The 115,544-nt window shown below is 43.7% G+C and overlaps 5 protein-coding genes and 1 long non-coding RNA gene across 15 annotated transcripts; 3 read left to right on the top strand and 3 right to left on the bottom strand.

Annotated features, from left to right (window-relative positions):
* Positions 1 to 1,448: 1,448 nt before the first annotated feature.
* On the bottom strand, positions 1,449 to 2,718 carry LOC135515384 (uncharacterized). The gene is made up of 2 exons (XR_010451805.1): positions 1,995 to 2,718; positions 1,449 to 1,874 (listed from the first exon to the last, which is right to left on the bottom strand). It is a non-coding gene; the product is annotated as an uncharacterized LOC135515384 (long non-coding RNA).
* A 2,972-nt stretch (positions 2,719 to 5,690) lies between these two features.
* si:dkey-28a3.2 (uncharacterized) lies at positions 5,691 to 16,122 on the bottom strand. Of its 3 annotated transcripts, none has more exons than XM_064940706.1 (8): positions 15,960 to 16,122; positions 11,386 to 15,106; positions 9,155 to 10,081; positions 8,888 to 8,937; positions 8,736 to 8,797; positions 8,182 to 8,499; positions 7,969 to 8,074; positions 5,691 to 7,860 (listed from the first exon to the last, which is right to left on the bottom strand). In XM_064940706.1, exons 2-7 carry the CDS (start codon positions 14,875 to 14,877, stop codon positions 7,977 to 7,979), a joined length of 4,947 nt encoding a protein of 1,648 aa, XP_064796778.1. In that variant the 5' UTR covers positions 14,878 to 15,106; positions 15,960 to 16,122; the 3' UTR covers positions 5,691 to 7,860; positions 7,969 to 7,976. The 3 variants fall into 3 exon arrangements, with proteins under 3 accessions (XP_064796778.1, XP_064796776.1, XP_064796779.1); XM_064940704.1 differs by having other exon boundaries at positions 5,691 to 7,710; positions 15,960 to 16,121; XM_064940707.1 differs by having other exon boundaries at positions 5,691 to 7,663; positions 15,960 to 16,121.
* A 752-nt stretch (positions 16,123 to 16,874) lies between these two features.
* Positions 16,875 to 23,248, top strand: LOC135516412 (zinc finger translocation-associated protein-like). Of its 2 annotated transcripts, none has more exons than XM_064940703.1 (5): positions 16,875 to 17,345; positions 17,853 to 18,377; positions 18,737 to 19,075; positions 20,275 to 20,760; positions 20,895 to 23,248. In XM_064940703.1, the coding sequence occupies exons 1-5, from the start codon at positions 17,210 to 17,212 to the stop codon at positions 21,362 to 21,364; spliced, it is 1,956 nt and encodes a 651-aa protein (XP_064796775.1). In that variant the 5' UTR covers positions 16,875 to 17,209; the 3' UTR covers positions 21,365 to 23,248. The 2 variants fall into 2 exon arrangements, with proteins under 2 accessions (XP_064796775.1, XP_064796774.1); XM_064940702.1 differs by having other exon boundaries at positions 20,892 to 23,248.
* A 377-nt stretch (positions 23,249 to 23,625) lies between these two features.
* rtn3 (reticulon 3) lies at positions 23,626 to 60,637 on the bottom strand. Of its 3 annotated transcripts, XM_064940699.1 has the most exons (8): positions 60,363 to 60,637; positions 52,755 to 52,802; positions 39,512 to 39,719; positions 38,544 to 38,682; positions 37,250 to 37,319; positions 30,950 to 30,996; positions 26,398 to 26,456; positions 23,626 to 26,248 (listed from the first exon to the last, which is right to left on the bottom strand). In XM_064940699.1, the coding sequence occupies exons 1-8, from the start codon at positions 60,457 to 60,459 to the stop codon at positions 26,200 to 26,202; spliced, it is 717 nt and encodes a 238-aa protein (XP_064796771.1). In that variant the 5' UTR covers positions 60,460 to 60,637; the 3' UTR covers positions 23,626 to 26,199. The 3 variants fall into 3 exon arrangements, with proteins under 3 accessions (XP_064796771.1, XP_064796773.1, XP_064796770.1); XM_064940701.1 differs by lacking the exon at positions 52,755 to 52,802 and having other exon boundaries at positions 60,363 to 60,635; XM_064940698.1 differs by lacking the exons at positions 52,755 to 52,802; positions 60,363 to 60,637 and adding an exon at positions 43,911 to 46,756.
* Positions 60,638 to 62,864: 2,227 nt separating this feature from the next.
* On the top strand, positions 62,865 to 71,787 carry LOC135516410 (menin-like). Of its 2 annotated transcripts, none has more exons than XM_064940697.1 (10): positions 62,865 to 63,064; positions 63,654 to 64,176; positions 66,551 to 66,759; positions 66,952 to 67,080; positions 67,266 to 67,306; positions 67,478 to 67,565; positions 67,719 to 67,855; positions 69,609 to 69,735; positions 70,022 to 70,195; positions 70,338 to 71,787. In XM_064940697.1, the coding sequence occupies exons 2-10, from the start codon at positions 63,741 to 63,743 to the stop codon at positions 70,848 to 70,850; spliced, it is 1,854 nt and encodes a 617-aa protein (XP_064796769.1). In that variant the 5' UTR covers positions 62,865 to 63,064; positions 63,654 to 63,740; the 3' UTR covers positions 70,851 to 71,787. The 2 variants fall into 2 exon arrangements, with proteins under 2 accessions (XP_064796769.1, XP_064796768.1); XM_064940696.1 differs by having other exon boundaries at positions 66,551 to 66,768.
* A 63-nt stretch (positions 71,788 to 71,850) lies between these two features.
* On the top strand, positions 71,851 to 104,589 carry LOC135516409 (mitogen-activated protein kinase kinase kinase kinase 2-like). 4 transcript variants are annotated; one of them, XM_064940693.1, is made up of 32 exons: positions 71,894 to 72,368; positions 80,072 to 80,129; positions 82,655 to 82,742; positions 83,282 to 83,346; positions 83,425 to 83,480; positions 84,378 to 84,425; positions 84,617 to 84,659; positions 84,957 to 85,029; positions 85,448 to 85,579; positions 87,628 to 87,690; positions 87,875 to 87,956; positions 92,267 to 92,377; positions 92,945 to 93,014; positions 94,832 to 94,890; positions 95,043 to 95,095; positions 95,378 to 95,416; positions 96,287 to 96,320; positions 96,468 to 96,630; positions 99,678 to 99,853; positions 100,470 to 100,511; positions 100,777 to 100,861; positions 100,941 to 101,020; positions 101,266 to 101,326; positions 101,570 to 101,702; positions 101,961 to 102,019; positions 102,105 to 102,208; positions 102,605 to 102,788; positions 102,937 to 103,029; positions 103,130 to 103,216; positions 103,369 to 103,439; positions 103,552 to 103,607; positions 103,722 to 104,589. In XM_064940693.1, the coding sequence occupies exons 1-32, from the start codon at positions 72,225 to 72,227 to the stop codon at positions 103,807 to 103,809; spliced, it is 2,700 nt and encodes an 899-aa protein (XP_064796765.1). In that variant the 5' UTR covers positions 71,894 to 72,224; the 3' UTR covers positions 103,810 to 104,589. The 4 variants fall into 4 exon arrangements, with proteins under 4 accessions (XP_064796766.1, XP_064796765.1, XP_064796764.1 ...); XM_064940692.1 differs by having other exon boundaries at positions 101,958 to 102,019; XM_064940695.1 differs by lacking the exon at positions 71,894 to 72,368 and adding an exon at positions 73,591 to 73,673 and having other exon boundaries at positions 101,958 to 102,019.
* The last annotated feature ends 10,955 nt before the right edge of the window (positions 104,590 to 115,544 follow it).

Here is a 115,544-nt window from a genome sequence, read left to right as displayed (position 1 = left end):
GCAGTGGTGTGTTTGTGTTGTGCATTTACTGTTTCCCCCACGATTTGTTTCAGCAGCGGTGGCAAAGTTGACGTAGGGGCGTGGCCAATTGCGTGGTCTCCAACCAGATATTTTAATGACCCTCCTCTTGGCCACAGGCACAGTTTTGCTATTTTAAAGCTAATTTCCTGCAATACTACACATTTTGCCATGGCTTACGCTATCTGAATGACACAAATGTAACAAAATCAATGGGGGCCCCATGCCATGACACTTTTGGAATTTTAGATTCTCTCTGACTCTAGTTTTTAGTGGTGCTTGTTAGTTGTCAAAGATTATCTTATTTAAAAAATATATAGGTCCGTTATCTTTTCTACATACTTTACATCCGGTTCTGTCATTTATATTTATACTGACAACATTTTACCAAACCCCACATTTGTATTGTTTGTTTTTTGAAATTATATTTTGTGGCGGAAATAATTCAGCAGCGGTTGCCCGCCCCTGCTAAATGAATATAGGGGTAACACTGGTGTGTGTGTGTGTGTGTGTGTGTGAGAGAGAGAGAGAGCGATTTGGCCCACTGTTTTCAGAACAGTGGCTCTCAAACCATTAAAATATGAAGCGAGATATTTCATTGTCAGACCCTTGTTTTGTCATTCATTCGTGTTCTGTATAATCAGGTATCATGTTCTGTATAGTCAGGTATCATGTTCTGTATAATCAGGTATTATGTTCTGTATAGTCAGGTATCATGTTCTGTATAATCAGGTATCATGTTCTGTATAATCAGGTATCATGTTCTGTATAGTCAGGTATCATGTTCTGTATAATCAGGTATCATGTTCTGTATAATCATGTTCTGTATAATCAGGTATCATGTTCTGTATAGTCAGGTATCATGTTCTGTATAATCAGGTATGTTCTGTATAATCAGGTATCATGTTCTGTATAATCAGGTATCATGTTCTGTATAATCAGGTATCATGTTCTGTATAGTCAGGTATCATGTTCTGTATAATCAGGTATCATGTTCTGTATAATCAGGTATCATGTTCTGTATAGTCAGGTATCATGTTCTGTATAATCAGGTATCATGTTCTGTATAATCAGGTATCATGTTCTGTATAGTCAGGTATCATGTTCTGTATAATCAGGTATCATGTTCTGTATAATCAGGTATCATGCCAAATGTCCAGACTTAAGGTCCAGATCTTCAGGGACAAGATTCACCCTATGAGGAAGTACCATCTTCTGATGGTTCCCCAAGTTCAAGCACGCCAACCCCTTCCCCGTTCCCCTGCAGCTCCCTGGGGACCTTGTTGACTTGGCCAGCCTCAGTCTCAACCGCATCGCTAACAACCTGTATTTCATTTATCAGTTATAATTTGCTAGGTGCAACTCCAGATGATGCACTGCAAACATACGGTTCTCAATGTTGTTACCAGTCAAAAGCTTGGACACACCTACTCATTCCAGGGTTTTCTTTATTTTTCATATTTTCTACATTTTAGAATAATAGTGAAGACATCAACACTATAAAATAACACATGGAATCATGTAGTAACAAAAAAAGTGTTAAACAAATCAAAATATATTTTATATTTGAGGTTCTTCAAAGTAGCCACCCTTGATGATAGCTTTGCACACTCTTGGCATTCTCTCAACCAGCTTCACCTGGAATGCTTTTCCAACAGTCTTGAAGGAGTTCCCATAGATGCTGAGCACTTGTTGGCTGCTTTTCCTTCACTCTGCGATCCAACTCATCCAAAACCATCTCAATTGGGTTGAGGGTAGGTGATTGTGGAGGCCAGGTAATCTGATGCAGCACTCCATCACTCTCCTTCTTAGTCAAATACTCCTTCCACAGCCTGGAGGTGTGTTGTTTCATTGTCCTATTGAAAAACAAATTATAGTTCCACTAAACTCAAACCAGATTGGATGGTGTATTGTTGCAGAATGCTGTGGTAGCCATGCTAGTTAAGTGTGCCATGAATTCTAAATAAATCACTGACCGTGTCACCAGCAAAGCACAACCATACCATCACATCTCTATGCTTCAAGGTGGGAACCACACATGCAGAGATCATCTGTTCACCAACTCTGCGTCTCACAAAGACATGGCGGTTGGAACCAAAAATCAAAAATTCATGAGACTCATTAGCCCAAAGGACAGACTTCCACCAGTCTAATGTCCATTGCTCGTGTTTCTTGGCCCAAGCAAGTCTCTTATTTTCATTGGTGTCCTTTAGTAGTGGTTTCTTTGCAGCAATTCAACCATGAAGGCCTCACGCAGTCTCCTCTGAACAGTTGATGTTGAGATGTCTGTTAATTGAACTCTGTGAAGCATTTATTTGGGCTGCAGTTAACTCTAATGAACTTATCCTCTGCAGCAGAGGTAACTCTGGGTCTTCCTTTCCTGTGGCGGTCCTCATGAGTGACAGTTTCATCATAGCGGCTGATGGTTTTTGCAACTGCAGGGGAAGAAACTTTAAAAGTTCTTAACATTTTCCGGATTGACTGACCTTCATGTCTTCAAGTAATGATAGACTGTCATTTCACTTATTTGAGCTGTTCTTGACATAATATGGACTTGGTCTTCTACCCAAAAAGGCTATCTTCTGTATACCATCTCTACCTTGTCAAAACACAACTGATTGGCTCAAAAAAGAAGGAAAATACATTTCAAAAATTAACTTTTAACAAGGCACAACTATTAATTGAAATGTATTCCAGGTGCCAAAATGGCTGAAGTGCCTCTAGACTCTTTTCCAGAGGCCTTCTTCCATGAGAAACAAGATTCTCTGGTCTTGATGAAACCAAGATTGAACTCCACTTTGACCTCGAGGGAATGCCAAGTGTCACGTCTGGAGGCCACTTCACAAAACTGCAGGTCTGGGAGGCACCATCCCCAAGGTGAAGCATGGTGGAGGCAGCGTCATGCTGTGGGGATGTCTCTCTTTACCCAAACACCCCTTTTTTTGGCAGCATGGGGAGACTCCAACCACAGTCATTGTTGTGGAGGAGGAACATGCGCTTGTGCTGTGCTCTCATTTGAGAGTCCAGGAATGTTGTCAGCCAATTAACAGCTATTGATGGGAAGGGTGTTTCCAAAATATATCACTAGCCACTTTAAACAATGCTACCTAAGTATAAGTCCAGATATTCAGATTCCAAGAACACAGGATGAGATGTTACTATCCTACATTATTAAACATCGTGGTGAAATTTCATATGTATAACGCCTTTATATACCCTCCCCAAAGGCGGCCAGCGACAGGGTACTCTATCATTCTAGTCATAGGATCCTTATAGCCAACATCCCATGTATCATCCCATGTATCACTAGCTACTTTAACTATGCCACCTTGTTTACATACTCATCTCATATGTATATACTGTACTCGATACCATCTACTGTATCTTGCCTATGCTGCTCTGCACCATCACTCATTCATATATTTATGTACATATACTTTATCCCTTGACACTGTGTATAATAAATTAGTTTTGGAATTGTTAGTTAGATTACTTGTTGGTTATTACTGCATTGTCGGAACTGGAAGCACAAGCATTTCGCTACACTCGCATTAACATCTGCAAACCATGTGTATGTGACAAATAAAATTTGATTTGATTTGGACTGTGACAGCCCATTTCTCTACCAGAGAGAGTGTTCCAAGAAACCAAGCTTAGGTACTTTTTAACCCGACGCCCTATAAACTAATTTAATGTCATAAATGTCTTTGACAAGGCTCTTGAGCTTACTTTTAATTAGCACTGTGTCAAGATTCAAGAAAGCCTCAAATCTGGAAAAATATAAAAAATACAAAATCTCATGCGTACCCTACTGTTTTCATTATATTTGGAACTTTGTACCTGATTGAAAGGTGACAACCTAAATCACAGTGTTGAAACTAGTGTGCATTGACATTAACTCAGTCAGTTGCCTTAATGGTAAATATACAGTGGGGCAAAAAAGTATTTAGTCAGGCACCAATTGTGCAAGTTCTCCCACTTAAAAAGATGAGGCCTGTAATTTTCTTCATAGGTACACTTCAACTATGACAGACAAAATGAGAGAAGAAAATAATTTTGTAGGATTTTTTATGAATTTATTTGCAAATTATGGTGGAAAATAAGTATTTGGTCAACTACAAACAAGCAAGATTTCTGGCTCTCACAGACCTGTAACAACTTCTTTAAGAGGCTCCTCTGTCCTCCTCTTGTTACCTGTATTAATGGAACCTGTGTGAACATGTTATCAGTACAAAATACACCTGTCCACAACCTCAAACAGTCACACTCCAAACTCCACTATGGCCAAGACCAAAGAGCTGTCAAAGGACACCAGAAACAAAATTGTAGACCTGCACCAGGCTGGGAAGACTGAATCTGCAATAGGTAAGCAGCTTGATTTGAAGAAATCAACTGTGGGAGCAATTATTAGGAAATGGTAGACATACAAGACCACTGATAATCTCCTCGATATGGCGCTCCACGCAAGATCTCACCCCGTGGGGTCAAAATGATCACAAGAACAGTGAGAAAAAATATCCCAGAACCAGACGGGGGGGGGGGGGACCTAGTGAATGACCTGCAGAGAGCTGGGACCAAAGTAACAAATCCTACCATCAGTAACACACAATGCCGCCAGGGACTCAAATCCTGCAGTGCCAGACGTGTCCCCCTGCTTAAGCCAGTACATGTCCAGGCCCGTCTGAAGTTTGCTAGAGAGCATTTGGATGATCCAGAAGAAGATTGGGAGAATGTCATATGGTCAGATGAAACCAAAATATAACTTTTTTGTAATAACTCAACTCGTTGTGTTTGGAGGACAAAGAATGCTGAGTTGCATCCAAAGAACACCATACCTACTGTGAAGCATGGAGGTGGAAACATCATGCTTTGGGTCTGTTTTTCTGCAAAGGGACCAGGACGACTGATCCGTGTAAAGAAAAGAATGAATGGGGCCATGTATTGTGATATTTTGAGTGAAAACCTCCTTCCATCAGCAAGGGCATTGAAGATGAAATGTGGCTGGGTCTTTCAGCATGACAATGATCCCAAACACACTGCCCGGGCAATGAAGGAGTGGCTTCGTAAGAAGCATTTCAAGGTCCTGGAGTGGCCTAGCCAGTCTCCAGATCTCAACCCCATAGAAAATCTTTGGAGGGAGTTGAAAGTCCGTGTTGCCCAGCAACAGCCCCAAAACATCACTGCTCTAGAGATCTGCATGGAGGAATGGGCCAAAATACCAGCAACAGTGTGTGAAAACCTTGTGAAGACTTACAGAAAACATTTGACCTCTGTCATTGCCAACAAAGGGTATATAAAAGTATTGAGATAATTAAGTATTTGGTCAATAACAAAAGTTTTCCAACATAATTTGCAAATAAATTCAGTAAAAATCTTACAATGTGATTTTCTGGATTTTTTTTCTAATTTTGTCTGTCATAGTTGGTTACCTTTGATGAAAATTACAGGCCGCTCATCTTTTTAAGTGGGAGAACTTGCACAATTGGTGGCTGACTAAATACTTTTTTGTTCCATTGTATATCACCTTTTCAAAACATTTGGACAGTTGAAGTGAATTGGTGATGCACATTGACTTATCTTTAAGTATTGTTGACAATGAGGATACAGTTACGGCCTCATACACCCTCCTTGATAGTGCCAGCTAGCAATAAATCAGAACCACTTTTAAAAGATAGAAAAAAAAAGGGTTTATTAGTACCGAAAAGGCATTTGAACATTCCCTTTTAAAACAGACAAGGTAGGAACCAATTCAAAGAGGTACATTCTCATCAGGTGTCATCATACAGCGTGGTCAGTGTCCCCTGTACATTTACAGTCTGTTTACAGCTGTACAAGAAGAAGTTAATCACAGTACAATCTGTTTTCAATGCATTTTCAGTCTGTTAAGACCACAGAAGACTGACTTCCAAAGCTTCGTGCTCTATAGGACGTTAATTGTCAGTATATCGGTGAACCAAAACCACCACAAATGGAAGTCCATTCCACACATTTTCTGTTACATATAGGAAGTATAGAAACATCCAAGCAGCAGGCCAATGGATCTTACATATTTTTTTTGTATGTTTAAAAAGTGATAAAAAATACATATGCTGATAATTGATTGTTAAATCAGGGATACAATTAAATAAAAAAATGTAATAATCTATATCTGTGCCACTGACTGATTGTTCAGACTAAATAAAAGGCATTAAAAATAATGTATACAGTATAAATAGACAAGGAAATATGAATCAGATTAGAAACAAAATGTGATCGGCAATCAAATACATTAAAAGGGTTTTGACATTTCACCACCCCTTTAAACATAACGATTGTGTGTTGTATTTACAGTGCAGAAATACATTTGTCAAATCAGCATTACAGAAACAATGTTTACATTTATTAAAAGGAAGAACATTATTATATATTCCAGAACAACGATTTATGAAAACAATGTTTTGTGTGTCAAATAATTATTTCAAAGAGTCAGTCTTGTAGATACAGTATGCTGCAAGAAACATAATTATACCAGTACTTTTTAGGACATATTTAGAAAACCCTCATGCAAGGATGTCCCTTGTGAAATGTAATGTAATGTAAAAGGGAAGAAATAAAACTGATGGTCTTGGACCTGAATAACAAATTGTTAATACAGTACAAAACTTTATACAAAACTGATAGTATTTGTGAGAAATATTAAATAAACATATCATTAAGTAAAATTATAAAATGTACTGTATGTACAGACGAATATCAATCATTGAACAATTGATCACCTGTAGACCATTTCAATAGACGCATGGTCTCCTAAGTCAAATTCACAGGTCTGCTATTTACCCTTAAAAACCTGGATCATATAGATCCTGGTACATTGAGGAGTAAGGACACATTCATTCAGATTGAAGAACATCACTGACCTGTTTGTAATGGATACATAATAGGGAGGTTAAGTTAACACTGTGCTGTGTATTGAGGGAGAGCCCTGACTGTGCTTTAGTATGTTATACAGCACAGCGACATTATAGAGCCCAGTGACATCCCTCATTGATATATTATTTTGGTTTAGGGCACAGGAGACATGGTGTTGTAGTAGTAGTAGTGAATGATTATCGCTACAAAATTGCGCTATCAAAAACATCAAGGCGGCCTCCCGAGTGGCGCAGTGGTCTAGAGATTCTGGGTTCGAGTCCAGGCTCTGTCATGGCTGGCCGCAACCGGGAGACCCATGGGGCAGCGCACAATTGGCCGTGTCTTCCAGGTTCGGGGAGAGTTTGGCCGGCAGGGATGTCCTTGTCCCATCGCGCACTAGCGACTCCTGTGGGGTGCGGGCACAGTGCATGCTGACACAGTCGTCAGGTGTTTCCTCCGACACATTGGTGCAACTGGCTTCCGGGTTAAGCGGGCATTGTGTCAAAGAAGCAGTGTGGCTTGGTTGGGTTGTGTTTCAGGGGACGCACGGCTGTCGACCTTCACCTCTCCCGAGTCCGAAAAGGAGTTGCAGCGATGGCACAAGATCGTAACTACCAATTGGATACGACGAAATTGGGGGGGGGGGGGAAAGGGGGGAAAAAACCCAGCAAGAAGATACATTCGTGGGTGTGTGTAGATGTGTGGGTCTATCCCAAAGTTCATGAGGTAAAGCTCGCCTCTTGTCGTTCCATGTCCCCTATACAGATATACAGTTCCAAGTTTAGTTCATCCTTTGTAGGGGAACTGCTCCGGAAAAGATAATACACAAAAGAAAACAGCAGAAATGTTTTCACTTCCTCTATTGTTTTATGCTGTCTGGAATTGAGCTATTTGTGCTTCTGCAAATTAGGACAAGTAGGTAGGACGTAAACAATGTGTCGCGAAAACGTGTTCCTACAGACAGACAAGAAAACACCCCTTGGTATACAGAGAGCTACGGTCAACATTATGATATACAGACATGGATGGTGTCTGTACAGTTATGAAGGCTCAAATGCTCACCTTTGCCCTCAGAGTCTTTTAATCGCTCTGGAGCTTTTGCTGTTCGTCGGGTATGACGAGTCCTCTGTATCAACCATTACTTCTGCTGGGAGGTTGGCACTGTCCCCTGAAACAAAATGTGCTTGGATATAACAGAAATACTCAATACCAAATTTCCCCATCGCCAGGAACAGGAAGAACTCTGAGCCCTCTAATATAATACAGCCTAATTACCTCCCATCGTCCCACTGTGCTGCTGCAGCTGGCTGGTAAAGAAGCGTTCTCTCCTGGACACCTGCTCGTCCCAGGCCTCTAGGATGCGAAGGTGCTCCGGGGACTCCAGGCTCAGGGTATCTGGGTGGGCCTCGTCGATGTGGGCCCTCACCCCCTCCAGGCTGTGGGAGTACTGGAGCTCCCCGCACACCATGCACACCAGCAGCTGGTTCAGCGGGTCGTAGTCCATGAGGTAGCGATTCCTCCATACAACATCCGAGATGGCGCCGTCATAGTTGTCGCCAAGATCGTCGTTTAGGAAAAGGAGCTCTGATTCGTCTATAGGAAAGATAGTGATATTGTGAGACATGGAACTTTAAGATTTTGGGAACTTGTCAGTCAGGCCAGTAGACTGCAAGTTCTACTAGTCCATGATGACTTTCTACTAGCCAGGGGTCCAACATATTTGTATAAATATTTGGGCTTGTTTGCCACATTTTCTACTAAGGCAATAAGGTTACTCTAAGAAAGGCCCATAGCTAGATTAAAAGACCTAGAAGTATCAAATGTATTACCTTCTAAAGGTTCAGTTTGGCCAAAGTCAGGAAAGTAGCCCATGTCTGTCTCTGTGGAAGTACTATGGAAAAAAGGACATCAGTTATGATTACTACCAACACACACATTGAGGTAACAGAAACAGAGAGAAGTCTGAAAACGTGTCTCTCACCTCAGACGTAGTTCAGAGTCCTCGGAGGTGTTGAACCACCGGTCAGGATCCTGTTCCATTGGTTGAGGAAAACAGAGTTACAGTCAGCCCTAAAAACATTACCTGACCAAGAGGAATGAATGTTGCCCAAGGCTGAATCCTCATCCCTTGGTATCAATGCATCATTTAAGCAAAGTTACGGTTCAGTCAATGGTTAAACATACAATTCTGACTTATTACAATTTCATATGGCCTTTTCTTTGAAATGTTGACCATTGAAAATGTTACCTGTGTCTCCATCTCCTCAAGCAGCTGTTGAGGATGATGAGTGTTAGGGATGATGGGCTGCCAGTTGACCGAGGGCCTCTTCTCTGTCATCTCCCCATCTCTCATTGCTTTCCTGGCTCTCTGCTCCTTCTTCCTCACCCTCCAGTACTCCCTCTTCTTCCTCAGAGTCTCCTCTTCCGACTCCCCCGGCACTGGCTTGGGCGGACCCATTGGGCTTATGTAGATAGGGCTTTTGGTGAGCCCCTGCAATGTCGGCAATCGTACATTTTGTACATTCCCACTTTGAGAAATCTGAGCACCTTGATATTTGAAAGGAGTCTGTGTTGGGGTGAAAGAGGATGTTTGACTGGGAGACTGAATGGGTAAGAGTTTTATGCTAGTCAACGGGTTGGGAGGAGGTGTGAGAGTAGCGATGGGTGAGGTATCGGTGTCTGAGGTTTCCTGCACTCGCAGTCTCCATTTTAGAACGCGGGGCGAGTCAGCGCTCGATCCTGGGGCCGCTTCCTGTTGGTTCTCCACCAATAGCAGCCCGTCTTTTTTCCCCTCACTCAATGGGGGGACAGTGACACCACCTCCAAAAGGGAGGGACACGGTACTGAAGCTATGAGATGTCTGTGGGGACCCTGTGTCACCAATGGGTGAATTGGAGATACTGGTACAGTTGACAGGAGGGTTGAGCTGTGTTGTATCATATGTCTGTCCCATGTTGGAGGTGGTGGGGTCTCCAACCAGAAGTGTAGGGATGTTGGTGTCCATGCTGAGGCTAGCCTTGGGTCCAGAAGCAGGGGGAGATATAGGCTGGGGAGAAATAGGCTGGAGAAGTGGGGAGGACTGCAGTTTGAGCAATGGTGCTGTATGTAGACCGAAGCTTCCGCTTCTCTGCACTGGTCTCTGTGTGTGTGTCTTCACAATGAGGAGATTCGAAACCTGAAACACAAATCAATGAATACGTTTACATTAGTTTTATGACACAATATACAGAATCATTTATAACCAAGGTTATTTGATCTATTTGTTGATCTTTACAAAAATGTACTTGTTTAGGTTTGTCCAGTTCTCAGAATATATATCCCATATATATCCCCCTCTTCCTCAATTAGACTGAACAAAAATATAAAACGCAGCATGCAAAAGTGTTGGTCCCATGTTTCATGAGCTGAAATAAAAAATCCCAGAAATGTTTCGTACACACAAAAAGCTTTTCTCAAATTTTGTGCACAAAATTGTTTACAACCCTGTTAGTTAACATGTATCCTTCGCCAAGATAATCCATCCACCTGACAGGTGTGGCATATTAAGAAGCTGATTAAACACCATGACACAGGTGCACCTTGTACTGGGGGCAGTAAAAGGCCAATCTAAACTGAATGACGTCGTGTGGATGAGCGGTGTGCTGATGTCAACGTTGTGAACAGAGTGGCGTGATGTTTTGGTATGGGCAGGCATAAGCTACAAACAACGAAAACAATTACATTTTCTTGTTGGCAGAGATACCGTGACAAGATCTTGGAGGCCCATTGTTGTGCCATTCATCCTGCCATCACCTCGTGTTTCAGCATGATAATGCACGGCACCATGTCGCAAGGATCTATACAAAATTCCTGGAAGCTAAAAATGTCCCGGTTCTTCCATGGCATGCACACTCACCAGACATGTCACCCATTGAGCATGTGTGGGATGCTCTGGATCGATGTGTATAACAGCGTTTTCCAGTTCCCGCCAATATCCAGCAACTTTGCACAGCCATTGATGAGTGGTACAACATTCAGCAGCCTGATCAATTCTATGCAAAGGCAATGTTGCGCTGCTTGAGGCGAATGGTGGTCACACCAGATACTGACTGGATTTCCGATCCACACCCCTACTTTTTATTTAAAGGTTGTCTGTGACCAACAGATGCGTATCTGTATACCCAGTGATGTGAAACCCATAGATTAGGGCCTAAAGAATTTTACTCAGTAAAATCTATAAAATTGTTGCATTTATATTTTTGTTCAGTATAGGTTCATGGTATTTCAGTTGGACTTGACAGTGGGCCTGACCAGAAGACATGCTGTAAGCACCGACAATGCTTTGCAAACTACATCAGTTCCACACTCCAATTGACATAACCCTAAAACATACTTCTGCCTCAAATTTAATTGAAATGATAGGTATAGGGCTACCATTGTGAATGACAAAATCTGCAGTGATGAAATGTAATATCAAGATTACAAATGACATCCACACACCTGTGCTGCTTTGAGGGCCAGTCGTCTGCCGTAGTCCCCCCGTCTCAGCCCCCCTCCTCCCTGCCTGACCGTCCTAGCTCTCTGTTGCCTCTTCATCATCCTCCAGTACTCCCTCTTCTTCTCCAGAGTCACATTCTGGCCTGTCACCGCTGGGGCGTGCTGATGTTGCTCAAGTTGTAGTTGATTTTGAGGTTGTTGATAAGGTGGTTGTTGTTGATTTTCATGTTGTTGATGAGGTGGTTGTTGTTGTTGTTGAGGCTGATGGTGTAGCTTCGGGGGTTCTGGGGAGCAGCAGTGGTGGTGTCCTGCTTTTTTGGCACGCAGCCTCTGGGCTCTGCGAGGGAGGGGCGGTTCATTGGAAGTTGCCGTGTGGGACCAAGAGTGTGAGGGTGTGTGAGAGGGGGGTTCAGAGGGAGGGGGAGCTGGGAAAGACAGACTTTCAGTGCAAGGACTTGACAAGGGAGAGTCCTTAGGATGAGGACTCAATGGACAAATGGTTACCTGGCAGGATGGCAGGGCGTCAGCGTCCACCTGCCATCCTTTGACCTCCAACGATAGGTCACCAGACAGGGAGACCTTCTCCTCATCTTCCAGGGTGAGCAGAGGTAGATTTGGCTTGACCTCCATCTGGACAGAAGCATCCTTGTAGGAACATGTCTGAGGATTACTTTTACAAGGCAGCTGTTCTGTAATACAGTCTGGCTGTTCTGTTTTCCAGTCAGCCACAGTGCTGAGCGATTCCTCCAGCAGCTTCTTCATAGAAGCCACCACCAAGAGAGTGGTGGCCTGGCTGTCAGCACTCAAGGCTGGGTCTGGTGGCTCGGTCTGTGGTGGCGGTGAACACCGGGACGGTTTGATATCAACACAGAGGGGTTGTTCCAGTGGAGGACATGGAGCGTCTGTTGAGGTTGATTCTCTCTCTTGTTTGATTTGGTCTCCCTGTGGAGACGTGGACACACTTGTGTTTGAGAGAGGCTTGATAGTCAGTGTGTTGTTGACAGCTAATCGTGCTAACCTTTGGTTACGCCTCTTGTGTGAGGCAGTCTTTCCCCTAGCTTGAACTCCTTGCCTTATGCGGGTGGCTCGGGCCGCCCTCTGCTCTCGTTTCTTTACCCTCCAGTACTCTCTCTTCTTAGCCATCTTTTCCTCCTCTGTTAGCTTTGGGTCCAAGTTGAGCGCTGATGATGCTGTAGAAGCTTTGACAGCCATCTGCATGACCCAGCTAGCCGGCTTCGGTATCGCTGTAGGCAAACCAGGAAAGGTGTTTTGAATGTTTTGAGGGTGTGTGAGGGTGATACGACTCTGGGGCTGGACGACTGTGTGTGGATTAGGGAGGTTTTTCGGGGGGCTGCCTGAAACTAACTTGGGAGGCTTTCTGATTGACAGGCTGATGGGAGGACAGGAGACATTAACTTGAGCAGGACGGATTAGAGGTGGTGGGTTGACCCGTATTTGATGTACCACATTACTAGATGTATCACCAGTGGTTTGGGGAAGCAGTTGGTGTTGGCGGTGTATGTTAGGGCTGGTAAATGAATTATTAACAGGCATTCCACCGATGACACCAATTTCATCCCCTGTCTCTTTTGCTTCTGTAATGAGATACATTTGGGGAATGGTATTGGTCAATGTACCGTCCTCCTTGATGAACCCTCCAATGGTCTCTGAGGCGCTGGTGTGGGTAGGCCCATTTCCTGTTGGTTGTGGCAGTGTGTTGCAGCCCGCCGCTCTCGCCTTCCTCATATCCTCCAATATGCTCTGGTACCGGTTGACTCTTCGCATCAGAGCATCCTTCTCCTTCATCTTAGCTCGGACTTCCACTGACAGCTTAGCTCGCTGTTCCCGCTTCTTGACACGCCAGTATTCCCGCTTCCGGGCCACCCTCTGCTCGGGTGTCTCCGTTGGGTCCTCTCGGAGTGCGTTGCAGGTTTTGAAGGCTGTCGCATGACAGGGGGACTTTCTCATGTTTCTCTGACCCAGGAAATTCCTTTGGGCGTCAATGAACCTCTGTCTCGGAGTCCTACAACGGACCATACCTTGGCTAGTGTTGATAAACTGCCCTGGACCAAGGAGCCTTCTGCTTGGTTCCCCTTCTAGTTTAAAACCAATGACATTCGATGCCATGCCAGTCTGCATTGTTGGTTCAGCGTCCTGCGGATTCTCTACTTTTACCTGAACAGTCTGTTGATTAGCGTTGACTGCAGTTAGCTTAGCCAGGACTGAATCCTCAGACTCCCTTTTGACTACAACGCTAGCCACTGCTCTGGCGTTTTTCAGCAGGCGTCCGGCTGAGATGAACGGGACCCTGACTCTATTAACACACTGCCTATGGCCCTGTCCACTCAAAGCAGACGGAGGACGTTCAATGACCACGTTGGGTAACATTCCAGCTTTTTGCAACGTTATCTCCATGTTCGTGATTCTCTCTCTAGTCTTCGTTAACCTAACCGCCTGCTTCGCTCTCTGTTCTCGCTTCTTGATGCGCCAATTCTCTCTGCGCTTGGTGGCTTTGTCCTCCTCAATCTCCAGTGTAGCTGATGTGTTGTTGATACAACTAACTTCTTGGGCTGTGACCGGGGCACGCTTTGTCCCACCTAGTTGTGTTACTTTCATCCCTATAGGCCTTCCCTCTGGTTTGGGAATGAGGGCAGGGGTAGGCTGATTGGTCACGATGGGCAACGCTGAGGTAAAGTTAGCAGTTAGCGGTCCAGGCTGAACACGCACTGTAACTTGCGTCTCAGTTAGCGCATCAGGCCTTGATACACTCTGGGTGGCCAGTTGCTTCTGTGTTGACACTACAGGAGAGCTGCCATTCAGAACAGTCAATCCGCCCTGTGGTTGGCGAGTTGCAGAACCTGAGGGTCTCACAGCCACTCTTCCCAGAGGCAAGGAGGAGCCACTGTTGAGCAGCACTCCGTTGGGTTTGGCTGAGGTAACCGTTCCGATCACAGTGCCCCCTGTTGGGGAACTTTTCACCGCCATCTTGCAGACCATCGCACCTTCTCCTGGACCTGCACTGGACGTTGGGGACGGAGGCAAGACTTTGTCAAGTTTTATCCTCTGGAACCATTTCTCCTTTTGGTTTGCTGAGGAAGAGTATTGGTCCTCTTCTTCAGCACTATGGTTCAGATGATAGGAGACAGCAGAACCCTTTCCCTTTAATAAAACTACAGGTGCACCACTGACATTGGTTTGGTAGGAGCCATCGCTATTCAACAAAGTGGGGGCAGACCCTGCCATTGAACAAGAGGCACTGGGATTCAACACCATAGAGGTTAGGGTCTTATGGACTGCATTTCTGCCCAAGGAGTTACACACTCTGTTTGTATCTTTTGCCCTCTTGACCTCTGACAGCTTGGCCCTCTGCTCTCGTTTCTTGGTCTTCCAGTACTCTCTCTTTTGGGCGAGTGTGGCATCGTCGAACTCTGAGGCTGGACGGTAGCGCTGACCCCGTGGGCTGCCAGCCCCTCCAGTTCCCTTGGTGGTTGGCATGCTAGTTGCTGATTGGTCACCTCTTGTGCTCTTCACTAAACTGTGCTGGCTGCAGAATCTTCACTCATCCCACTCTCCTTCGTCCAATGTTCACCTGATATGGATGCCGTCAGCCTTTAGCCTACATTGTCGTATGCTATTGAGTAACATCCTATAGGTCTTGTTATGTCCGTCTCCCATCTCTGGTGGTCACCAGCCACATCTTGACATTAACAGACAACGGATGGTCCTGAAAATTAGAACAAACAACACGCTTAGCGAGACAAATATACGAATCTAATAGATCTTGGGAAATTTGATTGTTTGCTGACATATATCACATCTTGAAGTTGTTTTTAACTGCTGCCAGTTTAGAACCAAATTAATAAACATACTTCTTCAAACCACATGGTTGCACCCCATTTGTCCATCCCAAAATTAAAGCTAAATATTCAATAGAGTAAATTATATATTTATATCATTGTCAAGTATTGGCATTTATTAACACAATTTCTGGCTGGCTTAGATGCGTCCTTTATTTGATTAAAGTCAACAAGAAATAACTTGTGCACACCCTATTTAACTGATTTATATAGGCCTAATTAATAAAATAATTTGTGGTTCCTAATTTAGGCTGTACAAATGTAATATTTTTTTGGCATATGAATCCTGCAACGCATCCAAATGCAGGCTGTGTTCGCTCTCTGACAGCCAGCATCAAAGAGCATGCACAACAACCAGGAAGAGAACAAATGGCACTGTCTCTTTAAACCAAGTCCTCCGTCTATCACAAATTATGTCTGTCGTGTGCCATTTTTCATTCTTTATTTATTCTCATACGAATACCAAATGCAGTGTGCGGACGAGTGCTAAAGCAGAGCCACAAATTCAAACGAAAACCCACCGGAAAATGTGACACATTTGGTGATATTTATGTCTCTACCAGCGTACAATGGACAATTTCTTCCTCCTCCCCTGTCCTCACGGACTGGCGTCTGTCTGTGTGTGTTCCTTGTCTAAATGAATAGAAAAGCGTAAATCTAAGCTAGCGGTGAAAGAGTAGGATGGTTGAAAAGGTGTGAAAAAACATGCATTTGCATTACCTGGTAGTTAGACCTAACTTTCCGGGATAGTTTGTGCACGTTTGGACAGATATATTGTCAGGACACAGCAGCTACTTCCCTCGAGCCAGCCTTTCTCTCTATCGATGCCTTCCTTGACAACGTTGAAAAGTACCAGGATGTGGGACCTTGCTGCTTGTGTGTAAACTGCGTCGCGTGGACAGACACAAGCCTCTTAAAGCCGTACTACCACAACAGGGGACAAAATTTGGTTTATAGATCGTCAAAGAAATTGAGCAATTTCTAACCATATACTGTGTCTCCAAGATGCCACACCACGCTATAATAAAGTTGTATTCTAGACTATTGGTAATATAATCGTACCATGTTGGAAAACTGCACCAATCAATAAATTAGAATCCAATCAATTAAAGAATTTGTCATTTAATATCTGTTCTAGAACATTTGACAGATGCAACATTTCCAAATATTTAAATTATAGACAATGTTGCTACCAGTGTTATATTTATCCATGGTTGCGAATTTGAGCATTTTGGCAAATATTTGCACAAGGGAAATATATAAGTATTTCTCTCAATACCTCAATAGTTCACTATAATGAACACGAAGTAATGACAGCGCAAGATACATTGTAATGATGTTCACTGAGATTATGCAGAAATCAGTGTACAGAAGGAATTATTCATAAATAGTGGAAAAGTAGGCTGACTATGGACACCCATTGGGGGGACATTTCAACAGCCCCCCCCCCCCCCCCATACTTATTTAATTAACCGTTGTCTTTTAAGTAAGAAAACAAAACCATGGTAAAGTGTTACATGTTTGTCCAATTAATTTTGCAGTAAAACCTAACCTACACACATCTGGCCCCTGGGTGTGCGTGTCGCTGCGTGAATGCCGCTACTGTCTCTTTAAATTTACCCAGGAGCCCCTTAAGGAGCCCCAGGGGCCCCAAGCTCGGCTCCCCACCCTGAAGACAAGCAGAGCCTTAAAATACAAACAAGAGGCCGCTATAGCTCATCATGGACAGGATAGGCTCACACCCGAAGAAGGATATAAAACCGACCAAATATCGTGGCGATATATGAAAAGTTAACTTTGCTCCAGGTTGAGTGCGTGGGGGGACGAGGGGCACCCAAAAAGCGATGTGTCCGTTCGTGGTCTAGATAGCTTGCAAAACGCGTGCTGAACGATTCTCTAAAAATACAGTTCCTACCTGGCCTATCAGAGCGAATTGAAAACATTAGTAAATAGTGTAACGTTGCAGAGTAATGGAAGAGAAAGAGACCGGGGAGAGCGAGCCTGTGGTCCTTCCGTGTGCTGAGCAGGCAGATTCTCTCTCATTAATAATAAGCGGAGAGGAGGAAGCGACGCAAGAGCCAAGTGACTTGGGACACTGTTCAGGAGGTAAAGATTGTAATGTTTTTGTTTCGAGAGTACGGAGACTCGACCCTTAGTCTGCTCTCCACCCTTTGTCACAGTTAATCTGTGTGACGGACAATGCCATCAAGCAGCATGGCCCTCTTGTCTCAGTGGCTCCACTATAAACAAAGGCAAAATACCATGCTGGTTGCTTGCTGTGATGCACAGTCGCCACCCAGCGGAAACTAGCGGCGGCTAACTCGTCTAAATGGAGTCGCTGCCCGGTTTCTGATGGCGGGGGTTCCGTGCGAAAATAGAATATTTTCCACAGATTAACGATTTTATTATGAACCCCAATTATTGTGTCTGGTTATTTCTAACGGAATACATAAATCTGGTAATGTCGGGGTATGTGATAGAGCCATCTGAGAAATAAAAATATAATTATACGTTATAGAGCTTTGAAATGTACTGCTTCATTACCTGGAATAACCTATACCTATTGCATGTGAATCTCTTAACTCGTTCTCTCACACACTCTCTCTTTCCTAGAGAAGGATGGTCTGACCAATGGCCAGGTGGGCGATGATGACGAGGAAGAGATGGTGACCCCCCTTTGGTCCCCGGGCACCAGCTACTGGAGTGTCACCGAGGGTCCGGACTCCCCCTTCCTCCTTTCTCCCATCCCGGGCCCTTCTGGACGCAAAGAGAAGGTCCAATGCGCCTCCCGACCCGGCCTCAGCCGCATCCCGGGCAGGGATCATCGGCGCTATTACCACGAGTACTGGCGCAGCGAGTTCCTGATGGACTTTGACCCCCGTCGCCACGGCATGATCTGCATGGTGTGTGGGAGCTCGCTGGCCACGCTCAAACTCAGTACCATCAAGAGGCATATTAGACAGAAGCACCCGGACTCTCTACTGTGGAGCGCGGCCGACAAGGAGGTGATCCGCTCGGGCTGGGAAAGCCACCTGAGTCTGGAGGGGGGCCAGAGGCTGTACTGTCCGGCCGGAGGGGTGGCCGCCATCTCCCAGGGACAGGAGGAGGAGCTGCTGGACTGTGCTCACCACTCCATCGGTGGGTGGGGGTTTCTGGAGACTGGGATGGAATGAAATGTCATGGCCGAGTTTGATGATAAAGAGTTTCAGGATCTTGCAGTTGGTGGCAGTATGAGCATGTCTGTTAAGTGTTTATGTTGTACAGTCATGCTCATACGGCCAAGATCCACTTTTACAGTCGTGTAAGAGGGTGATGTCATTGTGCAGTGGCTTTATGGAGTCGTAAGAAAAAAGGCTGCTCTTGTACCAATGATCTAAACCTGAATTGTCTTTTTACAGATGGTTACGTATTACATTTTTATGTGATTGTCAAACTATATTTTTTGATTTACTTTAACATTTAAACTGCATATCCCCTCTCCACTTTACCTCTCATAGGAAAACCTGGTGGTATGGTGTCCCCCAAACTCCAGCCCCGGTCTCCGACCCCATCACCCCCTCCCTCAGTCCCCCTCCAGCAGGAAGAGCTCCCCGGGCCCTCTGCCAAGACCCTGGAGCGCTACCTGAACGACTCGCTCCACGCCTGGTTCCGACAGGAGTTCCTCATGGAGTACCAGGCGGAGGAGGGCAGGCTGGTGTGCATGGTGTGCGGCCGCCCGCTGCCTTCGCTCCACCTGGACCACATCAAGAGCCACGTGCTTGACATCCACCCCCAGTCGCTGGTCTACAGCTCGGAGGAGAAGCACTGCATCCTGCAGACTTGGGCCCAGACACATGGTGAGACTGAGGGAGGTAGGACGTGGGGGTGGTAAAAGGACCGGGAAGGGAGTTATTCTGCAACTGTGGCTTCCTCTTTGTCATTGTTATGATTAAGGGCATTGATGAGGGCCGAAACGTCAAGCTTTTAATAGTTGCTTGAATAAAATGTGTTTTTAATGGTGAGCTAGCATTGCAGCCTTTTCATTTCAGTCACTGTGGCTTTAGGACGTTTTATCAGCTTCTGTATGTGTGTGGTTTGAAGTGAGTAGGACTGATTTTATTTTTGTTACATTTGTTTGTCTCGGTGTACAAAGGTAAACCAGTTACATAGATTTGTTCTGCAGCACTGATCTAAAAGGGCTTTTGTTCTGATAACAATTGAAACGCTGATTAATAGCCATTTATATCCTTGAATATACACTGAGCATACCAAACATTAGGAGCATCTTCCTCATACGGAGCGGCAGGTAGCCTAGTGGTTAAAGAGTTGGACTTGTAACCGAAAAGTTGCAAGATCGAATCCCAGAGCTGACAAGGTAAAAATCTGTCATCCTGCCCATGAAAGGGCAGTTAACCTGCTGTTCCTAGGTCGTCATTAATAATAAGAATTTGTTATCAACTGACTTGCCTAGTTTAAATAAAGGTAAAATAAATATTGAGTTGCCCCTCCACACCTTTTGCCCTCAGAACAGCCTCAATTCATCAGGGCAGGGACTCTACAAGGTGTTGAAAGTGTTCCAAAGGGATGCTGGCCCATGTTGACTCCAATACTTCCCACAGTTGTGTCAAATTGGCTGGATGTCCTTTGGGCGGTGGAGCATTATTGATACACAGGAAACTGTTGAGCATGAAAAACCCAGCAGCGTTGCAGTTCTGGACACAAACCGGTGCACCTGGCACCTACTACCATACCTTGTTCAAAACCACCTAAATATTTTGTCTTGCCCATTCACCCTCTGAATGGCATACATACACAATCCATGTCTCAACTGTCTCACGGCTTAAACATCCTTCTTTAACCCGTCTCCTCCCTTTATCTACACTGATTGAAGTGGATTTAACAAGTGACATCAGTAGAGGATCATAGCTTTAATCTGGATTCACCTGGTCTGTCAATGTTATGGAAAGAGCAGGCGTTCTTAATGTTTTGTATTCTCAGTGTTTATATCCCTTACTAAACTCTCATTCCTCAACCCCGCCCCATCCCTCCATATCAGAATCCGACCCTCTAAACGACTTCATCAAATCTGAACCCAACACCAAAGACGAGAGAGATGCTGGGGTGGATTTCTCTGATGACCTGGAGACCATCCAGATCGGCTCAGACACGTATGCAGAGGACAACGATGAGGCGTTATCCGAGATACAGGACGTGGTTGATAGCGTTGGTGGAGCTCCAGAGATGACCTCTCCCATACCCCCTCTCCCTCTCCACCAACCCAGGAAGAGGCGTCTCCGTGGGGGCTTCCCCTGGCGGCTGCGCCTGGACTACATGGTGGCCTACGGACCCCAGGGTCGTGGCACCTTCTGCATGGTGTGCTCCCAAGCCCTGCCCATGGCCAAGGTGAGCAGCTTCCGCCGCCACATCCAGGAATGCCACCCTGAGAGCACCAGCCTGGCCCGGGAGGAGAGGGATGCCATGGCCGAGGCCTGGACCAAAGAGGCTCCCATGGAAGACAACCCTGCCGTGCAGATGAAAGAAGGTAAATATTCTAAGTTCCAACCAATGTAAAAGACAGACTGTAGCTACTTTCAGAGAAAGAGGAAATACTAAGTGATTCACCAAATGGTTTCTGCCCTCTTACTGACTGACCCCCCCCCCTCTCTCTGACAGAAGTGGACCCCAGTAACATTGTCATTCTCCCTGTGGCGAGAGAGATGGCCGACAACAACAACAACCGGACCACCAAGATGGCCACCACCAAGGCCGTAAAGAAGGAGGAGGGGGTCACCACCATGCCTGCCACTCCGGGGCGCCACGGCCACTACCCGGGCAAGGACCAGCGGCGGAACTACCAGGTGCGCTGGAGGATGGAGTTTCTGATGGACTATGACTGCCGGAGACACGGGTTGATCTGTATGGTGTGCGGGGCAACGTTAGCCACTCTCAAAGTCAGCACCATCAAGAGACACATTCAACAGGTTCACCCTCATTCTCTGGTGTATGGCCCCGACGAGAGACAGCAGGCCCTGCTCAGCTACAACCAGACTGCCCTGCACTTCGTCCACTCGGATGACTGTTTCTCCTCACAAGACCACGGACACACGGCACTGGGACAGACAACTGCCGGCCTCTTTGTCCGCTAGGACGAGGTGCGCCAGGCGTGGTTCTTCTCTATCCACCCCACTTTCCTTCCTTTCCAAGTCTCTCTTTCTCAGGAAGTTAGAAACAAGGCTTGGTAGAGCTCTGTCATGAGTTGTGCAGCGACTGGCACAGTTGGTGATTGTTTCAGCGAGCATACAATATAGCACTTCCTGTCCCAAAAATGTACTAAACCTAGATTTGGGTGTGCAGGTGATTGAATGAGAGGGTGTTTGAGGTGAATTGCTAAAGACAATGAACAACACTTAAAGATGTGATCATCTTTAGTGACTCAATTACATCCCGTTATTTAAAAAGGAAATTCCTTGTTTACAATGAGGTAAATAGGCGTCCTCCAGAGATTTGTTTCATTCTTGAATTAGAAGATCTCATCTTCCATGTCTTCTCCAGTGTCACAGCACTATTGTTACAATGGCCCACAGCTATTTCTGATGATCTTATTAGCAAAACAAAGCTGCACACACAAAAATCTATGTAAATAGTGTTGAATATTTGAATTATTATGATTTACTTTTACAAGCACTTTTACACGTGGTTTTTACAAAAAATGTTTGTAATTACGGCCATTTTTTCTACTTCACTGATAAAATGAAACGATGCCACGTGAATGTCATTTTGCATGGGAATTCTGAAGTCATGCATGATTGTGGAGGGATTGCCTTCTACAGCTGAAGCACTTAGTTTATGAGAGCATTCTAGCTTTATTTATAGAAGATTTCACATGCAAGGCTTCCATTTCAGTAACTCACATATTACAAGGTTTATGCAACAATTAACAACAATTAACTACATAAAAAAAATGGCAACAGCATCAGGAAATAAATCACCAAATTAACCACCTCTGAAATGACCCCCTCACTCGCCCTTAATTCAGTGACCTCTGAAATATCACCACCAGGAAAAAGAACAACTCAGGGATTGTCTGTTTTTCCATCTGTGCTTGTTTGTTAGCTTGTCAAAAGTAGCACATTGGTTGTCATTAATTTTAATTGTTTAACTGTCAACTGTAGTTGTTAAGGGTCCTATCGGATTCCAACAACAGTGAAAGTAAAGTTGTCCAGTGCACAGCTGGAACAAACGACAGGCAACAAAAGAGTGTGAACGACAAACTACACTTACCATGACAACCGTTTACAACCCATGGACTTAACTGTCTCATTCAAAGAACCAAATGGCAGCATTTGTCCAGTTGTTATGTGGAGAGGAAGGGACATCAGTGTTGAATATCACTTCCTCTAACCTAAGCTGCCTGTGTTGCTGACTTCGGCTGTGTGAAAACGTTACTGACTTTCAAATCCTTGCTTTCTCTGTCCTTGTTTCCTCAATTCCTCTCAAAGCGCATTGCAGGTCCAGGGGGGCCTTCGATCTTCTCTAATGCGCTTTGAGAGTTGAGGAAACAAGGACGGAGGAAGCAAGGATTTGACAGATGTTTTCAGACACAGCCCTAGTTGACGCAGTGGGCTTGTTGGCATACAGGGGATGGGCAAGGAGAGGTGAAATAATTCCATCTGAGCTTGGAGCGGCCACGGAATCAGGTTGTAAGAAGCTTTGTGACTCGGCACTTAAATGTACAAAAATAGGACTTAAATATGGCAAAGTGATTGAATAAGAATACACCTTGTCTATTGCAATGATTTACATGTATGTTTGTGTCAGTGTGTGTATAGGGGACACGTTAAAAATACCCTTTGGTGGTACTTTGTTAGCTTGGGTGAGGACAAGCAATTCTTTTTTTTAAAGGGACTGATTTCATTGTCTTCCCTCTTTCTTGTTTCTCGAGTATCTGCCCTGTATTCAACCTGTACATGGCAAAAGGTTGATATGCATTCTGTCCTCAATGAGCCTTGTAATAAAAAGAAGGATCTGAATAATTGTCTGACTGGTTATCTGGGGAATGTATTAAACATTTTGGTAAAACTGACTAATCAACGGTCATTTTTAGACACATCCGGTGATAACCATAAATGAATGCATGCATTAATACCTGATTGGGTTTACCATGGCTATTAAAGAAGGACCTACTTTAGGTTTCTCAACATGCAGGGCTAAAATAAATAGCTGCAGTATAATCTTCTGATCAAAACCAGTCATATTACCTTCCATCTGTGAAAACTGGACCCAATCTTATTTTTATTTTTTTAATTGTTTTAAATCTTGACTCAATTTAATCCCAACGGTTCAGACATGCTGAAATATTTACTCTTCAAAGTTGTAGAGCAGACCACAGATTGACAAACACATCACCCCAAATCTTGTCCTTGACATTTTTTATTATTTTCACTTTGACATCAGTACAGGGATCACAATGTTTTCAAGCTCCAGAATGTGAACTTGTCATTGACAGCTATCAGATCTGAGATGTCGGTTACCAATACAGTCAAAAGCAAAACTAAGACTACCAAAGAGAAGGAAGTCCTTCAAAATCGCCCCTGAAAAAACCCACTCCTGCAAGAATTAGATTTTTTTATAAGATAGAAAGGCAATGTGTCAAGGAAACTTTTTCAAATGTTCATGTAGATTTATCATATTTTGCACTAAATCAATCAAGACTAAAAGGAGGTCTGCATTATAATCTATTGAAAACATAGGGAGCATTGCCTTCCTTCCATGACAAAGCGCCCCATGAAAATCCTGACTGTCTGGAACACCTATTCATCGTGAGGTCCTCATCAGGGCTACTGAAGGTTCCTTTCGTCCAGCATCACAAGGACAGTGGTTTACAGACATTGGATACGTTCAACTGTGGGTGAATGTGTGAGTGAAAAAAAAAACCCCATCTAGAACAAAAGTCCAATAGTGTGAGGTAATGAGTGGAGGGTTGAGTAAGACTTTACTCTATTGAAGAAAGTAGTGTGTCCAGTGACTTGGGATTAACTGTCACGGAGTTGGATATACACACATGCACAAGGAAACCAAGAAGCTTTGCTGCTCCAACTATGTGAGGCAGTGTGACTACTGACAACATTGGGGCCCAATATGAAACACTGGTTTGCATGCATGAAGAGATGTGTTCCATCAATGTTGCAGGGTAACGTTCGGCAGTTAAGACATTTGAGTAGTGATGAGAGGCAATGTGAGAACGCTCATTGTAGAGAGAATGCTCAAGTTGTTACAACAGTAGTCGTTTAGCTTTAGTGCGAAATGTAGAGGGATTGCTCTGAAAATGACACGCAAACTTAGTTTGGGCACAATGTCTATGATTATTAACAATCACAGTAGGAGCTAGAACCGGCCATTATATTTTTCCCCATCTACAAATTGCTTTTAAAATTCCCTTCGAAGACACTTTGCCATCACAGAAACGTAGCAGTAGCCTTAAAATAGTAGACCACAGTTTTTATTGAAATCAAAACTATTTAAGCAATCACAAATAATTATCTGAACAAAACAAATTATATGATACAGCCTATATATGAAGTGTGAAAATGTGTTTCCAGCTTATGCAATGACATTCACATCATGGCATTCAAATAAAAAACAAATACATTGCATTTGAGGCTGCTGAGAGGAAAATGGCACGGCACAAATGGAATGGCCTCAAACACCTGAAAACCATGTGCTTGATGTATTTGAATCCATTCCACTGACTCCGCTCCAGTCATTACCACAAGCCCGTCCTCCCAATTAAGATGTCACCAACCTCCTGTGACTACAACACCCACCAGACCTCTTCCTGAACCCATCGTTTCAGTTATACTGCTAACTACCTTCCAAAAAGCTAAGTCTTTGAACCCATATCCAACCGTTTTCCCAAGAGGTCTCACTGGAGAAGTCAAGCTGTTATGAAGCTCCATGAAGATACTATGGAGCATTTTACAGAGCTAGAAAAGAGAGTCTACAGCAGCAATCCTAAGTAATAATCATATCACTAACAATTATAATAAAACCGGTGAACGTGAGACTTTGACATTGATGACTTGAACAGTAGCTTTAAAAAAAAAACGAGTTATGACTACTGTAAGAGGGAGTTCCCCTTTTCTAAAAAGCAGCGGCAAACTGTTTCACACAGCAGAGAAAGACAGAGCCTGTTGAATGCATTTGGTAAAATGTGACTACAAATCAAAATGGCGCGAACTACACCAAAAGTATCACAGCTGGTTCAGTGTTCCAATCCTTTTATTTCAACCTGCTCATGGGATCTGAAGTTCAGTGCATTGCAGAAACGTTATATATACAAGCCTTTAAGGTGAAGAAAACAACTCCATAACAGGCCAATCAGTAACAGTGAAATCCCAGTACCAGGTTCAAAACAACTTTTTTTTTTTTTGTTTATCCATACAAACTGCCACACAGAGAGAAGGAAAAAGACTAGCCACAAATTACACCCAAAAGTTTATTTATCAGTTAGCTCTTTTTAAAACTTTATTTAATTTTTTTAACTTATGTTCAGTGAAAGGCAGTTAAAAAGTACAGACATCTGCTTTTTTGCAAAACAAACACTGGTCCTAACTTGTCAATGACACTCCCTACACCCTCCCAACTTTACACTACAATACCAGCTCATTGATTCAGTCTAGTTCACTTGACCCCTGCATCAAAGACAGGTGTTATGCCGAAGCGTTACATCACTTCCTCCCGTTAGAGACGCGTTTCCTGCCGGCGCAGTAGGCACCATTCTTTTTCTAAATTCTTGTAGTTAAGCTGAGCGGTTTACATTGAATATTGAGTAGCATTTTAGATGTTTTTTCTACCTAGCTGGTTCAGTGCAGATGGTAGGTGGGAGGGAGACAGTAGGGAAAGAGAAGGGTGAGGGGGAGGGAAAGGGGTTTAAGATGGGATAAATGTGATGAGGATGGTGATTAAGATGTATGAGGGTCAATTATTCAGCTTTCGTACGCTTGATGGCTCCAGGGAGTTTCTCTTGCAGCCTGGAAGAGAAAAGATAAACAAAATAAAAACCATCAGAATATACCAATGATCACATGACAGCACTGACACTAAGTTTAGGTAGATTGAACTCCGACATCCTGTTGACAGAGAAGAGTACATTGAAACAGTCTTGGTGGGGACCACTTACTTGGCCATTGTGGTGTTGACTTGAGTACGTGCGATTTCCATGTAGTGATCAATCTGGGTCTGGGGAAGAACGAGAGGAAGGCAACTGAGTTTTAGTCATTTACAGTCAGACTCAAAACAGACCTGATCTATAAAACAATTTTTTTGTTGTGCAAACAAAATTATAAACTGGTTCGAGCCCAAAATACTAATAGGCTGACAGCCGTGGTATATCAAACCGTATACCATTACATTGGTAACCAGTTTATAATCGCATTAAGACACCTCGGAGGTATGTGGTATATGGCCAATACACCACGGATCAGGGCTGTAAGCAGAAACTCCACGTTGCGTCATGCATAACAGCCCTTAGCCGTGGTATATTGGCCATATACCACACCTCATGACGTTGCCCTCTTTGGGTACAGCAAGCCCCATCCCTCTGTCTTCTACACCCAAGCTGCTGTGGTCAGAGAGAGGCCGTAAATTCCTGGAGGAGATTGTGTCTGTCTCTATACTGTGGCCATGAGGAGATCAAGGAATTTCTTCCACCTCACAGAACTTAAGGTCCGAAAAACATTTATGTTCTGGAGAAGGTATACAAGATCGTTGAAGAATCCAGCTACGAACTGGTCCGTTTGGTACAATTTTGTGAAACAATAAGGCCACATTATCACAACGCTGTTTATATAATAGCCTCAGATATGAGGCTTACATCTAATTGTTGAAAAGATGAATGAGTCAGGATGATGCTGTATGTGAAATTGTGTAATGTGATTTTGTACTGTTTAAATTAAAGAAACTCCCATTCCCTTGAGTTTAACTAAATCATAGGACCGCCCATGAGCACAGTTATGGTCGGGCATCCTGGGACAGGCCCTTTTCTCCTCTCCCGAAATAAAACCCCCACTGAGAATTTCTCAACAGACCACGTTGCTCTCAATTACGAGAGGACAAAGGTTGCAGACCAGAATGCTGAATCTTTTAACCATCCCACGTGTTTAAACTCAAGACAATCGATACCGACAGAATAAGAACAAGTCTGATATGAATTACTCGTCTGCAGCTAGGAATTCGTTATCATTGAACGCCAAGACAGCCAACCGCCGAAACAACTATTCAATAACGACATGAATGAATGTCACTCTGAACTACCCATTATGAGAACGAGAGAGGATGGACAGACTAACAGAAACAAACTTTTCAGAGGCCCGACGACAATGAGCGTAAATATATATATATCTCGATTGCAATTGTTCCCGAATGAGTGAGCGTTCATGTGCAAAGGATTAGCATTTCAATTGTTAGAATGATCAACTCTGTCGTGACTTCTCATCTGACCCCCACTCCCCATGTCTAACAAGCTGCCATGCCGGTTTAGCCTACTAGGGCACATTCCCCTATCATTTCTTGTAACCATATTTACTTTGTTTGTGTGTGCACTTCTGTGATTGTTAAGTTGGTTAATAAATAAAATGAAGACAATTGATGTATGGATGACTCATAGTGAAGACTGGGTTGGTGCAGATAACCAACAATTCACGGCGTTTGGAATGAGACTAACGTGAGGTAAAGAAGAATTCATTAAATCAGAAGACTATTGATCAGATATGAAAATATCTGAATAATTATATTAGGAAAATTATAACTTTGTAATCTGAATATTTTCTTTGGTTCCGAATTCCTAGTTAATTGATTAATCAGTTTAATCGCATAATAATTACAGAGTCATTTGATAAAGATTAATCTTCAGTTTAATGATGCCAAAGACACGACACCTTGTGTTTTATTGCGTAATTAGAAGTCAAGAGCTAAAAACACGTCAAGTCAGATACAGTATTACGGTTGTTATGGTTACTTTGCACACTGTGTTTAGAAGAGTAAAATGCTTTCCTTAAATGTTATTTGTCACATGCGCTGAATAAAACAGGTATTAACCAACAATGCTGTTAAGAAAATCCCCATGCTTGGACCATGTTAGTTTATTGGTGATGTGGGCGTCAAGGAACTTGAAGCGCTCAACCTGCTCCACCTCAGCCCCGGTGAAAATAGGGGCATGATCGGTCCTCCTTTTCCTGTAGTCCACAATCTCATTGGTCTTGATCACGTTGAGTCAGAGGTTGTTGTCCTGACATCACACTGCCAAGTCTCTGACCTCCTCCCTATAGGCTGTCCGTCGTTGTCGGATATGAGGCCTACCACTGTTGTGTCGTCAGCAAACTTAATGACTGTTGGATCGTGCCTGGCCGTGCAGTCATGAGTAAGAAGGGAGTATAGGAGGGGACTGATCATGCACCCGAGGGGCCCAAGTGTTGAGGATCAGCATGGCAGATGTGCCGTTACCGACCCTCACTACCAGAGGGCGGCTCGTCAGGAAGTCCAGGATCCAGTTGCAGAGGGAGGTGTTTAATCCCAGGGTCCTTAGTTAAGTGATTAGCTTTGAGGGCACTATGGTGCTGAACGCTGAGCTGTAGTCAATTAATTGCATTCTCACATAGGTGTTCCCTTTGTCCAGGTGGGAAAGGGCAGCGTGGAGTGTAATAGACATTGCATCATTTGAAGAGCTGTTGGGGTGGTAAGCAAATTGGAATGAGTCTAGGGTTTCTGGGATAATGGTGTGGATGTGAGCCATGACCAGCCTTTCAAAGCATTTTATGGATACAGACGTGAGTGCTACGGGTCGGTAGTCATTTAGGCAGGTTACCTTAACTGTTCTTGGGCACAGGGACTATGGTGATCTACTTAAAATATGTAGGCATTACAGATTCGGACCAGGAGAGGTTGAAAATGTCAGTGAAGACACTTGCAATTTGGTCAGCGCATGCTCGGAGTACAAATCCTGGTAATCCGTCTGGCCCAGTGGCCTTGTGAATATTGCCCTGTTTGAAGACCTTACTCACATCGGATGCAGAGAGCGTGATAACTGGAGCAGCAGCACAGCCAGGTTTCAACTGTTCTGTCTGTAATAATAATAATAATAATAATAATAATAATAATAATAATAATAATAATAATAATAATAAGACCATGCTGGTCATTTATGAACATTTGAACATCTTGGCCATGTTCTGTTATAATCTCCACCCGGCACAGCCAGAAGAGGACTGGCCACCCCACATAGCCTGGTTCCTCTAGGTTTCCTCCTAGGTTTTGGCCTTTCTAGGGAGTTCTTCGTAGCCACCGTGCTTCTACACCTGCATTGTTTGCTGTTTGGCGTTTTAAGCTGGGTTTCTTTACAGCACTTTGAGATAACAGCTGATGTACGAAGAGCTATATAAATAAATTAGATTTGATCACAGTCGTCCAGAACAGCTGATGCTCTCGTGCATGTTTCAGTGTTATTTGCCTTGAAGCGAGCATAGAAGTTATTTAGCTCGTGTCACTGGGCAGCTCTCGGCTGTGCTTCTCTTTGTAGTCTGTAATTAGTTTGCAATCCCTTCCAAATCTGACGAGCGTCGGAGCCGGTGTAGTACGATTCGATCTTAGTCCTGTATTGACGCTTTGCCTGTTTGATGGTTCGTCGGAGAGCATAGCGAGATTTCTTATCAGCTTGCGGGTTAGAGTCCCGCTCCTTGAAAGCGGTAGCTCTAGCCTTTAGCTCAGTGCAAATGTTGCCTGTAATCCATGACTGCTGGTTAAGTTATGTACACACTGTCAATGTTGGGACAACGTCCTCGATGCACTTATTGATAAAGCCAGTGACTGATGTGGTGTACTCCTCAATGCCATCGGAAGAATCCCGGAACATATTCCAGTCTGCTAGCAAAACAGTCCTGAAATTTAGCATCTGCTTCATCTGATCACTTTTTAAAAATGATATAGACCAAGTCTCCGGTGTTTCCTGCTTTAATTTTTGCTTGTAAGCTGCTATCAGGAGGATAGTTATGGTCAGATTTGTCAAACGGAGGGTGAGGGAGAGCTTTGTACGCATCTCTGTGTGGAGGAAAGGCGGTCTAGAATTTTTTGCCCCCCTGGTTGCACATTTAACATGATGATAGAAATTAGGTAAAACTGATTAAAGTTTCCCTGCATTTAAGTCCCCAGGCACTAGGAGTGCAGTCTCTGGATGAGCGTTTTCCTGTTTGAGTATGGTGGAATACAACTCATTGAGTGCAGTTTTAGTGCCAACCTCGGTCTGTGGTGGTATGTAGACAACTACGAAAAATATAGGCCTCATTTATGTAAATACAGGATCATTATGTAAATGGAATACCATTATTTAACCGGACACTGAAAGCCATCTTGTCACTGACAGTAAAACAGACTTTGCATGTCGAATCAGCCTTGTGCTATAACGCTGATAAGGACACAAACAGCCCCCAACGACTCATAAAGAGGCTAGTCATTCGGTGAGGTCACACCCAGTGGAACTAGTTGTTGCCTGCCAAAGGATGACGCCGTCATAATTGTCATCAATGCTCATGGGACAATCCAGAACCATATATAGGTCTAACTCAAGGTACATTGTTTCACCAGCATGACTCCAGTCTACCTAGCTCTAAGGAATGGAATAATTTAAAAAAGTTCTACTTCTATGATGTCACAAGACAAAAAAGGTCATGGGTCAGACTCACCTTGTTCTTCTCATAGAAGGGGGGTACAGCAAAGAGGAGGATGTCAGCTGGAGGAGAGCAACAAAAAAAAAGAATTGAAATGACAGTGGAATAACACAGGAAACAACCAGCAGCTGACCTCTAAAGGCACACAGGCCTTTATAAAAAAGTTAGTCTATCACAATAATAATAATGTTGCTTTCAGGGATGTGGACAGTGGAAACCATTTTACCTGTAAGACATCCCCTGACAAAAACAACCAATTAGGCTTTTACCACCCAGGAAACTGGGATGGTGTCAGATGCCATTAAACGAGTTCGGTGTCGTTTGAAAAAGCAGCAGGCCATTGGGTAGTGCTGATCAAATGAGCCAAATTGTATGAAGCCACAGTCTTTGCCGCCAGTGACCTCAGACCGTATCATCTATTTTGTCTAGGAAAAGGTCCCGGTGTCGCTGGACTTAATGAGCGTGACATGCTTACAAGACTCTAGCAAGACCCACAGGGAGTTCTTGTCTCACTGCAATTGTCTAGTGCTTCTATTCTAAGCAATGCTGTTCAGTGTACCACAATGCTAAGCATTTTAGTGAAGGAATTGCACAGTCAAAAATTGTGGACTTGGTCTTAATTGGTCCATTGAGATCGAACTAACCTTTCAAAAAACAAAACATTTATAACCTTTTGTTAAAATGGAAAATTTGATTCATTTTCTAGCACATTCTATGACCTTTGACCCCATTTACAGCGTGTCCAGTTGGTTTAAACATGCATGAAACATAGGATACTAAACAACCTTAGTACTAAATGACTTAAATGTAATGTAAATGTACTACACCTAGCGACCTCACCAAGAGCTTTTAGCCTTTTGGTATTGTAGCCAACGGTGGAGGCAGGGAATAGAGCCCGGGTCGCTGGCGTGAAAAGAAAAACACCCTATGCACCGTGCCACTTGCTGGGAATTCTAACGTGGCCCCGATTTTTATTTTATTATTTTAGGATCCCCAATAGCAGACACCAATGGCAACAGCTAGTCATACTGCGGTCCAACAACGAAAAAAAAAAAAAAACTTTTTTTACAAGTTACATACATTAACATGCAGTGTTTGTGCATTTAGCAGTAACACAGATCGTGCATGTGGAAAGTATTCAGAACCCTTAATAGAACCCTTCTCCACTTTGTTACGTTAGCCTTATTCTAAAATGGATTAAAGATCACACTTACAGTTGAAGTCGGAAGTTTACATACACCTTAGCCAAATACACTTCAACACAATTTTCACAATTCCTGACATTTAAGCCTAGTAAACATTCCCTGTCTTTGGTCAGTTAGGATCACCACTTTATTTTAAGAATGTGAAATGTCAGAATAGTAGAGAGAATTATTTATTTCAGCTTTTATTTATTTAAACACATTCCCAGTGGGTCAGAATATCACACACTCAATTAGTATTTGGTAGCATTGCCTTTAAATTGTTTAACTTGGGTCAAATGTTTTGGGTAGCCTTCCACAATACGTTGGGTGAATTTTGGCCCATTCCTCTTGACAGAGCTGGTGTAACAGAGTCAGGTTTGTAGGCCTCCTTGCTCGCACACGCTTTTTTCAGTTCTTCCCACACATTTTCTATCGGATTGAGGTCAGGGCTTTGTGATGGCCACTCCAAAACCTTGGCTTTGTTGTACTTAAGCCATTTTTCCACAACTTTGGAAGTTTGCTTGGGGTCATTGTCCATTTGGAAGACCCATTTGCGACCAAGCTTTAACTTCCTGACTGATGTCTTGAGATGTTGCTTCAATATTTCCACATACCTTCCCTCCTTCATGATGCCATCTATTTTGTGAAGTGCACCAGTCCCTCCTGCAACAAAGAACCCCCACTACATGATGCTGCCACCCCCGTGCTTCAGTTGGGATGGCGGTTTTGGAGCAGTGAGCGGCCTTTCAGGTTATGTCGATATAGAACTCGTTTTACTGTGGATATAGATACTTTTGTACCTGTTTCCTCCAGCATCTTCACAGGGTCCTTTGCTGTTGTTCTGGGATTGATTTGCACTTTTTGCACCAACATACGTTTGTCTCTAGGAGACAGAATGCATCTCCTTCCTGAGCAGTATGACGGCTGCGTGGTCCCATGGTGTTTATACTTGCATAGTATTGTTTGTACAGATGAACTTTGTACCTTCAGGCTTTTGGAAATTGCTCCCAAGGATGAAAGACTTGGAGGTCCACAAAAAAAAAAGAGGTCATGGCTGATTTCTTTTGATTTTCCTATGATATCAAGCAAAGAGGCACCGGGTTTGAAGGTCGGCTTTGAAATACCTCCACACCTCCAATTCACTAAAAGTATGTCAATTAGCCCATGAGAAGCTTCTAAAGCCATGACATCATTTTCTGGAATTTTCCAAGCTGTTTAAAAGGCACAACATAGTGTATGTATGTAAACTTCTGACCCACTGGAATTGTGATACAGTGAATTATAAGTGAAATAATCTGTCTGTAAACAATTTTTGGAAAAATTACTGGTGTCATTCAGAAAGTAGATGTCCTAACCGACTTAAACTATAGTTTAACAAGAAATTTGTGGAGTGGTTGAAAAACTAGTTATATTGACTCCAACCTAAGTGTATGTAAACTTCCGACTTCAACTATACAAAAGTATTTCAGACCCTTTACTCAGTACTTGGTTGAAGCATATTTGGTAGCAATTATAACATTGAGTCTTCTTGGGTAGGACGCTACAAGCGTGGCACACCTGTATTTGGAGAGTTTCTCCCATTCTTCTCTGCAGATCCTCTCAAGCTCTGTCAGGTTGTATGGGAGCGTCGCAGCACAGCTATTTTACATTTACATTTACATTTAAGTCATTTAGCAGACGCTCTTATCCAGAGCGACTTACAAATTGGTGAATTCACCTTCTGACATCCAGTGGAACAGCCACTTTACAATAGTGCATCTAAATCATTAAGGGGGGGGGGTGAGAAGGATTACTTATCCTATCCTAGGTATTCCTTGAAGAGGTGGGGTTTCAGGTGTCTCCGGAAGGTGGTGATTGACTCCGCTGTCCTGGCGTCGTGAGGGAGTTTGTTCCACCATTGGGGGGCCAGAGCAGCGAACAGTTTTGACTGGGCTGAGCGGGAACTGTACTTCCTCAATGGTAGGGAGGCGAGCAGGCCAGAGGTGGATGAACGCAGTGCCCTTGCTTGGGTGTAGGGCCTGATCAGAGCCTGGAGGTACTGCGGTGCCGTTCCCCTCACAGCTCCGTAGGCAAGCACCATGGTCTTGTAGCGGATGCGAGCTTCAACTGGAAGCCAGGTCTCTTCTGAAACGTTCAAGCAGGTTCAAGTCCGGGCCACTCAAGGACATTCAGAGACTTGTCCCGATGCGCCTCCTGTGTTGTCTTGGCTGTGTTTTAAGGGCCGTTGCCTGTTGGAAGGTGAACCGTCACACCTGTCTGAGGTTCCGAGTGGTCTGGAGTAAGTTTTCATCAAGGATCTCTGTACTTTGCTCTGTTTATCTTTGCCTCGATCCTGACTAGTCTCTCAGTCCCTGCCGCTGAAAAACATCCCCACAGCATGATGCAGCCACCACCATGCTTCACTGTAGGGATGGTGCTAGGTTTCCTCCAGACATGACACTTGACATTCAGGCCAATTATTTCAATATTGGTTTCATCAGAACAGAGAATCTTGTTTCATGGTCCGAGAGTCCTTTGGGCAAACTCCAAGCGGGCTGTCATGTGCCTTTTACCGAGTAGTGGCTTGCGTCTGGCCACTCTACCATAAAGGCCTGATTGGTGGGAGTACTGCAGAGATGGGAGAACCTTCCAGAAGGATGACCATCTCCACAAGGGAACTCTTGTCAGAGTGACCATTATATAAAATGTCCAACAATTTTGAAAAACCTGTTTTCACTTTTTCATTATGGGGTATTGTGTGTAGATTGATTTCCTCATCAATGTAATCCATTTTAGAATAAGGCTGTAATGTAACAAAATGTGAAAAAAACATAAGTGGTCTGAGAACTTTCCAAATGACCTCTATAGGTCATTACATACACACAACAAGTAGCTCAGGATGGCAACAGTATAATCATTTGTGTCAGGTTACGGCTAAATCCAATACATTGGAGTTAAGCATTTTTCAGAGGCATAGATCTACCCTTTTTCATAATTGATGTGCTAAAATATATAGCAGTCAACTAAAGTAAATCAGACCTACATTAACTTAAGTCTACATCTCCCACTACCACACATATTTTTAGACAGCTGAAGTAGAAACATTTTCTTCATGAAAATGTACCCATTCTATTTTAGCCGTATTTATTAGGGCCCAAATTCTGTTTTATTTTTCAAGGCTTTGTATTTTTTCACTGAAATTCACACTATTTTTACACACACAATATTTAGAAACAATATTAAGGCGGGCCTCCCGGGTGGTGCAGTGGTTAAGGGCGCTGTACTGCAGCGCCAGCTGTGACAGAGACTCTGGGTTCGCGCCCAGACTGTAGTAACTGGCCGCGACTGGGAGGTCCGTGGGGCGTCGTCCGGGTTAGGGAGGGCTTGGTCGGTAGGGATGTCCTTGTCCCATTGCGCACCAGCGACTCCTGTGGCGGGACGGGCGCAGTGTGCGCTAACCAAGGTTGCCAGGTACACCGTGTTTCATCCGGCACATTGGTGCGGCTGGCTTCCGGGTTGGATGTGCGCTGTGTTAAGAAGCAGTGCGGCTAGTTGGGTTGTGTATCGGAGGACGCATGACTTTCAACCTTCGTCTCTCCCGAGCCGTATGGGAGTTGTAGCAATGAGACAAGATAGTAGCTACTACAACAATTGGATACCACGAAATTGGGGAGAAAAGGGGGTAAAAAAATAAAAAAATTTTTTTTATTAAAACGCAACAGGAAATAAAATAACCCAGACATTTTCCATATGCACAGAAAAAAAAACAAGGTAGTTCCTCACAAAATTACATCCGTTAGTGCTAATTTCTCCTCTGCCATGATAATCCATCCACCTGACAGGTGGGGCATATCAAGAAGACGATGCAACAGCATAATCATTACACAGGTGCACCTTGTGCTGGGGACAATAAAAGGCCACTAAAACGTGCAGTTTTGTCACAAGACAATGCCAGAGTTTTGAGCGAGCGTGCAATTGGCATGCTGACTGCAGGAATATCCACCAGAGCTGTTACCCAAGATTAGAATGTTATTTTCTCAACCATAAGCCACCTCCAACGTCATTTTAGAGAATTTGGCAGTACATCCAACCAGCCTCACAACCGCAGACCACGTGTATGGCATTGTGTGGTAGAGTTGATTGCTGATGTCAAAGTTGTGAACAGAGTGCCCCATGGTGGTGGTGGGGTTATGGTATTGGCTGGCACAAGCTACAGACAACGAACACAATTGTATTTTATTGCTGGCAATTTGAATGCACAGAGATCCTTGAGGTCCATTGTTGTGTCTTTCATCGGCCGCCATCACCTCATGTTTCAGCATGATAATGCACGGCCCAATAATGCATACTCGGACATGTCACCCATTGAGCATGTTTGGGATGCTCTTGAGCGACAGCGTGTTCCAGTTCCTGCCAATATCCAACAACTTTGAACAGTCATTGAAGAGGAGTGGGACAACATTCCACAATCAACAGCCTGATCATCTCTAAGTGAAAGTCATGTGTCGCACTACAGGAGGCAGATAGTGGTCACACCAGATACTGGTTTCCTGATCCACGCTCTACATCCATAGATTAGTCCTGAAAGAATTTATTTCAATTGACTAATTTCCTTATATGAACTGTAACTCAGTAAAATCTTAGAAATGGTTGCGTTTATATTTCTGTTCAGTATAGAACTAAATTGGATGTCAAGTCCACAACAATCCTTTAAACACATCAGAAGACAAATAATTTCTCTTTTTTTTATCTGTAAAAAAAGTAGTCAATTAGCCTTACAATGTCTTTCACAGGTTGGCAAAGCCCCGAACAGGTGTGACATGCAAACTGCCAATTCTACAAAACATCAAAGGAATGTTTTAACTCCCGCTATGCATTTCTCCAGCATCAACGAGAACAATCTGTGTGCCCCACATCCATAAACATTTCCAGATTATTAAATGTGTGTTGGCCGTAGACCAGGTCAGATGGAAATATAAATCACTAAGTAAAATAGACAGCCCCCTTTCATTCTCATAGGTATCATGCATGTTCAAACCAGCCGACATGAAAAAGTTCTCAAAACGCCAAAGATATATTATATTTCAAAGTGTTTAACGCTGCACACCACACATACACACGACCACCATGCAGTGCTGCAATAGCCTCTTACCCAGGATGAGGATGGTGATGCCGTTGAAAACGGCTCCTACGTAGGTCAGCAGCCACATCACAACAGCCAGCTGGGAGGAAAACAAGCCGGGTTACAGCCAATGAGGTCATTTAATCATTGGTTAGAACACTGGTTGCCTGTGGCCTGTTCAAGAGGGGTTAAGTAGTTCAAACCTTGCAGACAAATGTAGAACAGGCATGGTTATGTCATGTAGAATAGCATGACATTTCTATGTGACCCTTCTCTAAAGTCCCACCCCCTACGGAATACATCCACGGTTCATCACCATGACATGCAATATGTATGAATGACTAGGGAGAATTTGCCCCAAACAAACTGTTGTTGGGTCAAATATCTTTCTAATCCCCATGTTGGCTAAGGTTAGGTTATGCAGGTATGGTAATCTGATCCTATATCTAAGGTTAGGTTATGCAGGTATGGTAATCTGATCTTATATCTAAGGTTAGGTTATGCAGGTATGGTAATCTGATCCTATATCTAAGGTTAGGTTATGCAGGTATGGTAATCTGATCCTATATCTAAGGTGAAGAACAGCTTCTACCTCCAGATAGGGAGAGGGTTTGAAGGTTGATTTAATAAACTGGGAGGAGCGTCATCTCTGCCATAGTGGCGGTGGAATGGACCAGCGACGGTAGTCTTGGTCTGATAGGTTGGTATGTTGGGTCTCTAATGAGCTGGCACCCTGGAAGCTGCCCCTCCCCCTCCATAGCTAACCATGAGCTGAGTTCTAGGTCCACTAGCTTGCTGCCATCTGATGGCTGGGGTACTAACCCAGGCCTTATTTAGAACCTACCCTGTGTGATTGATGCACACAGCCATAACATGGAGCTCTCCTTCCCTCTCCCATAGTCACATGAACAACTCACACTAACACTGCAGGATACAATAGGATTGAGTTGCTAGAGAGGTTTATTAAAAGACACATACAGCAGGAAGTGTTCAGAGTGTGCGAGTTATAAAAAGATTGTGCGCCAGTAGAAGAGAGTTAAAGGGGGACGAGACCTAGAAATATGAGAAGGCGTCAGTCAGTTTAGGACTGTCAAGCTTGATACCATGTTTAGGGACCCGTACATATTTACACACACAAGGGTGTGTAAACACAAGACCCTAAACGAGGTAAGATGCAAGACCATGCACACAAGCACACAAGGGCTACTATGGAAGGAGTCACTGCTCTAACACTATCAATCATGAACCGAGGGTCAGATACCCGAAGAGGGGGGGGGGGGATGACAACTGACAGGCAGGCAGAAGGACAGACCCCTAAACTCACCTTCAGGGAGTCGATGAGGTCCTCGACTAGGAAGAGTTTGCGCAGCTGTTTTAAGAGTCGGTTGATGTGGGTCAGACTGGCGTCCACGTGCTTCCGGAAGGTCTCAGGGGGAACGCTGACATCCTTCTCCATCAGAGCTCTGAGGAGAACCAACCACAGCATGGTAGATGAAGCTGTGAACTCAGACTAAGCTGCTAAATGCAAATCTAACAATTATCTTTCATTGGACCATTTCAGGCTAATTTCATGGTTTCATTTGGTAATTTCAGGCTAACGTGCTAAGCACTAATTAGATCGCTAAACCAACCAAGCCGCTTTAAATTTCACACGATTGCTAGTTTGTCTTTTTTTCCTATTACAACAATTGTTTTCAGGCATAATAAAGAGTATTAGGCCCCGTTCACGTTATCAGAACTCTGCAAATGCCGAGGTAGTGTTCAACGTTGAAGGAACCCCGTCCAAATTACTTCATCTGATACGAGTGCTATGTAGGCAGCCTGGAACGCAGCCATTGTATTAGTCATCAGACTGTACGGCTGGGCTCTGATGCTCAACTGAAATAAGCCCTCCTCTCCAGTATAAAATGATCAACTCAGGCAAAGGTTATGACAACAAGCACAAATATGCTGCTGGAGCTTTGCATCTATATTTTTTTTCCCCATTTGGAGGGTTTTCAGCAGATAGTAATATCCCATTGGCGACCAAAAATAATACGATGACGATGTATATTACTCATACTAAAAACGGCAATAACTTATAAAATGGGGCATAGCATTTCTCCTGGTCATGTGGCGAGTTCAATTCCTGGCCCTTCTTAGGCTAGTCTGGTAGACATTTTGCGAACCACAGCTGTGTGTGTCCTATCAAGCAACCTACTACCACTGTCTTTGTCATGTTCTAACAACCAAACCAATACAAGAGTTGGTAGTTAAGCATCACAAGTTTCCCTATGAAGTACGCTGCTTTACTTGAAGGGGTGTCCGTCGTCGGACTTCTGCACGGCCTGGACGACAGCCTTGTAGATGCGGAAGGAGATGGTGACACAGAGCAGGGCGAGGAGCAGGTAGGAGACAACGCTGATGACGCTGAACGCCGCCAGGGACAGGAGCGTCAGCAGGGACAGGCCGAACACCACGCCAGACTTCTTGGGGTCTCGCCAGTGCACCAAGTCCTTGACTAGAGTGGGTGAGAGATAAAGGTGTGCAGGGGGAAAAGGGGTGTGTGGTGTATTTATTGTTTATGAGCATATGTGGAGTAGAGAGAGGGAGAAGAGAAGAAATCATTAAGGTTACTCATTGCACAGCGCGTACGGACCACACAACTAACAAATTGTGATCTCCAACATCACACACACACACATTCAAAAAAAAAGTGGTGTGTGTGAGACAGTCATGCATGCAGAATTTATATTCTCTATACAGAGCTGTTGTTACGCAACCCTGTTATGGCCTCCCTTCATCTGCATGAAAAGGAGGCATTTAAAGAAACCTTGGGTAAATGGCTGACTCCCCACGTGCCTCTGGGGGCTCCAGGCTTGGGCTGCTGTGCGTTTCAGCTGATTAAGGGGGAGAGCAGCGCAGACACACACACACACACAACCCCTCCCACTCTCCTCTAGAGGATCCATAATGCAACCACAGAGGAAATTCTGTTGGCTTTTTGGTTTCACTCATCCACTACACCCCCCCGGCCCTACATACCGACACTCAAATCTAGCATGTCTCGTCTACAGGCTACCGTGGGAAATGCATGTCAAAATAGGGCATCTAAGATGAATATCGTCATATGTTAACAGCCAGTAAGCAGCTGCGTCGTGGGGCAGTGTTACAGATGGGTAATAGGAATTTATCCAGGGCTGCACATAGTAAAGGCACAAATTTACACAAGATTGAGTGGAGAAGAAAAACGAATCACTTATCTATATCCTGTTTCAGTGACAGGATATGTGCTGTGAAATTAGGCTACACAGCAGATAGTTTTACATCAATAAAATACCCACTCATATTGGCTGCGGTGTGTCATTGTTATTAACTGGCAATTCTAGACAACTGTGTGGGTGTTTATTGAACGAGGGAGGTTTGAGGGAATAAATGAAGATACTTGGTTCTCAGTGCTCTTTTACCCTTCCTCTAATTTAGTAATGTTTTCTTACAACTAATGTAATAAAACACTGCTCCTCAGCAGGCGTGTTTATCAAAAATCTAAATCTCCATTATCAAATAACATTGTTCCAAATATACTACAATATGAAGAGTTGTCTATCAGTTCAAACGTGAAGCACGGCTGCTTGACAGTGAAAAATGAAATCTTGTTTACAGACTGGCAGAGCAGCAGCGCCCCTGTTGTCGGAGGACAGACAGCACTAATGTTCCTGATGCCGCCTGACTGTCTGCTGAGCAGCGCCGAGTGAACAAGTGGGGTTTCCTCACCCAGCACTGCAGGGGTCCGAGTCCCTCCCAGCCTGCTTGCCGGTACCCACAGGGAGGCAGCCAGGGCTGACGGCCCTCGTTCATTATCGTGCCCCCCCCCCTCCTCCGTGTTACAGGCTCAAGCAGCATTTCCAGTGTCAACAGAGCTGCAGTGGGCTGCTTTCCACCTCACTGGACAGCAACCAGCTCTTAGAGGTACAGGCATCACACCACCTCCTGCTTGGCAGTATGTGTGTGTGTGTTTGACCTAATACAACAGCCGGGACACAGACTGGAATCCTTTACTCCTTTGAAGCGAAACCAGCTGATAAAGCTTCATTATGCAATTGAAAGACCATAGGAGATTACACACATTGGCATGGGTGGGGAAGTTGGATTCAAGTCTTCACATGATTCACTTCCTTCCGACTGGCCCGATCCCTCACAGTCCACATAAAAACAAATCGGACTGCCTGATTTGAACTCATCTTTAAATGATCTTACTAACCCAAGCTACCACAGTCCAAAAGTGTACCCGAGTTGGGAAGATGACTGATTCATATCAGCAGGAGTAAATCCATTTCTTTGAGGCCCATTGATGGAAAACTGGTATACCCACGCTGAATATATCAACAATGGATTCAATCCAACTAAAACAGGTAGTTAAAAACGCACTAAAATAAACTCACCAAGCCAGCCTGCGGAGTTGAGGCAGCAACACTGTGGAAGCTGAGGGACAGGACAAGGTTCAAAAGGGAAAAATGGGCACTTAAAAAGAGAAATCCTATACATGTAGCAGATTGAGAGAAAAATGGACCCAAATACTTAAGCTATGCTTTTTGAATTTTGGTCTTTAAGTATACAGTAACCACTAGTCAACATTATGAACACCTGCTCCTTCCATTAAACAGCTTTCACCTGGTCAATCTATCATCCCTTATGGATGTCACCTGTTCAATCCACTTCAATCAGCGTAGATGAAGGGGAGGAGACGGGTTAAAGGAGGATTTATAAGCCTTGAGACATGGATTGTGTGCGTGTGCCATTCAGAGGGTGAATGGGCAGGAATAAAGATTTAAGTGCCTTTGAACGGGGTATGGTACTAGATGCCAGGAGCACTGGTTTGTGTCAAGAACTGAAACACTGCTGGGTTTCACGCTCAACAGTTTCCCGTGTATCAAGAATGGTCCACCACCCAAAGGACATCCAACCAACTTGACAACTGTGGGAAGCATTGGAGTCAACATGGGCCAGCATCCCTGTGGAACGCTTTTGACCCCTTGTAGAGTCCATGCCCTTACGAATTGAGGCTGTTCTGAGGGCAAAAGAGGTTGGGGACTCAATATGAGGAAGGCTTTGCCAATGTTGGGTAAACTCTGTATATATAGTGCATTATTGATCAATATGTTACAGTAAAAATGCAACTTTTAGCCTTTACTATATACACACTGTGCTAAAGCATCTTTCAAACAGTACTTAACTGTAATAGTTCATCATTCCCTTCGCGACTGCATGGCATATACCTTCCGAGTTAATGGTTGCCTCAGTGATGACCTAACGTTCCATAGCATGCCCGTGGTGTAGGCTAAGCTCACAGCGACTGTACGGGTTTGAGTGCATCCTGCATTCACTCGTCTGCATACCAGTCAATGTGTGCCAGGTATGGATTTCATTTTTGCACTGAGCATGAAGAGAATAGGAAGAGGTCCCCTATTTGCTTTAACACTACACTGTGAAGAGGGCTATCCTGCCACTGGGTAAATCAAAAGCACACCCATTACACTAAATGTATATAAATAGAATAGGACTTTACAGCTTGTTAGACGGTATCTAACAATGACAGCAGTGATAATGTATGCAATATTGGATGATCATATGGTCAAAATATATATATATTTTTTTACTTCAGTTTATTTTTGTAAATACTTTCTGAAACTGCATTGTTGGTTAAGGGCTCGTAAGTAAGCATTTCACTGTAAGGTCTACACCGGTTGTAATCGGTGCATGTGACAAATATTTGATTTGCCGATTTGAGATAGATATTGAGCAGAAGTTCATTTACTGCATTCTTTGTACCATTAAAACCGAATTGGTCACACACGGCATATAATTTTCCAGATAAGGGAAGGGGGGGGGGGGGTGCTGTACCATGATTCAAGAGGAGAGGACAAGATTAATTAGAGCGATTGGTACCCTGCATCTCAGCCTACTGTGACAATTTTCACACAAAATACAAAGAGGGCCAATGCCCCCGAGCCTGGTCCCATCTGTATGGCCTTTTGCCAACTCACACTTAGGCACATACAGATCTGAGAGCAGCCTGCAATGACTCATGAATATCGGAGTATTTTTCACATAACTCTACGGAGTCTGGACATGCTTTGTAACATCCAATCCAGCAGGATCATAACCTTTTTTATGATGACATCATTCATTATTGAGTAAAGTCCGCTCCGTGAAAATGACCATCAGTCTCTGGAATGATCGTCTCATGTCCTGTTCAAGTGCACTGTAGCGTGGAACGTCGCCCAAAGCAGAAACCCAACACTGGTGGATCGACTATTCCGCCTGCTTCCAGGGACATTGCAAGCAGACACCATGAAGCCACGTTTGAACTGCCCACCACCCACTGTCCGACCATGATTACTGCCAAGCTTAAGGACATGGGGGATCATTTGGAAAATACACACACAGCACAATATATAGTTTGAACCTTTTGACTTTTGTAATATCTGCACTCTAAAATAAATATTTCGGTAATACAGCCATGGCGCCAGATTTTTTTTTAAATCAACATGGTGATTATATACCATATGTTATATAGTTAGTGTGCTCCTATTTTGAATAGGAGGACCAAGATGGGAGAAAGGTGCAAGTGAGAGAGAGAGGAGAAGAGTGATCATTGTGCTTTGCTTGTGTGAGGTTAGCAGGCACAGATCCCAGAGGGAAGACATGTTACCTGACAAGTGCGTTAGTATTGCTGCCAAGACATGCTCTGCAAGGTGGTAGGCCTCAGCCACCCACACGTCGACCTCTCCCTCTTTGGAATAAACACCGTCGGAAGCAGGTTTGTTTTGGGGAGAAGGAGGGTCGGAGGTTGTTGATATAAAGGAAGACTGGGATTTCTCAGAAGCCTTGATACTAGACTGGAGGTCAGCCTCCTCCTCTTGGCTGCTGCCCAACTCTTTGAGGGCATTGATAGTGAGGCGTTCCTGCTCCAGATCCATGACCATGGTTGGTGTGGGCTGGGAGGGAGGGGCGCCTGTTTTAGGACACTCATCCTTGGCTGTGAGATCTTGACAGAGGTCTTCTGGATCTTCGTCCTGTCGTGACTTCAGGCACTCCCTCATGAACTCGACGAAGCTGTCCGTAGCACCAGAGACTGAGCAGTCCGGCTCAATGCTTTCTGGGTCACTGGTATTGTCTGGTGACTGGTGTCCTGCTTCAGCTTCCTGAGGCGGAAGTGTCTTGCTGTTGACAACACTATCTGTAATGAGGATTTCATCATTCAATTTCTTCTCAGTCTTGAGCTCCAGGGTGCTGCCAGGCAGTTCGCGCTGGAAAGAGGCGAATGGATCTTTGGGAAACTCCCTGGGAGATGGCTGGCCTCCAACTGGCTTGGGGAAGGAATCCACGTCAGCCATCGAGGGGATATCCTGCTCCACAGTGGTTGCATTGTTTTGACGGAGTAGTGTTCCAATATGGATCTGTGAGGTTGGATTGGAAGGAGAAGGCTCAGGTACAGTGTTAAAGTTCAGCTCTTGATCATCAATGGTGTCCTTCATGGATGGAAGTGAGTCTTCATCTTCAAAAGACTGTCTGTCGTATTTACGGATTGCGTCATCCTCCATGCAGTTGGATTTTGAAAGCTCAACTGTCTGCATATAATCCTCTTTAATATCAGACTCTGGCTTCTCTTCAAACTTGGATGAGGGGCGAAGTGGAAGATCCTGAGCTGCAACATTAGCAGAGCTCAATTTAATTAAGATATCTTGCGCGCCAGTTGACCAGTCATCATCATCATCGTCATATTCTGGAAAGTCTGAAAGGTTGTCTGCGGTTTTCCCAGGAGGTTTGGCAGTAGAAGGGGAAGACTTTCCATTAGACTCATTGGGGGTCTGTGAGTGGTCAGACTCCACTTTCTGTGCTTGTGAAACCTCAGCACTTGAGCCCGTTGACTCATCATTAGGTACTGTGGTCTTCATATATTCTGTATCCAAATCAGATTTCAGGATTTTGTGTTTAGGTGAGTATTCATCAGAGTCGACAGGAGAGGAGGGAGGAGAATAACCCTCGTATTCTAAGGGAGGAATTTGGGAAAATTCCTTTTTAGACACATCTGGTTGTGGCTCAGGTATTTTTGGTGCCTCTTTCACAGGGTCTTCTACAACTTCATAATTTTCGTCCTCCATTTCAATCTCCATCTCCTCATCGCTGTAATTCGGCTCGTCCGTCTCAATAACATTGATGGTAGGGACCCGCATTGGCTGCTTTGCTGGCGGGGTTTCCTGTTCTTCAGTAGGGAGAGATGGAACAGAGGGGTTATGGGCAGGTGTACCATCACTTGACAAAGAGAGGCCAGGAATGGAGGCGGTGTCCTCGATGACGGTGTCCTCAGAGTCTCCTGAGCTGTCGACTACCCCTTGGAGCGCCAGGTCACCACCCCATGGGGCCTGCTTGGTCTTCAAATCCTTCTCTTTCGAGTCAGAGGAGGGAGTGTCAAAACCAGCAGGAGGGGCAGGCGAAGCAGTGAGCTCGGATTGAAGGTCAGGAGGGCCTTGTTTGTCTGTTATGTAAGCTTTAGGTAGGAAGCTCAGATCAAATTCGTCCTCGACGCCAGGCTGCTGCGCTGGGGCTTTGAAGACATTTTTCAGCTCAGGCCTTTCAATGGGAGAGTCCATGAAAGCGTCAGGGACACAGGCTAACGCCTCTGGGTCATGAGGCACCACTTTATCTGCCACTTTTATCTCTTGGGATTTGCCATCCTCCTCTGATACAAGAGCATCTTCAAAGTCGGGCACAGGGGGTAAGTGAGCTCTCATCCAGTCTGCAGTATCTTCAAACTCACTCCCTTGTCGTGCTTCTCCCATGACCTCAAAGGGGGATTCTGGCGATTCCTGATCAATGGAGGCTCCTTTTTTCTGGAAGGGTGAGGTGCTCTCTGTTGGCACCTCAGTAGGAGACGTCTCATAGTGACGCTCTTTGAAGTGAGGGAAGCCGCCGTCGTTCTTGGGCTCCTTCTTTGCTGCCAGGGCCTCCAGTGCCTTAATCCTCTCAGACACGGGGGACGTCACAGTCGGTGAATCATCTTGCTTTCCGTCAGGTGGGTCGCTCCCGTAGTTTGCGGAAGAAGATGAACCGGGTTGAGAAAGCCTGGTGAAGCGAAGGGAGGTGGCCACCCCTTCTGAGGAGGGTGTGTCAGAGCCCAGCACCACCCCTTTGTCTGTGTCGGCCATGCACGGAGGCAGGGAAGGGAAGAAGGAGGGCATAAAAATCACACACACTCAAACTCCCATGCACGTCCAGTTATAGTCGGTGGAAGCCATTTTGTTGCAGCCCAAGCAGTCATGCATAGCATGGGACGGTTAAGTCAGTAATGGATGAGGGCGTCAGTCAGCATGCATTGCCGACTTAACCTCTCAAGTTGTTGCCATTGAAGAGCATTTTCAATCAGACAACATTGGAAATGACTTGTATGGTCGAAATGAAGCAGCTCCAAACGAAATAAGAAAATTGTATCTATAAACTAAACTGTTATACTATGTGACCTGTGGCAGCATATGCATTGTCGTCTACATCACAATCACATCTTTTGCTATGAATATATTTTTTAATTACAGCTGCATAGACTATGGCCTGGAGTTTTGTTAAATCGGGTACTCCGTGTCTGGTATGTCTTACAAAATACTTGTGATGGAGAAATAGGGTTGGTACACAATCTCTTTCCTCTAGGACCTTACTGAGAACCACTGAGCAGTCACTTCCCATCTCCCGAAGACCAACATAAATGACTACAGGGTATCATAGAATGTGACAACGGGGACGAGAAGCAATGGTCACATAGGAGAAATGCTCCACGTTTTAACTTGCAATGCCTTTTAAAATGGGCCAGAGACTAAAGGTCAAGCGACTGCAGCCTAGTATAAACAGGAGTTCAATTAAAAAGGTGTTGTATCTATAATGACCTAATTAAACATAGGAACTCATTTGGTAATCAAATGATTTATCTGAAAACAACCTATAGGCCTACATACAAAGGGGAACACTGAAGGGGAACACTGCTTCGTGTCTTCAATACTGCAGATGTCTGTAAGTAACGCAATGTCAACATCATTATAATGTGAAGATTTTTAAGCGTCATACCGAAATCTTGTAAATTAGGTACGATATTAATCAAACAGAAGAACGACAATCCAATATCTTTAATATACTGAAATGACTCATCCCAGGAATGAACACAGTGCACTACCTGACTCAAAAATATAACCGGAGTGAAATTAAAACATAATTGATTTACAGGACTAGTCTCATCCCCAGATGACCTACGGACCAATTTGCAAGCATGACTAGGTCGCACTATTCCGGCCTTGTCCCACCCGACTATCGATATAATCAATAAGAAAATCCAGCACACATAACAAGCTGGACAATAGTCCCGGTGTGGAGGCTTCCTAAATCATGTCCCCCCCTGTGCTGCAGTCAGTCAATATGCCACTAAGCACGCTAACCTGCTGCTATTGCCACACGCCACAGCTGAAGTGACAGAGTCAGACTGGGACAAGGATCCCCTGAAATGGCACAGTGCCACGGGTACATACATAATCCACAAGATATTCCAAGCTGCTCCAATAATCACATGATCCCTTTTCAGCCTAATGGTTCCCCCCCCGTCATTTTCCAACACCCAGAGACAAGCAATCATAGTGGGGAATTGGCAGCTATATTGGGAGGAACACATCAGCTGTCTGCTTGCCTCTGCAATCCCCAGGCAAACAGAGACCAAGGTTTGACCCCTGCTTTGAGGAAATATCTCCAGCAGGAACAGGTCAAACATGCAGTTGGTACTTTTTCCAAATGCAACAAGGTCCACTTTTCCTTCTATATGCTTATTTACTATAAAATGGAGTCAAGAGATCCAAATCGAAGAGGAACAAATGAATGGTGCCGTTTCTTTTCAAATCCAATGTTATAGTACATTTCATAAAACGACACAACAGCTTCCGTCAACGAGTTCCTCGTATAGTTCTTTTAGCTTGGTGCTCTGGATAGACATCATGGCCTGTCAGCATGACCCTGTAGCTAACCTAAACCCAGAGCACCGTGGCCTGTCAGCATGACCCTGTAGCTAACCAAAACCCACAGCACCGTGGCCTGTCAGTATGACCCTGTAGCTAACCTAAACCCACAGCACCGTGGCCTGTCAGCACCAGCACCATGGCCTGTCAGTAAACCCAGAGCATCATGGCCTGTCAGCATGACCCTGTAGCTAACCTAAACCCACAGCACCGTGGCCTGTCAGTATGACCCTGTAGCTAACCTAAACCCAGAGCACCGTGGTCTGTCAGCATGACCCTGTAGCTAACCTAAACCCAGAGCATCATGGCCTGTCAGCATGACCCTGTAGCTAACCTAAACCCACAGCACCGTGGCCTGTCAGTATGACCCTGTAGCTAACCTAAACCCAGAGCACCGTGGTCTGTCAGCATGACCCTGTAGCTAACCTAAACCTACAGCATCGTGGCCTGTCAGCATGACCCTGTAGCTAACCTAGACCCACAGCACCGTGGCCTGTCAGCATGACCCTGTAGCTAACCTAGACCCACAGCACCGTGGCCTGTCAGCATGACCCTGTAGCTAACCTAAACCCACAGCATCGTGGCCTGTCAGCATCGTGGCCTGTCAGCATGACCCTGTAGCTAACCTAGACCCACAGCACTGTGGCCTGTCAGCATGACCCTGTAGCTAACCTAGACCCACAGCACCGTGGCCTGTCAGCATGACCCTGTAGCTAACCTAAACCCACAGCATCGTGGCCTGTCAGCATCGTGGCCTGTCAGCATGACCCTGTAGCTAACCTAGACCCAGAGCATCGTGACCTGTCAGCATGACCCTGTAGCTAACCTCAACCCACAGCACCGTGGCCTGTCAGCATGACCCTGTAGCGAACCTACACCCACAGCATCGTGGCCTGTCAGTATGACCCTGTAGCTAACCTAGACCCAGAGCACCGTGGTCTGTCAGTATGACCCTGTAGCTAACCTCAACCCACAGCACCGTGGCCTGTCAGCATGACCCTGTAGCGAACCTACACCCACAGCACCGTGGCCTGTCAGTATGACCCTGTAGCTAACCTAAACCCACAGCACCGTGGCCTGTCAGCATGACCCTGTAGCTAACCTCAACCCAGAGCACCGTGGCCTGTCAGTATGACCCTGTAGCTAACCTAAACCCACAGCACCGTGGCCTGTCAGCATGACCCTGTAGCTAACCTAAACCCACAGCACCGTGGCCTGTCAGCATGACCCTGTAGCTAACCTAAACCCACAGCACCGTGGCCTGTCAGTATGACCCTGTAGCTAACCTCAACCCAGAGCACCATGGCCTGTCAGTATGACCCTGTAGCTAACCTAAACCCACAGCACCGTGGCCTGTCAGCATGACCCTGTAGCTAACCTAAACCCAGAGCACCATGGCCTGTCAGTATGACCCTGTAGCTAACCTAAACCCACAGCACCGTGGCCTGTCAGCATGACCCTGTAGCTAACCTCAACCCAGAGCACCGTGGTCTGTCAGCATGACCCTGTAGCTAACCTAAACCCACAGCACCGTGGCCTGTCAGCATGACCCTGTAGCGAACCTACACCCACAGCATCGTGGCCTGTCAGCATGACCCTGTAGCTAACCTAAACCCAGAGCACCATGGTCTGTCAGTATGACCCTGTAGCTAACCTAAACCCAGAGCATCATGGCCTGTCAGCATGACCCTGTAGCTAACCTAAACCCAGAGCACCATGGCCTGTCAGCATGACCCTGTAGCTAACCTAAACCCAGAGCATCATGGCCTGTCAGCATGACCCTGTAGCTAACCTAAACCCAGAGCATCATGGCCTGTCAGCATGACCCTGTAGCTAACCTAAACCCAGAGCACCATGGCCTGTCAGCATGACCCTGTAGCTAACCTAAACCCACAGCACCGTGGACATGTTGTTTATCGGTACACAACTCAAGGGTGGGTTGTCTTGGTCTGGACCTTCCCTTCCCATTGAGGTCCATTATGCATTGTTCAAACTAGGCCACATACACGAATGGACTTTCCATGTAGCCGAAAACAATGTAGCATTTTGGCTCGACGCAAGTAAACAAAATGACAAAACAGCTACCGCACCGTGAACAGGAATCAGAGCCACTGGCAACAGGCAGCCGACACTCCCTGATTGGAATCACAAATAACACGACCCAAAAACATAACTGTCAAACAGTTTTGTAGTACTCATTCAACCTCTGATGAGAACATCACTTCCCGGGGATACAGAGGTTATTATATTACGTAATCTACTCCCCACAGTTATTAGAGTTACAGAGGTTATTATATTACGTAATCTACTCCCCACAGTTATTAGGGTTACAGAGGTTATTATATTACGTAATCTACTCCCCACAGTTATTAGAGTTGAGTACTAAAGTGTGTGGGATTCAAAAAAACACAAAAAAAAAAACAAAAAAGACACTCGTGACTAAACCCCGTTTTAAATGGACTATTGAACATGGTCCAACAAACATCTCACATCCCAAAATATGTCTAGCAGGAAGACTCAAAAAGGGACGCATTTCTTCAAGATGAGAAAGTGTAAATCAGCTCAATCATTTTGGCACTATGCGGATGAGTCAAATATCAAGTAAACTAAGACACAGCCTTCCAGTAGGGATCACAGCTTAGCTAAATCAAGAAAAGGTTTGCCTCTAGACAAGAAAAAGCTAGACATCTTTTTAAAAAAGGACGAGAACTGCATATTAAGTATACACTTGAAGGTTTGAGGATATTGCGTGTTTAAGTCACATTCCACTTGTGCATCGAGTCCCGAGCTGGTAAGCCTACAAACTGTTATTGTTAAATTATACTAGTACTACTATTCACAAAAGCATGAACACAGTGAAATATTTTTGCTGCAGAGAAAAGGAATCACTGTATGATGAGGGATCAAATTCCATTGGGAACAGCAGTGTCATTCCCAATTAGTGATGATGGAATAGCTCCTAGGCCCATCTCCCTCACTGTGTGATTAGCTGACTGTTTTTGACTTAATATCTCAGCACTACATAGGACAGATTCAGTTTCTGGACAGCTAGTCTGGCTTCAGTTTAATACTCTTGCTATACTGTCCAAGTCTACACATTGTAGGCTACTTGTATAAAACACTAACGAAATTGTGTTCCAGAAAACAAACAAAGCAACAAAAAAAAAAAAGCTACATCAAGAAAACAAAATACATACACATTACGATCGTCAATTAAAATAAAAACTACATTTTGGCTCCAGCAATGGTGACATGCAAAAAGCTTAAGAAGATATAAGCGGAGGTAGAGGAGCAGAGCGCATCCAGGGTGGAGGGCTCCAAACCCAGCCTTAAGAGGGCATAGAGCAGCAAGTGGAGTGGATCCCTCCCCAGTGCCCTTCATCCTCCAGTGCCAGTGAAGGGGCTGGGAGGCTCTTCGAGATGGGGCATAAGGCCTGGATGAAGGGGCCATCTATCCAAGGACAGCTAGGGCCCCTCTGGGACAACCAACCGGAGACATTTTTAGAGATTTTCCTCATTGTGAACTTGAACTTCTCTCAGCTTTCTTAAAATAAGGTGGCAATCTTGGGATTATCTTGGACCTACAGTGCCGTTGACCTAAATAATGTGACAGAGTGGAGCAGGCAGTAAAGACTGGAAATAGATCCACTTGCTGCCATTTGTAAGTCTTGTCAGTTTTCTGAGAGTGTTCACTCAACTAATTCCAAACATGTACTATTCCTCATCACTGTGCTGCTAGTTTGATATGCCTCCTTGATGCCAATTTACTCCATCAATTTCAACCTATTCCACTGGGAAGTCAGTGCATTCCATTGGGAATCAATCTACTGGATCACGACACCATCAATAGATGGCTTGATCCATTACTGTACATCTCAATTAGCTCTGTGGATTAATCAATTCATCACGTGTCAGGCTGTGTGTTTTGCATATATGCTGTATCCAGTATGGTACATAACATGCATGCCTGAAGACATCTTCACTTAAAAAAACAGGCTTTAAACCTGAACTCTGTGCAAACTTCCCTTAAATAAAACACGTGATTCTCCCTTGCCATGCACCATGTGCGTCAGTCAGGGGCGTCGGGGTTGGGCCTGTTGCTGCTCGTAATTGAACAGATCTGGCCTCCAGTTGGGGAGAGGGGGGGTTGAAAATTCCAAGTCAGACACTGTTGAAAGAGGGAGGAGCCTCGCTGCCCTGCTAAATTGCAATTAGTGCAGGCGGCAGGCGGTCAGCAACATAGGAAACAGATGGGATACAGTTACAGGGCTTCTAGGGGTGGGTTCTGTTGACTGTTGAAAATTGCGTAGTGGGGGGTGGAATTAAATGTTGTTTCCGGGCCTCTAGTATGAAGTTCTTGGTCTGGACTAGAGTAGGAGAAGGGCACGAGAGAGGAATGTAAGGCATTTCAGCGGCAGCCGAGCAACAGAGAATGACAGGGAAAGAGAGCGTGAAGGTTGTGAGAGGGAGGATAGCAGACGAGCAGTGTAACAGAACCATACACTTGCCTTCAGGAGACTGAATGAGAGATACAGGCGAAGAGGAAAGAAAGGAATCTGAAAAAATAAAAAAGGACAGAAGAATGAACATCCTACAGTGGCAGAAAATCCCTCCCATCCCCATAACAACCATTTTATACATTAACGTCAACTGGATGCCTGGTGGGACTCCCACTAATCCGAGCTATCAACTATACAATACTGTATGCTTTACAACGTGGACTGTGTCAGAAGCTACGGTAAAATAACTACTAACATGCAAGCCCCATGCAACTGGTAGTGTCTATCAGTTTACTACCAATAAAACAACTATGATCAACTTAATCCATGCACTTAACATTTCCTATGCAAGCAAAGACAATAACAAATATGACAAACGCAAATACTTCTTCACGACGCACAAATAACGATGCTTCCAACAACGTCACACTACTCATAACATTGTATGGTACTTTCCATGTCATTTTTATGCAATTTGTACATATTTCTCCTATGGTTTACGATACCCGTTGCCAATCAGACACCCACATTGCACTCGCTTGATGGTAAGTCATCATGTAACCTAAGTGATCACAAGCACAGTTTTTGTAGAGCAATAGTCCCATCTAACAGCATCACTATCGAAGGAGGAACAAGGTCTTTCCTTTCCCTTCCTTACACATTGAACAGCTGGGGAGCACCAGAGGAGAATTTCTTCAGCGGTGAGTGAGAGGGCAACAACAATGTATATAAACCCTGGACTACTGATGCCATGTATTGGCCATTGAGAGGCTTTGAAGCCACCAGTCAGCCATATGACACTCCCTAGTAGGAGCAGTCCTCCATAGGAATGAAAGGGATTATACAGTAGTTTAATTAAATGGATTCAAGGACAAAATTACATGTATTTAAGTATTTGTTTTAGTGCAGACAGTGACATTAGTAATCGCTAAAGATTTCCTTAATGTACAATCTTTGTATTTTCATTTAGCTCACATACTTTGAAATTGTATGTATTAAGGTGTCTAATATATTAAGTGGGGCAAAAATAAATGTAGACATTAATACATTTTACAACGGCAGGAGTACCAAGATGGAGGAACAGTGGCTTCAACACAGAGCCACCTATCAGTCATCTAGTGTATACATGCAGCCACTACAGAAGTTTACATACACCTTAGCCAGTTTCACAATTCCTGACATTTAAGCCGAGTAAAAACTCCCCGTCTTAGGATCACCACTTTATTTTAAGAATGTGAAATGTCAGAATAGTAGTAGAGAGAATTATTTATTTGAGCTTTTATTTATTTATTTCATCACATTCCCAGTGGGTCAGAAGTTTACATACACTCAATTAGTATTTGGTAGCATTGCCTTTAAATTGTTTAACTTGGGTCAAATGTTTTGGGTAGCCTTCCACAAGGGTCCTACAATAAGTTGGGTGAATGTTGGCCCATTCCTCCTGACAGAGCTGGTGTAACGGAGTCACGTTTGTCGGCCTCCTTGCTCACACACTTTCAGTTCTATCCACAAATGCTTTATAGGATTGAGGTCAGGGCTTTGTGATGGCCACTCCAATACCTTGGCTTTGTTGTCGTTAAGCCATTTTGCCACAACTTTGGAAGTATGCTTGGGGTCATTGTTCATTTGGAAGATCCATTTGCGACCAAGCTTTTAACTTCCTGACTGATGTCTTGCTTAAATATATCCACAGAATTTCTCCTCATGCCGCCATCTATTTTGTGAAGTGCACCAGTCCCTCCTGCAGCAAAGCACCCCCACAACATGATGCTGCCACCCACGTGCTTCATGGGTGGGATGGTGTTCCTCGGCTTGCAAGCATCCCCCCTTTTCCTCCAAACATAACGATGTTCAGTACAGCCAAACAGTTCTATTTTTGTTTCATCAGACCAGAGGACATTTCTCCAAAAAGTACAATTTTTGTCCACACGCGCAGTTGCAAACCGTAGCCTGGCTTTTTTAATGGCGGTTTTGGAGCAGTGGCTTCTTCCGTGCTGAGCGGCCTTTCAGGTTATGTTGATATAGGACTCGGTTTACTGTGGATATAGATACGTTTGTACCTGTTCCCTCCAGAATCTTCAAAGGGTCTTTTGCTGTTGTTCTGGGATTGATTTGCACTTTTCACACCAAAGTACATTCATCTCTAGGAGAGAGAACGCGTCTCCTTCCTGAGCGATATGACGGCTGCATGGTCCCATGGTGTTAATACTTGGGTACTGTTGTTTGTAGAGATGAACGTGGTACCTTCAGGCGTTTGGAAATTGCTCCCAAGGATGAACCAGACTTGTGGAGGTCTACAATTGTTTTTCTGAGGTCTTGGTTGATTTCTTTTGATTTTTCCATGATGTCAAGCAAAGAGGCACTGAGTTTCAAGGTAGGCCTTGAAATACATCCACAGGTACACCTCCAATTGACTCAAATGATGTAAATTAGCTTATCAGAAGCTTCTAAAGCCATGACATCATTTTCTGGAATTTTCCAACCTGTTTAAAGGCACAGTCAACGTAAATTCCGACTTCAACTGTATAATCTTGTCTTGCCCATTCACCATCTGAATAGCACACAAACATAATCCATTTCTCAAGGCTTAACATTCCTTCTTTAACCCGTCTCCTTCCCTTCATCTACACCGATTTAAGTGGATTTAACAAGTGACATCAATAAGGGATCATAGCTTTCACCTGGATTTACCTAGTCTATGTCATGGAAAGAGCAGGTGCTCCTAATGCTTTGTAGACTCAGTATATGCGTGTATGACCTATGGTAAAGTTCATGAGCCGGTTCATCAATAAGAGTCATCGTCGCCTCAAAACGAGTCACGTAGGAGACTGGCTGATCAGGTCGACGAGCCCTTGCTATGTAACATGCCTCTTTAAGACTCGCCCAGACTCTTAATCTACCTATGCCACACCTGCAATAAGAAAATTAGTCAACGTTCTGCTTCTTTCGCTGACAATTCCAAATAGCCTGAAACCATTGGTGGTAGCATGCAAGTACATGAACCATTTCAGATGGAAAACGTATCCACAGTGTCCATAAAAACAACCTCTAGAGAGTCACTTATCTAAGAAGATCTATGCAAGAGAACCACTCCCTTTCAGCAGACTGACAAAGATGAAAAATGTGTATTTTTAACAGACTTTAACCATTCCTCTAGTTAAGGTTGTCTATGACAAGGGTTAAACATGGCTTCATATAGCTCGTGTTTGCAACACTTCCAGCCTTGATACAACATTCTCATGACCGGCAGACATGAGTAGGAAGTGAACCTGCTCTGGTACAATGCCACCCTATTCTCTACTACTGGATCTGGATGTAGGCTCCTCTATTGGGGAGTGAGGGCCTAACTTTGCATTCCCAGTCCTACCAGCCATTTCTGTCCCATCCCGAGGAAAGTCAAGTCACTCAAACCCCCCGGGGGGCATGAGGGGGCAGTTTGCTGCCTCAGCCCGATTTACTGACCTTAGACTATATAGTCTGCCAGAACAGAGCGCCAGCCAGAGAGGGAGAGAAAATAAGAAGCAGGTAGGAGAGGGAGCCAAAAGTACCCCATGTTCTCACAAATTACAGCCATGGTCTTATCTGCAGGCTCCTCATTGCACTGGCCTAGATTCTGGATCATTCCTCAGCCTGTATTCGTTTCACTGCATCTTAACAGTCAAGCTAAAACCAGCCGAATGTTAATTCCCACTCTGCAAAATGCAGCATTTCAAATAATAACATTTCTAGTCTAAAGTAATCCTTAGTGACTACTGTATATTTCGTGTAGCTTGAACTAGCACACATCTTTCAAACTAAAAACATTAATTTCTTGCAATTTGCTGACCTCGACCGTCGTTCTAACTGAAAACGGGTGGAAATCCCCATCAAAATGCCCATAGCCTATGAAAACAGAGACCCCCGGATTTTAGCACTGATAACACAGTAAAATTACAATATTGCGGAGTTTGAATAATGCATCTCCAGTCCAGGAGTTGCTTTGGTTTTTTCAGGCAATATTTTAACTTCCTATTCAAACAGATGCAGAAAGAAAATAGCACTGATTCAAAACACTGACAACTGGAACAGCATTTCGGAGATAATCAGAAATCATTGTAACAAATTATCCTGTACAGTCCCAACAAAATAGTAGACCCATGCCACCTTAGATAAATGGTTCCACTGACGGAGCTTGCACAATCACCTCGGAGAAGCGGCATCCAAAAGAACAGGGGGTGCTTTTCATGAACTAAATAACCCTGACAATCAACTGGCTCAATGCACTTTTAGATGCGAGACATCTTAGGTTGATCTCTATGGTCACTTCCTTAGTGTTGTCACTCAAGTGTGTTGAGAATGAAGTAGGCATAAAAGAGACTGGCCAACACCGGCCTCAGGTGGCAAGAAAGGCCAAGTGTACAAAGTGGTCATCAAGGCAAAGGGTGGCTACTTTAAAGAATCTCAAATATTTTGATTAGTTTAACACATTGGTCACTACATGATTCCATGTGCTATTTTAATAGTCTTGATGTCTTCACTATTATTCTACAAAGTAGAAAATAAAGAAAAACCCTGGAATGAGTAGGTGTCCAAACGTTTGACTGGTACTGTAAGTCCATTTGGTTTCCTCCAGACTGGGTGCTACATTAACTTGGCCACGGGACATTGATACTGTACGACAGTAGCACCAAGGTTCCAACGAGGACTTGTGTGTCATCATTAAATCATACAGCCGAGTTAAGGGGGGGATAAATAGACAAGGCAGTTGCAGGCATCTATCTGGTATGTGTGACCAAGGACAAATGAAAGAATGGTAGACAGACAACTGACAATGTAGCATGGACTACAGAAAAATGCCAAGGCAATCCCAATATCTTGGAGATTCGTTTTTTTTAAACATTTAAATTGACACTTTGAAAAACAGTGAAAAAGTTATCACTGGCCTAGCGTGTCAAACACACCGACAGTCATTGCGCAAAATAGTACGCAGCATCATCTGAATACGTATGCAACTAAAGTTCAACATTCACCTTCTGCTACCATTTCTGTCAAGCCGTCTACGCATACAGTTTGACGCATACGTTCGAGACGTCCAACATATGTACCACACAGAACGCACTGCAACGCAATGCCGTAAGGCAAACACAGCCTTTGATTGGAAATTAACGTAATCCTGGTGTACCAAAATGCAACGACGCGGTCGGTTTGAGCGAAGCGTAAATACTACTCACCTTTGAAAAAATTACCAGTTCTTAAATGCCTTTGTGACACACCCACTTGAGGCAATATAACTGGTATTCAGCCTTGAACAGATTACAAAAGCATTCCCCGTTGGCAATATGAGCTGGGTCCCTTTTTGGCATGCCTTTGAAATTATATACAGTAAACTACATTTAAAAAATGGTTAGTTGCTTACTTTACCATATGTTAACGTAAGCCTGTAACACACAACCTGTAGGTCAACCAATAAAGTAATGATTTTCAATTTAAGAACAGTTTGTACATTGATCATCTGATTAGGCTACTTTAGCGTAACATTATTTTTTTATATTTAAAAAAAATTAAATACAATATGCATGCAGTGAAGCCGCTCATCAACTACGTAACATTGCTCATCGAACAGCCTCCCACCCAGAGCGATACAGAAGCAACCAGAGTCAACGCTCTGCTCAAGATCTCCCCCTCAGTTCCCAAAGAGCTGCCCCTCAACCATCCAAGACCTCCCCCACAGTCCCCCCGAAGAAAAAATAATAATTTCCCACCCAATGCACCAACAAATTGAACAAAAAAGAGAAACAGATTAAAGACAATGGAAAACAATGACAAAAACCATAACAGCAAGGCCAACTGAATATGTTGAGTGCATGTATGGCAGTGTAATTTTTTTTTTACTATCAGTGCCCCATAAGTATTTGCCAATATTGCATAATATACAGGAAGTTATTGCCTAATACACAAATGTACTCCCAACAGAGGCTTGTTTCAAGTTTAATTAGTGAGACATGGTTTGCTGAATAGATGGATTAAACTATTTGAAATGCCCTTCCCTAATGGACAATAAACTGTCAGTTTGAAGACTGTTGCAAAGACAACAGTGTACTTTCCTCCCCCCAATCATATAGCTTACAGGACACATGCAGCCAAAGACAAAATAGAAACAAAACATAGAATCAATGCATCATAGCAAACAAATTTAGAGGGATTGGACTTTGAAGCACTAATATTCTTGCATGGCTTTGTTGACCAATGTGGAAGTGATTTGGCAACAGAAAAAAACAGCAGGCCTTTAAGAGGTCCTCCCTTAAATTTGCAGTTGCCCAATAACAATCAACAATGTATATAAACCCTGGATTGTTGATGCCATCCATGTATTGATGTGAGGCAGGTAGTCTTGTGGTTAGAGTGTTGGACCCCGAGCTGACAAAGTAAAAATCTGGTGTCCAGCCCCTGAACAAGGCAGTTAACCCGCTGTTCCTAGGCCATCGTTGAAAATAAGAATTTGTTCTTAACTGACTTCCCTAGCTAAATAAAGGGGGAAAAAATGTAATTGAGAAGCTTTGAAACCACCAGTAGGTAATATGGGAACTCCCCAGTAGGACTGGAATTCTACAGTATTTCATTTACATGTTTCAAGGACAAAATTACATGCATGTGTTTGTTTTTTTGTAGTCGAGACATTAATCTCTAAAACATATACTTTAAGGGGGAAAAAAATTGTTAACCTCACAATTGAAAAGGTATGCAGTATGGTGTCTAATAGAATAAATGTGGCAAAAACGAATGTAGAAATTAATACATTAATATATAGCTTTCTGGATGTCACAAGGTGAATTCACCAATTTGTAAGTCGCTCTGGATAAGAGCGTCTGCCAAATGACTTAAATGTAAATGTAATGCTTTCTATACCCGATTTTTTTTTTCAATGGGTGAGTGCCAAGATAGAGGAACGGTGACTTCAAAACAGCGCCCCCTATCAGTCAACTAGTGTATATACAAATCATTGGGAACAATGAATCTGCAGTGCAGATCACAGTCCCTGCAACATGTAGCCATTTCACCGTGGCCCAAATATAGAATAAAATGTGGCATTGCGTTCGGTTTCCTTGTCTGGTTAATACAAAGTTCGGGATTGCAGAGGTTGAGAGAACTTTGGCAAAGCAAGTAGACTAGTTTGGTGTGCCATCAAATAGTGGTGCGCGTTTCTCGAACCAACGGCGGGTAGGTGGTAACCGTGTTCTAAAACAATTTCTCGTCAGTGGAGTATCGTTCGATCCCATAGAGGGCGGTGGGTGTTTGTTGGTCAAGTAGGACGTCTAATATTAGGATATTTAGCACCCTTTGACGCCCACAATAATGCAAAATCATCAGTTCACAAGGTATGGACTACTTGTTAAACAACTTGACTATGTCAAGTGCTTACAGAGACAAGGACACTATACTGGTTAACCTTCCCAACGAACAAATAAGTGTAGAGCTAAGCATTTTAAATTTACCTGCCTTTCACGGTCCTAAAACATTGTTTTTTGACGGTCTTACATTAGAGCAACGGGCTACTTTATTTCAAAGCACCTGTGTTACTTAACGTTTAAACAGCATTTCTATGTTGACTATTGCAACATAGAATGACATCCGTCTTACCCGACATTTTTGAGTCTTTGGCCGCAACAGAGTTCTGTCCATCGGCAAGCCCCTGCGACGATGATATCTGGGCGGACTGGGTCATTGAATCTGCCATTTTCCTGTAATTTCACAATATTCTGCACAGTAAAGGTGAGAATAAATGTTGTTATTGCTGTCCTTAAATGAACCTTTTCTTCCGACTTTCCTCCTATTCCCAAAGAGCTGGGTGCAAGTGTCACCGAGCCTGTGCACCTTCACGCGCACGTACTGAAGCGCCGTGAGTGTGCAGGACCGAAAGAGCGAAACAAGGCGGACATTTGACGTTAGCTCATTTAAAGGGCTATACCCAACATTTTCCCATTCTGTTTATAAATGTATAGCCTGTTTTTGGCAAAATACCTACCACATTTTATTATGCAAACATGACCCTATGTTTTCTAATTTGATAATGTAAATTGGCCTTATAAAGTGCTTAGGCTATAAAACAAAAAGCAAAGCCAAGTGTAGGCCTATTCACATAGATGGGCACTATTTCTGTTACATATATTGGAAATATGTATACAGAACAAAAATGTAAAGCAAAATGGAATCATTTCATCGATTTTTACTGTTACAGTTCATATGAGGAAATCAGTCAATTGAAATAAATTCATTAGGCCCTAATCTATGGATTTCACATGACTGGGAATACAGATATGCATCTATTGGTCACAGATACCTTAAAACAAAATGGGCCTCACAATGGGCCCAATGGATCTCGTCACAGTATTTTTGTGCATTCAAATTGACATCGATAAAATGCAATTGGTGCGGCAGGTAGCCTAGTGGTTAGCGCATTGGACTCGTAACCAGAAGGTTGGAAGATCTTGTTTCCGAGCTGACAAGGTAGAAATCTGTCGTTCTGTCCCTGAACAAGGCAGTTAACCCACTGTTCCTAGGCCGTCATTGAAAATAATAATTTGTTTATAACTGACTTGCCTAGTTAAATAAAGGTCCAATAACTGGTGTTAATTGTCCATAGTTTATGCCTGCCCATACCATAACCCCACCGCCACCATGGGGCACTCTGTTCACAACGTTGACCTCAGCAAAACGCTTGCCCACACGACGCCATACACGTGGTCTGCGGTTCTGAGGCCGGTTGGGCGCTCCCTAAAAAATTGAGACTTCTGTGCACAAAATTTGAAAGGAATAAGCTTTTTGTGCTTATGAAACATTTATTTTATTTCAGCTCATGAAACATGGGACCAACATTTTCCATGTTGCGTTTATATTTTTGTTTGGTGTAGTTCAATTGCTTCCGAGTATTTTGTCATTTGTATTACACTGGGCAGAACTACACTCCAATGCATTTTTTAACAAGATACTTTCAAGAGCTGTAATTTGTATTTCCCAAATACAAAAAACTATAAATATTATTCTTAATTATAGCGGTTCACTATTTTGTGGTCCCCTTTCACCCTGCATTGATATCAGAAGTCTGATTGCACTATTGTGTGATAATAGCATCTGCTAAGTAAATTAATAATACATGAATGAAAAAATAGACAATCGCAAAGCATGCTAAGTATTATGCTAATGAGCTCCACCCAAATCAAGGTTTTGTCTGGAAGGTCTATGGCTTTTGTCAAAATTGACTTTTGTAGCAGGTTAGGATAATTAGGTAAAGCTGTATTCCATCTGGACATGCCCCCTGAAACAAGGCCAATAATAATACCCAGTGTGCTTTGCAGTTCATTTTGGTATGTTCATTTCCACACATACATTTAGGTCATTCAGCAGAAACTATTTTCCAGAGTGACTCAAGTCAGTGCATTCAACTAAGGTAGATAAAACAACACATATCACAACACATAACTGTTACTGAGAATGTTGTTTCTGTTTGGGCTTGCTACTTGCAAATGTAAAACTGTATTTCAATTAAATACATTTCAAAATACAAGTATTCTGTGATTTATTTTGATACCTTGATCTTTATGGTATTTTGTAATTGTATTTAATCATTTTTGCCCATCCCTGCCTATGCAATATCATATTTCTGTATAAAACATTGCCTTAACCTTAACCTAGTTGTCTGGGGAACTACTAGGCGACATTATATAAGATGATCAGACTAGGTTCTAAATGAGTTTGCCCATGAACATGTATGAAGTGTTTTTGTGTTTGCCAACCATTTAAGGCCCTATAATTAAAGCCTATTTTTATTTAATGCTGTGTCTCACGGATGCCTAAATGTGATTTTAAAATGTGATTAAAAAATGACTTGCCTACAGAAAAACGTTAATGCGTTAATTTGAAAAACAAATGTGGGGGTGTGCCCGCCTCTTTTCATGATGTAATGTTTATCACGAGACTTGCCATCAGTGTTTATAAACGCGTTATAACGCTGTCTTCTCCGGTGATCTTATTTAGAACGTTTTGGCAACAATGGTGTAAAGTTGAACTACATTTCCATACATGCATCTGCCCAGTCAATAAAGGAAGGACAAAAGGGGTCTCGTTCAAACACGTTTAAACTGAGCGCCGGGTGCACAGCTTAGTAGAGCTGCAAATACTTTGAACTGTCTAATCTTCGATTAAGCACGACTCTGCATTGTTGGTAGCTATTTGAAGGCGCGCCAAAGTTCTGACACAGTTGAACAGACCGAATACAGTCATAGAACTGCGCGGCAAAAGCAAGGCACAAACAAAAACATGTGGATGTAGCATTGAACTAACGGGTGCGTATTAGGTTTCTTTCGAAATATTAATAAGCTTACGAGCGGGCTATGAGTTCGGGAAGGTTTGTAAATCGATTGGAATACACATAATAGTTGTATTTTCATGTAGTTGTGCATGTTTTTCTATTATACCTGCTAGCATAGCTGGCTAGCTTTGGCGTATTACATAGCCTATTTGCATATTGTTGCTAACTGCACCTGCCTGTCAATCAAATTCCTCAACCTTAGTGTTTGTTCTTGACAAAATGAATCTTAATAGCTTATTGTTAATTTTATGATCTTGTGTTGGGTGGTTAAATTTTAATGGAACCATTTAAACTATCATGCTATTATCTGGATTTGATATTATTTTACAACATTGTTATTAGCGAGTTAGCCCAGTTTGTATCAGATATCAATATTTGTACCCAATATTAGTTTACTTTTTTTTGAATGAATGGATATTTGTGCCACGCCCACTTAGGCTGGTCAGTTTGTTTTGCACAAAGTGAAAGAAGCCATACAAAGGCCTTTGAGTGTTAGGGGAAAATACAGTATAACTGATTTCAATGTGTGTGCTGGTACTGATTTACACTTTGCTCTCATCCAGCCCCTATGACATCACTGCAGCTGAGAGTGGAGAAGACACACCGGCCTAGTGAGTGACTGCGAGCTGTGACGGAGGAGAGGGTTCGACATGGGACTACACTCAGCCCAGAAGAAACACTTCCCCCTAAAGGGGATCGATGGTGTGGTTGCGTTGTTCGATGCGGAGCTCCGTAAACCCGAACCGGACCTGGCCCTTCTCTCATTGGTCCTGGGCTTCGTTGAACACTTCCTGGCCGTGAACCGGGTCATACCAATAAACGTCCCGGGGGTGCGCTTCGAGCCACTGGAGCCAGACTGTCCAAACTCCTGCTTCCCTACAGTGGAGTTAGGGATGCTGTCGGCCCTACGTGAGCGTTTTACTGCCCAAATCCGGGGAGCAGTGGACCTGTCTCAGTACCGCAGGCCTGCTGGTGGATCCAGCAGGGAACTGGTGAAGAAGGTGTCTGACGTCATCTGGAACAGCCTGAGCCGCTCCTACTTTAAGGACCGCGCCCACATCCAATCCCTCTTCAGTCTCATCACAGGTAGGATTTGGGGTACATGGCTGATCAAATCATATGTCTTATTCTATCATTTTAAAAGACTAATTGATCATTAGAAAAACTTGTGAGGACTTGTGAGGCATCTGTTTCTCAAACTAGACACACTAATGTACTTGTCCTCTTGCTCAGTTGTGCACCGGGGCCTCCCACTCCTCTTTCTATTCTGGTTAGAGACAGTTTGCGCTGTACTGTGAAGGAAGTAGTACACAGCGTTGTATGAGATCTTCTGCTTCTTGGCAATTTCTCACATGGAATAGCCTTCATTTCTCAGAACAAGAATAGACTGACGAGTTTAAGAAGAAAGTTCTTTGTTTCTGGCCATTTTGAGCCTTTAATCGAACCCACAAATGCTGATGCTCCAGATACTCAACTAGTCTAAAGAAGGCCAGTTGTATTGCTTCTTTAATCAGAACAACAGTTAATCTGTGCTTATATAATTGCAAGAAGGTTTTCTAATAAGATATGTAGATATTCCATTAAAAAATCCAGCTACGATAGTCATTTACAACATTAACAATGTCTACACTGTATTTCTGGTCAATTTGATGTTATTTTAATGGACAAAAAAATGTGCTTTACTTTCAATAACAAGGACTTTTCCAAGTGACCCCAAACTTTTGTGTGTGTGTGCGTGGGGGACAGATGGTATCAGTCAAACGTTTGGACACACCTACTCATTCAAGGGTTTTTCTTTAGTTCCCCAAAAACTGTTAAACAAATCAAAATATATTTGAGATTCTTTAAAGTAGCCATTCTCTCAACAAGCTTCACCTGGAATGCTGTTGGAATGCTTTTCCAACAGTCTTGAATGAGTTCCCACATATGCTGAGCACTTGTTGGCTGCTTTTCCTTCACTCTGCGGTCCAACTCATCCCAAACCATCTCAATTGGGTTAGGTGATGATGGAGGCCAGGTCATATGATGTAGCACTCCATCATTCTCCTTGGTCAAATATCCCTTACACAGTCTGGAGGTGTGTTGGGTCATTGTCCTGTTGAAAAACAGATAGTCCCACTAAGCGCAAACCAGATGGGATGGCGTATTGTTGCAGAATGCTGTGGTAGCCCTGCTGGTTAAGTGTGCCTTGAATTCTAAATAAATAACTGAGTGTCACCAGCATAGCACCATCACCTCCTCCTCTATGCTTCACGGTGGGAACTACACATGCGGAGATCATCCGTTCGCCTACTCTGCGTCTCACAAAGACACGGCGGTTGGAACCAAACATCTCAAATTTGGACTGATCAGACCAACTGACAGATTTCCACTGGTCTAATGTCCATTGCTCGTGTATCTTGGCCCAAGCAACTCTCTTCTTATTATTGGTGTCATTTAGCAGTGGTTTCTTTGCAGCAATTCAACCATGAAGGCCTGACTCACACAGTCTCCTCTGAACAGTTGATGTTGAGATGTGTCTGTTACTTGAACTCTGACACATTTATTTGGGCTGCAATTTCTGAGGCTGGTAACTCAAATGAACTTTTCCTCTGCAGCAGAGGTAACTCCGGGTCTTCTTTTCCTGTGGCGGGCCTCATGAGAGACAGTTTCATCATAGCACTTGAAGAAACTTTCAAAGTTCTTGAAATGTTCCAGATTGACTTGACCTTCATGTCTTCAAGTAATGATGGACTGTTGTTTCTCTTTGCTTATTTGAGCTGTTCTTCCCATAATATGGACTTGGTCTTTTACCAAACAGGGCTATCTTCTGTATATCATCCCTACCTTGTCACAACACAACTGATTGACTAAAACGTATTAAGAAGGAAATAATTTTTGCTAATTAACTTTTAACAAGGCACACTTGTTCTTTGAAATGCATTCCAGGTGACTACCTCATGAAGCTGGTTGAGAGAATGCCAAGCGTGTGCAAAGCTGTCATCAAGGCAAAGGGTGGCTACTTTGAAGAATCTCAAATATAAAATATATGGGGTACTACATGATTCCATACATGATTCCATATGTGTTATTTCATAGTCTTGATGTCTTCACTGTTATTCTGCAATGTAGAAAATAGTAAAATAAAGAAACCCTGGAATGAGTAGGTGTGTCCAAACATTTGACTGGTAGTGTGTGCATTTAAAAAAATGCATTATTTATTTATTGTGAGTGGGTCCGCCTGGGGTATGTTTGGGATAGGTGGGGACGGTGTGTAAGTGGGGAAAACAATGACAAAATAACCAGAAAAGGTCATGGCATTTCTTTGTGTGATTGTATTGCCCTTGTGACCCAATAAAAACCATCGTTCACAAACAGGAAAGCATGTTGTATAGTTTGACTAAAATACAAGGTTGTTTTGTCTGAAGGAGGCTAAAGCTGTTACTAACTCAATCCTATTGCTTTTCTTTATTTTGAACAGGCACAAAGCTGGACAGCTCGGGGGTAGCATTTGCAGTGGTGGCAGCGTGCCAGGTTCTGGGGCTGCGGGATGTGCACCTCGCCCTGTCCGAGGACCATGCCTGGGTCATCTTTGGCAAGAACGGAGAGGAGACCGCTGAGGTCACCTGGCACGGCAAGGGCAATGAGGACCGGAGGGGGCAGACAGTTGCCGCCGGTGTCGGCGAGAGGGTAAGTAAGGTACAGAGATACTTCCACCCCTTGCAATAACATTACCTTATAATAACATGCACTCACACACCTTTTTAATATAGCTACTTATCAACTACATAGAACTGCTGTTCTACACACACTCACCTTGAACTTGTAAACACAGTACAACACCTCTCAACCGTAACCCCCCATCTCCCCCCTGTCCTCCAGAGCTGGCTGTACCTGAAGGGCTCCTATATGAAGTGTAACAGGAACATGGAGGTGGCCTTCATGGTGTGTGCCATCAACCCTTCCCTGGACCTGCACACTGACAGCTCTGAGATGCTACAGCTTCAACAGGTGTGACCACCATCAGCACATTGGGGATAAGTGTGATTCCAATGAATATTGTAAGGGGAGAGTTTCATCTAAAATGCACCTGTTGGCATCATCGAAGACATCAAGCTGGCTGGAACAGTAGTTTATATTTACCTCATAAATGCTTCTCTGTGTTGTCCTCGGTCTCTGATCTTTTTCCTACACAGAGGCTTCTATGGCTGCTCTATGAGCGAGGAGACCTGGAAAGGTGATTATTTTTTTTATCTCAAAAGCTTGTTGAAAATACTAAATTAGTTTTGAAGTGTTGTGGTGAAAATGCTTATTGGTTTACATCCAAATGAATTATTTTCTGTAGTAAGCATGTTTTATTGTTCTGTCATTTCAACCCAAGTCGCTCTTTGCCGTTGCTGTGCCACAGATACCCCATGGCCATGGGCACCCTGGCTGACCTGGAGGACCAGGAGCCCCTCCCTGGCAAAGAGAACCCCTACACCATCCACCTTCAAGTGAGTGTGTGGATCTGTACACCAACATTAAAGCGGTGACATTTTGATTTGAAACGTCATCCTAATAAAATCATCCTTGAGATATAATTTAATCAGCTCATTTTGAGGAGTTATTCATACCTTGCAAGTATGTGTGTTTTTATTTTTTTCCAGGCTGTGAACTCTGCTAAGAAGTACTACAACAACGAACACATCTACCCTTTCATGTACCTGGCTGGCTACCACTACAGACACAGGGAGGTCCGGGAGGCACTGGGGGCCTGGGCCGAGGCTGCACAGGTCATGCAGGAGTAAGTTACTGGAGCAACAAGCTTAGCTACCTTCTGTATGCTCCTTCCACTGTTGCTCTGTGTCAACTATCTGTGTTTTATGGTAAAAAGGTATGTTTGGCCCACAGAAATACCCTTTGGCATCATTCATTTAAGTGTCCCTTAACTTCCCTAATGTAATGCCTTATTGATTGCTTATGTAATGAAAAAGGCTATAAAAGTCCAATTTCACCTCCCGAGTGGCACAGCGTTCTAAGGCACTGCATCGCAGTGCTAGAGGCCTCACCACAGACCCGGGTTGGATCCTGGGCTGTATCACAACCGGCCGTGATCGGGAGTCACACAGGGCGGTGCGCAATTTACCCAGCATTGTCCAGGTACGATGAGGGTTTGGCTGGGGGGGGGTCGGCTTTACTTGGGTCATCGCGCTCTAGCAACTCTTTGTGGTGGGTCGGGTGCCTGCAGGCTGACCTCGGTCATCAGGTGAACGGTGGTAACTCCTATACATTGCTGCGGCTGCCTTCCGGGTTAAGCAAGCAGTGTTAAGAAGCACAGTTTGGCGGGGCATGTTTTTTGAGGACGTATGACTCGACCTTTGCCTCTCGAGCTCGTTGGAGAGTTGCAGCGATGAGACAATTGAAATTGGATAGAAAAAGGGGGTAAAATATAACAACAACGAAGTTTACATAAATTATTATTAATTATTAGTATTGAAACCATGGATACTGAGGCAAACCCTGTTGACCATCTTTTGCTGAGGTATGCGAGGACAATTTACACCAGTTACTGTATCACCTTTCTGACAGTAGGGGGCAGCAGATGTTCGCTCAGGAACGTTAGGCTCTTAATTACAGCGTTTTGTAGACTTAAATCTGGAACAAGTTGTCTGACCATGTCCTTTCAGGCTAGCTTATGGTTTTGTATGACACTATACTCATTATATTGCATGCATATCTTCTAGGGGCATAATTCTGTCTGACTAACAGGGCGTGTGTTGCCTAAATACGATGTCCTCGGGACAGGCAATCGCAGGGAGCTTTCCTCCAGGCTTGGCTCTGATTCTCGTGGGGCAGTAAACCTGCACTTTACTCCTATTTAAACACTGTTCATCGGCCTGAAGGGACTAAAAATACTAACCGACCCGATCACGGGGAACAGCTGACGGGGCCGATTTACTCCTGTTTCTCTGTTGGTCTCTTTCTGTCTCTAGGATGTGTGCACCAGAAAGGCAAGTCGGTACATTCCCTCTCCTCTCGACTTCCCTTTACCTCTCTGCCTTTCCTGTTTCACACATTGTTCTTCAGTCTCGGCTCCCTCGGCTGGCTGTCACGACAACAAGGATCATGGCGTGTGATCTACCAACATAAATAACATGCCGTTTGAGTATTTTCTGTCATGTTTTTGGGTTCTTGAAAAAAAAAGAAGGGCTACAAGTGTTCACACCTTTTAATATCCCTTTTTATTTTACCTTTATTTAACTAGGCAAGTCAGTTAAGAACAAATTCTTATTTTCATTTACGGCCTAGGAACAGTGGGTTAACTGCCTGTTCAGGGGCAGAAAGACAGATTTGTACCTTGGCAGCTTGGGGATTTGAACTTACAACCTTTAAGTTACTAGTCCAACGCTCTAACCACTAGGCTACCCTGCCGCCCCCCATATGTGGAAAATACATAACCTCATTGATTGAATGAAAGGTCATCATGAACTGACACTTTTTAAAGAAGTCTGACCTCATGTGCTTTATAACAATCTATGATGATCTCACTCCCCCAGCTACAACTACTTCCGCGAGGACGAAGAGATCTACAAGGAATTTTTCGACATCGCCAACGACGTCATCCCCACCCTGCTGAAGGAGACGGCTGCAGCTGCCGAGAGCGGAGGGGAGGGAGGAGAAAAGGTAAAATTCCACTAGTCATTACATCATTAAGAACTGAATAAAACATTTTCCACTTCTCATTTTAATCTCATGTCCCAGAATGATGCATTAATAATATCTCATATGACCGCTGCCTTTCATTGATGTATTGAATGGACCCCATTCATCACACTTCCCTCCTCTATCTATTATCTACTCATTTCCTTCCTATGTTCCATTAATTTCTCTTCCCTCTCTCTCGCCCCCCTCTCTTCCCTCTCTCTTGCCTCCTTTCTTCCCTCTCTCGCCCCTTCTCCCTCCACCTCAGGACCAGCCCATACAGGCCGCCGCCCTCTCGGCCCTCCAGGACCCAGAATGCTTTGCCCACCTGTTGCGGTTTTATGACGGTATCTGTAAGTGGGAGGAGGGAAGCCCCACCCCCGTCCTCCACGTGGGCTGGGCCACCTACCTGGTCCAGTCCCTCAGTCGTTTTGACGCACAGGTATTCACACCACCACAAGACTGGACTATCCCTTTAAAGACATCCCTAGTCACTTTATAACCTATTTAATCCAACTAGATGTTTTCACAAACCACCCTTTAAAACACTATTATATCCTTGTTCACTGTTACATCCTCCACAGATTCGTCAGAAAGTGTCTATCATCACCAAAGAGCCGGAGCCCCAGGACGACGACGACCAATCCAGCGAGGACCCCCGCGAGGGGCGAAGACGTGGGCCAAGACGTGAGTCCAAACTGGAAGACCAAGCTTCCCCTCCTACACAATCCACCCCCACCACCCCTGTCCCACCACCAACCCAGCCCGCCCAGGCCAAGAAAGTAGGTGGGGAGGGTGGGACGCGGCGTCGCTCCTCAGGACTCCGCGGTGGAGACCCAGAAGGCAAGGCCAAGTCCCCCAGCCCGGTGCCCTCTCCTGCCCAACAGCTGCCTTCCCCCAGCATGGGTCCCCTGGTGGCCTTCCAGAGCAAGAAGATGAAAGGCATGAAGGAGCTGCTGTCGGCAGCCAAGATCAATTCCAGTGCCATCAAGCTCCAGCTCACCGCCCAGTCACAGGTTCAAATGAAGAGGCAGAAGAGCACGCAGTCGGGAGACTACACCATGTCGTTCATGAAGCGCCAGCGCAAATCTCTGTAGAAGGACAACTCTGGCTGTAGAACTTTCTCCAGCCTGGTTCCCATGTCTGGTTGTGTTGTATAGCCAACTCCCATGGTCATTGTCATAGGAGTGTCTATACAGCACAAACAGATCTGGAACCAGGCTAGAGTTTCCATTGGGAGAGAAACAAAGGGAGACTGACTGTAGGACCGACTGAGAGGCAAGGCAATACACACAACTGATGCATCAGCGATTAGCTTCTTTTTTTATTTTATTTTTAAGGTTATTTTAGCAATCATATCATAAGTCCTGTTAAGGTCATGAGAGGGTCGGTAAGAACATGACACACGTGTCCATGTGGAGGAAGTCACTTTAATCAAGTTTGAACAGATTTGTCAACCAAGTCATTCTTTTTAATCTTGTGATTCAATAATGATTGTGTATCATAGGTCGTTAAAACATTCAATTGCTGTCACTTTGTGTGGATCTAATGGGCAGTAGTGCACATCAACTCTTTGAGTACTCACTGATTTATGTGTAGAAGCTCTGTAAAGCCAAAGTAATGGTGAAAACACCCTGTCCCAGAACCTGTTTTGGAATGGGGGAATTGCTCTGTTTGAAAGCAGTCTGAATTCCATTCTATATTTTCTGCCCTTGAATCTTAATTTTCATCTTTTTGATTGAAATCCCTGGAAGTGATTCGGACTATTACTGTGTAACAATGTCCAACTCTGTTACGTTGGCTCTTTATATGCTAGCTATTTGTTGCCTTATACTTTGCCTTTTTTTTCTAATGTAGGTGGCCTTCAGTTGAGACGAGCCAGAGCTGCAATAGGCAATAGAAAGTGACCAGAAAGACCACACACTGTTTCAATGGGATTGCTGTAGGTGTCCCTGGTAGCTACATTCAGTAGTATTTTGCTTGATAACTTGTTTTTTTTTTTTTATCTGCAGATAATAAAATAAGTTAAAATGATATTCTTTCTCTTTTTAATATTGTGGATATACTGTTTCACATGTCATGAAGGGGTATTCATCGATGTCTGGGATGTACAGTGTGCATCTGCCTGTTTGTTTTCCTGAGTGGTAATATTTTGTTATATATCAGGAAAACACTTGGGATTTGAGATCACTTGACTTGGATACACGACGGTGCATAATCAATCGATCAAATGTATTTATAAAGCACCGTGTTATATCAGGAGATATCACAACGTACTTATACAGAAACCCAGCCTACAACCCCAGTTGTGATTCGGTTAGAATAAGATGAATGACTGAAAAGAAGACTAGTATTTGTGGCTATTAGCTCTATTTGCCTGTCAGAATGGTGGTGGAGTATTGCGCTCCAGGGTTTACTGGAACTATAACGTGCGTCCAGTGGTTGATTCGCTGGATGTGTTGTTGTCATGAATGAATAAAAACGTGCATTTGAGTCCAGGCGCAGTTCAGTCTGTAAGCATGGATACCACTATCGGAGTCTCGTTTTTGGACCCGTTGAATGATTACGAGTTAATTCATCGCATTGGGACTGGCACGTATGGTGATGTGTTCAAGGTGAGTGGGGAAAATGTCATATCGGCTTGGAGATTAGCACACGTACGCGTTTTAATAAACTCCATATGGGTTAGGTTAGTGCGCCATGTCACGTAGCCTAGCTGTTTAAAAACAAGTTTTTATTCCACAATTGGAATATTGTTCGATTTTATGTTGACCGGCTACAACTTTAAAACAGGATAAAAGCTACCACATTGTTTTAATCAATGTGTCCTTTAAAATCTATTCAAACTTTTACGCACGTAATTAACATAATATAGGCTACCATCTGAAACGTTTTATTACCACAACCAATAACAAGGGATATGCAGGTTAGGATGGCCGTATGTCGCCCCTGCCTGCCTTGCTGCTATTTGAGAATAATGCGGGTATAGGACAGATAGAGTACGTGCACACATGTTAATGATGCTCGTGCCTATAATGCCCACTCCACTGGCTAGTAGTTCTTCTTCGGCTGATCAGTGTTCAGGGCTCAGACATTCCATTGTGTTAGACCTGCTTTACACTTTATATTTGCTCTCCTCTCAGCAATACCTTTTTTTCTGTGCTGCTTTTGTGACTGAAGAATAGTCTATTTCATATATCACCGTTTAAGTCTGGTGGATGATACAAGATATCAAGTTTGAAGGGCACTGACTTTCATCAGCACTGTTTAATGGATCTTGGCTGTTGACGCCCAATTTATGTTGAAAGGTATTTTTTTGATTAGTCGCTTCTATTTTGACTCAGTGATGTGAGCTGCGGGAAACAAACATCCTGTAATCCCACCCTGAATGTCTCATACATGCATCCTGCGAGGGAGACCGACTTAGATTGTTGCGTGCCTCTCCTCCTCTACCCGAAACATTTCCTATCCAATGGGCTACCAATGTAAACAGACTTACAATGGAAAACATTTACTGTAAGCACAATTATGTTAACTTTTGGGCTAATGAACTCTGAATCCAGCAAATAAGTAAATAAAGCATGTCTGGTTGCAGGGGTGTATGCTGGACGAATAACAGATTTATGAACAATTCAAAATATCCCTTAGAAATGCACTTTCTCTCAGTCTCGAAGTTACACAATGTGCACCCCCCATGCCTTAGACACATGTAAATGCCCGGGCTGTGCCTGCTTGCTGTGAATGAGGAAACTGTTACTGTCCCACAGACAATGGCCTGTTGTCACCCCCCACTACCTCTCCGTACTCTTCTTCTCCTCCACTGTTCTGTTTCTCCAGCTTCAGTGGAGCTGCCTGGAGGTCAGGGGTCAAACAACCAGCCCTGTTACCAAGTGGGCTCTCTGACTGTATGGACATTCAAGGTGATCATTGTTCACAAGATCCACAAAACCTCTTGCTACCCAGCTGAGGGATCAGTTTTCAAGTGTGTGATCTTTTGTGGCTATGTAACTAATAGAAAGTATGTCCCTCGCTGCATAGTCAAGAATGGTTTCTTTTCCTGATCATCGCAAAGACCCCATTAGGTGTTTTCTTTTACGAGTGAATAGTTCCTTTTGTCTTGTGTTCTGGTGTGCATGCAAAAGTAAGCTGAAGGCGGGATGAGGAGAACATACGTACATTCATAGTTATATGCTTGTTATGACCTGACTGAGATTGCCTGGGGTTCGATGGTGGGGGAAAACTGTTTCACAAACCAGCAGCCGCACTGCAGAGCCCAGTCATCACTGTCACACTGTGGGCTGCAGGTCGTTTGTCACTGCACGTTACATCACACACACACTACCATGGGCGCTGTTACTGCAGTTGTGGGCCTATCTATCTCTCACTGAATATCATTAATGGTCCAAGGCCAGTTTAATGCAACACGCTACTGAAATGTGTAATACAGGAAATCTGTCTGTGTTTTTGTTGTATGTCATTTCCACTCTGATTCAATCAAGCTTTGTGAGAAAGAACTTATGGAATTTTGATCAAAGTTTTATCTTCAGTCCCATTGTCTGTAACTCTATCCCACAGCACACTGTTATTTCAGGCTGCCCAGTGACCAACCTTAAAAGAGACATTACTGTCACTTCAGTCACAGGAAGTGCTCTCGTATAACGGGGAAAGAAACATGAATTTGGTGTTGCCGAGCATCCGGTTTTGTTTACAGGCAACCTGATAGCCCATTGGCTGATTCTATGCTTGTTGTGCATAGAGAGAGCTAAGCAATACATATTTACAGGAGAAAACAGGAGGAAATAGACAAACGTCAGATGGACAGTGGATGAACGTCAGATGGACAGTGGATGAACGTCGGATGGACAGTGGATGAACGTCGGATGGACAGTGGATGAACGTCGGATGGACATTGCAAACAACATCCTTTGGATTCAAAAGCAGGGACTTTTCGCTCAGCACTTGTTACGTAATGGCTGATGTCCCAATATAAACCATGTCGATGACCTTGACACTTTTAGAGCTCTAAGTCTTGTTTGAAGTTTGAAGTGAAACCCTATTCCTTATGCATGCTCTGATAAAAAAGTAGTGCACTAAACAGGGTCGAGGAATGTACCACATCAGTCACCGACTTCATTAATAAGTGCACCGACGTCATCGTCCCCACGGGGACTGTATGTACATATCCCAACCAGAAGCCATGGATTGCAGGCAAAATACGCACTGAGCTAAAGGCTAGAGCTGCTGATTTCAAGGAGCGAGACACTAATACGGATGCTTTTATGAAATCCCGCTACACCCTCCAACAAACCATAAAACAGGCAAAGAGTTAACACAGGACCAAGATCCAATCCTACTACTCCGGCTCTGATGCTCGTTGGACATGGCAGGGCTTGCAAACTATCACAGATTACAAAGGGAAACCCAGCCGCGAGCTGTCCAGTGACGCGAGCCTATCAGGGCGCATACTGAGAGCATGCACTGACCAGCTGTTAAGAGTCTTCACTAGCATTTTCAACCTCTCCCTGATCCAGTCTGTAATACCTATATGTTTCAAGCAGACAACAATGACGCAATCTCTATTGCACTCCACACTGCCCTTTCCCACCTGGACAAAATGAACACCTATGTGAGAATGCTTTTCACTGACTAAAGCTCAGTGTTCAACACCATAGTGCCCTCCAAGCTCGTCACTAAGTTAAGGACCCTGAGATTAAACTTCCTGATGGGCTGCCCCCAGGTGATGAAGGTAGGCAACAACACCTCCGCCACACTGACCCTCAACATGGGGCCTTTAAGTGTGCGTGCTTAGTCCCCTCCTGTACTCGCTCTTCATCCATGACTGCATGGCCATGCATGACTCCAACACCATCATTAAGTTTGCAGACAACACAACAGTGGTAGGCCTGATCGCCGACGATGATGATGAGACGGCCTAAAGGGAGGAGGTCAGAGACCTGACAGTGTGGTGCCAGGACAACAACCTCTTCCTCAACGTCAGCAAGACAAAGTACCTAATCGTGGACTATAGTAAACATTCACATAAACAGGGCTGTGGTGAAGCGGGTCGAGAGCTTCAAGTTCCTCGGTGTCCACATCACTAAGGACCTATGATGGTCCAAACCCACCAACACAGTCCGTGAAGAGGGCATGACAACGCCTCTTCCCCCTCAGGAGGCGTTCTCAAAAACAGTTGCACCATTGAGAGCATCTTGACTGGCTGCATCACTGTCTGGTATGGAAACTGCTTGGCGTCCGACCGCAAGGAGCTACAGAGGGTAGTGCGTACGGCCCAGAACATCACTGGGGATGAGCTCCCTGTCATCCAGGACCTCTATACCAGGCGGTGTCACGACGCCAGGACAGCGGAGTCAATCACCACCTTCCGGAGACACCTGAAACCCCACCTCTTCAAGGAATACCTAGGATAGGATAAAGTAATCCTTCTCACCCCCCCCCTTAAATGATTTAGATGCACTATTGTAAAGTGGCTGTTCCACTGGATGTCATAAGGTGAATTCACCAATTTGTAAGTCGCTCTGGATAAGAGCGTCTGCCAAATGACTTAAATGTAAAATGTAAATGTAAATGGTGTCAGAGGAAGGCCCTAAAAATTGTCAAAGACTCCAGCCACCCAAGTCATAGACTGTTCTCTATACTACGGCACGGCAAGCGGTACCAGAGTGCCAAGTCTGCAACCAAAAGGCTCCTGAACAGCTTCTACCCCCAAGTCATAAGACTGCTGAACAGTTAATCAAATGTCTACCCGGACTATTTACACTGACCACCTTGTTTGTTTTTTTTGCACTGACATTCTTGCACCGGCTCTATACAACACTCACTGGACTCTACCCACACGTTCACTGGATTCTACCCACACGTTCACTGGACTCTACCCACACACTCACTGGACACTACCCACACGTTCACTGGACTCTACCCACACACTCACTGGACTCTACCCACACGTTCACTGGACCCTACCAACACGCTCACTGGACTCTACCAACATGCTCACTGGACTCTACCCACATGCTCACACACACTACACTAACAAACAAACACACACACACACTACATATAATCACACATCCAAAATACAGTGCTTTTGGAAAGTATTTAGACCCCTTGACTTTTTCCATGTTTTGTTACGCTACAGCCTTATTCTAAAATAGATTCAATAGTTTTTCTCCCTTATCAATTTACACATAATGACAAAACAAAACATTTTTGGGAACATTTTTGCAAAATTATAAATAAAAAAATATCAATAAAGTTTCTCATGGTCTGAAAGTCCTTTACGTGCCTTATTGCAAACCCCAAGCTGGGCTGTTATGTGCCTTTTGCTGAGGAGTGGCTTCCGTCTGACCACTCTACCATAAAGGCCTGATTGGTAGAGTGCTGCAGAGAAGGTTGTCCTTCTGGAAAGCTCTCCCATCTCCACAGAGGAACTCTGGAGCTCGGTCAGAGTGACCATCAGGTTCTTGGTCACATGCCTGACCAAGACCCTTCTCCCCCAATTGCTAATTTTGGCTGGGCGGCCAGCTCTAGGAAGAGTCTTGGTGGTTCCAAACTTCTTCCATTTAAGAATGATGGAGGCCACTGTATTCTTGGGGACCTTCCATGCTGCAGACATTTTTTGGTACACTTCCCCAGAACTGTGTCGACACAATCTTGTCTCTGAGCTCTACAGACAATTCCTTCGACCTCGTGACTTGGTTTTTGCTCTGACATGCACTGTCAACTGTGGGACTTATATAGACAGGCATGTGCCTTTCCAAATCATGTCATTACCACAGGTGGACTCCAATCAAGTTGTAGAAACATCTCAAGGATGATCAATGGAAACAGGATGCACCTGAGTTCAATTTCGAGTCTCATTGCAAAGGGTCTGAATACTACTGTACTTACGGTATTTCTGATTTTTATTTTTAGTATATGTGCAAAAAATAATAATAATCAGTAATGTGTGTAAATTTTATTGAGTTAATTTTAGAATAAGGCTGTAACGTAACAAAATGTGGGAAAAAAGTCAAGAGCTCTGAATACTTTCCGAATGTACTGTACGTACACACATGCAAATTGACGCCACACACACACACTTACACAATACATGTACATGGACACATACATGTACATATTACCTCAATTACCTTGTAGCCCTGCACATTGACTCAGTACCGGAACTCCTTGTATGTAGCCTCTTTATAGTTATTTAATCTTTTCTCTATACATCAATGATGTCGCTCTTGCTGCTGGTGATTCTCTGTTCCACCTCTATGCAGACAACAACATTCTGTATACTTCTGGCCCTTCTTTGGACACTGTGTTAGCAAACCTCCAGATGAGCTTCAATGCCATACAACTGTCCTTCCGTGGCCTCCAACTGCTCTTAAATGCAAGTTAAACTAAATGCATGCTCTTTAACCGATCGCGACCCGCACCTGCCCTCCCGTCCAGCATCATCACTACTCTGGACGGTTCTGACTTAGAATATGTGGACAATTATAAATAACTAGGTGTCTGGTTAGACTGTAAACTCTCCTTCCAGACACACATTAAGCATCTCCAATCCAAAATTACATCTGGAATTGGCTTCCTATTTCGCAACAAAGCATCCTTCACTCATGCTGCCAAACATACCCTTGTAAAACTGACTATACTACCTACCTATCCTGGACTTTGGCGATGTCATTTATAAAATAGCCTCCAAAACTCTACTCAGCAAATTGGATGCAGTCAATCACAGTGCCATCCGTTTTGTCACCAAAGCCCCATATACTACCCACCACTGCGACCTGTATGTTCTCGTTGGCTGGAAAATAAGGATTTGTTCTTAACCCACTGGCTCCAGGTCATCTATAAGTCTTTGCTTGACAAATCCCAATTTATCTCAGGTCACTGGTCACCATAGCAGCACCCACTGTGTAGCACCCACTCCAGCAGGTATATCTCACTGGAAACCCCCAAAGCCTGTTCCTCCTTTGCTTTCCATTCAGTTCTCTGAATGTCAATGACAGGTGACGAATTGCAAAAATCACTGAAGCTGGAGACTCATATTGGGACATTTATCTTTAAGCATCAGCTGTCAGGGCAGCTCACAGATCACTGCACCTGTACAAGCCCATCTGTAAATAGCCCATCTAACTACCTCATCCCCATATTGTTTTTGTTGTTTTTTTTTTGCACCCCAGTATCTCAACTTGCACATTCATCTAAAGAAACATCTCACTCCAGTGTTTTGTTGCTCTAATGGAATCTAGTGCCACTACAGCCTATTTATTGCCTTACCTCCCTAATCTTACCTCATTTGCACACACTGTATTGTGTTATTGACTGTATGTTTGTTTATTCCATGTGTAACTCTGTGTTGTTGTTTGTGTCACACTGCTTTGCTTTATCTTGGCCAGGTCGCAGTTGTAAATGAGAACTTGTTCTCAACTGGCCTACCTGGTTAAATAAATGTGGGGGGAAAAGAAATGTGTTACTATTTCCTTTATTTATTTATTTTTGATAATGTTTACTTACTTTTTAACGCTGCATTGTTGGGAAAGGGCTCGTAAGTAAGCATTTCACTGTGAAGTCTATACCTGTTGTATTCGGGGCGGCAGGGTAGCCTAGTGGTTAGAGCGTTGGACTAGTAACCGGAAGGTTGCAAGTTCAAACCCCCGAGCTGACAAGGTACAAATCTGTCGTTCTGCCCCTGAACAGGCAGTTAACCCAGGCTGTCATTGAAAATAAGGATTTGTTCTTAACGGACTTGCCTGGTTAAATAAAGGTAAAATAAAAAAATAAAAATGTGACAAATCCAATTTGATTGAGGGTGCTACTTCGGATGCGCCCTGGGACTGTGTAGAACAGACAGGCCTCTCACCAACAGGCCTCTCACCATCCAACACACCCAGTCTCCTGCTGTTGCATCAATACAAGGGTATGCTGAATGTCAGAGATAGCAGGTGACCAGCCGGGCCAGAAAACCAGGAACTAACTAATATTGGGACATTTATCATCAAGATGGCTGACTAGGGGTTTGAGTCTTGGATGAATGCCCAGGGCCTCCAAACAGAGATGAAAATGCATTAAGAAAAAGATAGACTATTGTAAATAGAGCAATTGCAAGGAGTCATCAGCAAGTTGATGCAATAGACGTAAAGAAACATTGATTGTTGGTTTTGTTCCACTCTAATGGAATCTAGTGCTGTAGGCCTATGTCCTGCTGCTGACTAATATATGGCATTCTGTGGCCTGTATACTCTGTAGCCTGTTCACAGGAAAGTTCACACTAGTAATCACTCACAGCGAACTTTATCCTTTCCCTCAGGCTCGAAACATCAGGAGTTCAGCAATGGCAGCCATCAAAATAGTCAAACTGGATCCTGGTAAGTGAACGGCTCAGTGTTGTCAGACCTGTATTATGGGTCATTTCTTGCATGTTTAGTCTTCATGCATATTTTGTGTAGTACATTCTTAACTCTTTGTAAACAATATATTGTGTGTGATACAATGATACAACTATTACTAGTATTAGCAGCAGTAGTTGTATAGTTCTAGTACTAGTATCAGTAGTAGTATCAGTAATAGTAGTATCAGTAATAGTAGTCGTAGTAGTAGTAGTAGTATCAGTAAAAGTAGTAGTATCAGTAGTAGGATTAGCAGTAGTATCCGTCGAAGTAGAAGTAGAAGTAGTAGCAGTAGTAGTAGTAGTAGTAGTAGCAGCAGCAAAAACTGTAGTAGTAGCAGCATTAGTAGTAGTAGCAGCAATATTAGTAGTAGAAGCAGTAGTAGTAGCAGCAGCAGCAGTAGTAGTAGTAGCAGTTGTAGTACTGTTATTAGTAGTAGTATTATTAGTATCAGTAATAGTAGTAGTAGTGGTATCAGTAGTAGCAGTAGTATCAGCAGCAGTAGTAGCAGTCGTAGTAGCAGTATAGTTCTAGTACTAGTCTCAGTACTAGTATCAGTAATAGTATCAGTAGTAGTATCAGTAGTAGCAGCAGTAGCAGTAGTAGCAGCAGTAGTAGTAGCAGCAGTAGTAGCAGCAGTAGTAGTAGTAGCAGTAGTAGCAGCAGCAGCAGTAGTAGCAGCAGCAGTAGTAGTAGCAGCAGTAGTAGTAGCAGCAGTAGTAGCAGTGGTAGCAGCGGTGGTGGTAGTAGTAGCAGCAGCGGCAGTGGTAGTGGCAGCGGTGGTGGCAGCGGTGGCGGCGTGGTAGCAGTGGCAGCGGCAGTGGCAGTAGCGGCGGCAGCAGCAGTGGTGGTGGCAGCGGCAGTAGCAGCAGCGGTGGAGCGGCGGTGGTGGTAGCAGCGCGGTGGTGGCAGCGGTGCGGTGGTGGTGGTGCAGCAGTAGTAGTAGCAGCAGTGGTGGTGGCAGCGGTGGTAGTAATGGCAGTAAGCGGTGCGCAGCGGTGTGGTGGTGGTAGCGGCGGTGGTGGTAGTGGCTGCAGTGGTGGCAGTAAGTAGTAGCGCGGTGGCAGCAATGGTGTAGTAGTGGCAGCGGCGGTGGTAGTGGTGGTGGTGGTGGCTGCGGTGGTAGCGGTAAAGTGGTAGCAGCGGTAGCAGCAATGGTGGTGGTAGTGGCGGCGGTGGTGGTGGTGGTGGGGCAGCAGTGGTAGAAGTAGCAGCGGTGGTAGTAGGTAGAAGCAGCGGTGGTGAGTAGCAGCGGTGGTGGTGGTGGTGGTAGCGGCGGTGGTGAAGTAGAAGGTGGTGGTGGCGGCGGTGGTAGTGGTGGCGGCGGTGGTGAGTAGCGGCGGTGGTGGTGGTAGTGGTGGCGGTGGTGGTAGAAGAAGTGGTGGTAGCAGCAGTGGTGGTGCGGCGGTGGTGGTGGCGGCGGCGGTGGTGGCGGTGGCGGTGGCGGCGGTGGTAATGGTAGCAGCGGTGGTGGTAGTGGTGAAGCGGCGGTGGTGGTGGTAGGTGGCGGCGGTGGTAGAAGTAGAAGCGGTGGTGTGGCGGCGGTGGTGGTGGTGGTGGCGGCGGTGGTGGCGGCGGCGGTGGTGGTGGCGGCGGTGGTGGCGGTAATAATGGTGGTGGTGGTGGCGGCGGTGGTGGTGGTGGCGGCGGTGGTGGTGCCAGCGGTGGTGCTAGTAGCGGTGGTGGTAGTAGTAACAGCGGTGGTGGTGGGTGTGGTGGTGGTGGTGGTGGCGGCGGTGGTGGTGGTGGCGGCGGTGGTAGTAGGTAGTAGTGGCGGCGGCGGTGGTGGTAGCGGCGGTGGTGGTGGTGGTGGTAGCGGTGGTGGTGGCAGCGGTGGTGGGGTGTGGTGGTAGTGTAGTGGTAGTGGGCAGTGGTAGTAGTAGCAGCAGCAGTAGTAGCGTAATAGTAGTAGTAGCAGCACTAGTAGTAGTAGCAGCAGTAGTATTAGTAGCAGCAGCAGTAGTAGTAGCAGTAGTAGCAGCAGTAGTAATGGTAGTAGCTGCAGTAGTAGTAGTAGTAGTAGCAGCAGCAGTAGTAATGGTAGTAGCAGCAGTAGTAGTAGTAGTAGCAGCAGCAGTAGTAATGGTAGTAGCTGCAGTAGTAGTAGTAGCAGCAGCAGTAGTAATGGTAGTAGCAGCAGTAGTAGTAGTAGTAGCAGCAGCAGTAGTAATGGTAGTAGCTGCAGTAGTAGTAGTAGCAGCAGCAGTAGTAATGGTAGTAGCAGCAGCAGTAGTAGTAGTAGTAGTAGCAGCAGTAGTAATGGTAGTAGCTGCAGTAGTAGTAGTAGTAGTAGCAGCAGCAGTAGTAATGGTAGTAGCAGCAGTAGTAGTAGTAGCAGCAGCAGTAGTAATGGTAGTAGCAGCAGCAGTAGTAGTAGTAGTAGCAGCAGCAGTAGTAATGGTAGTAGCTGCAGTAGTAGTAGTAGTAATAGTAGTAGTTCTAGTACTTATATTAATATTAGTGTTGAGGTGTCAGGACATGTGACCTGCATGCTCTCTGTTCAGGTGATATCACATCCATCCAGCAGGAGATCACTATGATGAAGGAATGTAAGCACAAGAACATTGTGGCCTATTTCGGCAGCTATCACAGGTACATGTTTAAGCTTGTCTGATTTTACACTTTATGATGGTCCACGTCCATCCATGGAATTCCTTGGATTCTGAGTGTTCTTGGATGTATCGAATTCCACTCTTATCTCAAACACCCACTACTAGGACATAGAATGCAACACTCTCTCCCACACCACAGATAATGTCGTGCTCCAAATAACGTTGACACACAAAAAAAGCTCTATTGCTGATAGAGGTCACTAACAAACACATAGGGAGAAACATATGCACACACACACAAACACACACACTCTGTCACTGACTTTGAAATGATTTCGCTCAAGGTTTTCTCCTTTTTAGCTTGGTCCTCTTGGAGCGTCTGAGTGTTGTTCCCTCTGTAACATTTCAAGGGCAGATAATAATGTGATTTGTTTGGATAGTAAAACTTCTCTACAGCCAAGTTCTCAGAAAGCTGTCTAAATATTCAGATGTAAATACCCTTTTTTAGTCTGGAAAGCCAACGGAACAGAAGGCATTGACAAAAGACTGATAATAAAACTGTATCTATCATTTTTGCAGGAACACTAAATTGTGGATTTGCATGGAGTACTGTGGAGGGGGGTCGTTACAAGACATTTACCACGGTACGCACAGCTAAAACTATTTTTCCACCCTCCCTTGTATGTGCCATTAATCTCAGGTCTCTACCGGTCTTTCCACAGTGACTGGGCCGTTCAAGGAGAAGCAGATAGCCTACATCTGCAGAGAAACCCTCCAGGTTAGTCAGTCATTTAACATATGAGCTCTCTCACTTTCCTAACTAGGGGGGATACAGTCACAATATAATCGCATGTCTTTCTCACTGAGCATCACGTTTCGTGGCACCACACACAGCACAGCAACATAACACTACCTCCCTTATTCATGTCAGCAGTTTGTTTGTTGCCAGGGCCATGATTACTACACATTTAGATAACTGGTTAGACTAACTTACCAATATAAAAATTGTTAGCTGACATGGCTAATCGAGTGACTGTCATTGACTGACAAAACAAGAGAAAAACGTCTGATGGAAAACCACATTTCAAATGTACACCTTGTGTATTCTACTATTCTAACTCTCAACGGTAAGTTGAGACCCAGACTGAGTCCCCCCCCCCCAAAATATATGGACTTGTTTTGGAGGGGAGGGGGTGCTAATGGGCTGGGGGCCCTAAGCGACTGCTTATGTTGCTCATGCCTGGGGCCGGCCCTGTTGGTTGCTCACTGTTGTGTTGTGACTGGCTCCAATAGGCTTGTAGGCAGAGATGGGCAGAATTTCTGTTACTTGCATTTGAAATTTGTATTTAAATACTTTTGAGTATTTTGTCATTTGTATTTCAGTGGCCTGAACGACAATCCAATGTATTTTGTAACAAGATACTTTAGAGAGTATTTTGTATTTTCTAAATAATTTTCAACACTCCTGAAATAAAATGATATAGGGTTTGTTTCTATGTATTCTAATTCAATACAATACTTTGCAAAAGTATTTTGTATTTTATTTTGATACATTGGTCTTTAGGATATTTTGGAATTGTATTTTATCATTTTTGCCGATCTCTGCTTGTGGGGTGAACTAATGATGAGTTTGAGAGATTTGTCTAACTGATTCTGTGTTTTTGTTTTTCGACAGGGCTTGTACCACCTGCATGAGACAAGTAAAATGCATAGGGACATAAAGGTATCATTTTGACATAGCTGTATGTTATTGTTGTCAGTCTGTGGATCTTCTGTGTTTATATCTTTGTGAGTTTGTCTGTGTGTGTGTGTGTGTGTGTGTGTGTGTGTGTGTGTGTGTGTGTGTGTGTGTGTGTGTGTGTGTGTGTGTGTGTGTGTGTGTGTGTGTGTGTGTGTGTGTCCATCTGTCTATAGGGAGCAAATATCCTCATCACAGAACGAGGAGACATCAAATTGGGTCAGTGAACATCTATTCTATACCATCCATCCATCACACACACGCACGCACGCACGCACACACACACACACACACACACACACACACACACACACACACACACACACACACACACACACACACACACACACACACACACACACACACACACACACACACACACACACACTGTCTGCAATAACTTTGAGCTTAACTAGCATGCTAAAAACATGCCACGCGTAAGACATATTGGATTCTGGATTCAGTCTCCCTCGGCGACTAGACTGTCTCTGACTCTCTGTCTCTGTTTTCCTGCAGCCGATTTTGGAGTTGCTGCAGAGATCAGTGCTTCAGTAGCCAAGAGGAAGTCTTTTATAGGAACTCCCTACTGGTAAGATAACTGAACTCAAACAACGACCTTCAACGTTATGACTCTCATTGAAACGTATATACTTCATCCTTACTTTCACCGTATCAATTAGCTTCTTTATGCAGACACTGAATGGTCGGTTGTTTATGCAGACCCCGATTGGTCTGCTTTACGTTGACACTGATTGGTCTGCTTTACGTAGACTGATTGGTCGGTGCTTAATGCAGACCCTGATTGGTCTGCTTTACATAGACACTGATTGGTCTGCGTTACGTAGACACTGATTGGTTTGGTCATAGTCATACATGTGTCTTCTAACAGAACAACTTTCAGGATCATTATGAAATTATAATATTTTATTTACATGACAAGTCTTACAATGCATTCTAACCATTATAATATTCATTTCATCTGACTGGTATTTATGTTCCCGTGCCAGGATGGCACCGGAGGTGGCAGCAGTGGAGAAGAAGGGTGGGTACAACCATCTGTGCGACATCTGGGCGGTAGGCATCACGGCCATCGAGCTGGCAGAGCTCCAGCCGCCAATGTTTGACCTCCACCCTATGAGGTGAGACACAGGCACAGACACCAACACAGGCACAGACGGAGACACAGACACAAACAGAGACAGAGGCACAGACACCAACACAGGCACAGACGGAGACACAGACACAAACAGAGACAGAGGCACAGACACAAAAAGAGACAGAGGCACAGACACAAACAGAGACAGAGGCACAGACACAAACAGAGACAGAGGCACAGACACAAACAGAGACAGAGGCACAGACACAAAAAGAGACAGAGGCACAGACACAAACAGAGACAGAGGCACAGACACAAAAAGAGACAGAGGCACAGACACAAAAAGAGACAGAGGCACAGACACAAACAGAGACAGAGGCACAGACACAAAAAGAGACAGAGGCACAGACACAAACAGAGACAGAGGCACAGACACAAACAGAGACAGAGGCACAGACACCAACACAGGCACAGACGGAGACACAGACACAAAAAGAGACAGAGGCACAGACACAAACAGAGACAGAGGCACAGACACAAAAAGAGACAGAGGCACAGACACAAACAGAGACAGAGGCACAGACACAAAAAGAGACAGAGGCACAGACACAAACAGAGACAGAGGCACAGACACAAACAGAGACAGAGGCACAGACACAAACAGAGACAGAGGCACAGACACAAAAAGAGACAGAGGCACAGACACAAACAGAGACAGAGGCACAGACACAAAAAGAGACAGAGGCACAGACACAAAAAGAGACAGAGGCACAGACACAAAAAGAGACAGAGGCACAGACACAAACAGAGACAGAGGCACAGACACAAACAGAGACAGAGGCACAGACACAAACAGAGACAGAGGCACAGACACAAAAAGAGACAGAGGCACAGACACCAACAGAGACAGAGGCACAGACACAAAAAGAGACAGAGGCACAGACACAAACAGAGACAGAGGCACAGACACCAACACAGGCACAGACACAAACAGAGACAGAGGCACAGACACAAACAGAGACAGAGGCACAGACACAAACAGAGACAGAGGCACAGACACAAACAGAGACAGGCACAGACACAAACAGAGACAGAGGCACAGACACAAACAGAGACAGAGGCACAGACACAAACAGAGACAGAGGCACAGACACAAACAGAGACAGAGGCACAGACAGGCAGAACCAGATCCAGATATCCAGGAAGAGACAGGGACACAGACTTGGCTCCATACCAGTCCCCTCTGGACTCTAGCCTTAACCTCAACTATAAGTAGTTTCCATTCTATCCCCTTTTCCTTCATTCCTTTAGATCCACCATAATTGCATTGAAAAGTTGGATAAAAGAGAGACAGATGAAGATAGATATTTGTGTTATGTTGCATTTTTGTGGGTTATCCACATACCTCAATATGGTATAATAGTTTGGTGTGTGACTCAAAACTATCGCCCACACATTGGCAGCACATGTATTTGTGCTACAGACAACCCCCCTCTGTAGTGCTCGTTGTTATGCCAAACATGTCAACGAATGACAAAGGAGTTGGCTTAAGCACATAATAAACAGATCTCTACAACCAGGCTAGGTTTTCCACCGTGTTGACATTTCAAACTATTAAAACTGTGTTCCAGAGCCTGATGTTGATGTCAAATAGAAGCTTCCAGTATACCAGGCTAGGTTTCTACCGTGTTGACATTTCAAACTATTAAAACTGTGTTCCAGAGCCTTGATGTTGATGTCAAATAGAAGCTTCCAGCATACCAGGCTAGGTTTTCTATCGTGTTGACATTTCAAACTATTAAAACTGTGTTCCAGAGCCTGATGTTGATGTCAAATAGAAGCTTCCAGTATACCAGGCTAGGTTTCTACCGTGTTGACATTTCAAACTATTAAAACTGTGTAACAGAGCCTTGATGTTGATGTCAAATAGAAGCTTCCAGTATACCAGGCTAGGTTTCTACCGTGTTGACATTTCAAACTATTAAAACTGTGTTCCAGAGCCTTGATGTTGATGTCAAATAGAAGCTTCCAGCATACCAGGCTAGGTTTTCTATCGTGTTGACATTTCAAATTATTAAAACTGTGTTCCAGAGCCTTGATGTTGATGTCAAAAAGCAGCTTCCAGCCTCCCAGGCTCAAGGACAAGACCAAGTGGTGAGATGAATATGATCACACCGTATTCCCAAAATAATTCAGACAACTCAGAATGCAGCATCTGGGACATACCTGTACTCTACAAGCATCCTCCTGACACTAGACTGTTCTTTGAATGCAGCATCCATATTCTCCAGGATGGGTATGTGTTTCTGCTGTCTCATCTCTGTCACCCTTCCTGAAGGTCTGCAGGGTTCCAGAGCTTTGTGAAGATGTCCCTCATCAAGAACCCTAGGAAGAGGCCGCCGGCCGAAACTTTACTGCAGGTACACTACTGTGCACTCTGCTCATTATTAATTCATCATTACAAACTGGGTGGTTCGAGCCCTGAATGCTGATTGGCTGACAGCCGTGGTATATCAGACTGTATACCACGGGTATGACAAAAGATTTATAAGGCACCTCGGGGGTTTGTGATATATGGCCAATACACCACAGCTAAGGGCTGTGTCCAGGCACTCCGCGTTGCGTCGTGGATATGAACATTCCTTAGCTGTGGTATATTGCCTTATTGCTATTGTAAACTGGTTACCAATATAATTACTACAGTAAAAATACATTTTTGGTCATACTTGTGGTATACCACAGCTTTCAGCCAATCAGCATTCAGGACTCGAACCTTCCGGATTATAATAAGGAACAGCCCCTGAAAGACGATCAGTACTCCACATTGTTTTAGACAGAACCTCTGGTAAAATGTGACGCTGGAGGGGATGGCTGCCATTTTATGGGCTCCTTACAAACTCTGCTACTTTGTGTGTTTTTTCCTGTTGTTTTAACTTATTTTGTACATTATGTTGCTGCTACCGTCTCTTATGACCGAAAAGAGCTTCTGGATATCAGAACAGCGATTACTCACCTTGAACTGGACAAATACTTTTTCTGTAATGAGTCTGACGCAAAGGTTCTCTGAGACCAGGTCCAAATCATTCGCGTAAAGAAAAGACAGAAATACAGGGGGTGGAGATCGGGGTTCCTTGTAAAAATGTATCGCCGAGTGTGTAACCCGTCTCGACCATTCGTTCTATTGGCCAACATGCAATCACTGGAAAATCTCAGCTTGAGACTATCCTACCAGCAGGACATTAAAAACTGTAATATGTTATGGTTCACCTAGTCATGGCTGAATGACGACACGGATAATATTCAGATGGCTGGGTTGTCCGTGCAGTGGCAGGTCTGAACAGCTGGTGCACGATGTCTAATATTAAGGAGGTCTCGAGGTATTGCTCGCCTGAGGTAGAGAACCTCATGAAAAACTGTAGACCTCACTATCTAGCAAGATAGTAGCCATCCATTTACCACAACAAACGGATGCTGGCACTAAGACCACACTCAACAAGCTGTATAAGGCCATAAGCAAACAAGAAAATGCTCATCCAGAAGCGGCGTTCCTAGTGTCCGGGGACTTTTTATCTCATTTCGACCAGCATGTGTCACAAACGTTGTTGTAAGAATCGGACCAAAATGCAGCGTGGTTTGGGTTCATCATCTTTTAATATGAGAACTGGCACAAAAACAATAAAGAGCAAAGAAACGAATGTGCAGCTTTGTCGTGCTCAAAGGCAACAATTAAAAATACAAGATCCCACAACAAACAGGTGGGAAAAGGCTGCCTAAATATGATCCCCAATAAGAGACAATGATATGACAGCTGCCTCTGATTGGGAACCATACCAAGCCAACCTAGAACTAAAGAAACTATAATGCCCACCCTAGTCACACCTCGACCTAACCAAAATAGAGAATAAAGGATCTCTAAGGTCAGGGCATGACAGCATGTCACATGTGCAACCAGTGGAAAAATAATTCTTGACCACCTTTACTCCACACACAGCGATGCAAACAAGCTCTTCCTTGCTCTCCATTTGGCAATCTGACCATAATTCTATCCTTCTGATTCCTGCTTACAAGCTAAAACTACAGCAGGAAGCACCAGTGACTCACTCAATACGGAAGTGTTCAGATGAAGCGTGTTCTACGCTACAGGACTGTTTTGCTAGAACAGACTGGAATATGTTCCGGGATTCATCCAATGGCATTGAGGAGTATACCACCTTAGTCACATGCAACATCAATAAATGCATTTACGATGTTGTTCCCACAGTGACCGTACGTACATATCCCAACCAGAAGCCATGGATTACAGGCAACATCCGCATCGAGCTAAAGGCAAGACATGCCGCTTTCAAGGAGCGTAACACTAATCCAGACACTTATAAGAAATGCCCTCAGATGAACCATCAAACAGGCAAAGCGTCAATGCAGGACTAAGATTGAATCTTACTACACCGGCTCTGATGCTCGTCAGATATGGCAGGGCTTGCAGATTATTACAGACTACAAAGGGAAACCCAGTCGCGAGCTGCCCAGTGATGCGAGCCTACCAGATGATCTAAATGCCTTTTATGCTCGCTTCGAGGCAAGCAACACTGAAGCATGCACTCCATAGCCGATGTGAGCAAGAACTCTAAATAGGTAAACATTCACAAGGCTGCAGGGCCAGACGGATTACTAGGACGTGTACTCAGAGCATGGGTGGACCCAACTGGCAAGTGTCTTCACTGACATTTTCAAACTTTCCCTAACCGAGTCTGTAATACCTACATGTTTCAAGCAGACCACCATAGTCCCTGTGCCCAAGAAAGCAAAGGTAACCTGCCTAAATTACTTCCGACCCATAGCACTCACATCAGTAGCCATGAAGTGCTTTGAAAGGCTGGTCATGGCTCACACATCAACAACTTCATCCCGGGAACCCTAGACCCAATCCAATTCGCATACCGCCCCAACACATCCATAGATGATGCAATCTTAATCGCACTCCACACTGCCCTTTCCCACCTGGACAAAAGGAGCACCTATGTGAGAATGATGTTCATTGACAGCTCAGCATTCAACAGCATAGTGCCCACAAAGCTCATCACTAAGCTAAGGTCCATGGGACTAAACACCTACCTCTACAACTAGATCCTGGACTTCCTGACGGGCCGCTCCCAGGTGGTAAGTGTAGGCAACAACACATTTGCCATTCTGATCCTCAACGCGGGGGCCCCTCAGGGGGGCGTGCTTAGTCCCCTCCTGTACTCCCTGTTCACCCATGACTGTGTGGCCAGGCACAACTCTAACACCATCATTAAGTTTGCTGATGACACAACAGTGGTAGGCCTGATCACCGACAACAATGAGAGCCCATAGGGAGTAGGTCAGAGACTTGGCAGTGTGGTGCCAGGACAACGACCTCTCCCTCAACGTGAGCAACACAAATGAGATGATCGTGGACTACAGGAAGGAGGGCCAAACATGCCCCCATTAACATCGATGGGACTGTAGTAGAGCGGGTCGAGAGCTTCAAGTTCCTTGGTGTCCATATCACCAACAAACTATCATGATCCAAACACACTAAGACAGTCGTGAAGAGGGCCCGACAACACCTTTTCCCCCTTAGGATATGTGGCATGGGGCCCAAGATCCTCAAAAGGTTCTGCAGCTGCACCATCTAGAGCATCCTGACCGGTTGCATCACCGCCTGGTATGGCAACTGCTCGACATCTGACAGTAAGGCGCTACAGAGGGTAGTGCGTATGGCCCAGGACATCACTGGGACCAAGCTTCCTGATATCCAGGACCTATATACTAGGCGGTGTCAGAGGAAGGCCTAACAAATTGTCAGACTCCAGTCACCCAAGTCATAGACTGCTCTCTCTGCTGCCGTTCGGCAAGTGGTACCAGAGCACCAAGTGTAAGGAACGACGCTGGTAGACGAGAAGCCGGTACAGGGAGTGAACATTTAATGAGCAACGGACATTGAACAGGACAGGACAGTCTCTGGACATGAACACATATTGACATTAATGTTGACACCGGGAACAAACGGGGGAGCAGACAGTTATAGACGGGGCAATCAACAAAGGGAAGGAGTCCAGGTGTGCGTAATGAAGGGTAGCCTGGCGCCCTCGAGTGCCAGAGAAGGAGAGCGGGAGCAAAAGGCTCCTTAACAGCTTCTACCCCCAAGCCATAAGACTGCTGAACAATTAATAAAATGGCCACCCAGACTATTAACATTTGATTTTACAATGCTGCTACTCGCTGTTTATTATCTATGCATAGTCACTTTACCCCTACCTACATGTACAAATTACCTTGACTAACCTGTATCCCCTCACATTGACTCTAACGGTACCCCCTGTATATACAGTAGACTCTGTATTGTTATTTTATTGTGTTACTTTTTATTTGAGTTTTTACTTTAGTTTATTTAGTAAATATTTTCTTAACACTATTTCTTGAACTGCAATGTTGGTTAAGTGAGGGCTGATAAGTAAGCATTTCATAGTAAGGTCTACACCTGTTGTATTCGGCGCATGTGACAAATAAAATTGGATTTGATCTAAAGCCTCTGTCTGAGGTGCTAAAAGCATAGCCATCCTAGGATCCTGTGTTTATTTCTATGGGGGCCCATAACACGGATACAGCTGCTGAGAGAGATCAAGGAAACTAATGATGAAGTGATGTATTGATGTCGTGCCACATAAAAGCTGTATTAGTCATTAGCTGTATCTCTTGGTCTCCCCAGCACCCCTTTGTGACCCAGTTGCTGACCCGTAACCTGATTATTGAGCTGCTGGACATGGCCAATAACCCTGACCTCCACTCCACACACAGCATAGACGACAACGATCGGGAGGTGAGGATAGGTGACCAAGGACAGACAGACATGCACACACACATGCAGGCATGCAAGTACACACGCCGAATGCACGCCCACACTGTTACGTCCGTTGTTAGAAGGAGACCAAGGTGCAGCGTGGTAGGCATACATTATACTTTTATTTTAAATGACACCAAAAAACAACAAAATGCAAAATGGACATAAAGCTATATGCAGTGCAGAAAGCAACTACACACAAACAAGATCCCACAACTGAAGGTGAGAAAAAGGGCTGCCTAAGTATGATCCCCAATCAGAGACAACAATAGACAGCTGCCTCTGATTGGGAACCATACCTGACTAACAAAGAAATAGACCAACTAGAATGCCCAACCAAATCACACCCTGACTTAACCAAATAGAGAAATAAAAAGGCTCTCTAAGGTCAGGGCGTGACACACACAAACTTACAAATCACACACACACACTTGCTTCGTAACACATGGCAATCACCTAGCTTTCTCTGGAACATTGCTTGGTCCTGGTGTGATTTATTCTGTGAATGTATAACACATCCGTGTGTGTGTATGTGTTTGTCTGTAGAATGGAGAAGCTGCTCCTGATAAGATCCAGTCTGCAGGGAAACTCCTGAGGACCCTGTCTGAAGAGCAGTGTGAGTCTTCAAATCAATACACAATTTGTACACTGAAACCCCATCGTCAGCCCACACAACGAACCATCACAACAATGTGTGAAGAGTTTATAGAAGTACTCATGTCAACATATGGAAAAAACATCCTAATAAACAATGTCAATGAGAGCCTTCTGCCCTGAACATCTTCATCTGAAATGTGGTCTGGCTATTACTGTTAATACTGTACGTCCGCCCAGGTAATTCAAGTGATCACTCATCTGTAGTTAGAGAAGGGCCGTGTATGTGTGTTGATTGTCGATCGTGAGTTTGTGTGTGTGTGTGTGTGTGTGTGTGTGTGTGTGTGTGTGTGTGTGTGTGTGTGTGTGTGTGTGTGTGTGTGTGTGTGTGTGTGTGTGTGTGTGTGTGTGTGTGTGTGTGTGTGTGTGTGTGTGAGCATGCGTATCTATCTGTATGTCTGTGTGTATCCGTGTGTATTGTGTGTGCTTGGAGAGTTGAGGTCAACATCACCCTTACTGGCATAATGTGTGAAACTGGGGCAGATGGAGCAGGACACAACACAACACACTTAGGTTCCTGACCTCGTGACAAGAAGCCCATTGAGATTTGGAGGTGGTGGAGATGAAGTCCCCAAGTCTCAGAGTCACCCGACACAGAGAGAGGTCATAGAGGGGTCACTGTCCTGCACACGCACATGGCATGTTCCCTCTGTGGTCCTCTGACAAGGTTCTGGGGGGAGGAGGTGGGGGAAGCGAGGAGTGGGGTGGGGGGGGTGATTGAGGAACTATTGCTGTGTCTCCTATCAGTGAGGTTACAGCATGCACAGGGTGTGGTGATGGTGGACAATGTGCCCACGCTGCAGCTGCCAGGGACAAGACAGCTTATATTTAGACAAGCGTGTCAACACGAAAACAAATACATGGTGCTAGTGGAGAGGGGTGTTGTAACTCTTCTTGTTTGGGCATCACAATGGGTCTTCTGGGGTGAAAGGTAAAGTTGCCTGAAGGCGATGACTTGGTATTACTGTAACACAGTGATATGGGTTCAGTATGAGAGTAGTTTACCAATCTATCAGAATAGGCAACAGGTGTTATGTACTTGAGTGAAGACCCAAAAGCGGTTTAACAGAAACAGAGTTCTTTTAATGAAAAAACAGGAATGGCATAGATCCTCTTCCGACGTTGTCAATGGCACAATAGAATACCCGCAGAGAGGGTGACAAATGAAACATAAAGTCCCTCTGATGAATAGCTGGGTAGCGGCGACAGGCTGCAGGTCGCTCTGGGTCGGTGCGGGTCACAGAGGAACGGTGGTAGCTGATCACACGTAGCATATGAAGAACTGGACACGGTGCAAACAAAAGATAGTTAGTAGTGTACAGGATGCACCTGCCAGGCAGACTCCGACAGGATAGGACTAGGAGGAAGCAAACGAGACGATAGCTTGCTTCTGGCATGAGAAACACAAACGAGAATCTGACACCGAAAGTAGCAGGAACAGAGAGAGAAATAGAGACCTAATCAGAGGGAAAAAAGGGAACAGGTGGGGAAAGGGTGAACGAGCTAGTTAGGGGAGATGAGGAACAGCTGGAGAAGGAGAGAAAGAGAAGGTAACCTAATAAGACCAGCAGAGAGAGACAGAGTGAAGAGAAAGGACAGGAACAGACATAATAAGACATGACAACAGGGGATTTTATCCTCTGGCACTGATAGTAAATTCATCACATAAAGTGATCATGCCATATTATAAAACATGTTTTGGCTCAGCAGTTATTAAATACATATATTGTATTGAAGTGTACATTTTCCTCATGATCAACTTAGTTGTGTTTCCCTTAGTTGACCAGGTGAAGTTTGGGCCTCCGTTGAAGAAAGTGACAGAGCCTTATCCTGATATGGTGAGTCACATTTCTTTCTTGTGTTTGACATGTTGGAGTCTAAGGTCAAGTCAACATAGAATGGCTATTTGGGGCAGTGGGAGATGTATGAGCTCTATTAATAGGGATATTATGGGTGTGTATGTTGTTGATGATTCTTCGTAATTTTTCAGCAAAGCTTGTCCGGAGACGATTGGGATGTCTCAGAAGAGGACACTGAGTCACCGTAAGATGCTCCTCTTCCACAGTTTCCTATTGGTAGCAGTACGTCAAGCAAACATTATTATGAGCATTATTTCAAATCTACTGTTTGTGCGTATGGCCATGGACCTGACGTCTCCACTAGAGCAAGTTTACAGGAGAACAATCATTTAAAAAACCTGAATCCGTAACAGAAGACACTAGCTCCAACCCTCCCATTGTCACAGAATAGGTGGTTCTCTGTCACATCATGTTCTCAGAACTAGTGGCTCCAGAGAGAGATTAACATCTTGTCTTCCTGTTTTAGGAGCCTGTTGGAATGTGTGGAGGAAGCTCTGCAGCTGAGGTAGGCCAGCAGACCACCCATTGTAAAAACACTATTCAGCAGTATTCTACCCGGCGACAATGCCTCTTATCAAGGAAGCTGTGGAAGTTTGTTTAATCACATTGAAATTATTACCTTTTGAATACTTTACATTACCTGATAAAGAACTTAATCAAATTTGATCACTGATTATTATTGTTGGGGTATACATATTCACAATTAATTGACCCTGCCCTGCTCCAAATCTTGTCCTAATAAGAGCCAACATAATTGACCCCATGTCAGTTTATAGACTGTGAAAGCAAGCATCCCACAAATAAATGAAATCTGATTTTCCTTTGATTTTGCAGAGTGCATGAGCATTAATGGTGCTACACAATATTTTTTACAATTAATTTCAGAAAATGTCCATAATATATCTGCAGTAGTAGTGGAATGATTGTGTTTCACAGTATTACCTACCCGACAGTGTTGCGATTTGTAGTGATATTCTCCCGTTGTCAAATTGGGAAAGCTGTTAATACTTTGTGGCTGTGTTATCTAGTGGAAATCGTGTCAAGCTGCCAATGTATCGCTCTGCCATTTCCTGATTGCTAAAATTCTACACTGTATGTGAGAAAACAAACACAGAATATTGTAGGGAATCATTGTACCATCTTTTATAAATCAATGTGAATAACCACAGGTGCTTTTCCCCCAGCTGTTTGAAGCTGGCGGACCCAAAGTAAAAGGCTCAAGCGCAAGTCTCAAATGGAATGAGGGGGAGGGGGGAAATGCATTGGAATTCAGTCATGTGCTGTTGCAATTTATACCTAGCTTCCACATAGGGGAGACATTCTGAGAAGTTATATGTGTAACACTAACATTACCATTGACTATTTCTTTTTCCAGGAGCTTAACCATTAAGAGAGTGCCATCTGCTGGTGTAAGTAGCAATAACAGAACGCCAAGAAAACAGATTGTCTGAAACAATCAAGTGTAACACAAGATATGAAGATAATCCTTTATACCTTTCAGCTATTTCCTGTTGTATTATGTGATAGTGGTTTGTCTAATGTTTCTGGTTGTGTAGGGAGGTACTGGTGGGAGGAAGAGTGGGTTATTCAGCCCTTCCACAGCCTCCCTGCCTGCCATCAGCTCATTCTGTCCCACCCTGGAGGACAAGGACCTCACCCTTGGCCCCAGCTCCAGCCTGGGGCCCGACTCCACCCACACACCCAAAAACTTCACGTCAGGTACGGAACATCCACACACAGAGTCAATGTTTACAGTCCATATTTCAATCTGTCATGACAACTGATTTGGTTCTGGGTGCTGAGATTAATATACAGAGCCTTCAGAAAGTATTCACGCCCCTAGTTCTTCCCACATTAAGCTGTGTTACAGCCTGAATTTAAAATGGATTCAATTGAGATTGTGTGTCACTGATCTACACACAACACCCCATAATGTCAAAGTGGAATAATGATTTTAGAAATGTTTACAAATTAATAAAAAATTTGAAGCTGAAATGTATTGAGTCAATAAATCTTCAACCCTTTTGTTATGGCAAGCCTAAATAAGTTCAGGTGTAAAGATGTGCTTAACAAGTCACATACGTTTCATGGACTCACTCTGTATACAATAATAGTGGTTAACATGATTTTTAAAATTACTACCTCATCTCTGTACCCCACACATACAATTACCTGTAAGGTCCCTTCGTCGAGCAGTGAATTTTAAGCACATATTCAACCACAAAGACTAAGGAGGTTTTCCAATGGTCGAAAGAAGGGCACCTATTGGTAGATGGGTAAAAAAAAGCAGACATTGAATATCCCTTTGAGCATGGTGAAGTTATTAGTTACACTTTGGATAGTGTATCAAAACACCCAGTCACTACAAAGATACAAGCGCCTTTCCTAACTTGGAGAGGAAGGAAACTGCTCTGGGATTTCACCATGAGGTCAATGGTGATTTTAAAGGTTACAGAGTTTAAATGCTGTGATAGGAGATAACTGGGGATGGATCAACAACATTGTAGTTACTCCACAATACTAACATAAATGACAGAGTGAAAAGAAGGAAGCCTGTACAGAATAAAACATGCATCCTGTTTGCAACAAGGCACTAAAATAATACTGCAAAAAATGTGGCAAAGAAATGAACTTTAGCGTTATGATTGGGGCAAATCCAACACAACACATCACTGAGTGCCACTTCATAATTTTAAGCATGGTGGTGGCTGCATCATGTTAGGGGTATGCTGGTCATCGGGAAGGATGACATTTTTTGTGATAAAAAGAAACAGAATAGAGCTATGCACAGGTAAAACCCTGGAGGATAACTTGGTTCAGTCTGCTTTCCAACAGACACTGAGACAAATTCACCTTTCAGCAGGACAAATACCTGAAACACAATGCCAAATATACACTGGAGTTGCTTACCAAGATGACATTGTTCCTGATTGGCCTAGTTACAGTTTTGACTTAAATCGGTTCAATACTTATCTAATCAAGATATACTGTATTAGGGTTTTGTTCTCCATCCATAAAAAAATATATATCACATTTTTCTTACACTTTAACGTTACAGTGTATTTTGTGTAGATCATTGACAAGAAAATTATGGTTAAATCCATTTTAATCCCGCTTTGTAACACAACAAAATGTGGAAAAAGTTAATGGTTGTGAATACTTACTGAAGTCTGTTGATGTCAGTATTTGTATTGACAACAGAATTACTGTTCCGTATTTGCCTAGTGAGTAGTATATTCCAATGCTGCAGGTAGCCACGATGTTAAAGCGTAGGGCCAGTAACTGAAAGGCTACTGATTCGAATACTGGAGCTGTGCCCTTGAGCAAGGCACTTAACCCTAATTGCTCCAGGGGAGCTGTGCAATGGGAAAAGGGGATACCTAGTCAGTTGGACAACTGAATGCCTTCAACTTAAATGTGTCTTCCGCACTTAACCCAAACCCTCCGAATCAGAGAGGTGCGGGGCTATTGCCATAATCGACATCCACGTCTTCGGTGCCCGGGGAACAATGGGTTAACTGCCTTGCTCAGGGGCAGAACGACTGATTTTTACCTTGTCAGCTCAGGGAATCGATCCAGCAACCTTTCGGTTACTGGCCCAATGCTCTAACCACTAGTGACCCTGGCCATGACCCCACTCCCTGCGGGTGCCTCAGTGGGGGTTGAGATATGCAACAAAAAAACATTTCCATGACACACTGTGTATAACAGGACAAATATAAGCACCCACCAAATTATTATTATTATAATGCAGTCATAATATTGAGAGCTTGGGACTAAACGGTTCTATCTGCATTTTTGTTTTCTACCTAAATAGTACTCTAAATACCCCAATTCATGTTGTTAAGTTCGAAAGAATACTAGATAAAAATTGCTGACACCAATCAAACTAATGAGGGTTTGGAACTTTTAAGCCAATTATCTAAGAATCATTGCAGATAGAATCTTGTAGTCCCAAGCTCTCGTTATGTTAAATTATATACACTATCATTCAAAAGTTTGGGGTCACTTAGAAATGTCCTTGTTTTTGAAAGAAAAGCACATTTTTTTGTCCATTAAAATGACATCAAATTGATCAGAAATACAGAGTAGACATTGTTAATGTTGTAAATGATGATTGTAGCTGGAAACAGACAGTCTATTGGCCAGTCTGAGATATGGCTCTTTTTTTGCAACTCTGCCTAGAAGGCCAGCATCCCGGAGTCACCTCTCAATAATAGACTGACGAGTTTAAGAAGAAAGTTCTTTATTTCTGACCATTTTGAGCCTCTAATCGAACCCACAAATGCTGATGCTCCAGATACTCAACTAGTCTAAGGCCAGTTTTAGGAAGGCCAGTTTTATTGCTTCTTTAATTAGAACAACAGTTTTCAGCGGTGCTAACATAATTGCAAAAGGGTTTTCTAATGATCAATTAGCCTTTTAAAATGATCAACTTGGAATAGTTAACACAACTTGCCATTGGAACACAGGGGTGATGGTTGCTGATAATGGGCCTCTGCACGCCTATGTAGATATTCCATAAAACATCTGCCATTTCCAGCTACAATAGTCATTTACAACATTAACAATCTCTACACTGTATTCCTGATCAATTTTATGTTATTTTAATGGACAAATAAAGTGTTTTTCTTTCAAAAAGAAGGACATTTCTCCGTGACTTGTATCTTCGGTGTGTTTTAATCCAATTCCATCTATGCTAAGATCGACAGCCCGTTTCAACATGATTTTTTCCCCCTCCTTCGTCCTCTTGTGTGGTTCTCCAGTCTTGGCCAGGTGTTCTGCAACTCAGGACATCAGCAGGCAGTGGTGTAGTGACCCCAGTGTTTCTGAGGGGGGCGCCATACAGGCAGAGAAGAAGAAGACAGAAGGGGTGACCTTATCATGCAGAGAAACCTCTCTCTCTCCAGAGTGGAGCACAATGAGGAGGAAGACGAACTCTGTGAGTTTAAAACACAGGGCAATGTTGCCTCACTACATACAGTATCTGTACATAGCTTCATATCCATACTGTAGTTGCTGAATGGCAGTGGCAGTTGGCTTCAACACATTGTATGGATTTGAGGCTACCAGTAGACGGTAGCCTTAACCAGTACATAGCCAGTACTCAGGGGTTCAATTCAATGTGAAGTCAGACACTTCCAAGGAATAAGTGAAATTCCAGCATAATGGTAGTAAAGTGGTAGTAATGGTAGTAACGCTAGTAGTAAAGTGGTAGTAATGGTAGTAAAGGTAGTAGTGAAGTGCCATTCATTTTTTGATTGGAATTTGAATTCATTTCCTAAACTGACTGAAATTAAATGGAATTGACATCAACCCTGGGTACTGACAAAAAAAGTGTGTGGTTTGTTAACCTAATAACATGTTTCAATACATTCTTCCATATCCCCTTTAATAAACCATTCTTTTGTAACGTTTCATGTAGGAAGACAGAATTCAGAGACGCCCTCGGGCGCTGCTTTGTGACATCAATTTAAACAACATCCTCATTTGAACGACACCGTTATCCTTCTTTTTTGTCGTTGTTGTTGTTGTGTTTAACCCTGTTTCATTTCTAGAGAGCTGATTGCCATGGACTCCCTCCTACACCTCAAGTTCATGTAAGTGCAGAGGTCAAACAGCATGTGCCCTAAGACAGTACAGAGAGGCTGTTGCATCAATAACTAACAATATTTCCACATGCTTTATGAACAGGCTATGTAGCTAATGGCTATTGGTCTCAAAAACGCTTGACGGAATGCTCACTGCAACAATGGTTTGCTAAGATGAACATTAAACACATTATAATAGTCTAACCATGCTTATTGTACAGCAATGTAGAAATAGCCAGTGTGATAGTACAACGTGTATCGTTTTGTTTCGTAGATGGGTGCCTGTTTCTCTAAAGTCTTCAATGGTTGTCCTTTGACGATCCACTGTGCTGTGACCTGGATTCTCCCTAAAACTAGAGGTAGGGGTCCAGAACGGGTTAAAGAGGTTAAGACAAGGTCATTACAGATGGCCGTGACATGATCTTGTCTCTTCCTCAGATCAGTATCTTATTCTGGGGGCAGAAGAGGGTGTCTACACCCTCAACCTCAACGAGCTCCATGAGGACACCCTGGAGAAGGTAACAGTTTAGATATCGATGAATGTGGGGAAGTCTGAATTAATGTGGGTAGTCTGCGTTAAAATTCCAGAGCATACCACTAATACTATTCTAATGAGCCATTCACTTTATGTTCATATTCTTATCTTATTGTTGTTGTATTGTGGAGAAGGAACCTGCGAGTCGGCATTTCGTTAGACAGTGTCTCCCCTGTGTATCCTGTACATACGACTGATACAACGAATACCTCTCTCTTCCCCCCACAGTTGCTCCCACAAAGATGTACCTGGCTGTTTGTCATGAACAATGTCCTGATGTCCGTATCAGGTAGAGCTCTACCCCAATTACACACCTATCATGTTGTTCATAGGATCCTACTCCATCAACTCCAGTTATAAACCAGACCTGGTTGCAAATAGTATTTCAGTGTTTGCTTGAGTTCCAGGTGGGCGGGGTTTGCACTTTTGAGACTTTTCCATTGGTTCAATTGCACCAGGTGAGCTCAATCAAGCACTGCTAAATTTGAACACGGGTTCTTACCATTCCTCCCCTCTCCAACCCCATCCCCAGGGAAGTCTTCCCAGCTGTACTCCCACAGTCTGACGGCTCTGTTTGAACAGAGGGGCCACAAGCAGCAGAAACAGAGTCACCTGTCCCTTAGTACCAACCGTCTCACTGAGAGGATCAACCCCAGGCAGAGGGGGTGTGTGTGTGTGTGTGTGTGTGTGTGTGTGTGTGTGTGTGTGTGTGTGTGTGTGTGTGTGTGTGTGTGTGTGTGTGTGTGTGTGTGTGTGTGTGTGTGTGTGTGTGTGTGTGTGTGTGTGTGTGTGCGGGCAGGCGCGTGTGCGTGTGTGTGTGTGTGTGCGTGCGCATCAATGTGTTCGGGATCAATTTGTCTTCAATATACAGTATGTGCCTGTCCTAATTTAAAGTAAAACATATATGAAATGTAAATCAGCAGGAAATATGCTGTAACTGTGAAGATACCAGACACTAAAGGCTGTCGAAGATGCAGCGTGGGTAAGTGAAATTTGGCACTGCATTATGTTCAATCACAACACAGAAACCTGCTTCAATTGAAATGGCTCTTTCTCCTCTCTCCTAGCAAGAAACCCACACACAGACAGCACGTTCCTGTGTGGGGCTGTTCCATCAGGTCTAATCCTACTCTTGTGGTATGAGCCTCTGCAGAGGTTCTTGCAGCTCAAGGTGTGTATCGACATAACAATTATTCCATACAACATACACTTGACTGGCCTGCACAGAGCCCTGACCCTCAACCCCTACTGAACACCTTTGGGATGAATTGAAACTCCGACTGCGAGCCAGGCCTAATCGCCCAACATCAGTGCCTGACATCACTAATGGTCTTGTGGCTGAATAGAAGCAAGTTCCTGAAGCAATGTTCCAGCATCTAGTGGAAATCCTTCCTAGAAGAGTGGAGGCTGTTATAGCAGCAAAGGGGAGGACCGACTCTATATAATGCCCATGATTTTGGAATGAGATGTTCGACGAGCAGGTGTCCACATACTTTTGTGGTGCATGTATATGAACCGTGTCTGTAAGACTTGTAAAATTGGTCTTTCTACACTTTTTCCCTCTCAGCATATAGACATACGTCTACCGGATTCGCTCCCCATCTTTGAGCTACTGGTGTTAGTGAAGGATGAGTTCCCACAGCTATGTGTAGGGGTTGGGGACTGTGCTGCAGAGGGAGGGAAACCACCATCCAACCAGCAGCTGAAGTTCGACATCATAGAGTTGAACGGCACACCAAATTCTTCACCAGGTAGCACAGAGTTGTCAGATATTAGGATTTGAACCATATGACATTGTGTAGAGAAATTGTATAACCTTAATTCTCTCTCTCTCTTTCTTTCTTTCTTTCTCTCTGTCTTTGTATATGTGCATGTGTGTGTGTGTGCGTGTGTATACAGAGAGTACGCCGGACCGGACCCGGACCGGAGCCGGACCAGGAGCCATGCAGGCAACACAGCTGGACAGAGACACGGTTCTCATTGTACTGGAGAGTGAGTCTATTGGAATATATTACATCCTACCTAGAATATCATGAGCACCACCTGCCTTTTAATGTCCACTACTAACGGTATCCTTAATGTCACTTTACAGAGACTGTGAAGATTGTCAACCTACAAGGTCTTCCCTCCAAGGAGTTGGCTTCTGAACTTGTCTTTGACTTCCCCATTGAAACTCTAAGTACTAACTTCATTCAATCTCAATAATACCTCATAGAATGTTCTCAATTCATCACCACATCATAGGTACAGGCAGGGTTGAGGTACTGTAGTTACAGCCACACACTACGTGCGTGGAAGATTTTGTTTGTGACTTTACTGTTGTGTGGCTAGTTTGTTTACAGGACAGTGTTCTGGCTTTCTGGAAGCATGGTCTTAAAGGGAGGAGTCTTCACACAAATGAGGTGATTATGTTTCATTGTAATGCACTCATAAAAATAAAATTAATGCTTGATCTGCATTGGAAGTATATTATCTCGCCGAAACAGTGAAATACATTTACGTTCATCTTTTTAGGTCACGCAGGAAATCACAGACGAAAGCAGAGTATTCCAGGTCTTGGGGACGAACAGGTATGCTCCAAACGCTGGTCTGTTACCTTGAATACCACATTATGTGTGTTCGCATTAGGGGTCAAAGGTTATCTGAGAAAATCAATCGCATTCGATCTTTTGTCGTTTCCGTAGGGATATCGTCCTTCAGAGTACCCCCACAGAGGACCCGTCAGCCATGACCAACCTCTATATCCTGACAGGCCATGAAAGCAGCTACTGAGAGAAGAGAGGAAAGGACTGAAATAAAATAATAGAAATTGGGATTAAAGTAAGAAGAGAAGAAGAGTGTGTCTTGAGATGGGAAGTGCTTTTCTGGCACCTAATAAACTCACGAGCGAACAAGCCCCCTCACTGTAGACTTGTCTTAAACTGAACTAACCCCCTCTACCTGCATATGGGGAACAGACAGACCATGGGAGACTCTCACACACTAAAACACAGGGAGATAACTGAGCTGGTGTGTGTTCGTGGAAGGACTTGTAAAAAAAGACTTGTCAGAGAGAGCCCTCTGTCGTGACCTCTAACCCCTTGAATGACACAAACTACTTTTAACCTTGCATAACCCCATTGTCTATTTTGACTGGTTTGACTGATAACTGAAGTCTGATCTGTCTCCTTAAACAACATTGTGAACACCACCCTGCTCTGTCCACTAACTGTAGTATTACTAAGTAACGTCATGGCATAGGTGGTGCCACTCCAAGATGTCAACATAAATAGTTTAGAAAATATGTGCCATAGAATCAGAGGGCCACTACATTCTCAAAGTGCTTTGAAATACTTTACTGAGATCAAGTTAAAGGCCTGTTTCCCAGGCCCAAATGAAGACTATTCCTGCACTAAAAAGGGCTTGCAACATGTGTTTGTTTGCCACAAAGTGCTCAAAGACTGGTAGTGATATTATGTTGTGTTTAATGATTTTGGTTTGGTTTGGTTTGTTTGTTCAGTATGAGGCCCAATGTAACACTCATCGTCCATGAAATACACTTGAAGGAGCATGCATGTTGCTTTTTGAATTTTCTTTTAGCAAAATCATATGATGTGTGAATATGGATTTAAGAGATTTTATGTATATTTAGTTTTAACTTACGCCAAACAATATATTTTTTCAAAGACGAGAGAGAGAGAGAGAGAGAGAGAGAGCGAGAGAGAGAGAGAGAGAGAGAGAGAGAGGGTTTGGCTGTCATTGTAAATAAGAATTGGAGTGGAGGGAGAGAGAGGGAATTAGAGGGAGCATAGCCAATTCACAGAGGACACCAGATAAGACAGGAGATTTATATCAGATATAACAGACTGAGCCTAGCCCCCTGGAACATAGACTATTGCAGCATAGATACTGGAGGCTGAGACATGGGGGGGGTGGGTGACACTGTGGCCCCAGACAGGGCAAACCAGGCAGGATTAAAACCCCACCCAGTTTGTCAAAGTACAGCCCACACACCACTTGAGGGATATCAACTTACTACCCTTAGACAAGGCTGAGTATAGCCCACAAGATTTCCTCCACCGCACAAGAACCAAGGGGCGCAAAACCGGACAGGAAGATCACGTCAGTGACTCAACCCACTCAAGTGATGCACCCCTCCTAGGGACGGCATGGAAGAGTACTCGTAAACCAATGACTCAGCCCCCTGCAATAGGGTCAGAGACATGGATTAGCTTTTCTGCATAATTTTTGACCCCCCAAAAATGTTTGTTTTTTCAATGTTACAAAGATGGAGAAAAGCTGCCCTTGAAATATTCTTGATATGTTCGTCAAAAGAGAGATCAGAGTCCAGAGTAACGCCAAGTTCCTTCACAGTTTTATTTGAGACTACTGTACAACCATCAAGATTAATTGTCAGATCCAACAGAAGATCTCTTTGTTTCCTGGGACCTTGAACTAGCATCTCTGTTTTGTCCGAGTTTAAAAGTAAACCATTCGTCGCTATCCACTTCCTTATGCATGAAACACAGGCTTCCAGGGTAGGACATTTTGTGCCTTCACCATGTTTCATCGAAATGTACAACTGTGTGTCGTCCGCATGATATTTTTAATCATGTGTCTGCCGTCTCATTGGCTAGAATGGTCTAACCTGATCTTACCTCCGGACGACCTTCCATTTTTGCTGACATTTATTTTCATTGTTAGAGCAGCCACTTGAGTATCTGGTCAATATAATATATCATCTGTGGCCGAGGCCAATATAGAGTGATAGGACTAACGTACTTCAGTAGCCTTTTTTTAAGCTAAGATAGATGATGAGGAGGAGACCTGGGTACTGTTAAATCGATGAAGGTAGCTCGAAGTGGACTTGTGATAATTTTTTGTGTTTCTTCCGTCCAGGGGTAGAGGGTGCCTTGTGTCACATGCCTCGGGACAAGACCTGTGATTTGCTTTGCTCTCTGGAGCAGGGTGCCTTTTAAAGGATTCATTGCGGGGGCGACGTTGTGTTGAGGTGGAGCAACTGAAATTGAAGATTCCCTGGGTCTGTGACACCTGCCGTTTGGTGCCACGCAGACCCAGTGGCGAGCGTGGTGAAGAAATTGTCTATCTTGTTTAGTTTTGAAGCAGTCTTTACCTGATAAAGCCATGTTAGGATATGTCAGTTATACCGGGAGAGCTTTTGTGCCCAACCCACTAAGGTGTTTCAGATGCCAAGCTTATGGTCATGTTGCATAGATGTATAGATGTAGGGTTAGTTGGTGGTAGGTAGTAGCTCTATATAGATGTAGGGTTAGTTGGTGGTATGTAGTAGCTCTATATAGATGTAGGGTTATTTGTTGGTATGTAGTAGCTCTATATAGATGTAGGGTTTGTTGTTGGTATGTAGTAGCTCTATATAGATGTAGGGTTAGTTGGTGGTATGTAGTAGCTGTATATATAGATGTAGGGTTAGTTGGTGGTATGTAGTAGCTAGGGTTATATAGATGTAGGGTTAGTTGGTGGTATGTAGTAGTGCTATATGCAGTAGATTTAGGGTTAGTTGGTGGTATGTAGTAGCTCTGTATAGATGTAGGGTTAGTTGGTGGTATGTAGTAGTGCTGTATAGATGTAGGGTTAGTTGGTGGTATGTAGTAGCTCTATATAGATGTAGGGTTAGTTGGTGGTATGTAGTAGTGCTGTATAGATGTAGGGTTAGTTGGTGGTATGTAGTAGTGCTATATGCAGTAGATTTAGGGTTAATTGGTGGTATGTAGTAGCTCTGTATAGATGTAGGGTTAGTTGGTGGTATGTAGTAGTGTTGTATAGATGTAGGGTTAGTTGGTGGTAGGTAGTAGCTCTATAGATGTAGGGATGGTATGTAGGGTTAGATTAGGGTTAGTTGGTGGTATGTAGTAGTCTGTATAGATGTAGGGTTAGTTGTTGGTAGATGTGTATGTAGGGTGCTGTATAGTGTAGGGTTAGTTGGTGGTATGTAGTAGTGCTGTATAGATGTAGGGTTAGTTGGTGGTATGTAGTAGTGCTATAGTGCTGTATAGATGTAGATAGTTAGGTAGATTTAGGGTTAGTTGGTGGTATGTAGTAGCTCTGTATAGATGTAGGGTTAGTTGGTGGTATGTAGTAGTGCTGTATAGATGTAGGGTTAGTTGGTGGTATGTAGTAGTGCTGTATAGATGTAGGGTTAGTTGGTGGTATGTAGTAGTGCTGTATGCAGTAGATTTAGGGTTAGTTGGTGGTATGTAGTAGCTCTGTATAGATGTAGGGTTAGTTGGTGGTATGTAGTAGTGCTGTATAGATGTAGGGTTAGTTGGTGGTAGGTAGTAGCTCTATATAGATGTAGGGTTAGTTGGTGGTATGTAGTAGTGCTGTATAGATGTTGGGTTAGTTGGTGGTATGTAGTAGCTCTATATAGATGTAGGGTTAGTTGTTGGTATGTAGTAGCTCTATATAGATGTAGGGTTAGTTGTTGGTATGTAGTAGCTCTATATAGATGTAGGGTTTGTTGTTGGTATGTAGTAGCTCTATATAGATGTAGGGTTAGTTGGTGGTATGTAGTAGCTCTATATAGATGTAGGGTTAGTTGGTGGTATGTAGTAGCTCTATATAGATGTAGGGTTAGTTGGTGGTATGTAGTAGCTCTATATAGATGTAGGGTTAGTTGGTGGTATGTGTAGCTCTATATAGATGTAGGGTTTGTTGTTGGTATGTAGTAGCTCTATATAGATGTAGGGTTAGTTGGTGGTATGTAGTAGCTCTATATAGATGTAGGGTTAGTTGGTGGTATGTAGTAGCTCTATATAGATGTAGGGTTAGTTGTTGGTATGTAGTAGCTCTATATAGATGTAGGGTTAGTTGTTGGTATGTAGTAGCTCTATATAGATGTAGGGTTAGTTGGTGGTATGTAGTAGCTCTATATAGATGTAGGGTTAGTTGTTGGTATGTAGTAGCTCTATAGATGTAGGGTTAGTTGTTGGTATGTAGTAGCTCTATATAGATGTAGGGTTAGTTTGGTATGTAGTAGCTCTATATAGATGTAGGGTTAGTTGGTGGTATGTAGTAGCTCTGTATAGATGTAGGGTTAGTTTGGTATGTAGTAGCTCTATATAGATGTAGGGTTAGTTGGTGGTATGTAGTAGTGCTGTATAGATGTAGGGTTAGTTGGTGATGTAGTGGTGCTGTATAGATGTAGGGTTAGTTGTTGGTATGTAGTAGCTCTATATAGATGTAGGGTTAGTTGGTGGTATGTAGTAGTGCTGTATAGATGTATAGTTGGTGGATGTAGTAGTGCTATATAGATGTAGGGTTAGTTGGTGGTATGTAGTAGTGCTGTATAGATGTAGGGTTAGTTGGTGATGTGTAGTGGTGCTGTATAGATGTAGGGTTAGTTGTTGGTATGTAGTAGCTCTATATAGATGTAGGGTTAGTTGGTGGTATGTAGTAGTGCTGTATAGATGTAGGGTTAGTTGGTGGTATGTAGTAGTGCTCTATATAGATTTAGGGTTAGTTGGTGGTATGTAGTAGCTCTGTATAGATGTAGGGTTAGTTGGTGGTTTGTAGTAGTGCTGTATAGATGTAGGGTTAGTTGGTGGTAGGTAGTAGCTCTATATAGATGTAGGGTTAGTTGGTGGTATGTAGTAGTGCTGTATAGATGTTGGGTTAGTTGGTGGTATGTAGTAGATCTATATAGATGTAGGGTTAGTTGTTGGTATGTAGTAGCTCTATATAGATGTAGGGTTATATGTAGTAGCTCTATATAGATGTAGGGTTAGTTGGTGGTATGTAGTAGCTCTATAATGATGTAGGGTTATTTGTTGGTATGTAGTAGCTCTATATAGATGTAGGGTTAGTTGTTGGTATGTAGTAGCTCTATATAGATGTAGGGTTAGTTGGTGGTATGTAGTAGCTCTATATAGATGTAGGGTTAGTTGGTGGTATGTAGTAGCTCTATATAGATGTAGGGTTAGTTGTTGGTATGTAGTAGCTCTATATAGATGTAGGGTTAGTTGGTGGTATGTAGTAGCTCTATATAGATGTAGAGTTAGTTGTTGGTATGTAGTAGCTCCATATAGATGTAGGGTAAGTTGTTGGTATGTAGTAGCTCTATATAGATGTAGGGTTAGTTGTTGGTATGTAGTAGCTCTATATAGATCTAGGGTTAGTTGGTGGTATGTAGTAGTGCTATATGCAGTAGATTTAGGGTTAGTTGGTGGTATGTAGTAGCTCTGTATAGATGTAGGGTTAGTTGGTGGTATGTAGTAGTGCTGTATAGATGTAGGGTTAGTTGGTGGTATGTAGTAGCTCTATATAGATGTAGGGTTAGTTGGTGGTATGTAGTAGTGCTGTATAGATGTAGGGTTAGTTGGTGGTATGTAGTAGTGCTATATGCAGTAGATTTAGGGTTAGTTGGTGGTATGTAGTGGTGCTGTATAGATGTAGGGTTAGTTGGTGATATGTAGTAGTGCTGTATAGATGTAGGGTTAGTTGGTGGTATGTAGTAGTGCTGTATAGATGTAGGGTTAGTTGGTGGTATGTAGTAGCTCTATATAGATGTAGGGTTAGTTGGTGGTATGTAGTAGCGCTGTATAGATGTAGGGTTAGTTGTTGATGTGTAGTGGTGCTGTATAGATGTAGGGTTAGTTGGTGGTATGTAGTAGTGCTGTATAGATGTAGGGTTAGTTGGTGGTATGTAGTAGTGCTATATGCAGTAGATTTAGGGTTAGTTGGTGGTATGTAGTAGTGCTGTATAGATGTAGGGTTAGTTGGTGGTAGGTAGTAGCTCTATATAGATGTAGGGTTAGTTGGTGGTATGTAGTAGCTCTATATAGATGTAGGGTTATTTGTTGGTATGTAGTAGCTCTATATAGATGTAGGGTTTGTTGTTGGTATGTAGTAGCTCTATATAGATGTAGGGTTAGTTGGTGATATGTAGTAGCTCTATATAGATGTAGGGTTAGTTGTTGGTATGTAGTAGCTCTATATAGATGTAGGGTTAGTTGGTGGTATGTAGTAGTGTTATATGCAGTAGATTTAGGGTTAGTTGGTGGTATGTAGTAGCTCTGTATAGATGTAGGGTTAGTTGGTGGTATGTAGTAGTGCTGTATAGATGTAGGGTTAGTTGGTGGTATGTAGTAGCTCTATATAGATGTAGGGTTAGTTGGTGGTATGTAGTAGTGCTGTATAGATGTAGGGTTAGTTGGTGGTATGTAGTAGTGCTATATGCAGTAGATTTAGGGTTAGTTGGTGGTATGTAGTAGCTCTGTATAGATGTAGGGTTAGTTGGTGGTATGTAGTAGTGCTGTATAGATGTAGGGTTAGTTGGTGGTAGGTAGTAGCTCTATATAGATGTAGGGTTAGTTGGTGGTATGTAGTAGCTCTGTATAGATGTAGGGTTAGTTGGTGGTATGTAGTAGTGCTGTATAGATGTAGGGTTAGTTGGTGATGTGTAGTGGTGCTGTATAGATGTAGGGTTAGTTGGTGGTATGTAGTAGTGCTGTATAGATGTAGGGTTAGTTGGTGGTATGTAGTAGTGCTATATGCAGTAGATTTAGGGTTAGTTGGTGGTATGTAGTAGCTCTGTATAGATGTAGGGTTAGTTGGTGGTATGTAGTAGTGCTGTATAGATGTAGGGTTAGTTGGTGGTATGTAGTAGTGCTATATGCAGTAGATTTAGGGTTAGTTGGTGGTATGTAGTAGCTCTGTATAGATGTAGGGTTAGTTGGTGGTATGTAGTAGTGCTGTATAGATGTAGGGTTAGTTGGTGGTATGTAGTAGCTCTATATAGATGTAGCGTTAGTTGGTGGTATGTAGTAGTGCTGTATAGATGTTGGGTTAGTTGGTGGTATGTAGTAGCTCAATATAGATGTAGGATTAGTTGTTGGTATGTAGTAGCTCTATATAGATGTAGGGTTAGTTGTTGGTATGTAGTAGCTCTATATAGATGTAGGGTTTGTTGTTGGTATGTAGTAGCTCTATATAGATGTAGGGTTAGTTGGTGGTATGTAGTAGCTCTATATAGATGTAGGGTTAGTTGGTGGTATGTAGTAGCTCTATATAGATGTAGGGTTAGTTGGTGGTATGTAGTAGCTCTATATAGATGTAGGGTTAGTTGGTGGTATGTAGTAGCTCTATATAGATGTAGGGTTTGTTGTTGGTATGTAGTAGCTCTATATAGATGTAGGGTTAGTTGGTGGTATGTAGTAGCTCTATATAGATGTAGGGTTAGTTGGTGGTATGTAGTAGCTCTATATAGATGTAGGGTTATTTGTTGGTATGTAGTAGCTCTATATAGATGTAGGGTTTCTTGTTGGTATGTAGTAGCTCTATATAGATGTAGGGTTAGTTGGTGGTATGTAGTAGCTCTATATAGATGTAGGGTTAGTTGGTGGTATGTAGTAGCTCTATATAGATGTAGGGTTAGTTGTTGGTATGTAGTAGCTCTATATAGATGTAGGGTTAGTTGGTGGTATGTAGTAGTGCTATATGCAGTAGATTTAGGGTTAGTTGGTGGTATGTAGTAGCTCTGTATAGATGTAGGGTTAGTTGGTGGTATGTAGTAGCTCTATATAGATGTAGGGTTAGTTGGTGGTATGTAGTAGTGCTGTATAGATGTAGGGTTAGTTGGTGATGTGTAGTGGTGCTGTATAGATGTAGGGTTAGTTGTTGGTATGTAGTAGCTCTATATAGATGTAGGGTTAGTTGGTGGTATGTAGTAGTGCTGTATAGATGTAGGGCTAGTTGGTGGTATGTAGTAGTGCTATATAGATGTAGGGTTAGTTGGTGGTATGTAGTAGTGCTGTATAGATGTAGGGTTAGTTGGTGATGTGTAGTGGTGCTGTATAGATGTAGGGTTAGTTGTTGGTATGTAGTAGCTCTATATAGATGTAGGGTTAGTTGGTGGTATGTAGTAGTGCTGTATAGATGTAGGGCTAGTTGGTGGTATGTAGTAGTGCTATATGCAGTAGATTTAGGGTTAGTTGGTGGTATGTAGTAGCTCTGTATAGATGTAGGGTTAGTTGGTGGTTTGTAGTAGTGCTGTATAGATGTAGGGTTAGTTGGTGGTAGGTAGTAGCTCTATATAGATGTAGGGTTAGTTGGTGGTATGTAGTAGTGCTGTATAGCTGTTGGGTTAGTTGGTGGTATGTAGTAGATCTATATAGATGTAGGGTTAGTTGTTGGTATGTAGTAGCTCTATATAGATGTAGGGTTAGTTGGTGGTATGTAGTAGCTCTATAATGATGTAGGGTTATTTGTTGGTATGTAGTAGCTCTATATAGATGTAGGGTTAGTTGTTGGTATGTAGTAGCTCTATATAGATGTAGGGTTAGTTGGTGGTATGTAGTAGCTCTATATAGATGTAGGGTTAGTTGGTGGTATGTAGTAGCTCTATATAGATGTAGGGTTAGTTGTTGGTATGTAGTAGCTCTATATAGATGTAGGGTTAGTTGGTGGTATGTAGTAGTGCTATATGCAGTAGATTTAGGGTTAGTTGGTGGTATGTAGTAGCTCTGTATAGATGTAGGGTTAGTTGGTGGTATGTAGTAGCTCTATATAGATGTAGGGTTAGTTGGTGGTATGTAGTAGTGCTGTATAGATGTAGGGTTAGTTGGTGATGTGTAGTGGTGCTGTATAGATGTAGGGTTAGTTGTTGGTATGTAGTAGCTCTATATAGATGTAGGGTTAGTTGGTGGTATGTAGTAGTGCTGTATAGATGTAGGGCTAGTTGGTGGTATGTAGTAGTGCTATATAGATGTAGGGTTAGTTGGTGGTATGTAGTAGTGCTGTATAGATGTAGGGTTAGTTGGTGATGTGTAGTGGTGCTGTATAGATGTAGGGTTAGTTGTTGGTATGTAGTAGCTCTATATAGATGTAGGGTTAGTTGGTGGTATGTAGTAGTGCTGTATAGATGTAGGGCTAGTTGGTGGTATGTAGTAGTGCTATATGCAGTAGATTTAGGGTTAGTTGGTGGTATGTAGTAGCTCTGTATAGATGTAGGGTTAGTTGGTGGTTTGTAGTAGTGCTGTATAGATGTAGGGTTAGTTGGTGGTAGGTAGTAGCTCTATATAGATGTAGGGTTAGTTGGTGGTATGTAGTAGTGCTGTATAGCTGTTGGGTTAGTTGGTGGTATGTAGTAGATCTATATAGATGTAGGGTTAGTTGTTGGTATGTAGTAGCTCTATATAGATGTAGGGTTAGTTGGTGGTATGTAGTAGCTCTATAATGATGTAGGGTTATTTGTTGGTATGTAGTAGCTCTATATAGATGTAGGGTTAGTTGGTGGTATGTAGTAGCTCTATATAGATGTAGGGTTAGTTGGTGGTATGTAGTAGCTCTATATAGATGTAGGGTTAGTTGGTGGTATGTAGTAGCTCTATATAGATGTAGGGTTAGTTGTTGGTATGTAGTAGCTCTATATAGATGTAGGGTTAGTTGGTGGTATGTAGTAGCTCTATATAGATGTAGAGTTAGTTGTTGGTATGTAGTAGCTCCATATAGATGTAGGGTAAGTTGTTGGTATGTAGTAGCTCTATATAGATGTAGGGTTAGTTGTTGGTATGTAGTAGCTCTATATAGATCTAGGGTTAGTTGGTGGTATGTAGTAGTGCTATATGCAGTAGATTTAGGGTTAGTTGGTGGTATGTAGTAGCTCTGTATAGATGTAGGGTTAGTTGGTGGTATGTAGTAGTGCTGTATAGATGTAGGGTTAGTTGGTGGTATGTAGTAGCTCTATATAGATGTAGGGTTAGTTGGTGGTATGTAGTAGTGCTGTATAGATGTAGGGTTAGTTGGTGGTATGTAGTAGTGCTATATGCAGTAGATTTAGGGTTAGTTGGTGGTATGTAGTGGTGCTGTATAGATGTAGGGTTAGTTGGTGATATGTAGTAGTGCTGTATAGATGTAGGGTTAGTTGGTGGTATGTAGTAGTGCTGTATAGATGTAGGGTTAGTTGTTGGTATGTAGTAGCTCTATATAGATGTAGGGTTAGTTGGTGGTATGTAGTAGTGCTGTATAGATGTAGGGTTAGTTGTTGATGTGTAGTGGTGCTGTATAGATGTAGGGTTAGTTGGTGGTATGTAGTAGTGCTGTATAGATGTAGGGTTAGTTGGTGGTATGTAGTAGTGCTATATGCAGTAGATTTAGGGTTAGTTGGTGGTATGTAGTAGTGCTGTATAGATGTAGGGTTAGTTGGTGGTAGGTAGTAGCTCTATATAGATGTAGGGTTAGTTGGTGGTATGTAGTAGCTCTATATAGATGTAGGGTTATTTGTTGGTATGTAGTAGCTCTATATAGATGTAGGGTTTGTTGTTGGTATGTAGTAGCTCTATATAGATGTAGGGTTAGTTGGTGGTATGTAGTAGCTCTATATAGATGTAGGGTTAGTTGTTGGTATGTAGTAGCTCTATATAGATGTAGGGTTAGTTGGTGGTATGTAGTAGTGCTATATGCAGTAGATTTAGGGTTAGTTGGTGGTATGTAGTAGCTCTGTATAGATGTAGGGTTAGTTGGTGGTATGTAGTAGTGCTGTATAGATGTAGGGTTAGTTGGTGGTATGTAGTAGCTCTATATAGATGTAGGGTTAGTTGGTGGTATGTAGTAGTGCTGTATAGATGTAGGGTTAGTTGGTGGTATGTAGTAGTGCTATATGCAGTAGATTTAGGGTTAGTTGGTGGTATGTAGTAGCTCTGTATAGATGTAGGGTTAGTTGGTGGTATGTAGTAGTGCTGTATAGATGTAGGGTTAGTTGGTGGTAGGTAGTAGCTCTATATAGATGTAGGGTTAGTTGGTGGTATGTAGTAGCTCTGTATAGATGTAGGGTTAGTTGGTGGTATGTAGTAGTGCTGTATAGATGTAGGGTTAGTTGGTGATGTGTAGTGGTGCTGTATAGATGTAGGGTTAGTTGGTGGTATGTAGTAGTGCTGTATAGATGTAGGGTTAGTTGGTGGTATGTAGTAGTGCTATATGCAGTAGATTTAGGGTTAGTTGGTGGTATGTAGTAGCTCTGTATAGATGTAGGGTTAGTTGGTGGTATGTAGTAGTGCTGTATAGATGTAGGGTTAGTTGGTGGTAGGTAGTAGCTCTATATAGATGTAGGGTTAGTTGTTGGTATGTAGTAGCTCTATATAGATGTAGGGTTTGTTGTTGGTATGTAGTAGCTCTATATAGATGTAGGGTTAGTTGGTGGTATGTAGTAGCTCTATATAGATGTAGGGTTAGTTGGTGGTATGTAGTAGCTCTATATAGATGTAGGGTTAGTTGGTGGTATGTAGTAGCTCTATATAGATGTAGGGTTAGTTGTTGGTATGTAGTAGCTCTATATAGATGTAGGGTTTGTTGTTGGTATGTAGTAGCTCTATATAGATGTAGGGTTAGTTGGTGGTATGTAGTAGCTCTATATAGATGTAGGGTTAGTTGGTGGTATGTAGTAGCTCTATATAGATGTAGGGTTAGTTGGTGGTATGTAGTAGCTCTATATAGATGTAGGGTTAGTTGGTGGTAGGTAGTAGCTCTATATAGATGTAGGGTTAGTTGGTGGT

Source organism: Oncorhynchus masou, chromosome 27 (assembly GCF_036934945.1).
Source record: "Oncorhynchus masou masou isolate Uvic2021 chromosome 27, UVic_Omas_1.1, whole genome shotgun sequence".
Classification (NCBI taxonomy): Eukaryota; Metazoa; Chordata; class Actinopteri; order Salmoniformes; family Salmonidae; genus Oncorhynchus; species Oncorhynchus masou.
Note: the sequence above shows the minus strand (reverse complement) of the source record. Positions and strands in the feature narration are given on the sequence as shown.

What these genes read in the sequence shown, in the direction of transcription:
- si:dkey-28a3.2 (XM_064940706.1), bottom strand. Translation starts at nt 14,877, where the DNA reads ATGCCAACCACCAAGGGAACTGGAGGGGCTGGCAGCCCACGGGGTCAG. An exon ending in TGGCCCTCAAAGCAGCACAG is followed by an intron (nt 10,082 to 11,385) that starts GTGTGTGGATGT and finishes TTTGTGTTTCAG; the next exon opens with GTTTCGAATCTCCTCATTGT. An exon ending in TTGAGGAGATGGAGACACAG is followed by an intron (nt 8,938 to 9,154) that starts GTAACATTTTCA and finishes CCAATGGAACAG; the next exon opens with GATCCTGACCGGTGGTTCAA.
- LOC135516412 (XM_064940702.1), top strand. Translation starts at nt 17,210, where the DNA reads ATGGAAGAGAAAGAGACCGGGGAGAGCGAGCCTGTGGTCCTTCCGTGT. An exon ending in CTGTGCTCACCACTCCATCG is followed by an intron (nt 18,378 to 18,736) that starts GTGGGTGGGGGT and finishes TACCTCTCATAG; the next exon opens with GAAAACCTGGTGGTATGGTG. An exon ending in TGCCGTGCAGATGAAAGAAG is followed by an intron (nt 20,761 to 20,891) that starts GTAAATATTCTA and finishes TCTCTCTGACAG; the next exon opens with AAGTGGACCCCAGTAACATT.
- rtn3 (XM_064940698.1), bottom strand. Translation starts at nt 46,440, where the DNA reads ATGCCCTCCTTCTTCCCTTCCCTGCCTCCGTGCATGGCCGACACAGAC. An exon ending in AATACTAACGCACTTGTCAG is followed by an intron (nt 39,720 to 43,910) that starts GTAACATGTCTT and finishes CACCCACTCTAG; the next exon opens with TCAAGGACTTGGTGCACTGG. An exon ending in GACGACGGACACCCCTTCAA is followed by an intron (nt 38,683 to 39,511) that starts GTAAAGCAGCGT and finishes GGTTCTCCTCAG; the next exon opens with AGCTCTGATGGAGAAGGATG.
- LOC135516410 (XM_064940696.1), top strand. Translation starts at nt 63,741, where the DNA reads ATGGGACTACACTCAGCCCAGAAGAAACACTTCCCCCTAAAGGGGATC. An exon ending in CCTCTTCAGTCTCATCACAG is followed by an intron (nt 64,177 to 66,550) that starts GTAGGATTTGGG and finishes TATTTTGAACAG; the next exon opens with GCACAAAGCTGGACAGCTCG. An exon ending in GAGGGGAGGGAGGAGAAAAG is followed by an intron (nt 69,736 to 70,021) that starts GTAAAATTCCAC and finishes CCTCCACCTCAG; the next exon opens with GACCAGCCCATACAGGCCGC.
- LOC135516409 (XM_064940692.1), top strand. Translation starts at nt 72,225, where the DNA reads ATGAATAAAAACGTGCATTTGAGTCCAGGCGCAGTTCAGTCTGTAAGC. An exon ending in TTTATAGGAACTCCCTACTG is followed by an intron (nt 85,030 to 85,447) that starts GTAAGATAACTG and finishes TTCCCGTGCCAG; the next exon opens with GATGGCACCGGAGGTGGCAG. An exon ending in TGTCCTGATGTCCGTATCAG is followed by an intron (nt 101,327 to 101,569) that starts GTAGAGCTCTAC and finishes CCCCATCCCCAG; the next exon opens with GGAAGTCTTCCCAGCTGTAC.